General features: G+C 41.5%; 3 protein-coding genes across 3 annotated transcripts in view; 2 read left to right on the top strand and 1 right to left on the bottom strand.

Moving 5' to 3' along the window:
- The window catches only part of LOC123233286, a 39694-nt gene extending 17238 nt beyond the window's left edge, over positions 1–22456 (top strand). Inside the window, exons 2-4 of the mRNA XM_044659437.1 lie at positions 4891–5589; positions 14136–14240; positions 22040–22456. Coding sequence (XP_044515372.1) covers positions 4891–5589; positions 14136–14240; positions 22040–22150 — 915 coding nt within the window. The 3' untranslated portion in view covers positions 22151–22456. The remainder of the gene's footprint in view (positions 1–4890; positions 5590–14135; positions 14241–22039) is intronic.
- Positions 22457–30010: 7554 nt separating this feature from the next.
- Positions 30011–59563, top strand: CMTM3 (CKLF like MARVEL transmembrane domain containing 3). Its single transcript, XM_044659436.1, has 5 exons — positions 30011–30139; positions 53518–53673; positions 56651–56746; positions 59092–59212; positions 59535–59563. Exons 1-5 carry the CDS (start codon positions 30011–30013, stop codon positions 59561–59563), a joined length of 531 nt encoding a protein of 176 aa, XP_044515371.1.
- Positions 59564–73317: 13754 nt separating this feature from the next.
- Positions 73318–109561, bottom strand: CMTM4 (CKLF like MARVEL transmembrane domain containing 4). The gene is made up of 6 exons (XM_044659435.1): positions 109384–109561; positions 104677–104680; positions 90500–90611; positions 89893–90069; positions 75885–75983; positions 73318–73482 (listed from the first exon to the last, which is right to left on the bottom strand). Exons 1-6 carry the CDS (start codon positions 109559–109561, stop codon positions 73318–73320), a joined length of 735 nt encoding a protein of 244 aa, XP_044515370.1.
- Between the last annotated feature and the right edge of the window lie 24695 nt (positions 109562–134256).

Below are 134256 nucleotides of genomic sequence, written 5' to 3'. Positions count from 1 at the left end.
AAGAAGGAAAGAAAAAGAAAGGAAGGAAGGAAGGAAAAGGAAGGAAGAAAAAGGAAGGAAGCAAGCAAGGAAGGAAAAGAAAGAAAAGAAAGGTAGATAGATAAGATAGATAGAAAGAGAGAGAGAGACGGATGAATGGACAGATAGGTGGATAGACAGACAGAAAGACAATAGATAGATGGATGAATGGACAAGATAGATAGATTATAGATATACATATATACACATATATAAAAACACACATATATAAAAACACACATATATATGCATATATGCATGTAAACTTTTGTATAACATAAACCAATGTACCCAGAAGAAAGGAAATAGATGAAAATCATAGCATTACACTTCTCTGATAAAAAGTCTGACATCAAGGGTTTATGAGTAATTAACAAAATACAAAAGCCATTCTCCAGTGGTCAAAGGATATGGACAAACAGTTCTTAAAAGAAGTACGCATTATCAAATACCCACTAAAAATTGTTCAAGCTCTCTAATAAGAAAAAGGCAAGTTGAAATGATTTTGAGATTCTACCTGACCCCCACCAAACTGGAATACCAGTTCTATTTACTTGCTGTGTAGGTTTAGAAAATCCTCTTTTTCCTTTAGCTTCAATTTTATTAACTTTAAAATGAGGAAACTAATTTAAATATCCTCTAAAGTTCCTCCTACCTCCAAGTCTCCTGTGATCCTAATAGAAGGTAAAGGCACCATTCAGTGCCTATGCAGCTGTAGTTTAATAGTCAAACTACTACTGACAGTATAAATTAGATCATCCTTTCTGAAAAATAAAATGGAGGATAGAAAAAGAGTTACAAAAATACATATACTTTTTGACCTAGTGATCCCACTAGAGACACCATGCCCCAAGGAGGTATCTTGGGATCTCCTACTTAAATACTTCTAATTAGCTGATTAAATAGGGATGCTTTCATCTGATAAAAAAAGTACCAGTATATATGTCTTGCCATTAGGATGGAGGCAATCATTGATTCAATCAACCCCCACCCTTATAGCAATAAATCTTTAAATGAATGGGGTTAAAACAGATGATTCTAAGGTCTCAACCAATTCCCAAACTCTTGAATCTATGAAATGCCCAATCTAGTGACCTCTCCTTCCTATACCAAGACACTCTCTTGACTCCCATTGATCACTGACATTACATAGAATCCTATTATATTGCCTGTGCCACATACAAAGGCTACAACAGTACCTTCTTTTTGTTTTTCCTTTTGTAGATTTGTTGCTTTGTAGCCGCACTTGTGTGTATCCTTGAGATAGCTTTCCAGGGAGAAAAAACATGGCCTAAGTCACTGGGGAAAAGGATTCACCAGAAAATGATACCAGGAAGAGACAAATCCAAGATGAGCAAAAAGGAAAAAGGCAACAAAGTAGAGAAACAAATGGCAAGGTCATCAGTAGAGGTATCACAAACATCAAGGATAGCAGAGTCAGGAGAGTCGGCAGCAGAGTAAACAGAGCAGCCCTCCATGATTGCCAGTTTTCAGAACTGTGGTTCAGTGCGGTTAATAATCAGTGCTCACAAAGCACATCAACACTCTGCCCTGGATTCTTTCTTTCTTTCCAGTAAGATTTCCGCTTGATTTTAGAAGGAATAGTTTCTGATTAGGGAAGAATTTTCAGTATGTGAAAAGGAGGGGGAATTTGAGGTGCTTGTGGTAAAGTGGATAAATTACATTGGTTTTAGGAATCAGTAGATTGGGGTTCAAGTTTTGGATCTCGAATTTAAATATCTGTGTGACCTTGGGCCGATCATTTACTTTTGCTGGGCCTCAGTTTCTTCATTTGAAAAATGGCAAGATGGAGAGAGACATTCAGCTAAAAAGCAGCTATCTACTATCCACAGATGTAAAGAGCTGAAAGAGACCTCGAAGAATATCTAGTCCAACCTGTTCGTTGATGAAAAAGCTGAGACCCAGAGAAAGGAAATGATTAACAGACATAGGTTTTTGAATCCAGGTCCTCAAATTCAGGATACTTCCTAATGCACTACAAGGCCTTCTAAAATGGAACTCTTAAGATTGTTGCCAACTCTACCATTCTATGGGTACAGCACAGAAGGGCAGTAAGAAGAATAGACAATGATGATATCCTGTTTTAAGGTTTTGTATAGCTCTTTACAAAAGATTCATCCATTCCTTATGGTAACCCTCTTGGAGAAGATCTTCAGTTATTCTTTTTCCCATTTTACACATAAGGAAACAAGCTCAGAGAAATAAAGTGACTTCCTCATTGCTACATCTCTAGTATCCAAAGCAGAATTTTAACTCAGGTCTCCCTTGAGTCCAACTCCAGAATTCTTTTAACACTACAGTTTCATGGTCATATCCCTGGGATTGAATTAAATTATGAAGGGTCAACTAGGAAGTTCTGAAGCTAAATCTAGAGAACATCTCATCAGGGCTCAAGTACCCTCTGGGCTGTTCTCTTAAGATCTTGCTCCCAAACAATAAAATCTAGTGAAATCAATAATAATTTATTATTACTATGTACTAGGCACTTGACTGAGGATACAAAGGCAAAAACAAAAAACCAGTCCCTACCTTCAAGGAGCTTACGATCATATATCCAAATAAGATATATATTAAATAAATTGGAGATAAATCAAGAAAGGGAAGGTACTCACACTAAGGGGATCAGGAAAAACTTTTGGCTGAGGGTAGAACTTTAGCAGAAACCTAAAGAAAGCCAGAGAAGCCAGGAGGTAGAAATAAGGAGGGAAACTTGATCAGACCCATGTTTTAGAAAGAGCAATTTAGCAGCTGAGTGGAGGATGAATTGGATCAGGGAAACTGGAGGGAAGGACCAATAATGACTAAAAAGAACTCCAGGGGAAACAGATATACCATTCATATTCCTGACTTAGTTCTTTCCAGGTAAGGAGCCAGAGTAGAGGGAACCACGGAAAAACCTATGCAAGCTTTTTGAAGCATCACAATAGGACAGATCTGAAGAATCTACCAGCACAAAGGGCAGTACAAAACTGGTTAAATCGTTAAATGCCCTCCTGGACAAGGCCGATGGATGGCTGATATTTATTTGCAGGGCCTAGCCACAGATAAATTCTTCTACTAGGGGGCAGCTGGGTAGCTCAGTAGATCGAGAGCCAGGCCTAGAGATGGGAGATCCTAAGTTCAAATCCAACCTCAGATACTTCCCAGCTATGTGACCCTGGGCAAGTCACTTGACCCCCATTGCCCACCCTTGCCACTCTTCCGCCTAGGAGCCAATACACAGAAGTTAAGGGTTTAAAAAAGAAGATAAATATAATAATGATGATAGTATTTATATAGCAATTTAGTTTTCAAAGTGATTAACAAATATTACCTCATTTGGTTTTCATAAAACAACTCTGCAAGGTAAACATTTTCTAGAAGAGGAAACTAAAGTGGGAAGCAGTTGTGACTTGCCCAGGGTCACAGATCTAATATAGGCAGAGGCAGGTTGGATTTGAAATCAGATCTTCTTGACTCTAGATCTACTGTGTTATCTGACAAAGGAAGGCCACTAACAATTAAGGGATCAGAAAAAGGCTTCCTGTAAACAGGGAAGGCTTGAAGGCTCAGGGGGTTCCAAAGAGGCAGAAGTGAGGAAGGCAGGAATGCATTCCAGGCATAGGAGACAGCAGCCAGTGTAAAGGCAAGGAAACAGAAGGCAGAATACGGTGAAAGGAGGACAGCAAAAGTCCCTGAGGGAACATTGAGAAAGCAGAGGGAGGAAGTGACTTTCCCCAGATCACTACAGCAAGCCAGAGGCAGAGCCCAAGACTGGACTCCAGTAAAGATCCTCAAGAACTGGAAGAAGTGGCCCTTCTTACAAAAGCAATTCCTTCTCCAAGCACCTGGGATCCCATTCCATTTCATCCTCTCTAACAGATCAGCCCCTCAGGCATCCCCACTCATTTTCATCTCCTATACTAGCTGCTTTTCTGTGGTCTACAAACTCCTGGCTCCCTCTTGTCCTTCCTATCCATCCCGACTGTCTCTTCTGACTTTTGAAGCTAAACTTTTCAAGGCTCTCAAGGAGCTTATAGTCTAATAGGGAAGACAAGCAAATAAGCTATAAACAGGATAAAATGGAAGTAAACAAATGGAAGGCACTAGAATTAGGGGATTAGGGAAGATGGTGTGTCCCGTTGGAGGAACAGCAAGGAGCCCATTGTCACTGTACTAGTGCATCAGGGAGAGCAGAAGATAAATATAAAATCCTCTTTTTCACAGCAAAGCTCTTCATCACCCGGCCCCTTCCTCCCTTTCCCATGTTTTTTCCACCTTTTTTCTACCCTCATACCAAGTACTTGCTGATACAGTGGCACTGACCTCTAATTGTCTCTAGACTGCGGACATTTTCCGCTAGCTGTTTTGCACTCTCGGTCAAATGCTTTTAATTTATCCTGTTTATAGCTTGTTTGTACTTGGTGGTTTGCATATTTTTTTCCCTCATCAAACCGTGGACTCCTTTTTACCTCTCTTTGTATACCCAGGGCTTAGCACACTGCCTGGTATATAGTAGATGCTTAATAAATGCTTACTGATGGATAGACCGGTCGGCCGGCCCACAGAAAAACAAGGAAACCTGCCGGGAGTTTTGGGTGGGTATCGAGGGGCAGGAGGGGCGGGAGCGGGGAGGGGATTCCAGGAGAAGCACAGGGAATGAATGGAGGCACTATTGGGGGCCTGCAGTGAACCCCAGGGTTGGGAGTTGTTCGGAGGCGCTATTCGCTCTATAATAGAGGATTCGCAGTGGCATGCAGGGGGCTCCCAGGGCGAGGGGCGGGGGATGAGGATGGGGTATGAGTACCGTTTCTACCGGGACGCCTGGGAGAGGTTACCCGGTGGTGCTTAAGTAATCTCGAGACCTGAAAGGTGTGGTGGCACGGAGGCACTCGGGGAGTCCCAGGGCAGGGGCATTCCGACCAGAGGTACACTGGGAGTCCCACGGTTGGGGTTGCACAGAGGCATTCAGAGGGGCCAGGACTGGGTGTATGCAGAGGCGCTCAAGAGCCTCAGGACGGGGACGGATCAGGTAGTTCCACAGGGGTGCACAGGGGTGCGCAGGGGTCAAGGACCGAGAAGGTTGCACAGGGGTACGCTAGGGGGTGTCTCACTGCGGGGTTGCACGGGAGCGCGCAGAGAGTCGCAGAGCGAGGGACTTCTGCAGGAGTTGCCGGGGACCTCAGGACTGAGAGGGTTGTACAGGGGTGCGCAGGGGGTGCCGGGAAGTGGGTGGTTCCACAGGGGCGCGCTCCACGGTCGCCGAAGGGAGTGGGGCGGGGGAGAGGGCGAGCGCGGGAGCAGCAGCCGTTGAGACCAATTCCCCAGAAAAGGCGTCCGGGGCCTGGGGCCGGGGCTGCCGCCGAGCCAGAAGGCCGTCACCTCAAGCCATTCGCCATGGAGAGAAAGATCCCACCAACCCCGACCTCGCCAACCCCAACCCCATCACCGAGCAAAACTGATTGGCAGCACCCAAAACGCCAGTTCGAAAGCTACAAATCGCAGTGCAAGAAGAGCACGCGCAACTACTTCATCAAACATTGGTCCGGGGACTTAAAGGTCGCCTGTGTGGTGAGGGCTGGCCCACTGCGGGGAGGACAAAGGCCAAGGAGCAGGAGACCCTAGCCTGGGAGAGTCCCTGGGCAGGCCCGAGGGCGGGACCCAAGGGACTTTCTGCCTTAAAAAGCTGGGAGCCGGGCCTCGCCGCCTGAGAAGTGTGTGGATAGGGCTGGGGGCGGGGCCCCGCGGCCTGTAGAGGGTGTGACAGGACTAGGGGCGGAGCCTCCCGTCCCGTAGAGTGTGTGGCTCGGCGGGTCTCGGCGGGTCTCAGCTTTGGGGGATGAGAGGAAGTACGTTTAGCCTGCAGTTCTTGAGAGTCCAGCTCCGAGCCATCGCGCCATCCTTTTGGGGGAATCCGTTAGGGACCTGCCCCTCTCCCCTGCCTGCCGATGTCGGACCACGCTGAGATAAATGCTCGTGGGTTCTCTGCCCTCACCCTGGACCCGCTTAATACCCCCAATACTGCCAAGGCAGGTATCCCTCTTTAGGTTCGCCTGCTAGGAAGCTGCCTTGAGGCCTTCCCCTCCCTCCAAAATCCAATCAGCTTTCAAGCCTCGTGCTGGAGGCTTCCTTCTCCCCATCTTGGCCACATATCCCCTTCCTTTAGTCAGCTCTAGTGTCAGCCCCTCCATCACCCTTCTGGATTATTGCAATAGCCAGCTGGTGGATCCGCCTGTCTCGAATTTCTGCCAACTCCAATTCATCCTCCACTCAAACTGTCAAAGCACAGGTCTGAAAATGTCACATAGAGGCACAGGAATCCCCATTCAGTAAAGACCAGTGACTCCTTATATCCTCCAGGATCAAATATAAAATCCTCTTTGATTTTCAAAGATCTTCCTAACGTACACGTCCTGTCCACGCCCCCCCCCAACACACACGCAGGCACACACACACACACACACACACTCTTTTCCAGTCTTCTTACACCTCACACACACACTCCTACTCTGGGATCCAGTAACACTGGTCTCTTCTCTTTTCCTAGTACAGGAAACTCCAGGTATTTGCACTGGATGGTTGTCCCTCATTCCTGGAATTCTGTCCCTCCCCATCTACACCTCCCTGGCTTCCCTGGCTTTCCTGGCTTTCTCTCAAGTCCCAACTAAAATCCCACCTTGAAGAAGCCTTTCTACAATCCACTTTAATGCTAGCGCTTTCCCTCTGTTGATTATTTCCAGCTTATTCTATATTTATCTGGTTCGTACAAAGATGTTTACATACTGTCTCCCCTATTAGATTGTAAGCTCCTTGAGAACAGGAATTGTGTTTTCCCATTTTCTTTGTATCCCCAGTCAAAGTCTGGTACATTTTTGTTGTGCCTATCCACGGGGTTTTCTTGATAAGGAGACCCTAGTGATTTTCCATTTCCTTCTCTGGTGGTTTCTTTTGTCAGGCAATCAGAGGTTAAATGACTTGCTCAAGGTCACAGAGCTAGGAAATGTCTGAGGCCGGATTTGAACTTGGGTCTTCCTGACTCCAGGTCCAGCATTCTGTCCATTTGAGCCATCTAGCTGCCTTCTAGACATAGAGAGGTTACATGGCTTGTTCAAGGTCACACAGCTAAGATGTCAGGTCCTACCAAAGTTTTGCGATATCTTCCCTCCAAGTTAGTGCTCTCTCCCTCTGGAAATGCATTTATTTATCTATCCATGTTGCATCCCCCTGTAATTTGACTGTAATTTCCTTGAAGGCAAGAACTATTTTGTTTTGATCTTTGTATCCCTGTCCCCTAGCATAGTGTCCCACACATAATAGGCAATTAATAAATGTTCATTGGGTTAAGTTGAATATTACTCTGTTGGCTCATATTGACCTTGCAGTCCATTAAAAATCTTAGCACTTTTTAACACAAATTTTCTGGCAAGGCTTTCTCATTCTGTTCTCAAGAAGTTGGTGGTTGTTGTTTTTTAATATAAGAATATGCAATTTATTCCTAAAGATTTTTGTTGTTGAATTGAATCAAACTTTATCTTCCTTCACTAAAATCCTACTCCAAAGTCTCCTGGTAGAGTGAGGGTGACCTTGGGTTCCCAAAGGGTATCAAAGGAAGTATGAGCTCTGGAAGCTGGAATGGCTATGAATGCATATGAATGGAAAAGGATTGAATGTCAGAGCTTTGAGGACCAGCCTAGTTAATTGTGAAGATACTCATTGCATGTTAGCTGTAGGGTGATGAATTCTGGGAGAGGTGGGAGTGGGGGAGGCCCCCCAAAATACTCCCAACTATAGAAAAAGATGAGATAAGGCTGAGCCACAGCAATGAAATCCTACCCTATTGCTTAGAATATTGAAGTAAGTATCATTCCACCCTGCTGAGATTTCTTCAAATTAGGACTCTTATTATCCAACATACTCCAGATCTTTTGATGACAGATTAAAATCTTGGAAAATTGGTAACTGCATGACAACCTATGAAACTCTATATTTTGTATTCCAGATATTATTGTTAGTGTCATATTCGCTGATGAGGGTAACCAAAACAGCCAATGTGTTCATTCCAGTGATCTTAATATTAGAATCCTCCTTCTTTTTTTTCTTCATTTTTGCGAATATCCTGGCACTCCCAAAATACTTGAAAAAGTTGACCTGGCCCGTTTTTGTAAGTATTCATTTTCATAATTTCAATTCAAGTCTTTGTGGGTTCATATTGTACACTGTAGACTTGTATATTTCTGAAAAATGATTGTTGAACTGAATTCAGAGGTTAATGGAATTTAGGATATCTTTAAAAGATTATGTATGGGGCAGGTAGGTAGTAAAGTGAATTGAGCACCAGGGCTGGAATCTAGAGGACCTGGGTTCAAATGTGGTCTCATGTACTTTCAAACTGTATACTTCCTAGCTATGTGACCTTGGGCAAGTCACTTAACTCTGCCACTCATCTGTCTTGGAACTCATAGTAAGAAAGGGAGAAAAGGAGAAAAGGAGAAGAGGAAAAGAAGGAAGGGAGGAAGGAAGGAAGGGAGGGAGGAAGGAAGGAAAGAAGGAAGGAAGGAGAGGAGAGGAGAGGAAGGAAGGAGAGGAAAGGAAGAAAGGAGGGAGGGAAGGAAAGAGTACCAGGGTTCTTAAACTTTTTGGGGTCCTGGGCCCTTTGGCAGTTTTGGAATCCTATGTAGACCCCTTCTCAGAATCATATTTTTAAATGCATAAAATAAAGTACAAGGGATTAGAAAGGAAAGCAATTATACTGAACAATAGTTCTCTAAATAGTATTTTTTTTAATTCACAGAACTGTATTTTACCTAGTAAAACACCATTTAGCAGATAAGGAAACTGAGTCCCATTTTCCTCCAGTTTCCCTACTTAAGTGACTTGCTAAAGGTCAAACAGGTAATTAGGTGGCAAGATGGAAACAAAATCCAGGTCCTCTGACTCCAAATTCAGTGTTCTTTCCACAAGGCCATGGATTGCATTAGACTCTATGCTGTATACTGTGTGACTTTGTGTATTCCAAGGGCATATCCAACCTTCCGGCTTCTCTTTTCTCCTTTAAAAATGGAGGAGTTGCAATCTATATACTGTAGTTATTTGCACCCATTGTACACCTCTCCTTTGCCTTCAAGGTCACCAACAATTGTAACTCCATGCTTTAAGATTTATGCTAAATGGGAAAATCCCCAAGGGAAGAGCCATATACTTGGAACTGATACATCATGAAATCTTAGATTTAAAACTGGGAGGTCTCATTTATAGAGAATGAAACTAAGACACAGAGAAATAATAATGATAATATCTAGCCTTCATATAGTGCCTTAAGGTTTGCAAAGCACTTTAACATTATTTTATTCAATCTTCATAACAATTGTGGTAGGTAGGTGCTATTATCTTATAATTTTATAGATGGAGAAGCTGAGACACAAAGGAATTAAATGACTTGCCCAGAGTCATATGACTAACAATGCCCAACTCAGGAGTTGAACCCAAGTCTTCCTGACTCCAAGTCCAACACTATGCTCTGTGATATCCAGCTTTCCCAAAAGAAGGGATTTTACCCAACTCAACCTGATGGTAGTTAAGCAGCAGAGCCATTATTTCAAACAAGATCATTCACTCTTTCTTCCAGCTCCACCATGCTGCCTCTGTCCTTTCGTCCCATTCTCCTCCTAACCGCTCATAGAGATCAGAAGCCATTGGGGACTTTATCTTTACTCACTATCTTCCCCTTATCTTAGCTCCCCTATCACTGTTGAGGATATAGTCACAGCCTTAAAACCTAAGAGTTCTTCACTGTCTCTCACAACCCACATCTGAGCTGTTGCCAAAGCTTGTCAATCCTACCTTTGTAGCATTTCTCAGATATACCCCCTTCTCTCCTCTGACACTGCACCCACCCTAAGACAGGCCCTCATCACTTCACACCTGGACTGTTGTAATAGTGTGCCCTGAGAGGGTCTGCCTGCCTCGGGTTTCTTCTCACTCCACTCACATCCTTGACTCAGTTGTCAAGGTGACCTTAAATTGCAGACCTGACCTCTCTCTGTCTCTCTGTCTCTCTCTTTCTCTTTGTCATTCTCTCTCTCATACACATACACTCGCTCTAAAATCCACTAGTTCCCTATCACCTCCAGGATCAAATATAAAATCCTCCATCTGGTATTCAAAACCCTTTACAATCCGTCCCCTTCCTAACATTCTTACTTTACTTCCAGTCTCTTTACATTACTCTGTCATGTACTCAGCAATTAGACAGTGCTCTCCTTACTTAGCACAAACTTACTTCTTAGCACAAAACAAAAAATTCCCTGACTCTGGGAATTTTCTCTGGCTATCCCACATACTGGAAGTGCTCTCCCTCTTCATCTCTGCTTCCTGGCTTCCTTTCAAGTCCCATTATCTACAGGAAGCCTTTCTAGATCCTCCTTAATTCTGATTGCTTCCATTTATGGAATACCTCTGATTTATCCCACATATAGCCTGTTGGTACATGGTTGCTTGCTGGTCTCCCCCATTAGACTTCTTGAAAGTGGGGACCATCTTTTGCCTTTCCTTGTATCCACAGTGCTAAACACAGTGACTGTAACATAGTAGGCACTTTAAATCAATGTGTTGACTAAATGACTGGTATAGTGGAAAAAGCACTGAATTTAATTTAATAGGCTAGAGCAGTGATTCCCAAAGTGGGTGCTACTGCCCCCTGGTGGGTGCTGCAGCGATTCAGGGTAGCGGTGATGGCCACACTTTTTTTTTGTATTACATTCTATTCTGAGTTCAATAAATAGTTTCATAATTTCCAGGGGGCGCTAAGTAATATTTTTTCTGGAAAGGGGACGGTAGGCCAAAAAAGTTTGGGAACCACTGGTCTAGAGCTTCAATTCCTGGCTCTATTAATAACTATCTATGTGACATGGAACAAGCCTCTTAACCTCTGGGTCCCTCCTTTTCCTCCTTTGTCAAATTGAGGGTTCAATTAGGTGATCTCTCTAAGATCCAGTAGCAAGTTTCCTGATTAGTAAAATGGGGATAATAATCCTTGTGACATCTATCTTATAGGAATATTGTAAAGAACCCTAAAGCACTATAGAAAGGTGAACAACGGTACTAATAAAAACTTTTCATAATAAAATCCATTTTTTTGAAAGCATATGAAAGTTTTGAAATGAATATATCTACCAAGCTTGCTCTTGAAATTTTCCATTTAGTGTTCCATCTCCCAGCCATGTGGCTCTACAAACAACTTTGTACATATATGATACAGACTGTGTAGACTGGAGGCAATCTCAGAGGAAAAGCACTGATGGGGTAGGAGGTCTCCCTCAGAAGGTGGTATTTGAGCAGAGTTTTGAGGGGATGGAAGTGAGGAGGAAAAGCATTGCATGCATGAGTTGGGAGATGGACTGCCATGCTTAAGGAACAAGCAGGTTCAGTGTAGCTAGCCTGAAGAGTAGTTGGAGGGGAATGAATTATAAAAAGACTGGACAGATAGGAAGGGGACAAGTTGTGAGGTTTTCTATTTGATCTTGGAGGGAACAATTAGATATTTTAGGGAGGAAGGTGACAGTTTCAGGCCCACACTTTAGGAAAAGCATATTGGTGCCTGAGCAGAGAATAACCGGGAGTAGAGATTCTTGAGTCAAAATGATGAGAGCCACCACCAGAGGGATGGTTGAAGAAGTGGAGAGAAAGGGATGGATAAGAGAGATGGTTGGGAAAGTAGAAACAAGTCTCAAAACCATTAAAATATGGGATAACTGCAAGAGAAGAATCAAGGATGACCTCAAGATTGTAAGTCTGAGTGACTGAGAGGACTATGGCCCCAAGAGTAAAATGGGGGTTGGTTAGGTGCCTCAGTGGATCTAGAGCCAGACCTGGTGACAGGAGGTCCTGGGTTAAAATCTGGCTATACTTCCTAGCTGTGTGAGTTGGGGATGCATAAATAGGTAGGAGGCAGATAGATATATCGATAGATAGATAGATAGATAGATAGATAGATAGATAGATAGATAGATAGACAGACAGACAGATAGATATTTTTTAAAGTATTTACTATGGGCTTACTCTGGAAATCATCTGCATAGAGATGATCATTGAACCAATAAGAACCCATATTATTGAATGAGATTTTATGATGAAGGAAAGAAAAACTCCAGGCAGACCATTGGGACACACCCAGGATTGACCAGTGTCACCTGGATGAAGAACTCACAAAAGAGACTGAGGAGTGGTCAGACAGGTAGGAAGACTAGAAAAATACAATGTCTTGGTACTCTCGAGAAGGGAAAGTACCAGCAGAAGAAAGTGACTGACAGTGTCAAAGGCAGCAGAGAAGTAAAAAAAATTAGAATGAGAACCAGGAGAACACTGGACACATTAACAGCAATATTGTGCAATGATCCACTGTGAATAGCTTAGCTACTCAGCAATACAAGGATCCAAAACAATCCCAAAGGGCTGGTGTTGAAAAATGCTATCCACCTCCAAAGGAGGAACTAATGGAGTCTTGAATGCAAATTGAAGCAGACTTTCCTTACTTTCTTTGTTATTCATGGGGTGGAGGGTTTGGTCCGCATTTTCTTTTGTAGCATTGTTGCTTTGGAAATGTCTTGCATAATCGCACATGCATAGTCTATGCAATTGCTTGCCTGGTCCAAGAGGGGGGAAGAGGAGAGAATTTAGAGCTCAAATTAAAAATATATATATATAAATTCTTGTTCACATGTAATTGAGAAAAATAAAATTAAGATTAAATGCTTTTTTTTAAAGAGAGATGATTGGAGAATTTATTGAGAGAGAGGTTTCTGTCAAATGTTGATATTGGAATGTGAGAAAGGGAAGTGAAGGCCCCATTTGTAGCCAGCTTTCTCAAGTAGCTTACCTGAGAAGAGAGACAGAAGATGAGCAAGGACTGTGGGATCAGGGGTTTCTTTTTAAGAATAATTGAGACATGGATGTGTTTGTGGGCACAGGGAAAGAGCAAGTAAGGAAGGAGAGCCTGCAGATTATAGAGTGGGGATGACAGGGGCAGTCTGCTAGAGAAGACAGGTGGAACTAAGATCACTTGGCAGGGAGAAGGGCCATCTCTTCAGGTGAGGGGGTGCAGATGTGAAAGAGGAGATAGTGGAGGAAAACATCTGACTCTGGTGTAAGGTAAGTGAAAGTGAAGAAAAGAGAATTCTCTGCAAATAGTCTCAATTTTTTTTTAAACGGATAATGGCCACTAGGATCTGGACCAAGTGATAACTCTTCATAGTATAAACCTCATAGGAGGAGAGGTGGCTATAATACTGGTGGAGGGAGAGTCTGGAAGAGGCAATAAAAAAAAAAAAAAAAAAAGCTTTGACTCCCCATCACTACTAATGAATTTCGGAGAGCAGAGTATAATGGAAAATACATCCAGCTCAGAAAAGAGTAACCAAGGATAGAGTGTAATTTGGAGGGAGCCAGGTCTCAGGGAGTACAAAAAGATGGAGTGAGAAAGAAAAAAGGTTTAAAAAGAAATCAAGTTTCTTAATTACTGAGCAGGTATTCAAGAGAGCCCAGTGGAGGGGGCGGGTAGATCCACAGGGGGACAACTGGGCAGGGTGAGACTAGGGTAGGAAGGAGGGATCAGGCAGTTGGGGATGGGGGACGGCAGCCAGGGCTTCACAGTTACCAGAATGGGGGAGATTGGGGCACTAGGCATATACTCCATTGAGTTTAACCTTTGAGGAATGAGTTCATGCAGTAGCACTTGGAGAAAGGTTTGCTGAGGGAGGAAGGTGGGCAGGTGTTTGGACTGTTCCAGGCTTTCCCTCTGTCCCATTTTGAAGTGGGGGATGATGGTGTATCCTGCAGGAGTGGGCAAGGTATGAAGGAGCTCCCAAAGCAGGTGGGTCTCAGAAAGGCCTCCACTGTAGAAGGTCTGGAGCAAGGAGGCCAGAGATGATCCTGGATCCTGCAGAAGCATCTCCTTAGTGGAATGTCGACTCTTAGAAAGGGTGACTTTTTTCACTTTTGCCTTTATATTCCTGGTTCGGCCCAGTGCATCACCCAGTTACTGAGCCAAATTACACTGAATCCTTTTTTTTGACATTCCATCATCCTTTAATGTTAACGATTTTCTGTTCTATTTTTTTCAGGACGTACTCAATGATGTTTTTGCATTTCTGTACCTTTCGTATGCCGGCTTCTACTCACTCATTTACCCACCAAGCTCTATAGATGCACTATACTGGCAAATATGTGTAAGTAAATGACTTTTAAACTTCATTTCTATATGTTCAATCTGCATTCAAGTCCAAGTCCTTTGTGATAATGGAGATGCTCTGTCTTATTGTAGATGTGTGATGTTAAATTAATATTTTTCATTTCAGCAACATGAATGAGGTTTTCTGTGTGAGGTGGAGTTTTAAAACAAGTAAATTGGCCCAATTGTTGACAACCACCTCTCCAAGTGGGTGTTTAGACGGTTATTTGGCATCCATGCCAGAGATGGGGAAAAGGAAGAGACCAAAAATAGAGGTCCTAAAGAGATTTTTTTTTTTGCCACTTTCCATTTTACTCAGAAATGTAGAGACATCTCCACATCAAATGTTCACAGAACCAATTCTTTGTGCCACATAAGTACTAGTGCCTTCTGAGTTCACATTGGTCTGATCAGCCATAGTCGAACACATTGTGCATTGATCCAACATTGTGATGGGTACAAAGGACAACGAACAAATGGAAAAACAAAACAAAATGCAAACTTCCCATGATAGCAAATGTACTGTAGCTTGAGGAATTGAGAAAATATATGATGGCCAATGAAAGGAGGCCCAGCCTCTCTTGTACCAGGTTACTTATAATCTAGAGACCCTCAATACCCTGCTTCTTTTCTCTGAGAATTATTTCTCTTTTTTCCTGTCCTTTTCTAGAGGCTTCTGTGCTAAAATTTTCATTCAATAAACAGTTATTAAATATTTCATACCTACCAAGAGCTAGGCTCTGGGAATATGAAGACACTCCCTACCCTATTGGAATTTCATGACCCATACGAATTCAATCAGAGCCTCACTGGGAAGTATCCAGCAGTTCCCTATCTTTTTAAAATTTTTAATTCATTTTTTCTTATATATTTTACCAACAACAACAACAACAAAAATTTAACTAAACAAATGCATAGACCACAAACTCCACTTTGCTTACAATTTGTTAAAAATTGGCAAATTATACATGTGTGCTAATATAAACATCCTCTGCTTTGGAGTTCTCTTTGGATTTGTTTTACTTGGATAATTTTTTCTCTTGATTTTGTGGCTGTGATTTTTAAACATGTAATCATAGCATCATAGCACGTAGTATTCCAAAGAGATTTCTTAAAGGATAGTATTAATAATAAGCTAGAGATGGGAGTGATGCCGTGGGCCTCCAAAGCTATTCCCAGACAGGAGTAATGCAGTGGCAGCTCCAAAGATGGCTTCTTTGTTCCCCGTTTTGGTATAGAAAAGTCTCATCTCTTACATGTGTTAGAGATGCTCCCTCCTTTGGAGGGGCTCCAGGATTCTGACTGATGGGGAGCAACCTCTGATTCCAGACCTGCCCTTTGGGATCTTGGACTGCAATAAGTGGTTGACCATTCAATTACTCAAGGTTGGCTATCGGGGAGAATATAGAAGTTCTTATCTATGACCCTAAGTACTATGGTGCCATTGGGGCTCAGCTAGACTCTTGTCAATGAAGTTATAATTGGGGGCTCAGGAATAAACCTCGACCCTTTTAAACTGGTTTTCAAGGCAAAACAAAATAAAAAGGAAACCATTAAAACTACTCAGGCACACAGGAGAGTAGAAAATATGGCCCTGAGTCTTGCAAGAGGGTTCATAAATATCAGGATTACGGCCTTGGGCCCTTTTCTGAAATGAGAACCAAAAACCTTCAAAGAGAGGTGCTTAGAGCTTTTCCCCCTAAGATTCTACACTATGAAGGATAACTCCTATAAGGTAAGAGAAATACACTTCCAATACACAGGGATCCTACATGAGGAGAAAGGCCTTAATAATAAAGTTATATATTGGGTTTAGTATGAAGTGGAACCGAGATGGTAGAGTAGCAGGAAAAATGACCGGCCAAGCTCTACCCTACAATTGCTCCACACAGATAAACTGCATCAAACCACCTCCTGATTAGGAAATCCAAGAAAAGATGATTACAGTGAGTCATTTGTTTGCCCGTATCAATAAAGGGAGGCAGAGAGGTCTGTAGACTGAGGACAGGATCCATTCAAGCACAAGGAGAGGCTGTGCACCAGGGCCACAAGGACTCTCAGGTCCAGCAACACATCGGGATTTCATTTGGTACAGTTCTGTCACTTACTGAGAAGTTTGGGTCAGAGATCCAGGGCAAACTGAAGAGGGGACTTGCATCCACTGCTAGTATTCCAGGGTGAGGAGTAAGCCTTAGCTCCTTAGTTCCTTAGTGCCCTAGATTGTGTATTAAGCAAGGAACAAGTTTGGAAGCAAGCAGCAACTGCATGATTCTGACCCTAAAGTAGAGGCTGGAGTAGCCTCCAGCTCACTCTGAAGTCTGCAGTGGAATAACCAAGGCAATAACCAAAGGAGATCCAGCAGTTCTGTCATGATGAAACAGCAAAGTTTCCCAGATGTCTAAAAGTGGCTGAGTCTAACAATAGTCTACTAAACCCCCCAAGTGGGGTAAGATCACAAGTATGTTGGTCAAATCCAAATCCAGGTCAAGAACTTGTAGAACTCAAACCAGAGGAGCAGCAGTAAGATTTTGCCCTAGATCAGACTCCTTCAGGAGCGCTTGAAAGCTGTCAGGTCCCTGAGCTATCCGAGATCTTGGAATAACACAAGACTCAAAACTCAAGAAGCAGTCGCCAGACTCTAGAAGACACAAGCTTGGCCCAGATATTACTTCTAGAAGTGAGCATTGACTAGCCTTAACAAAACTACTAAATCTGGAAGTAGGCTAGAATAATGAGCAAACAGAAAACTAATCCCTACCATAAAAAAAAAAAAAAACTATTATAGTGACAAGGACACTCAAGAAACAAACAAAACAAAGCAAAAGAGAATGACTTCCAAATATCTGTTAAATAAGAAGCCTCAAAGTAAAACACAGCTTGGGTACAAGTTCAGTTAGAATTCTTTTTTTTTAGTTAGAATTCTTGAATGTAATGAAACAATTTTTTTTTTAATTTTAAACCCTTAACTTCTGTGTATTGACTTATAGGTGGAAGAGTGGTAAGGGTATGCAATGGGGGTGAAGTGACTTGCCCAGGGTCACACAGCTGGGAAGTGTCTGAGGCCGGATTTGAATCTAGGACCTCCCGTCTCTAGGCCTGACTCTCAATCCACTGAGCTACCCAGCTGCCCCTGAAATAATTTTTTTGATTTTTAAAAAAGGTTTAAAATTTTTTTTATAAATGAAATGAGGGTGCTAAAAGAAATGGTGGGAAAAGGACATTAGAGCTATGGAAAAAAGAATTGAAGACAGAATTAACAAGAGATAAAGGCACAAGAGGTACAAAAAAACTTTGCCCATGCCACATAGTCCTTAAAAATTAGAAAGGACACAATGGAAGATGACTTCCAAGACAGCAAAAAAGTTAAAAACAAAATTAAAAGACAGAGGGAGAGAGAAAGAGAGAGACAGACAGAGAGAGAATGAAAGAGAAAGAGAGAGAGAAAATAAGGTATCTCATAGCAAAAGCAACTGACCTGGAAAATAAATAATAAGCAGTTAGGCACTAAGTGCATAGTTATCTGGGCTAACTGAAGAAGATAGGGGTTCAAATCCAGCCTCAGACATTTACTACCTGACTCTGAGAATATATGGAGGGTGAAGGGCAGACTAGCACCTCTGATGTGAGAGCTTGCTGAGCCTTTTTCCGGGCTGCTCATCCACTTCTGGTGTCCACCTTTGATTTAACTCTCACCTGTGGCTTCAGATGCTGGAGCATGCCTAGAGGCCAAACCCAGTAAAACTATCTCAGCAGACAGGCTAAACCAGGTTGAAGATAACTGATAGTCCTTGAACCCACCAATAATTTAGGGGGTCTACTCCAACCACATGAAGACTTCCCCTGGTGGAATGGTAAGATAAAAACAACTTGTTCCAATGGTCAATGGTTGCTAAAACAAGCACTGTAGAGGACCCAGTGCTTAGTCAGATATCAAAAATGCCAAGGTCATCTGCTGTATCCCAGACCATCACTAGGTACCCTGACTTTTGTCTTGCCCCTGGCCTTCAATGACTCTGAAAAAGAGAGCGAGACTGAAGGCTTCGTGTCACTCTTCCTCACTTAGGTCCAATTCACTCACAAGTGAAGACTTTACCCCGTAATGTCATTGGTCCTCTTTGAAACAAAAGACAAACAGTATGTGTCCCTGTGCAAGTCACTTAGCCTGTGTCTGCTTCAGTTTCCTCATTTGTAAAATAGAGATAATAGCACCTATCTCTCAGAGTTCTTGTGAGGATCATTTGAGATAATATTTGTAAAGTGCTCAGCACAATGCCTGGCACATTAGTAATTGCTTTACATTTTATTTCCTTCCAACCCAATTTAAGAATCATTAGACTATCTGAAAGCCATAACTGAAAAAAAGAACCTAGACATCATATTTCAAGAATTCATGAAATCATAAAATTCTCCACATTTCTTAGAATGTCTGAAGACAGAATAACAATAGAAAGAATCAGCCAGTCCACCTCCCAAAAGAAAGCTAAAATTAAAATTCCCAGAAACATCAATGTCAATTCCAGGGCTTCTGGATTAAAGGGAAAAAATCCTATAAGCAACCAGAAAGACACAATTAAAATACTGAGTATCTATGGTCAGGATGATATGAGATTTAGTAATCACCACTGTGAATAAAACAGTTAGCTTGGAATGTGATATTCCAAAAGGCAAAGGATAGAGATTTACAACCAAGAAGAAAACTAAGTATAATCCTATGCAGAGGAAAATAGATCTTTTACAAAATAGAAGACTTTCAAGCATTCCTAATGAAAAGACCAAAGTTAATGGAAATTTTGAAGGGCAAACACAGGAGCCATAAGAATATAAAAAGGCAAACTAGAGCATAAAATATTCTAAGGAAGGACAAAAGCTTTAGCTAAATGCTAACTATTATTACATTCTAATATAAGGAGATAGCATATGTGTCTCCCCAGAACCCTATCTTCAAGAGTTATAGAGTCCAATCTAATTGGAGGTCCAAGGAATGGTTCTGTTATTTTTCTTATTATCTTAATAGAAGAATACAAAGGTAGAGGGAAGAAAAATATACTATTGGGGGAAGGGAAAGAAAAAAATTATCTCACATAAGTAGATTTCAATACAAACAAGGAAGATTGAGTAGAGGAAGCAGATGACACTCTCCTCTGAACTGGATTAGTCCTAAGCAAAGTAAAACCAAAAATTCTAAAGATATATGAAAGTACTTATAGCAGTTCTTTTTGTGATGGCAAAGAGTTAGAAACTGAAAGAATGTCACTCAGTTGAGGAATGGTTGAGTAAGTTATGTATTATATGAAAGTGATGGAATACCATTTTGCTGTGAAATGATGCAGGGGATGGTTTCAGAAAAGATTTGGGAAGATTTATATGAATTGATACAAAGTGAAATGGGCAGAAATAAGAGAATAATTTACACTGTAACAACAGTATTATAAAGATAATCAACTGTGAAAGATTTAGTAACTCTGATCAACAAAATGAACCACAATTCCAAGACTCGTGATGAAAATTGCTATCTACCTTCAGGTAGGGAACGGATATTCTCAGAGTGTAGAGTAAAGCATTTTTTTCCTTTTTATTTTCTGGAACATGACTAATTTGGAAATTTGTTTAGCATAACTTCAGTACTGACTTTTGTATTTCCTGTCTTCTCAGTAGGTAAGGAAGGGAGTGTGGGAATGTAAAGAATCTGGAACTAAAAATACAATAAAAAATAAAATTTTAAAAAACAATGGAGGCAAGAAGACATATGCACATAGTACAGAAAGACATTTCACTGCATAAGGAAACAGGAGGAAAGAGAGGAAAGAAAGAATAAGGTTATAAGAGGGAGGAAAAACAAAGGGGCAGATTAGTCTCAGGTAAAAACAAAACAAAATGCAAAGATGTATAAAAATACTTTTAGCAGTTCTTTTTGTGGTAGCAAAGAATTGAAAACTGATGGGTTGTCCCTCAATGTGGAAATGGCTAAGCAAATTACAGTGTATAGATGTAATAGAATACAATTATGCTATAAGACATTATAGCAAGGCTTATTTGAACTTAGGTAGAATGAAGTGAAAAGAACTAGGAAAGCAATTTATATAATAATGACGATATCAAAGATAAAATACTTTGAAAGTCTTAGATTTAACCCAATGACCAACCAGGATACCAGAAGAAAATGTACTACCCACCTCCTGATAGAGAGCCAATGGTTTCCAAGTGCAGATTGAGATATATTTGGGAGAGAGGGGCACGGCCAATGTGGGAAATTTTGGCATCAAATAACTAATTTCCACTAATAAGAACAGTCTTGTGCAAAGTGGCTTGGAACCACAGGTCATTTATTATCCTCATGAGAAAATTTGAACAAGTAAAGTGACCTGCTCCATGTTACTTATGTCTAAGTGGTTATGGCACAACCAGGCTATGTTAAAGGATTGGAACCCAGGTTTCCAATGTTCTTTCCACTGATAAAGTGAAGAAATAGACTCTGATGAGTAAAGAAATGCACCTCAAATGGGGCCACCTGAAGGCAAGTGAATGTATTTTAATCCTCCAATCTATGCTGAGGAGCCCATTATCACTAACTGGTACCTTCTGACCTTCCCTCCCTTTATAGTTCCACCACTAAACTCATAGCTTGTTCTACCTGGTCCTCCCAGAAACCCATTTAGGAGCTTAGGTAGGGCATAGATGATCTTCCCAATTTCATCCAGGTAAATAGCAGACCTAGAGGACTTGGAAGACTTGCCCAAAGTCACATAAGCAGGATGTTAAGGCAGGAGATATAATGTGAATAACAAGCCAATAACATGGTCAGACCACTTGACCTTTCTGGATCTATTTCGTTTTATTTCTTTCTGGGTTTATTTTAAACTTTAAACTTGAAGAAGTGCTAAATGGGGAGAGATCATAGAGGATAGGGCTTACAGGGAGAAGGGACCTCAGACTCATCTGGTCCAACCCCCTCATTTTATAGATGAGGAAACTGAAGCCCCCAGAAGCTTCGTGGCCACAGAGCTAATCAATAACAGAGCCAGGATTTGAAGCTGGATTCTATCTCCAGAGCTTGTACTCTGTCTACTGGATCCACCGAGGCCATGCTTGGAGAGGAGCAGTAGCCATAGGTCACATTTATTCATGGTAGTTGCCTCCTGAGGAGGGGAGCTCCCCATACCTGGTGCTGTTCAAACAGGCTAGACGACCACTTAGTATAACTTGCATTTCTTTTTTGTTGTTCAGTTATTTCAGTCATATCCAACTTCATGGCCCATTTGGAGTTTTCATGTCAAAAATACTGAAGTGTTTTGCCATTTCCCTCTCCAAGCTCACATAACACTAACATTTAGAAGCACTTTCCTCACATAGTCTAACAAGTGTTGGAATCAGGATTTGAACTCGGTATTCTATCCACTAAACTAGAAGAAAAAGGTTTAGCAGAATAGAAGAGAGGAAGAGGAGTGAAGACTGAAGGATTGGGGGTATCTGGGTGGCTGGGTGGCTCAGTGGATTGAGAACCAGGCCTAGAGATAGCAGATCCAGGGTTCAAATCTTCCCTCGGACACTTCCTGTGTGTGTGACCCTGGGAAAGTGACTTCATCCCCATTGCACAGCCCTTAACCACTCTTCTGCTTTGGAACTAGTACCCAGTATTGATTCTAAGCTGGAAGGTAAGAGTTGAAAAAATGACCTGAGGAACTACAACAGTTTTGGGGGGCTGATAGGCTTGGATGCTTCTGAATGTCAAGAAATGGGAGGGACAATGCGTCAGTGCTGATGTGAATGGCCAAAATTACGACTGTACTCTCTTTGCAGGTAGTCATACTTTTTGTGGCCCTCTTGTCTCTGATAGACATTGTTTTACAAAGCTGGCGGTTTAGCTTTCGAAAGATAAAATTTGGAATTCAGAAGCCTATCAAAAAGTGACCCGTCCCCTCCAACCAGGAGACAGAGGACTCTGCACACTTAAAATCTCATAGAAAACACAAGTATTTACCTCTCTTCTCTTTTACAAAGAAGATCTTCTTTTCCTCTGAAATTCCCATTTTGACATGTTCATGGCAAAGTGCTTTCCCTCCAAAATAAAGATTATATGGAAGTCTTTTTTTCAGAGGAATGTCAATTTTAACTTTACTAGAGTTCTCTGCTGAAAACTTGCCTTGACATATCTGAGAGTAACCCAGGGTTCTTGGAGACCAAGGCAGCAGAATTCAAGTTCATCTTAAGTGCTTAATAAATGATCCATGACTGATTGACTGTCTCTTGTAGATTCTACCAGATTGGGAAACTCTTGAATATGGGCTTGGTATCAGGCCATTACCTAGCATCAAAGCACATGCCCAACTGCTTGACACCAGGTTATGTTCAGAATAAGAGATGTTTGATTCACAGCAATTCTTCATGAGCAATTCCTGACCCAAAGATGTCATGACCTGGGCCACTGGAGGGAGGGCCTAAACTCATGGGATCACAGATCCTTGAAGAACTGAAATACCAAATTTAAAGATTATTCAATTGGTGGAATTCTTTGGCTTCTGACAGGACCGATTTTGTATTTTATTATTAGATCGATAAATTGTTAGAACTAGGAAGAATCCTTAGAACAGAAAACATAGACTATCTTTAGTCTGTTAAATGTGAGAATATGTAAAATATTTGATTAAATGAAATTAGAGTAAATATTAGGCCATAGAAAATAGACTGGTAGAATTAGAAGGAATTTTGGAACATAGAATGGCAGAACATTAGAGTGGTAGAACATACACAGAACATAAAATGGTAGAGCTTGAAGGGACTTTGAAACAATATTAAATGTTAGAACAGAGAACACAGAATGGTAAAACATAGAATGTAAAATGGCAAATCAATAGACTCAAAGTGTGAACTTTGTTCCTTAGAACACATATTAGACCTTTATATATAAAGTGAGAGACCTCAGAATGGTAAAACAATATAAAATGGTAGTTCAACAGACTCATAGTATGAAAGAATCTTAAAACGTAGAATATTAGACTACACAACATAGTGTTAGAACACAAAATTGGAAGACAGAATATAGAATAGGAGACCAGTAGACTCTTAGTGTGAAGGGATTTTAGAACATACTATTATACCATAGAACATAAAATGTTAGAACACAAAATGGGAAAATAGAATAAGGAGTCTATTGTTCCACTATTCTATAAAGTACGAAAGGGCCTTAGAACACAGAATATTAGATCCTAGAATATAAAATGTTAAGAACACAAAATGATAAAACATAGACTCAGAGACAGAAAAAAATCTGGAAAAGAACTTGGACCAGACAATATAAAATATTAGCTCCAAAAAAACCCTAAAGCCTAAGATATTATACTATTGAATAGAGAACGTGGAAAGTTAGAAATAGAAAGAGCCTAAGACTACCCTAACTACCTACCTACTAATGTGAAGTGTTAAAAAAAGAATGTGAGAAATCATTTAATCCAATGTCACAATTTTACAGAGAAAGGAATTTAACCAGAAGGAGCAAATTTCAGACTGGAATTTTGAGAAGTCACCATTCAGTAAACTCTATATTCAAATAACACTAAAATTTTTTTAAAAATTTAGTTGGCCAAGTTCCTTCCTCACAACAATCTAACCAAAGGTTGTGATACATTTCCCAGACATTTGTGTACTTGAATATCCTTCATTTGTTCTACAAATATTTACCTGGCCCCAACTAAAGTGCAGAACATCATGCTAGATACTGGGTTCTTGATTCAGCATTCAGCTTTGTCCTAGAGATTTGCCAAATCTTGTTGATTTTATGACCAGTGTAACATAAATCCCAGGCAGGTTCTTGAACTGCGGAAGGCCTGCAGACTCAAGTTATAGAATGGGGAGGGAGAAAAAGGAAAGGAAGAAAAACACAGAGCCAAAGAGGTTTTGGAAAAGACCTCTCAGCCCTCTCCTTTTGGGGCTTCCAGCTTCAGCCTTTATTTGCAAGCCAATCCATTATCTTATTGCCATCAGTGATAAATAATGTCATAAGTCACATCAAAGTCACAAATTCTGTTCTAACAGATTAGCCAAAATTCTCCTTAGGGGGTGGCCACCCATTGTTCTTCTGATGGAAGAAGAGATAGAGATGATTCTTGGAAGCTCTGATATTTTACAAGAGTTGGTGAGCTCCAAGTAAAGCCCCTCATCTCTATATTCATTATAGGGCTACTCGCAATGTTGATTAGGATAGTAGAATGGGCCTCTTTTGAGGAAGCCAAATTAAGCCAGATTCTGCCTCACAAATTTAGCACTGACTCCCCCCCCCAAATCATTTCTTCTATTTGAAGGTTTCAGTACTCATCAAGCCTGTGAATTCCTGATATGGTCCCAAGAAGAAAATTGCCTTTGGCAAAGATACCTTGTTCTTGCTGACCCTTGGCCATTGCTGTGAGGCTCAGTGTGATCACACCTTTGATCTCAGGGTTTGTCAGTGCTTGTGTTCCCTTCAGTAGCATCTCTCTACTCGTGTTCATCACATTATTTCAGACCTTCATCATGTGTCACCTCAGCTATGGCAATAGCCTCCAAAATAGTCTCACTGCCTCCAGACTCTCCTCCAATCCATCTTCCACATCAGCTACCAAAGTGATATTCCCGATTCCTGATGATATCACTTCACTACTCATCAAACTCCAGTGGCTCCCTATTCCCCATAGAATTAAATAGAAAGCCTAATATTTGACATTTAAAGCCCTTCATGATCTAACTCCAATTTATCATTTTAGCTTTATTATACATTATTCCCCCTTCTTGCTATGGTCCAGACAAATTGATTGTCTTGCCATTTTTTTTAAATCCTTACCTTCCTTCTTAGAATCAATACTGTATATTGGTTCCAAAGCAGAGGAGCAGATAAGGGCTAGGCAATGGGGATTAAAGTGACACAGCTAGGAAGTGTCTGAGGCCAGATTTGAACCCAAGACTTCCATCTATAGGTATATCTCTCCATCCACAGAGCCACCTAGCTGCCCCACTTTTTGTCATTCTTTACATAGGATACTCTGTTGCCCATCTGCTATGTCTGGAATTTACTCCTGTCTACCTCCAAGAAACCCTAGACCCATGGTGGCAAACCTATGGTGTGTGTGCCAGATGGGGCATTTAGAACCCTCTCTGTAGGCATGCCTGCCGTCACCTCAGCACCGAATTCACCAGAGTTTATTTCTAGAAAGCCAGAGGGATGCTGGAGCCAGCTACTCCTCTACCCCTCTCCACACACGCTGGAGGACATCACCTGCCCCTCTAAAAGGTTCACCATCGCTGCCCTAGACGCTTTCATAATTCAGCAAAAACACCAACTCTGGAGGTCTTTCCTGAGTTTCCCAGTACTACTCCCCCCCTCCCCTCTGCCAAAATGGTATTGATTATATATATATATATATATATTCGTATCTACCATAGTGACTGGAGACATCCACTTGGCTGAGATCATTGGTGCTTATGACCTTTGCCAAGCTCTGTACTTTTCCTGCCACTGTGGTTTAGCCTCAGCCAGTCTATTGCCCAGATCTATAGTCCTGGTTCAGACTTTTATTATGCCTTACCTGGAGTATTGCAAGGGTCCTCAGTTTCTTGTCTCCCCAAGTGGGGAATTAAGCAGCCTTGTTCTTTATTTCACTCTCTGCCTCAGATTTCCAAAGAAAGGCACTACTTAGAGAGTCAATAATTATAGAAATAATTAAGGGCTCAAAGTCTAGAGTTTTCCCCAGCAAAAAGGAAAATAAAATGATCCCCAGCATGCAAATATTTAACAGTTATAGCGCGTAATAGTTTATTCCCATGCAGAAAACAGAACACAAAGTCATAATCACAGAATGCCTAGAACAGAATTCAGGACCTCACTCTTTCAATCAGTTGGGAACATAATATTCAAGTCCTCTTGGGAAACGGTTTTCTAATTAGCTGTTTTACATTTCCTCTCTACCCCAGCAGTCTGATCAAACACCAAGCAGGATTTTCTCTCCAGTGCCCTTGCTTCCTCTCTGATGGAGACACTAGTTTCCCCAGGATGCTGGCCTGACACCTGTGACTTCCTGCTTCTCCAAGGACTTTTTTGAGCTCACAAGATCAGTGCTAAAGGAAAGTACAGGCTTCCCAGTACAAATCTGACCAGTTGAGTCCCTAACCCACAAGAAGAGTCCCTACCCCACCTTGAGGCTGGGATAGAGAAGGGCTTCCTTCTCCACTCTTGGCCGAAATCCCACTTTTCCTTTCTGGAGAACAGAAGGCAAGCCAGATTTGCAGAGTGGCTCCCCACAAGAAAAGCATTTTTTCTGGCCCAGCAACCCGCAGAAGAGGACTCAATCTACTGATTGTTCATACATATCCAGAAGACAGTATATGATACCAATTAATGATCAAGTTTCTAAATGGTCCCTCATGAGCAGGCAGAAAATATCTTCTCACATTCTTAAGTCCCGTTATACTCATGCTGTCTCCTTTGATCAAATATAAGCTCCTTAAAGACAGAGAATGTTTCACTTTCATATTTGTATCCCCAGTATTTAACACAGCACTGTTGCTGCTGCTGCTGTTGTTGTTCTATCACGTCTAACTCTTTTTAACCCCATTTGGAGTTTCCTTGGCAACGATAATTGTGGTTGATCATGTCTATTTCCAGCTCATTTTCGAGATGAGGAAACTGAGGTAAATAAGGTAAAGTGACTTGCCTAGCTAATAATTGTCTGAGGATGGATTTGAACTCAGGACCTCTCATCTCTAGACCTGACTTTCTATCCACTGAGCTACCTAGCTGCCCCTTCAACTACCTACTTTTTACCCACTCTCTCTTTTCTTTACTTGTCTATAATCCTAAAGGCTTTCTGGAACCCTGAGAAGTTGCATGTCTTATGTGGGGTTTGCCTGGCCAGTGAAAGAGAGTGTCCGTGTGAGTGGAGAGAAGGGCATGAATCTGGGAGATGTTAGGTAGCACTGACAGGATTGCTTACGATTGCTACAGAGTCCTCCTTGGCTGACTTTGCCTCAGTAGGGGATCCCTCCACCTTCTTCCCTTTAGAATTCTCCCTGCCTTCTTCTCCTTAGTGCATTTGGCTTTGTAAAAGCCTCTGTGGCCAAAAATTCCATAGAAACATGAAATCTACTTAACAGATTCCTCCAACGTTTTCCAGGTGGCAGTCAAGGCTGTCATTTCTTCTATAAAGCTGTGCTTGCCCCAGGAGCGGCACAGGAACTCCTTGGGAAAGTGTTCCGGCTCCTCCCTTTTATCCATGGTGGTAGTTACAAAGTTGGCTTCCATGGAAATGCCCCCTATTTCCAAGATAAGGTCCCTGAATTTTTATTACTGAGAACATGGATGACTTCATAGCATCGGTTATGCTCAAGAGTCCCTGCATTCGTGCAATAATAAGTTTACAAACTCCTTGAGGACAGGGACTACTTTTCCTTTTGCCTGTAGTATTCCCAGCCTAAAAGGTGCCTCAGAATGAATGCTGGGTATTCATAACTATCCCCATCTTCTGTTTCAGCCCTTTCAGGAGTCCAGGGTTTGAACTAACTGGCCCTTCCAGCCAGAAGTATGCCTTCTCCTCAGAGAGCCCCGGCCAAGGGCCAGAGGCTAAGGTCTCTCGAGGCAAGAGACCAAACTTGAAATCCCAGTAATTGTGTGCCATGATGGAAAAACCATCAGGCGAGACAGCAAAGAGCCCGAGTGACCAGAATCGTAGAACCCCAATGTGGACAGTGACCTCAGAAGTCACCTTGCCCAATCTGCACCTCAGCAGGAGTCCCCTCTACAACCTTCCAGTTAAGGGGTTCCAGTCTCCATTCAAAGACCTCCAAGGATGGGAAACTCCCTCCCTCCAAATGTAGCAAGCTGTGACTTCAAAGGGGCTCTAATGGGAAGTTTGGAATTCTGTCCCTCAAACCCAGATCTGCCTCTTGTCACTTCTGCTTGACTTAGCGCAGTGCTTGACACATAGAAGGCTTAATGCATATTTACTGGACTTGGATTAGTAAGAGGCTGGCATTCCACTGGGCAAGCTCTCTTCATCTCTAAAATGGGAATGAGATTCCTTTGATTTTCTAGGACAATTTGAAGAATCAAAGATAATGAGGATGCCCAGAGAGGTAGGCCAAAGTCAGGGTTACTGTTCTGAAACAAGTGCCTGCAATGTGGATACAGAGACAGAAATGAAACATTCTCTCTCTTCAAGGGCATTTCAGTCTATCCAGGAGACATGTATATATTTTTATGGAAGTATATACCATGGAAGAAACAACAAATGCTCTCTATCTTTGTTTTTCCAGTTTGTCTGGGATCCTACATAGGTGCAATGATTAAAAGTTAATATTTGGGGGAAGCTGGGTGGCTCATTGGATACAGTGCCAGACCTGGAGACTGGAGGTCCTGGGTTCAAATGTGACCTCAGGCAGTTCCTAACTGTATGACCTTGAGCTAGTCACTTAACTCCCATCGCCTAGCCCTTATCCCTGGGAATCAATACTCAGTATCTATTCTAAGACAGAAGGTAAAGGTTTTTTTTCTCTTTCTCCTAATTCTTCTGCCTTCCCTTCAGTTGACTATCTGATTCCTAGTCTATACCTTGGTCATCCACAGCAGTTTGCATGATGTCTCTCCCTTAAGAGGAGGAATCATCTTTTGTCTTTCTTTGAATCTGCCGGGCTTCCAACAGTGCCTGGCACATAGTAGGAGCTTCATAAGTGATTTTTTTTTTTTGGACTGACTGGGGATAGAACGGTTTTTAAGATGTGGTGGTGCTCTATTGGCTTGGGGGCTCTGAACTTGAAAGGATAGGTGGAGAGAGGCCAAGGAAGCTAGAAAGCCCAGCATAAGCTGTGGAGGAATGAATGGAGACTATGTGAAAGGATTCGCCAGGTCCTAGGATGGTTGGATTGCCAGCTGAGTTGAAAGCCCCCGCAGTGACTTGCCCCAGGTTACAAAGCTGGGATTTAAAAACAAGGTCTATTGATTTTCAATCCAATACTTTATAGGGCCAGCTAAGTAGCACGGTGGATATAGGGTGCCAGGCCTGGAGCTGGGAGGTCCTAGGTCCAAATCAAGCCTCAAACACTTCCTAGTTATGTGACCCTAGACAAGTTATTTAACCCCGACTTTAATTGATACTAAGACAGAAGGTAAGGATTTTTTTTTTTATCAATGCTTTATGAGTCCATAAAAGTAGGATAGTGTAATATTGTGAGAGTCAGGAGGAAGGATTCCATTTTTCGTGGGTAGCTAATAGGAGGCCACTGAGGGTTTTTCATCGAAGGAGTGACATGACTAGATATGTACATAGAGTTAATCTGCCAACTCAGAGAAGGATGGAAGGAAGGGAAGTGGGGTACAGGATGAAGGCAGGGAGTAGAGGAGGTGGGAGAAGGAGTGAGGAGTCCTAGAGGAGAGGACAAGTGGGAGAGATGTTACCTGGGTGGGTACTGACAGAGACAAACAGAAACAGAGACAGAGAAACGGTCTCATCAGCTAATAGCCCGAAGAAGATTAAATGGGCCCCAGACCAAGGAGCGGTGGAGAGGAGGACCAGAGGAAGACCAGCAGAGGACCAGCGGAGGGAGAGGATGGGGGTGGCGGAGGGGGCTCGCGCTGTGGGCCCCTGAGGGCTCTCCTCCCTCTAGTTGAACTGGGAGATCTCTCTCCCTTCTCGCTTTCTTCCCCTCCTTCCTCCTCCTCGCGTTTCCGCAGTGTCATGATTTCCGTTTCCCTCAAAGAAAGGAGGGTAAGGGGGGCGAGAGGGAGAGAGGGCTCCCGGTCCCGCTGCTGCCATGTGGCCCCCAGCCGACACTGAGGCCGCGGGGGCCCCGGATGACCCCCAGCCCCAGAGCCTGAGAGCTCTGCTCCCCTCACGGGAATTCGTGTGCTCCCGCAAGGGCCGCCTCCTCCTAGGAGAATCGGTAAGTAAGGAGGCGCCCCGAGCCCCGAGCCTCGCACCCTAGAGGAGATGGGGGCGGGGGCGCCCCAGGGACGGGACGGGACCTGAACCCATTGATCCACGGTGTGTATGGCACCGCGCCAGGGCAGCCGCGCCCACCTCAGCCAGGCTGAGCCCTGCACTCTACTGGGAAGACCTGAACCCAGTCCTGGGGGCGGACCATCCACAGAGTCCGGAGGCGAAGGGCGGGGGCGCGGCTGGGCTAGAGTGGAGCGGAGGATGGCGGGCAGCGAGGCAGGGAGGATTCGAGCCGCTCGCATCCTTACCAGCCCGGGCCAGCCTGCCGGCTGGCTGCCACACTTCGGCTCCAAGGCTTGCCAGATGTCCCTCTCCTTCGGGTCCCAAAACGCCTGGTGGTTCCAAGGACTCTTAGAACTTGCCCTGACCGCTTTGCTTAGGAACCTTAGAACAACACAGAACGTCAGAGAATAGAGACTGCTTCCCGTTACTGCGATGCCCAGGGAGGAGAAAATATTTGTCAAAGACTGCACAGGGACTGGAAGCCGTGGTAGGGCTAGAACTCGGGTCTCGGACCTCAGAACGGTTCTTTCTTGCTCAGGGGGCCCGCGATGAGCCCTTAGCTGCCGGGAGGTCTCAGGCGCCTTCCACACCAGGGGCCAAGAACAGAGTTTCAGCGGTTTAGGGTCCGGGTTCGGGGGCGGGGGGGGGGGGCAGTATGGTAGCGCTGCTCCCAGGGGGAGGGGCCAAGCAACCCTCCCCCCCGTACCCTGGCCCTAGCACTGCCTGGGGGAGGCAGAAAGGGATGTGTCGGAGGTCTACTTCCTCCTCGCCTCTGAGCTGGGTGGGGAGAGGTGAGGGAAGGTAAAGGCTTTTGTCAGCTGCCGCGTCGGGGAGAATCCTCTGGCTGAGGCCCTGAGGAGGATCAGAGGGAGGCTCCGGGAAGGAGGTCTCGGGCAGCTCCGAAGTTTTATGGTCTATGACCCGCCCATCTGAACAGCCCAAGCCTTATGGCTGTTACCCATGGTGCCTCTACACCCGGAGTCATTTACCCAAAAGACCGTGCTTGGGAGGGACCTGTTTGTCTTCTCTTTGTTCTACCTTAAAGGTGGCCTTAGTAACCCGGACGTGGCCTTCCAAAACCATCTGTCCGAATCCTTCCAGAAAGTCCTGATTGTTTTTCATGAGAGGCATTGGGAAATAGGAGGCCAGATGGACCAGTGGATAGGACACCAGACTTGAAGTCAGAAAGACTCACATTCCCGAGTTCAAATCTAGCCTCAGACACTTACTAAGTGATCCTAGACAAGTCACTTTACCCTACTGGCCTCAGTTTCTTCATCTGTTAAATAAGCTGGAGGAGGAAATGAATTCTGACCTCAGACATTTTCTAGCTTTGTGACCCTGAGCAAGTCACTTAACCCTGTTGGCCTCTGTTTCCTGATCTCTTAAATGAGCTGGAAAAGGAAATGGCAAACCACTCCAGTATCTGTCAAGAAAACCCTAAATCAGGTCATGTAAGGTCAAACATGACTGAATGACTGAACAACAACAACATTGTACAGTAGTGGATAAAGAGCTGTCCTCAAGGCGGGGAAGACCAGGGCTCAAGTGCCGCCTCTGAAGCATTCTTTCTGCATGACTCTCCCTTAAACTCTCAGAACTCTAGGCAAGTTTCTAAAACTCCTAAGTTTTGGAGAAGCTGTTGACCAGCACTGGTGGATGGAGTTACCTCATCCAGGAGTTCCTTACACCAATGAAATCATAAGGCTGATCCCTGCTTCTATTGCTCATATTTTCTTAGAATCAGTCCTACAACTTCAGACCTGCAAAGGACCTGAGGCCATTTAGTTCAACATCTGCATGAAAGGAACCCCATGAATAGCATCCCTAGTAATAAAGACTCTGTTTAAAGCTCTTACTAAAAAAAAAAAAAAAAAAAAAAAAAAAAAAAAAAAAAACAGGAGATTCACCATCCTCCAAGGCACACCATCCCCACTTTTAGACAGCTTTGGCTGTGAGGGCAGACTCAAAATATTAAGAATACTGGGGAGAGGGCAAGAGGACCGGCAAGAGGACTCACAGTGGATAGAGTGCCAGGCCTGGAGTCGGGGAGGATCTGGGTTCAAATCTGAAATTCTTCCTAGCTGTGTGACCCTGGGCAAGTCACTTAACTCCCATTGCTTATCCCTTGCTGATCTTTTGTCTTAGAATTAATACTATGGCAGAAGGTAAGGCAAGAAAGAAAGAGGGAGGGAAGGAAGGAAGGAAGGAAGGAAGGAAGGAAGGAAGGAAGGAAGGAAGGAAGGAAGGAAGGAGAGAGGGAGAGGAAGGGAGGGAGGGAGGAAAAGAAATAATACTGAGCTTGGAAGAGGCGACCTGCATTCAAGTTACTGCTCTGCCCCACTTTATGGAGTAACCTTGGGCCTCCGTTTCCTCTTCTGTAAAATGAGGTGCTTTGGACTCAGTTCTCTCCACCATCTCTTCCATGCCTAAGAGTCTATGACTAATTTTCCCAGGTCCTAGGATTAGCTCCATCCCTTTGGTATCCCAGCTGCACCTGGAGCAGTCCTTTGTTATTGGTAAAGGGCAGGGCCCTTCTTTCCTGGAGCCCAGACTTTCTAGCCTCTTCAGCAAATCCAGCCCATTCCCACTCTATAAACGTCTCCCTGGATTGCACTTCCTGGGGGCTCACATGAGCATTCCACCTGCCCCTCCCCCTCTCCGGCCACCCTTCCCTCCCCCCTCCCAGGCTTCCCCCAGCCTTTTCCTAGTCCTATAAAGGTGAAATGTGGCTCATCCTCCTCCTCCCTCCCCCTTCTCCTAGGACTTGGAAAGTGGAACAGCAGCCAGATTTCTCCTCCTTTGCACATCTGGTTTTTGTTCAGTGAAGTCACCATGATTTCTCCACCCACTGGAGTCACTCCTCCCTCCCACTTTGGAAAGTGGCCCAGGGCCCACAGCCCCCACAGGGGAAAAGCAGAAATGCCACAGCAGCAAGTGCGGCATCTATTCAAGAGAGGAACCGTGGTCTAGGGCAAAGAGCCCCAGCTGAGCTTACCAAAGAGCCTGGGATGCAGTCCCCACTCTGCCACTGAGTCCTTAGGAAGGACCTCCTGACTCCAGGCCTGATACTCTATCCACTGTGCCACCTTGCTGCCCCAGCTCTATATTCTTTTTTTTTTTTTTTTTAACCCTCACCTTCTGTCTTAGAGTCAATACTGGGTATTGGTTCTAAGGCAGAAGAGTGGGAAGCACTAAGCAATGGGGGTTAAGTGACTTGCCCAGGGTCACACAGCTAGGAAATGTGTGAGGCCAAATTTGAACCCAGGACCTCCCATCTCTAGACCTGGCTCTCAATCCACTGAGCCACCCAACTGCCCCTCACCCCCCCGCCCAGCTCTATATTAATCTGATGCAGATGGGTCTCATCAGTGTAAACATTTCTTCCATTTATACAGTTGGCAACCCCTATATACTTCAAGGGCAGCCAGGTGGCTCACTGGATAGAGCTCTGGGCCTAGAGTCAGGAAGACCTCAGGTACTCACTAGCTATGAGACCTTGGGCAAGTCACTTAACATCTGTTTGCCTTAATCCACTGGAGAAGGAAATGGCAAACCACTCCAGGATATTTGCCAAGAAAACCCCAAAAGAGGACGTGAGGAATCAGACACGACCGAAACAACCAAACGACAATATAGTTTCATCTTCTGTCCTTTATGTGCATGCCTTTTGCTGAATGTTCCTATAATCTTTTTGAGCTCTCATGCTTAGATCTTCTACCTGGAATGTGACCAGGTGCTAGCTAGCCTACCTCCTGTCCCGGGCTGGAACAAGACTGAAGGCAGTTTGGAAAGTGGATGTCCAACAAACACTAGCCAGCAGGAATTCTGGGAACAGGAAAGGTCAAAGCAATAGACTTAGCTTCCAATTCATCCTGCTCATCACCCTTCCTCCTGTCTCCTTCCTGAAGTCAGAGAGGGACCAGATAGCGAAGGGATAGCCAGTATCCCCCTCGTCCCTCGAAAAAACCAACTTTCCACCCTCAAAGGGACACTGAGCAAAGGAGGTAAAATCAGGAGAAAAAAAATTGTCCAGAGGCTTGGGGAGCCCTGGGTCTTGGCTCTAGTCCTATTGCCAGGAGAAATGCAAGAAAGCCCCCCATCCTTGCAGCTGGACCTCTTGGGAGGAGATGGCAAGAGTAGATGCTGAAACGTAGATAGCCCTTCAAGGGTACAGAGCCCCAGGCAAACACTTCTTATTTGTTCTGCACAACAAGTCTCCATAAGTATTATCGTTTTCATTTCACGGTTGAGGCAGAAAGAGGTTAAAGGAGTTGCCTAGGTCATAGACTAGTCAGTGGTGGAGCTGGGATGCAACCCAGGTTTTCTGATGTTAAAACCAAGCTCTTTTCCACAGCTGCCTTGGCCGAGAGGACCAGGGTGGGGTGGGTTTCAGCAGCTGGCTACAGTTCAGACCAAAGAGCCAGTGATCAAACTTTCCCTAAAATGGAGCCAAAATCTTTTCCTCCATCAATGCAATCTACATAAAGCCGGAGTGAATTTATTTTAAAAACCATTTTTAAAGTATCAGATATGTGCAGGGCAGAGGACTGGGTGCGAGGGCACGTGCAACTTTTAGATAAGACACAGTCGCTGCCCTCGTGGAGCTCCCAGGCCAGTAAAGGGGAAAGCTACCCAAAGGGAGTGATCATTACACTAATACAGAAGCCCATTTTAAAAGATGCAAAACAGAGTCCTTTGTGAGTGAGGTTTGAAAGGGGAAAAGTGGATTGATCATAACAGGGCAGGCTTCCTGAAAAAGGCGTCCCCCATCGCCCAGTCAGCAACGTTTGAGAAGCGCCTACTTCATACAGAACAGTGCGGATGCAAAGACGGAAATGAAATATTCCCCTGTGAGGCAAAATACTCATCTAGAGGTAAATACAAAATACATTAAAAAATAACAGTCACCAGAAAGAGAGTAGCTTTAAAGGGGAAGTTGGGGAGAAGGGAAGGAAGAGACGTGCAGGAAAGACTTCAAAGAAGGTGGCTCACCACTCGAGTCTTGAAGGGAATCAGAAATTGCAGGAGAAAAGGGTGAGGAGAATAAGGTCCAGACACGAGGGACAGCCACCACAAAGACAAACCGAAATAGGAGTGAAATATCATGGGTGAGGGAACAGCAAGTCCCCTTTGGCTAGACCATAGAGTTTATGGAAGAGAGTAATATGTGATAAGCTCAGAAAGTTAGGTTGGAATCATGTTGTGAAGTATTTTGAATACCAGACAAAGGACTTTGTATCTGATCTTGCATAGAAGAGTTAATAGGGAGTCATGGAAAGTTCTTGAGTAGTGGAGTGATATGGTTAGACTTTAGGAATATTACTTTGGCAGCTGTGTGGGGAGGATAACTAAGTAAAAGAAGACTGACCAATTAGGAGGGTATTATAATAGGAACGAGAGCCTGAATTAAGATGGTGGCTGTGCAATTAATGAGAAGGCAACAGAAGTGAGAGGTCAAAATGTGGACATCAGAATCAACAGGAATTGGCAGTTGTTCAGAGATGTGGGGTAAGGGAGAAGGAAGAGTCAAGGGGGCCTGAAGTTTTGAACCCAGATGATGAGAAGGAGAGCGGTGCCCTCGACAGGGAGTTCGTTAGACGTGTGGGTTTGGGGGATAAAAGATTTCAGTTTGGGGAATGTTGAGTTTGAGATGCCAAAGGCATCTAGTTTGAAATGTCCAGGAGACAGTCAGTGATGTGGGACTAGAGCTCAGGAGGGAGACTAAGGCTGAATATTGCAATCTGGAAGACCTCAGCAAAACAATGATAATGAAACCCAGGAGAGCCGCTGTATCTGTCCCCAAGACAGGAGGATTTTAGAAAGAGCTAGAACAGAACTGGGAGAACACTGTACACAGTAACAGCAGTTTTGTGATAGACTTAGGTATGCTCAGCAATACGATGATACAAGACTAAGTACGGAGGATATACTAATAGTATAGAGATAGGAAGAGAAAGAGCAGGAGGTACACCCATTGCTATGGGTGTGATACTGAAGTTATTATTCAGTCATGTCCAACTCTTCATGACCCTATTTGGAGTTTTCATTGCAAGATACTGGAAGTGTTTCCATTTTCCTCTTCGACTCGTTTTACAAATGAGACAACTGAGAAAAACAGGGTTAAGTGACTTGCCCAAGATCACACAGCCAGTGTCTGAGGTAGGATTTGAACTCATATCTTTCTGACTCCACTTTCTTTCCACTGTGCCCATCTAGCTGCCTGTGACATTGAAGACAATCCCTCAAAGGAGACTGAGAAAGAGCATTGGGATAGGTGGGAGAAGTAAGAGAATGGCATCATGAAAATGCAAGAGAGGAAAGAATGCCCAGGCAGCTAGGATTGACAACAGGGTTAAAGGCTTCAGAGAGGACAGGAAAGATGAGGGTTGAGGAAACGTCAGAAGTTTTGGCAAATGAGAGACAAATTTTTGGTATCTTTGAAAAGTTGAATTTTGTTTTAATAGAATGATGGAAGCCAGATTACAGAGTGTTCCAAGGAGAAAAGAGGAGAGAGGAAGGCAATGAGTGTCAATGGCTTTTTCTAGAAATTTGACTAAGAAAGGAAGGAGAACTGAGGGTTCCAAGGAGAAAAGAGGAAAGAGGAAGGCAATGAGTGTTGATAGCTTTTTCTAGGAATTTGATTGAGAAAGGACGGAGAACTATAGAATGAGAACTTGAATATTTAAGGTCTAATAAGAATTTCTTAAGGACAGGGGAGACAAGGGCATATTTGTAAGCACTGGAGGATTTGGTGTAGTAGAGAAATAGGAGAGAAGCCTGAAGACGAACCTGCTGGAGAACATGGTTGGACATGGGATCAAAGCTACACAGAGACCACACAAGTTCTAAAAAAAAAAAAAAAAAAAACCTTATCTTCTGTCTTAGAATCAATACTGAGTTTCAGTTCCAAGGCAGAAGAACAATAAAGGCTAGGCAATTTGGGCTAAATGACTTGCCCAGGATCATACAGCTAGGAAGGATCACAGAGGGTCTTAACTTGAGATCCAGGAATTTGGGGTTTTTTTAAATAAATAATATTTTAAGAACTTCATTTCTCCATAATTGGTTGCCTTTGCCATCCTATATATTTAGGCATTGAAAAATATTATTCCAAGGTTTCACCAGACTGCCAAAGGGACCCAGGACACAGAAAATGGTAAGAGCCCCTGGTATATAAGGATTGGTCTTGATGAGGAAAAAGGTCCCCCTCTTCATCTGAGACCAGAGTCAAGGAGATTATTGTGTGTGGGGTGAAGGGGGATTGTCAAGATGTATAAGATATGAAAAAGAAACACAGAGAATAGCCTTGATTTTCTAGGTGAGGACCCCTAAGAGGGTGCAGGAGAAGTGAGTGTTATGGGAAACTTAAGGAGAGAAAGTATGCAATGTTTGAGATGGGTAATATTTGAGCCTGTGAAGCAGGGAGGCTTGGGTATTCCAGGCAGAAGGAGCAGTGGGAGCAAAGGAGGCAGTTTTGCAGGACAAAGGATATTCTCGGTTTCCTGTGAGCAGCCTCCCTGAGATGGGAAGGAAGCATCCTGTAAGGTTCAGGGTTGGCTTCTGACCAAAGAACCAGAGAAAAGGCTGTGTCTCTGGGCTCACCACAGTGGAATGGAAAGATCGTTGGGCCTGGAGTCCAGACATCTATGGGCGAGAGGCCAGACTGCGTGATCCTAAGCAAGTTGCTTCAAGCCCTGAGCTTGGTCTTAGTGGGAATAACAAGCCCTGCACAGTCTAGGTCACAGAGCCCCATCCAGAGCAAACCCTGTAGACACACTGAGGACGGGAACTCCTTCCACCTCTCAGCCAGTAAAGTCAGACTAAGAAGCGATGGCCGGTGTGTCCATCTCCTTCCCCACTCTGGCTGGATGGGAATCGCCGCTCGGTCCTCGGGGATGTGAAGGGAGGGCAGCGGGAATCTGAGCACAAAGCCAGGGCTCAGGGTCAGTGACATCATCCTTCCTCTCCCACTGCATGTGCAGCCCCTCTACCTCCTCCTTGGCCTGGAGACCACAATCTGCCATTGTTCAACTTCCTTCTTCCTATTGGCTGTGTTCTTTTCCTTTAAAAAAATCAAATGTTGTCCTGAGGATTTGGGGTTTTATACCACTGTCACAGACCAGTAAGTGCCCCATCCTCCCCATCACCCCTGCTGAACCCTTCCTTAAGGCAAAACCAACACAATGGCTATGTCCGACAGTAAACCGCACGCCCAACCCCATGTCAGTTTAGAAAACTCTTCAGAGAATGGCAGTGTAGACAGCAAGGCAAAGTGAAATGGGTGGGTCTGGTTCAGATGTCGTCTCTGTCCTAGCCCCTCCTGGAGACCTCAATATCCTCACCTTTAAAATGAAGGGGTGGAACGAAATGGTCCTTAAGTTGCATTCTGGCTTTAAATCTTAGGATTTATGATGACAACACTTATTTGGGACCAGAAATCAAAGCAGTTACACACACACACACACACACACACACACACACACACACACACACACACACACTGCTAGCCATCAGGGATTGATTGATGCTCCATTTAATCATGTAACATCAATTAGACTTTGGAAATCAATTTTTACTTTAAAGATGTAGCAAGAACAAAACTATAAATATTTGCCTCCAAATCCTTGGGAGGATGTGCTCTACTATCCCACCTTGGTTTCCAGGGAAAGTACTCAGTGGATACAGAGCCAGGCCTGGAGTTGGGAGGTCTTGGGTTCAAATCTGGCCTCAGCTACTTCCTAGCTGTGTGACTCTGGGCAAATCGCTTAACCCCAATTGCCTAGTTTTTACCACCCTTCTGTCTTGGAACTGATACTTAGTATTAATTCAAAGACAGAAGGTAAGGGAAAAGAGAGAGTCAGAGAGAAAGAGAAAGGAAGGAATAACATAGGGAAGGAGGAAGGAAGGAAGGAAGGAAGGAATAACATAGGGAAGGAGGAAGGAAGGAAGGAAGGAAGGAAGGAAGAAAAGAGGGAGGGAGGATGGGAGGGAGGGAAGGAAGAAAGAATTAGAGATTGATTAATGCTACAATTCCATTTAATCATGTTTGATCCTCACAATAACCCTGGGAGGTAGATGCTATTATTATCCCCATTTTACAGTTGAGAAAACTGAGGCAGACAGAGCTTAATTGAGTTGCCAGGGTCACTAAGCTAGTTAGCTGTCTGAGGATTTGAACTCAGATCTTCCTGACACTAAGCCCAACACTCTACCCACTGTGCCACCAGCTGCCACCTAATTCAAGGACAAAAAATGAAGTAGTCCATGCCTTCAATCAGTGAACTAGCATTTCTTAAGCATTAATGATGTGGCAGGCACAGTGCTGAGTACTAGGAATACAAAAAAACCAAAAACACTGTCCCTGCCCTCAAGGAACTCCCATTCTAAAGAGGAGTCAACAATGCAAACAGCTGTACACCTAAAAAATATAGATCAGCGCAAATGGAATGCCATCTCAGAACAAAGGAGGCAGGAGAAGAAGACCTTTTCCAGAAGGTGGGATTTGAGCTGTATTGAAGTAAGCCAAGGAAGTCAAGAGGCAGAGATGAAGAGGGAGAGAATTCTAGGCATGAAGGAGCAGCCCCAGAAAAGGCACAAAGTTGGGAGAGGAGGGTCCTATGTGAGGGACAGCAAGAAGGTCAGGATCACTGGATTGTAAGGTACCTGGAGGGTGGAAGAGCAGAAGGAAGGAAGGAGAGGAGGGAGCCAGAGCATGAAGAGCTTTCTATATAAAACAAAGGACTTTCTATCTGATCCTGGAGGTCATCAGAGTTTGCTGAGTAAGGGGTGACATGGCCAGATCTGCGGGTTAGGAAGAATAAGTTGACATCCGAGTGGAAGATGGATTGGGGTGGGGAGAAACCTGAGCAGGAAGACCAACCAGAAGACCACTGCAATAGGCACAAGGTGGTGGTTGTGTCAGAGGAGAGAAGGGAGCTTATATAAGAGATGTTACACATATAAAAATGCCGGGTCTTGACAACTCATTGGATGAAGGGGGAGAGGGAGAGAGGAAGGATGAGATGGGAGGAGAGAGAGGAGAGGGAGAGATGACATCCCATGTTTTGAGCCTGAGTGACTGAGATGGTGGTTCCCTCCATGGTGAGCAAGGCTGATGACTTTGTGCAGCTCTGCCTTGCTCACATCCTCTTCACACTCATATCAAGGCATTACTTTATTTTGTCATTGGTCCTCTTCAAAAATGAGAGACAAAGGGGCAGCTGGGTACCTCAGTGGATTGAGAGCCAAGCCTAGAGATGGGAAGTCCTAGGTTCAAATCCAGCCTCAGCCACTTCCCAGCTGTGTGACCCTGGGCAAGTCACTTGACCCCCATTGCCTACCCTTACCACTCTTCCACCTATAAGTCAATACACAGAAGTTAAGGGTTTAAAAAAAAAAATGAGAGACAAACTACAACACCCTCCATGGTTGTAGGGAAGTTGGGAAGAGGGAGGGTTTGGGGAAAAAAACCAATGAGATCTGTTTTGAACAAAATGACTTTGAAATGGTTCTGAGACTTCCAGTTCAAAATGTCTAATCAACCGTCGGTGAAACAAGACTGGAAGTTAGGAATAAATAGGTCTGAGAATCATCTACATCGAGATAATTGAACCGTTGGGAGATAGCAAGATCATGAAATGAGGTGATATAGACAGAGAAGGGAGCCAAGGAACTTCCATTCTAAAGGGAAGGGCATGTCCTAGATCAGTCTATACAAGATAGAGACAAATTAAACACATGGTAACCATGAATCGGAAGACACAGGAAGATGGAAGATGAGGAAATTGCCTCCCACACTAGGTTGTATTTGTGTTGAGTCTTGAAAGAAAATAGGCATCCCAGGAAGCAACGAGGGGGGAGTGTATTCCAGACAGAGGGGACAGCCAACATCAAAGCACATGGATGTGGGAAATGGTGCATACTATGTGATGAACAATAAGCAGGCCAGAATGGCTAGACTGCAGAGAGGAAGGACAAGAGTCGTGTGTAAGGAGAAAGGAACTCGGGTAGAAGGAGCTAGGTTGTGAAGACCTTGAAATGCCAAACGGGGGTTCCTTTTTGATTTGAGGGAATAGTTAATTGCATCGGGGAATGGCCTGATGAGAACTGAACTTTAGGGCAAAGCATTTTGGTGGCTGTGTGGAGGAGAAATAACAAATTGGAGGCTATTGCAAAATCCAAGGAAATAAGGGCATGAACTAGGATGGTGTCTGTGTGATTGAAGGGAAGAGGAGCATATCCAGAAGATGATGTGTAGATAGAAAGATGAGATTTGGTGACTGAATATGTGGAGGTGAGGAATCAAAAATGACCCCAAGATTGCTAACTCATGTGACTTGATGAATTGTGGTACCCTCAATAGTAATGGGGAAATTTGAAAGAGGGATGGATTTGAGGGAGAAATAACGTGTTCTGTTTTGGATATGTTTGAGTTTGAGATGATTATGGGATACCTACTAATAGGCAGTTGGCATTGTGGGATTGAAATACAGGACAAAGATTTGGATTGGATATATGGATCTGGTAGTCATTTGGACAGAGATGCTTATGGAATCCATGGGAATGGATGAGGTTACCCAGAGGAAGATTGTAAAAAAAGAATAGTGCCCAGGACAAAACCTTAGAGTATACCCACACAGAGGGGTTATAAAACAGATGATATGGATAAGGAGGCTGAAAAGGAGGAGTCAGAGAAGTAGGACGAGAATCAAGAAGTGTCATGAAAACCCAGACAGGTTTTCATAAGAAAGAGAGGATGATTGATAGTCAAGGGCTGCAGAGAGATCAAGAAGAATGAGAATTGAGAAAGGGCCATTAAATTTGGCAATTAAGAGATCCTTAGTGGCTTTGGCAATGTCCTTAGCCCTCCTCATGAACCTCCATTCATTCTGAGCTTTAACATCCCTCTTATAGGACCAAGTCACATTCTTAAATTCATTCTGTTACCAGGCCTTCTTCTATCTTCTTCATTTAATATCTAGGTTGGTTGGTGGGTTCCTTGTTTATTCATATCAGTTCTCTTCAGATAAATCTTTTTTTCCCCTTCTCATTGGAAACTTTCCTTCTTTGGAATTTCATTCTTGGTCATCTCTCGTTCCTCTTGAGTTGATGTTCCCTGAAACCTTTAGATGGGTCCTGAAGGCTGGGAACCACTCATCCTCCCTCTGAACCCTTTGAAATCTTCCTTCCTCAAATCTAGAAGGCATGTCAGCTACACCCAGATTTCCTCTCTAGTGGTTCAGCTTCCTCCAGGGCTCCCATCATTTACACCCCAGAGATCACTTCCTCTCTGTTACTGAGAATCAGCCCCAGAACACTTGGTCAGTCACTCAACAACCACTGACTAAGGGCTTTTTAGGTATGTGCCAAGCATTATAGAAGAGCTCACATTCGAATAGGGGAGACTATAAAATGACTGTATATGCATGATAAATATGATGTAAATGGAGAGGAAGGCTAAACTAGCAGGGGTGGGGAAGGAAGAGGAAGAGGAGGGGGAGCTGAAGACAGGAAAAGCCTCTTGCAGAAGGTGGGATTTGAGCTGACTCTTGAAGGAAGTCAGGAGGTGGAGGTGAGGATGGAGAGGAAATTGAATTTTCTCTTACTGGTTTCTCCACCTTTTGAAGAATGAAATTATCACTAAGGCAAGTTGAAAAGTAATTGGCTAAGGGGTAGCGAGGTGGCTTAGTGGATAGAGAGCCAGGGCTACAGATTGGAGGTCCTGGGTTCAAATATGATTTCAGATCCCTCCTGGCTATGTGACTCTGGGCAAGTCACTTAACCTCAATTGCCTAGCCCTTCCCACTCTGCCTTGAAACTGATGCTTAGTATTGATTCTAAGAGGGAAGGGAAGGTTTTTTTAAAAAAGTAATTAGCTTCTCTGTTTTGGGGAGACAGAGAAGCAGAGAGACAGAGACAAAGAAAGAGAGACAGAGACACAGAGAGAAGTAGAGACAGAGACAGAGAAAGAGAATACTCCAGCAGATCATGGATAACTGAAGTCTTCCATCACTACTTTATAACGCTTCTTGTCAAAGCTCTGTTTCCCAAACTCCTCCTCTAACTTGTCCTTGTGCTCTTTTTTATACTTAGGTGACAAAATCATTTCGACCTTCATCCAAATGCTTCCCATCATTCACTTCTGGTTCCTAGATTTCCTTAAATGACTGACTACACTTTCTTAATATTAGCACAATGCTTGGCACCTAGAAAGCACTACATAGATGTTAGCTATTATTATTATTTGATACTCCTCCCTTTCCACAGCCTTTGTCACTCCTGGGTTCCACCACACCAAGCTTTATTGATACTTCTGAGATCAAACTGGCCCTCTTGTGTTAGGACTTGCAGTTCCTCATCTGTTGCCTAAACTTTCAGCATTTATATATAGACACTTGAGGCCACTTGAGGCTGCTTTCTTGTTTCCTGTGAATTTCTGGGTATCTCAGCTATTTATTCTTCTTCCTTCTTTGTAGTTATTCTCTATAGTAGCTAACTTTGGGGATATTTCTAAGCGATCCTGGCACAGAATAGGAACTTAATAAATGCTCATTCCTTCGTTCATATCGAGTATTTTAAAGCTATTTTGATTAGATGTTCAAGATATGTGGCAAATTCATTCTTAGCACCTTTGTTAGTAGACTCCACCTTTGGCCAGGAGTTTGTCAGATCCCATTCCCAGATGCCTCTTTTTTCATTAGCTGTGCATTTTCCAAATTGGTTTTTCTCTCCTTCATCCCTTCCCCTCAATGGGTAATAATGAGGAAAACACAAGCTGTGCCCCTCTGGTCTTGCCTAAGGCTTCATAATCATTGGCAATACTTTTTCATTTTCCATCTGGAGCCGCCATTTGTGCCCGTGTGAGTCACCGGGAAGGGGTAGTTGTCATCTGGTTTGTAAAGTCTTGGAAGGTCCTTTGTTGTGTCTTGGATATGTCCCCTAGGAAGACAACAGATCTGTCTGTTGCTATTATTAGATCAACAAATAGCTGCCTTAGTATCCCTGAGCAGGGAATTGCCCATTACCACCACCCATCTCTTCTTCCTGGGCTTTGAAAAGGATGGTCACTTACCTAAGAGTCCCCAAGGCGCTCTCTATCATCTCTTCTTTGAGAAGAGCCTCAAATCTTCAGTTCAGCTCTCATTATATAAATGTTCTTTTCCTTCTCTTTCTCCATTCTCCATCATCTTGGAAATGGAGAACCTTATTAAGCATCTTACCTCTCGGTAAATGACTGCCAGATCTATATAGCCAACCCCAATCTTTGTCCTCGGTTTCAGTCCCACAAGGCCAAGTGCCTATTACTAGATTTTCTAGAGTCCTCTTGATGGGGGGATTTGGGAGGGACGAGATTAGGTCTTACCCAAAGAATTAATGACTCGGGCCATTTCCATGGTGAGGAAACAAGCTTTATTATAAGAGGATGTAGTAATAGAGTTGCTAGTAAAAGAAGCAGCAAGTAAGGTAAGGTAGTAGATTTTTTAAGAATGCTTTTTATCCTGTTTGGTTACTAAGGAAGGTGGTCATTTGTTTGGGTGGTTGTTGTCCCGCCGTTCCCAAGGAACTGATGTCACCTTACCCAGGCTCCACTTTGGGCTGTGTGGTTTTACCCATGATTCACTCTGCTTGCCTACTGTGGGGAGCAAACCGCAATGTCAATGGGAAACTAATGATACGTTAAATGCCCCCTAGGGCAGCTTTCAGTAAAATTTCTGTCAAATTTTGCTCTTTTTCTGCGCAGACTCTTAAGGAAAGCAATGATTGTGGAGACTAAGAATTGTTTTGAACCTAGTCCTGTGTGTCTGGGAAACTGAAACCCCTCCCCACCCCACCCCCGCCCCGTACAAGCTGTCCAGAGACCCCAACCAGGGACCCAAGTTATGACTAAAGATTTTTGGAGGTTTTTTTGTTTTTAATTATTTTCTATTTTTTAGAAAAATTTTCCATGATTCATGTTCTTATTTTCCCCTTCATCCCCCCCACCCCCCATAGCCAACACGCATTTCCACTGGTTTTAACATGTGTTAAATCAAGACTTATTTCCATATTATTGATATTTGCATTGGTGTGGTAGTTTCGAGTCTACATCTCCAATCATGTCCACATCAACCCATGTGTTCAAGCAGTTACTTTTCTTCTGTGTTTCCACTCCTGCAGTTCTTCTTCTGAATGTGGGTAACGTTCTTTTCCATAGATCCCTCAGAGTTGTCCTGGGTCACTGCACTGCTGCTAGTACAGAAGTCCATTACGTTAGATTTAAAAAAAAAATGTGAAGGAAGGTGGCTTAGCAGTACCAGATATTAAACTGTACTACAAAGCAGCGGTCATCAAAACAATATGGTACGGACTAAGAGACAGAAGGGAGGATCAGTGGAATAGACTTGGGCTAAGTGACATCAGCAAGACAGTGTATGATAAACCCAAAGAGCCCAACTTTGGGGACAAAAATCCACTATTCGACAAAAACTGCTGGGAAAATTGGAAAACAATATGGGAGAGATTAGGTTTAGATCAACATCTCACACCCTACACCAAGATAAATTCAGAATGGGTGAATGACTTGAATATAAAGAAGGAAACTGTAAGTAAATTAAGTGAACACAGAATAGTATACTTGTCACATCTCTGGGAAAAGAAAGATTTTAAAACCAAGCAAGAGTTAGAAAAAAATTACAAAATGTAAATTAAATAATTTTGATTATATTAAATTAAAAAGGTTTTTTTTTTACAAATAAGAACAATGCAACCAAAATCAGAAGGGAAACCACAAACTGGGAAAAAATCTTTATTTTTATTTTTTTTTTAACCCTTAACTTCTGTGTATTGGCTCCTAGGTGGAAGAGTGGTAAGGGTAGGCAATGGGGGTCAAGTGACTTGCCCAGGGTCACACAGCTGGGAAGTGTCTGAGGCCGGATTTGAACCTAGGACCTCCCATCTCTAGGCCTGACTCTTAATCCACTGAGCTACCCAGCTGCCCCCAGAAAAAATCTTTATAACAAAAAATTCTGACAGAGGTCTAATTACTCAAATATACAAAGAGCTAAATCAGTTGTATAAAAAAATCAAGCCATTCCCCAATTGATAAATTGGGCAAGGGACATATAGCAATTTTCTGATAAAGAAATCAAAAGTATCAATAAGCACATGAGAAAGTGTTCTAAATCTCTGATAATTAGAGAAATGCAAATTAAAACAGCTCTGAGGTACCACCTTCACACCTAGCAGATTAGCTAACATGACAGTAATGAATGTTGGAGGGGATGTGGCAAAATTGGGACATTAATGCATTGTTGGTGGAGTTGTGAACTGATCCAACCATTCTGGATGGCAATTTGGAACTATGCCCAAAGAGCTCTAAAAGACCATAAAAGGCCCTTTGATCCAGCCATACCATTGCTGGGTTTGTACCCCAAAGAGATCATAGATAAAAAGACTTATACAAAAATATTTATAGCCGTGCTTTTTGTGGTAGCAAAAAAACTGGAAAACGAGGGTATGCCCTTCATTCAATTGGGGAATGGCTGAACAAATTGTGGTATATGCAGGTGATGGAATACTATTGTGCTAAAAGGAATAAAGAACTGGAGGAATTCCATGTGAACTGGAAAGACTTCCAGGAATTGATGCAGAGTGAAAGGAGCAGAGCCAGAAGAACATTGTATACAGAGTGATTCACTGTGGTAAAATCGAATGCCTAAAGATTGAAGTGAAGAGTTTTCTCAGAACTGTAAATTTAAGCAACACATATGTTTTACCTGAAAGGTGGCCACATGCTCATTGACTAGTCATTGTTTCCATGTTTGTTTGTTTGTTTACAGCTATGTGGCAGGTTTGTGGGACTTTTCAGCCCACATCACTCTCAAACTCAAACATATCCAAAACAGAATTCAGTATCTCTCCCCTCAAATCCATCCCTCTTCCAAAGCTCCCTATTACTTGAAGGGTACCATAATTCATCAAGTCACACAGGTTAGCCATCTTGGGGGCATTTCTGATGCTCCTCATCAGATCACTCCTCACCGCCCTGAATGGAAGCCTTGCTTCTATTGCCTCTAGAAGCTCTCCATTTCCCCCAACAACCTAGATTGTGGAGAGGTGTTCTTTACATCCCTTCTCCTTCTCCTTCAGGGAGATTAGCCTACACTTGGAACACAGTCACTTGGCTGTTGGAAGACAGCATTGTTGTTGGCAAACATGCAGACATCAGCAGCTGCAGAGAAATCAATGCAGTTTCCCTTCCATTTCTTTGCTTGAGATTTTCAGCCTTTTTTTGATGAGGGAGAAACTCTTACCTTCCATCTTAGAATCAATACTGTGTATTGGTTCCAAGGCAGAAAAGGGATAAGGGCTAGGCAATGGGGGTTAAGTGACTTGCCAGGGTCACCCAGCTAGGAAGTATATTAAGACAGATTTGAACCTAGGACTTCAGGTCTTCTAGGCTTGGAGCTCTCTCCACTAAGCCACTTAGCTAACCCCCTGCAGCCTTGTATTTTGAAAGAACTTGTGTGTCCTTATTTACACCTTGAGACTCAGCCCCTGGTGAAAACTTTCCAGTTCCATGCTGAAGGACCTGGCAACCCTATTCAAATTCCTTCCCTGGTCTCCACCACAGGGGACAACCGCAGTGACATCTACTTCCCCTTCATCCTTGCCCCCATCTCCCATCCTTTGCACTCGTTTGTCCGACCCTCTGGTCTACTAAGCCTTCCATTCTTCAGCCCATCAAGGCACCTCTCCTTTGTGAGGTGCTGTGCCAAATGCTTCTTACCTTGTCCCGAACCCCCACAATGCTTTTGTTCCTCCCTCATCCACCTGGATCCTGCTTCTCTTATACCCCAGAAGGAGAATCTAACCATTATTTGGGCCAAGAAATTGTTCCTCAAATTGTCCTCGATTTATCACAAATTTGAACAAAAATTTCCCCCCCAATTCAGAAAATGCTTTACAAACATGACCCTGTTTGATCCTCACTTTACAGATGAGGGAATTGAGGCAAACAGGTTAATGATTGGGGGGGGGGGGTTATACAGCTAGTAAGTGTGTGGCGCAGGACGAGAACCATCTCATCTCTTCTACGACATTTTATTCTACTCAAACCCTCCTCTCTTTCCCTGCTTCTCTTCCCACAAAATCATGAAGGAGATCAAGCCAGGATGAGGATGTATGGAAGGCACAATCCTTGTGCTAAATAAAAGTCATTAAAAGTTTTTTTAAACCTTTACCTTGCCATCTTAGAATCCATACTATATATTAGTTCTAAGGCAGAAGACTGCTAAAGGGCTAGGCAACGGGGTCAAGTGACTTGACCAGGGTCACACAGCTAGAAGTGTCTGAGGCTAGATGTGAACCCAGGACCTCCCCTCTCTAGGCCTGGCTCTCCATCCACTGAGCCACCCAGCTGCCCCCGAACGTCATTAAATATTAAGTCACATCTTGATAAATGTCTGTCGTTGTCAGTGTTGAGGACAGACCCAGCGCCTGACGTGAGGAAACCAGGATGCTCCGATTATTACAGCGCATTTGAAGTCGTGTTCTGTTAGCCGCTAGGGGGAGCCCAACCACCCCAATCAGAACTCGCTCCCCTTTGACAAAGCTCTTCTCCCAAGCACCCCGAGAGGGAACCGGGGAGCTGAGATGATTATTAACCTCGTTTGACAAAAGAGTAAACTGAGGCTCGGGGACGTTCAATGTCTTACCGCTCGGCTAATAACGGCCTTTCGCCTTTGAGATCGAGACCAACGTGTACTAAAGCGCACTTGCGGTGGTGTGAAGGTGCCCCCTCCTTCCCTCCCTCCCTCCCTCCTCCCCTCCCCCCCACGAAGCGGCCCAAAGAGCAGGAGGTGACAAACCGGAATGCGCCGGGCCTCGTCAGGAAGGCCGATCCTCCTAAGCCCGACCTCATACTCTTCCCTGGCAGTGTGGCCCTGGCAAAGTCCGGCCACCCTCTGGGCCTCAGTTTCCTCATCTATCAAATGAGCTGAAAAAGGAAAGAGCAGACCCTGCAGTGTCTTTGTCCAGAAGGCCCGCCGTGGGGTCCCTGAGAGTCAGACACTGCCCTGGCCTGCTTAAAGCGTCCCTGTGCCTGCCACGGGCTCTGGCCTCCGCTGGGCCTCGGAGGAACCTCCGGGCTGCCCCCGCAATGCATCACGCGCCGAGTCGCGCCCTCCGCCCCGAAGCTCTCTGAAGACAAGGAGTGTCTCCCCTCTGTCTCTGTGACCCGGGAGTCTGGAAGTCCCTTCTTTCCTTTAAGCCACGCGGAGGTGGGGAGCAGGGCCCCGCCCCCCCAGCACACTCTCGTACAAAGTGTGGTCGCTCATTCCCATCCCCTCGGAACCCCGGCTCCCCTCTCTGTGCCTGGACCAGGGTGGGAGAGGACAAGGAGGGGGACGGTTCTGGGAAGGGGCGAGAGGACTCAGATTCCGGGGCACAGAAGGGGAGCCGGGAGTGGAGTCTCGTCCCTTCGTCGGGGCAGGGGGGTCCTGGGTCCGCGGGTCCAGGACGATGCAGGGAAGAACCTTGTACCCTTCCAGAGATGGCTTCTGGGCTGGAGGGTGAATCAGCGCGCGCAGAGCAAGAAGCATTTCCTGGCAGTCCAAAGCCCCGGCTCAGATTCTCTGGTCTCACTTCCCCTTCTGTAACCCTAAATGGTCCCCGAGGACTATCTGGATGTAAGGAGGTTGAGACTCCCCAAAGACGGTCGGGTGACCTCATTCTACAAATGAGGAGGAAGTGGAAGCCGCAAGTAAGGAAATGGACTCGGCCAAGGTCACACAACTCATCCTTTAACACACCGCATCATACACTCTCTGGAGATAACAGGAAACAAACTACAGAAGCCAATCTCTGTTCCGTCACAGGAAATTAAAGGAGGAATCCTAGGTACGAAGAAACTAAGGAGGACCACAACATTTATTTTTATGTTTTAAGGTATTCGAGACTTACAAAGACCCTGGATCCATGTGTTCCTGTGATCTGGCCAATAGCCCAGTGCAACAGGCAATACAAATGTGACTTTACAGAGGGGGAAACTGAGGCTGAGAGAGTTTGCTGACCGCAGACAGAGGCTCTCCTTAGCATCCTCGTCAGAGAAGGGAACAGTCAGTTCTTGTGTTCAACAACCCTTAGGGGAATGGGGGAGCGGTGGGGTCCTCCAAGTAGAAAGTTTGTCATGATGATCCAATGCGATAATGATTGCAAAGTGCCTGGAGGGGTTGCCTGGCCCACAGTAGGCATTATATAATGCTAGCTATTAAGAGTATTACTCACAGTAATATTAACCTTATTTGCCTATTGAAATACAGCTTTGTCCTCCAGTTGTTTCAGTCATGGTCCAACTTTTACTGGCCCATTTGGGGTTTTCTTGAGGCTGGAGCGGCTTATCTTTTCCAGCTCATTTTACAGAAGAGGAAACTGAGGGGAAAAGGGTTAAGTGACTTGCCCAGGGTCCCACAGCCAGTAGGTGGCAGAGACCAGATTTGAACTCCCAAAGATGAATCTTCCCAGTCCAGGCTCTGGCACTCTAACCACCGCACCATCTGGCTGCCCCCAAGAAATCCAGCCCTCCTCCCTTCTCCAACTACAGAATGAAGCACAATTTTCTGCATATACTTCAACTAAAGCAACAAATCACAACAGACGGAATGCAGAAACATTAGAATCCAGCTGGCTTCTATTAAGCCAAACATTAGAAAGATTTGCAAAAATAGGTGGTTTTACAGAGTCTCATCACCTCATATCTGGACAACTGCCATACAGGACGCTTTTCCCCATCCTTCCCCAAGCCTTTTCCCCACAGAGAGAGGTTAAGAGCGGTAAATAACTGGCAATGATTCAAAATTAGTGTTTACTTTTTTCTTTTTAATTCGATTTTGTTTTCAATTAACAAGCATTTGTTTTCCTGTTTTCCTACCTCAGCTCCAACTGGGGAAAAAAAGGAAAAACTTCCTGTGACAAATATACATAGTTAGACAAAACATAGTCCCCCCATTGGCCATGGTGTTAATTCTAGGGCCTTCTCTCTATTGGGCATTTCCAGTTTATCCTTTATATGGATGGATTGTACCAAGTTGTTTGCTTGTTGTTTTCCCCATTAGCTTTGGAGCTGCCTGAAAGATCTTTCATCTTTCTCTGCAGAGTAGGTGCTTAAACATTGTTTTATTAGTTGACAGAAAACAATGTCACTCTTCTAGTTTGTTTTTGTTTTGGAAAATAGTTATTTCCCCCAAATTTTTTATGTAAATATATAATGGGTTTATTACTTTTAAATAAATGCTTTCAAATTATATCAGTTTTAGTTTCTAATGTTATAAATATTGATAGATATAATCCACCTAAATAAATGGTCCTGAATAATATTTAAAGGTGTAAATTTTCTGATATCAGAAAGTTTGAGAATGTCTATTCTAAGATATATTTCAGCTCTAATAAGATCCTTCTAAAGCAGGGGTCGGCAATGTACAGCTCTCGAGCCATATCTGGCTCTTTTGAGGGCCAGATATGGCTCTTTCTGCAGGAGCCATAAAGTCCATTTTTTTTCAGGCGCTGTTACAGGAGCGCACTGTGAGCACTGTACGGCTCTCACGAAATTACATTTTAAAAAATGTGGTGTTTATGGCTCTCACGGCCAAAAAGGTTGCCGACCCCTGTTCTAAGGGTTCTTCTTGATGATTTCCTTTGGTTTCTAAATACAAGATGCTGTATTTGACCATGTGGTTCCTCTCTCTTTGTTTTACCTTTGATATTTTGGCTCTAGAAAAAAATGGAAAATTCATTGTGAATTCTAAAGTGTTCTGTAAAGGGGCAACTAGGTAGATAGAGCTTGGAGTTGGGAGGACCTGGGTTCACATCTGGCTTCATACACTTCCTAAGTGTGTGACCCTGGGCAAGTCTTTTAGCCCCCCCATTGCCTAGCCCTTGCCCCACTCTTCTGTCTTAGAACTGATATTAAGAGGGGCCAGCTGGGTAGCTCAGTGGATTGAGAGCCAGACCTAGAGACAGGAGGTTCTAGGTTCAAATCTGGCCTCAGACACTTCCCAGCTGCATGACCCTGGGCAAGTCACTTGACCCCCATTGCCTACCCTTACCACTCTTCTGCCTTGGAGCCAATACACAGTATTGACTCCAAGACTGAAGGTAAGGGTTTAAAAAAAATTGATACTAAGAGAGAATATATGGGTTTAAAATATATATATACACTATGTATGTGTGTTTATACATGTGTGTATAAATGCATAGTCAAGTAAAACAGATTCCCCATGAGCCATGTCCAAAAATGTGTCTCATTTTGCTTATTTAGTCTTTTCGCCCTCTAGGAGTTGGGTGGAATGCATCGTTATTGGTCCTCTGGAATCATGGTTGGTCATTGTTTGGATGAGAATTCTTAAATCTTTCAAAGTTGATCATTTTTACAGTGTTATTATAGAAATGGTTCTCCTGGTTCTGCTCTTCCCAGGTTTCCCTGAAACAATTCCTTGCATCATTTCTTATATACAGCAGTAGTCTGTTAGGCTCATATATCATGTGTTCAGCCATCCCCCGGTGGATGGGCATTCCATTCATTTCCAGTTTTTTGCCAGCACAAAAAGAGCTGCTTTAAATACTTCTGTGCAAATGGCTCCTCTCCCTTTTTCTTTGATCTCTTTGAGGTACAAGCCTCGCTGCTCTTGGGGATGGCCTTTTGTTTTCCAAGAGACTCCACAGCATCACAGGGTAGTATCATAGGGTCAAAGTCATAATATTAGTTTAGTAACTTTTTGGCCATAGCTCCAAATTGCCCTTCCAAATGGCTGGATCAGTTCATAGAGCCATCAGCAGTACATTTACAGGCCTGTTTTTCTTCAGATTGTGCATCATTTGTCATTTTCCCTTTTTTAAATCATCTTCGACAGTCTGAGAAGAACCTCGGAGGAGTTTTTCCAATCAGGGGTCCCTTCCCTTTCCTTTCTATCTAGATCATACGCTCCTTGAGGATGGGGACTTCCTTTTGGCTCTTTTTGTATCTGTGCTTGGCACATAGTCAGTGCTTAATAGACCTTGATTGATGGATCTTTGGGGGCATGCGGACTTTTGATACAGATGAGGAAGAACCAGATATCTGGATGGGCCTTGCTGCAGAGACACTCTTGGTGACCTTCAATAATCTAAGCCCCATCACAGTGGGTTGCCGAGGGTGGTTGCCTTCTCACCTCAGCAAAGGGAAAGTGGGAAGGAGGCAGGAAACGGAAGAGGAAGGTGTGAGAGGCATGAAGCCAGGGAGAGAGAGAAGCTAATTCGGCTCTTCCTTAAGCTAGAAGAAGCTGAGATCCATCTCCCTGGCAGGTGTTGTCTTTCATCATCTTTATCTGCTACATTGCATCCACGGCGGCACCGTTCCTGACCGTGCCCCTCTTGAAGTTCCTGCTGGCCCTCTGCTTCTTCTTTGGCTACTTCATGAAGATCAATGAGAAGATCCCAGGAATATGCTGGCCCCTCTCGGTAAGCACGTGGTGGCACCAGGGTGGGGAGGGAGGAGGGACGAGGGTCTCTGTTGGAGGAGATACTGGCCTGCTGAAAGAGGAGACTGGAAGGGACCGTACAAGATTGTCTGGTCCAGATCCCTTATTTTTACAGAAAAAGAAAGGGAGGCCCTGTGATGACGGGGTACCTTCCCCCAAGTCAAAAATCCAGGAGGTCATAGAATTAGAATTCAGACTTGGGTCTTCTGACTCCAAATTCAGTGATCTTTCATGTTCCCCCAAGCCTAGGACGCTCTCCCTCCTGGCTTCAAGGCTCTTCTCAAACCCCCCTTCTGCAGGCCTTCCCTTCAGAGGCTTTTCCTATCTGCTCTGTCCACACTCATTCCCTCTATCTCAAGGGCAGGGTCCATCTCTGCCTTTCTTTGTCCTCCCAGGACTTTGCGCAGGGCCTGGCAAGCAAGAAATGCTTGTTGATGAACCTGACAGGCCAGGCAGCCCCTGAGGAATGAGTAGGGCTGTTTGAGGAGAGTGAAAAAGTGTATTGGGGGGCTTTAGGGAGTCCTTAACAAGAATGGGGAAGGGGGGTAAGAGCCTCCCCCACACCCACATTCCGAGTCTGCCCAGCCAAGCCCATCCATGGCTTCTGGACTCTGGTGAGTCAATCTCACTGTCTTCCTGCACGTGGTGCTTCCTGAGTGCCAGGACCTTCTTATTTGGACTTTGTCTCCCCTGCAGCTCCCTCCTATAATACTGGTACCACTGACATAACAGGGTTTTCAAGAAAGCATTTTATAAACCTTAAAGGTCCCAAATCAATCCACTCGCATTAAGCCATACATACCCAGCCCTGTGCTTGGGGCAGAAGGCACAGAGAAAAGGGAAATTTCTCCTGCTCTCTGGGGGCCTGCAGACCAGCCAGGGGAGACCACACATCCCTATGCAGGTAGACTCTAAAAAAATAAGGTTGGGGCGCTCAGAAGCTCCGTCACTCCCAACGAAATATATATGAAAGGCACCCAATGTGTAGCCACACCCACGTCCCCAAGACCTCGTGGCTGTGATGCAGCTGAGTGGAGCCCTGAAGAAAATGAGGGAAATCCAAGAGGCCCAGGTGAGAGGATCCAAGTATTCCAGGTTTGGTTGACAAGTGAGGCAAAGGTGTGGAGATGGGAGATGGAGAGGTCTGTGTGAGCTCTAGAAGGAGAGTTTGGCTGGAAAGCGGTGAGTCGAGGAGAGTGATGTGGGAGTCAGATGGTGAAGGGAATAAGCCATTATAATTGGCTTGGCAAAGGCAGCTAGGTGGCCAATTAGCCGATCTGGACACAGAGGCCCTGGGTTCAAATTTGACCTCGGACCCCTCTTTGCTGTGTGGCCATGGATAAATCACTTCCCCCCCTTACCCAGCCCTTCCCACTCTTCTGTCTTGGAACCATTCCTTAGTACCAGTTCTACCCAAGGGAGGGGTTTTAAATATTATCATCATCATCATCATCATCATCATCATTATTATTATTATTGTTATTATTATTATTATTATTATTATATTTGTGCTCCCATTTCCATTTATTTGAGACTCCAACAAGTGGGGCCAGAGGCCATATTCTTCACAATGACCAATCCTAATACGGAGGTGTCGTGTTAACTCTGCCTCGCCTCCCCACTCCACCGCGGTTTGGTCGCTGGTGGCCCGGAGGCTCCCACCGCAGCGCTTTGCCCTCGCTGCTACCCTAAGACAGGGCAAGGAAAATGCAGAGGACGTCGTTCCCCTTTTTGACCACCAGGGGTCGCCCCTGGCCGAAGCGGATCCCGGGCCCGGGCCGATTGCTCTGAGAATGCGAGGCTTTTGGAGGGAAGCGGGGTTTGGTTTGTGTGTGCAAACACCCATGCCTAGATGCTACGGAATATAATAAACTGCTTGTGAACGACAGCGAACCTCTACACACACGCAGGCTAGTGAGAGGGGCCGGCGGCGTCCAAGGAAGGCCCCCGCCCGGCCACAGCGCCCTCGGATCTTCCTGACGTTCCTGGGAAAGAGGAGGGCGCCGGCCTCGTCCCAGCCCCCCAGGCGCCTCGCTCTCTCCCCCAGCCTAGCCTTCCTCCGGACTGGGCTCGGGCCTACATGTCCTCTCTGGGGAAGCCTTGCCCGAGCCACTCCGCCCTAGTCCAGCCCTGAGGAGACCTTTTGCGGGCTCCTGGTCCGAGCAGGAAAATGGACATTAATATTCCTCTTAACATTTCTAGTCCTTTTCATAGCGAACATTTCTATTCACACGAACCCCAGAAAACCCCATTTCTCCAGCCCAGCTTTCGGGCCTACAAAGCACTTTCTTGGAAGGATCTCGGGTCCAAGTCCTCTAAGGTAAAGGAAGGGAAAGAGCGTCGCGGCTGGGAGGCGAGATTCCGGGGAACGCGATGCTCTCCGCCGGTGGAAAAAGGAATAAACTTGCCCGTGGTGGCCCCGCAGGGCAAAACCAGGACTGGGGGGAGGGGGAGAGCAGGGCCAAGCAGTTAGATTTGGATCGGATCTCAGGAAGCGTTTCCTCGGCACTTAAAGTGTCTAAAAGGGCAGCTGGCTGTCCCGAGACAGTCCATCTTCCCTCCTCGGGGGACGGCCTAGCCAGCCACTGAAAGACCGGCAGATGCAGCCCCACCCAGAGAAGGCTCCGAACCAAATTCGAGCTCCCTTGTTTGCGAAACATCCTTTCCCACGTCCCTTCCATCACGACCCACTTCCCTTCCTCCAAAGGGAGCCCCCTGCCCGTGACGAGTGCCCCATGTCCCCCTGGGCTCTGGGGTTCCCTTGTTCAGGGCCCGGGGACCCTGGCGAGGTCTCCCTAGCAGGACTCTAGCAGGCTCCAGAGGGAACAGAGAAGGGGAGAGAAGGGCGCCCGGCTGGTCCTTGTCCTCGGAGGAGGGCCCTCCGCTGGGCTTCCCATGCCGCTCCAGGCCCGTCTCCCCGCCGGCTTCTCGGATGACTTTCTCGTGCTCTCTTCCAGGACTTTCTTCGCTGTATCACGGCGGCCATCATCTACTTTGCCATCTCCATCACGGCCATCTCCAAGTATTCGGATGGAGCTTCCAAAGCCGCTGGAGTAAGTCGTGGAGAGCAGGGATGGGGGGGGGGGTAGAAATGGGGAGGTTCTGTCTGGGCGCTTCCATGCCCCCACGACCCCCGGCGAGGAGTCAAGAGAGCAGAGTGTGAGTCCCGCTTATTGGCTGAGGGACCCCATAGGAGTCACCTCCTCACTCTGGATTCTTCTCTGTATAAGGATGTAGCTGTACTTAGCTATCCCTCGAAGGGTTGGGGGGATCCCAGGAAAGAATGCGGGTTAAGTGCTTTGTGGGTTAAGCCTTTGATCATCCCATTATTTAAGGTTCGTTTGAACATTTTACCACTGTTCTGCCGGCCAAGGGCACATAGAGCCATCTCTAAAACCCAGGAACAGCTCTAGGATTAGAGCGAGGCAAATGGGGTGAAGGGACTTGCCCAGGGTCACCCAGCTAGTAAGAGTCTCGGGTCCCATTTGAACCCAGGTCCTCCCGTATCCAGGCCCCTCGCTCTATCCCCTGCACCACCCAGCGGCCCCTTTTCATCTTAGTCTGTCCCATTCCATTTGAACATTTTCCCAGTGACCCTTCTCTCTGCCCCAGACACAGGCGTCTCATTTCCCATGTTAGACGATCCTCGGAAGAGCAGCATGCATGGGCACAGGGGGTTCTGGGCAGCTGGCTGAGCCCCGAATTTAGGAGTCTTCCCAAGACGCCTGCTTTTATTAGGGGGTTCCTCCCGCCAACACAGAGGAAATCTTTTGATGCCCTAGAAAATCTTTGGGGGAAAAATCTCCTGGTGGTCGGCCTCCTGGTGAGGAGCTTCGAGGCACTCCTCTAGGCTGGTCCTTTCCTACTGGTGGTCTCCTGACATAGCTGGGCCCCTCCATGCCCCAGCAGCACGGGGCCTTCTGAGATGCAGGATGGGAAATGCAGAGGGAATCGAACAGGTACTGATGGCAGGGGAAGATGGGAACCTGGAGTGAAATATAAATTTAAATAATAGGGCTCAGGAGATGAAGAGCCAGGTCTAGACATGGGAGGTCCTGGGTTCAAATGTGGCCACAGACACTTCCCAGCTGGGTGTGTGACCCTGAGAAAATCACTTCACCCCCATGGCCTAGCTCTTACCACTACCTAGCCTTAGAACCAATACTCAGTAGTCATAGATGGCCCACTGACAGCCTAAATTCGACATACCCCACAATGGCCCCATAATCTTTACCCCAAAACCTTTCCCTCTTCCTGACTGCACTTACTGGTTTTTTTAATTTTAATTTTCAGTTCCAAATCCTCTGCCCCCATTCACAGAGAAGGCAAGAAATAGGATACTCATTATCCATAGGAAGTCATGCAAAACATAGGTCCACATGAGCCATGTTGTTTAAAAAAAAGCAGCAAGAATAATGAGAAAAGAGCAGGCTTCAGTCTCTCTTTGGAGTCCATCCGTTCTGTGTCTGGAAGAGGATATGGCTCTAAGCTAGGGGTGATGCTGGGTGCTTCACCTCCACCCCCTTGTCCAGTCTGTTATCAAGTCGGCTTCCTACCTTTTAACAAAGTCTTTATTTTCTGTCTTAGGGACATGTTTAAGCCAGAAGGGCAGGGGCTAGGGAAAGGGGGTTAAGTGACTTGTCCAAGGTCACACTGCCAGGAAGTGTCTGAGGCTACATTTGAACCCAGATCCTTGGGACTGGGCCTGGCACTTTATCTTCTGTGCCACCTCCCACTTCCTACTATCCCTTCTCACCTTGGCAGAGGCCTGCATCCTCTTGGACCTGAACAGTGGCCATTGCCGCTCCTTGGGCTTTGCCTGTCACTGGGCTCTCCCTACTTCCGCTACTTCAGTCAAAATGATCTTCTTTAAGGGCAGGGCAGGCCAGGTCACTCCCCTCTTTGGGAAGGTCCATATCCCCCCACCCTCCCCCAGGATCAACAATACAATCTTTTGTTTGGCATTCAAAGCCTTTCCCAAATGGTCCCTTCCTCCTTTTACAGACCCGGCTTCTTTTGTTTCTCCGAAAGGGCATGCCATCTCCTGTCTGATCCTTTTTACTGGCTGTTCTCAGGCCCAGATGCTGCCTTTCCCTCCTCATCCCTTCCTCCCAGCTTCTCCTGCTTCCTTCCAGTCCTTGCTCCAGTCCCCTCATCTCCTAGAAGCCTCTCTGGGGTCTCCTCCAGCTTCCCTCTGAGATTGGGCCCACTTTGGCCTGCCTATGGCCTCCTCGTTCCATCCTGGGGAGGGAGGCCTGCTGGCCGGCCTTGGTCCTTGGCCTTTCCCACAGTGGACCCTCAGGAAGGGCTCCGTGTCTCCGTCCAGGGTGGGGCCTCCGTTCCTCCTCTGTGAAGGCAGGCTGGACGGCCTCTGTGACGCGGCTCTTGTGTCCTCCAGGTATTTGGCTTCTTCGCCACCATCGTGTATGCCTTTGACTTCTACGTGATCTTTAACGACCTGTCCGGGTTTCTCAAGCAAGGAAATGCTGCCGGTGACCCCGAAGCCGAAAAGTCGGAAGGTAGGGGGACCCCACCCGTGTGCTGGGCCTAAGCTTTGAGCCCGATGCTCGGGTTCTAGGACGCCCAGCCCGCGCCTCCATCAGCTCCATCGGGGATGGGGATACCGCCGTGTCGGGCCACGGACACCCGCAGCAAGTCTGCTCAGGCCCAGCGCAGAGGGCTTGGCAGAAGCTCGGCCTGCTGTCCTCCGCGGGCTGACCTTTAGCTCGGCACCCGAGGGCCGAAGCACCACTCTAGGGGCAGAACTGGGGCTCCCAGAGACGGGCCCCAAGAGGAGCCTCCCCCACCTCGCTGACTCAAAAGTTTTCCTTTCCATTTCAGAGGAAGACTCCAATTCCGATTCCGACTGACGGCCGGCCGGCCAGCCGCCCAGCCCGCCTGCTCGAGCCACCCGACTCCCAACTCCTTCCGCTCCCCTCCAGACACTTCCTGACCAGGCAGGGCAGTCTTGGGTGGGCGCTTCCCCGTGCCTGGTTCTCTCCCGCATCAGGTTTCCTGTTACTCTGTTTAGCAGAGCTGAAGCTGCCATCTCGAATGTCAGACTTAGAACCATGGAGAACTCCCTTTACGCCAAGAGCTCTCCAGAAACCACTGAGCCATTTAGACCTGTGTGTCAGAGAGGGATGAGAACAGCCCTGCACTCGGGGGCCGCCGGAAGGCTCGCTACCTCGGTGCCTACCAAGCATTTTATACCACGTGGAAAAGAGATGTGTGCCCGGCAGGCTCCCCTCTGGCACAGGCAGCGTTACTTTACCAAGGCCCCAGTGACCCAGGAGAGCTCCATTTTCTGTCAGTAAAAGCCAGAGGAAGGACCTGGGCCCAGAGGACAGGCCCGACGCCCAGGGAGGTGCCTCTCCTCAAAAAGATCCCCTTTGTGCCTTAGGCCTTCACCTGCCTTTAACCCATGCTTGATCAATGACAAATCAATCCACTTCTCAGAGCCTCCAAGCACTGTGTGTTGCTCATCTGCATTAGTGAGCAGCTTCCAAGGAAGAAGCCACAGGTCTGGTCTTCCCCCTGACCTGTCAGTAAATAACATTTAGGAAGCACCTACAATGTGCCACAAGCTAGGCTACATCTCTGTCTCTCTCCCTGTCTGTCTCCATTTCTCTCTTTCTCTCTTCCCCCTCCCCTTCCTCACTCCTTCTCTGTCTCTCCGCCCATCTGTCCCCCCCTTCTCTCCCTCCCCTCACGAATACGAATGCACACACACATGCATGTGCCCACACACATGTATCCCCACCCCCGATTTTGAGGCAACACCCACTTGAGGCCTTTGACATTCTGAAAAATAGGGTCTCTCCAAGAATCTGGTTAAAGCTCTTTTCTCTGTGTTCTTGGTACACAAGGACCATTCTGACATCTTGCATTTCAGAGTGGGTCCTCCTCACCCTACTGGGATCTGTACAAACACACCTAATTCCACTTGTGAAGGTAGCTAGGATGTGTTTTAATCAACCCGCCTGAGGGAGGGAGCGGCCATTCTTGAACACCCCCCCCCCCCAGCCCTGTTCAAAACAGACTTTCAACTAGCAAAGACCAGCAGAGACCAGAGGGCTAGGAGGGACCTCAGAGACAAGGGGATGAATACACAGAACAAGGGCTGCATTTCTTTAGGGCTTTGAGGTTTTCCTCCCCACAGCCTAAGTGAGGTGGTGTAAGTAGAAGGATCCCCACTTGGCAGATAAAGAAACTGAAACTCAGGGGAAAGACAATCCGCAGCCAGCTAAGGGAAGCTGAACTCTTGTTCCGAATGGGTGCCCTCTAGCAGGCTAGGGGCACTCCGGGGCGTCCAAGACCAAAGAACTGGGCCAACTCCGGCGTGGCCAATGACTTTCTCCACCGTGAGAAGGCCCATCTTGAATCATTTCAGGAAACTGTGATCATGAAGGTATCTCTCTCAAACGAGGAGTTACCATCTTTTAAGACATTTTTATATAAAACGTAAGCCTAAAAGCTTTGCACTCTACAAAAGCAATCCCTTAAGTAAATGGCATTTGCTGTGACCTGAGAACCCATATGAATGTTTAAGTGCCTTCGATCTGTAAAGCTTCACTTGTCCTGCATGTCATGTACCACTCCTAAAGCCGAGCCGGATTAAACCACAGTGACTCACTCCTTGGTGGTGCCGGAGAATGGACATCTCCATGGAGACAGACAGACGGATATGAGTGTTCCCTCCCCATCTCTGAAAAGCAAGTGTATTCCCTTTGCTTCCCAAGGACAAATCCTGCCTGGAACTGATAGTGGGTTCTGGAATAACATGACTATACAAACTCATTTTTCTACTTTTCTGAATTTCTGGCCAGTGTACATTTTAACCAGTTACATTTAAAAAGTATTCAAAATTCACACTCTCCACCAAAGAACATACTTCACATATCCAGTTTAGTCCTATTCCAAGATGCCACGCTCTGTCCTATGTGACGCATCACTTCCTGCCTTAGCCTTTAGGCTGGTGCCAAAGGCCCATCATGATGAAATCCTAGGATTTCGTGCTAGACGGGACTTCAAATCAAACAGAGGCCCGGACTATTACAGTAGCCTGCTGGGAGCTCTTCCCCTCCAGTTCATCTTTCACTCATTTGCCAAAATGATCTTCCTAAAGTGTGAATCTGGCCATGCCAACCCTCCCCTTCCTTCACCTCCACTGAATAAATCCAAGTGTCCCCCCATTGTCTCCAAGATCAAATAGAAAGCCTTCTGTCTGGTGCTCAAAGCCCTTCATCCTGGCCCCTTCCCACCTTTGCAGCGTTCTTACACCTTATTCCCTCCACATACTTTTCCATCCACGGGCCCTGGTCTCCCTGCTGTTCCATGAATGAGACGCTCCATCTCCTGAGTCCAAGGATTTTGCTGGCTTTCTTCTACACCTGGGACTCTCCTTCCTCATGGTTTCCTTCAGAAGTCAGCTTCCTAGTTCTCCTGAGTCTTTGTGTCTTCTCACTAAGACTACCTCCAGTTTGTCCTGCATCTGTCTTCCTTGTGCATGATCTTTGGCTCTCCCATGATTAGACTATGAACTCCTTGAGAGTGGAGATATTTTTACCCTTATTTGCAGCCCCAGCATGGAGCACACTGCCTGATCCATAATACATACTTAACAAAGGCTAGTTATCTGACTACATCACACTGTTCTGACAACTGGCATAACCTGTAAAGCTTACAAATCCATTTCCACTCGTCAGCCCATGGGATACTATGTCAATCAATCAAAGACTCCCCAAATTCCATATCCCAGGGATCCTCACAACAAAGTTCCTGTCTGGGACGTCTTAGCCACACTTGCAGTCATATTGACCATATGCTACTAGTGTGTGCACCATTAATCTGTGCCACCACCATAAGCCAAGAGCCATGACCACCATCTTCCCTGCCGTGTCTAACACAATAAGGTATTCCAAAAGAGAAATTAAAAACTTGTTTGTTACGAGAGTTGCATGTGATTTGTGAACCGCAGTGATTACCTATTGATCAACTTTAATCAATATGGTTGGTCGGGACCTCAAAAGAATTGTACTTTCTGCAGTATGTATCTTCAGAATCCCAGAATCTTTGAGTTAGGCCTCAGAGATCCCTCTAGCCCAACTCCCCCAATATTAACGGATAAAAGTAAAGCTCAAAAAGAAGTGACTTGTCCAAAGTTCCTGGGTTACTGAGAACCAGAATTCAAATTGAGGTCTTCTAACAATACAATAACAGTACGATGGTCCACATCACCCAACAGTATGGGGTTCTATGGGCCACGTGATGACCGCCTGAAATAAGAGCATCTAGGTAAACTCCAACTTGCCTGTTTTCCTCCTAAAGAGAAGTGTCAGTTTAGTCAAGTTATTTTAGTTTTCCAAGCATCAAACAGACATTCAGTTACAGGAAATGAGCTTATACCTTTTATGGAAGGTCAGGTCAGAGGGTTGATTAAAAGGAGAGAAAAAAAAATCATTAGTTTGTTTAGCCATATCCATTTTATTCAACAAGAAATCCTTCACAACAATTTCGTACAATATTTATCAGAGATTAGTGTTCAGAAAATCATCTCCCCTTACATACAAAAATACAGATTTTACCACTATGAAAACGATCAAGACAAGGACCATGAAAACTTGTGAAGTTTTTCGGCATCTTAGTATATCAAAATGAAGAGAGTAAAAATGTGGGTGGGGGAGCAAAAAAAAAATCAATAAACATAATACTTCATTTGAAATCGGGAAATTACAAAAAAACCCTTCATATTGTGCCCTTTTAAAAAACATATAACAAGCAAAACACCATTTTTAAACAATCAGAATCAAAAGTAAATGTGAATTCGCTTTTTATAACATCACCATTATGAAATTACAATCCTTCCATTTCAGTTATAAGACCAAAAAAACCCAAATACAACCTATACAAGGTTATACGCAAAAAATCAAGTTCATAAAATGAATGGAAATGTGGAATGGTTATACCTTTAAAGTGTCCAGAGAAAGAAATACATCAGTTACAGGAAACAGAAACTACATCAAGGTTAATTTTGATCCAGTTAATAGTATTTCTAATAGTATAGGGAAAAAAATATCACTGGCTTAAACTGGGGTAAGTAGCTGTTGGAAAAGTATGACAGTAAGTTTACCATTTGACTTGACACTTCACTTGCTGTAAAATACCTACAACTAACTTTGACCCTTACCTTTCTTATACCCCTCAAAAAAGAAAAATAAAGTGGGAGGCTTGAGGAAACATTTTAAAATTTTAGTCTAAAATCATGTGATGTTTCTGAAATCATTAGTGTTTTTCTTTTTTACAGTGACTTGGCCAGATCACTAAGACTATTTTTCATTGGCCAGACATTTCAAAGGCCCCACAGAGAAGAGGAAAAAAAGGATTCTCCAGCAAGTCATCTCTATGATAATTTATTTTATCTAGAAACTTAAAGGGAGCCACTAGACCCTTCCATGGCATAAAATGACAATCTAAAAACAGAAATAGAATTTTACTCCAAATAGTATGTTAGAAGCTCTAGTTGGTCACCTGTACTTTTCTCATCGGGTGGGGAAAGCTTGGTAAAGTCAGAAATGCAATCGATTCCTAGCTTTTGCTATATGATCTTGGACAAGTTATTTCATAGAATCCTGAGTCTGGAAAAGGCCTTAGAAGTCATTTAAGTCAACTTTGCCCTAAAGATGGATTGCTTTACAATGAAATACGCTGACAAGTCATCATTCAGTGTTCATTTGTCACCACCACTCGCCTCCTAGCAGTGATAGAGAACTCATTCACTATCAAGATCAGGCAAGGCCTGTGGGCTCTGTTCTTTCCATTACCTTAATAAAGCAACCCTTTAAGACTTGGTTTTTCCCTCCTCTATAAAATGAGGGCCTTAGACTAGATGACTCTATGCTTCTCCCTCAGATGTAACCTTCTATGATTTTAAGTAGGCTATGGAGATGAAAAGGGCCAGATTGGACTCAGGAAAATAAGTAGTTCAAATACCACCACTCCCTAGCATGATTTACTCAAGTGAGAATCTTGATCCCCCAGCAAGAAATAGATAAGGAGAGCCTGGCTAGATTTTCCTCTTCTATTATAAAATGAACTTTTGTTGATTTAATATAAGCACATATTTAGGAATATGACATAACACATGTTATAAGCACATAAATAGGAAGAATAGCTCTATGTATGGATTCCAAAAACATTTCCAAACAAGAAATAGAATTAGAGTGATAAACAAGTGTTGCATGTAAAAATGGTCTTACTCTCAGTCTTGCTTAAACAAAATGAGGAAAGGAACCTGGGAGGAAGCAAGGAAAGGGGCCAGTCCTTTCAAACCAATGGAGGGGGAAAAGGAGGGGCAAATCAGCTAACTAGTTCACAAAAGGAAAATTGGTTAAATATTACAATTGGCATCACTGAAAGCAATATTAAAAAGACAAGATCATAGAACCATGCTACAAAAATAGTGTTTACTGACAATAAATTTACATCTCTTGCATCTTCATGATTAACAAGTGCTTACCGACAACTTGGAAGGCACCAAAGGTGAAGTAGTTACTTTATATTTGTTTAAAAAACATGAAAAGACAGAACAGTTATCAAATTTTCAAATCAAAACACAATGAGTAATAAATATTTTTTATTTTTGTCTTGGGTTCCTGAACCCTTCTAAACCTCAACATATACAAATAGTTTCACTTCCTACCATTTTATTTAGAGGAAAAATTGGGCCCAATTGGACATAATGTAGATGATAACAGGCCTGATTCCCTCCCTGGTGTACAAAGAACTTTATTTTCAACAAAGGGGAGGATTTGAAAATGCATTTCATAAAGGGTCACAGTCTGAAACAAGAAAGAGACAATGACCTCTTTGGAACAAGACGAAGATTACAGAGCAACAGTGGTGAGAATCAGCAATCACAAGGTTCCGATGTGGCCCCATTCAAGTTGGGCTGGGACCTCGTTTGGGGGAGGCTGCTACGGCCGTCTTTCTTCCCCGTGTAAAGCATGGCCCCCACCACTGGCTTTGGATTGACCAGTTGACATTTTTAAGCACTGATCATTCACTGCTGTCACATCAAAAAAGTGACAAAAGTCACTTTTGGAATGCATTTATGCAAAGATAAAGGAGGCAAAATCAAAGCAGAAAAGTGAAGAAAGCAGACGTAGAGAATTGGTTCTTTGCATGGCCATTAGGATTAAAAGTACCTCTTCTTCTCCTTAATCTGAGCTTCTCATTTCCAGCAAGAGTTAGAGTACCATTTCTTTGGGGTTACTTAACACGAGGGCCACTGCCTAGGAAGCACTTTAGTTCCTAAAACCTATTTCCCTCTCCCTAAACCAGTAAGATTTTGCTGTTGCTAGATTTAAGAAAAACCCCATATCCTCTTCCCTACCTCCCCCACCAAAAAACATTCATGTATCATTTCATTTATCCTCTCATATTTTCAGTAAGGTTAACAACAGGAAAAACTTTGGGAACCAGCCCTAATTACAAATTAGGTCCTCTTTATTCTTCATGATGAGAATTTTAGTATGTCTGATAACCCATTGTTTTCTTTAAGCAGAATCTAGAAAATAGGGCTATCATACCGACATTTCAGGATTCCCTGACCTTTGTCTATAACACACAGCCAACTTACACATAGTATCATACAAAGAATGTTGAGCTAGCAAATGATATGCACATAAGGTATACTTCCCATCAAAGAAGTATAAACAATGATCAAAACATGATCATAAAATCCATACACTATATAGTTATTTTTTAATGTAGATAGCTACCCACTGGTTCAGAAATCATATCCAAATTGAGAGGGAAGGAAGGAGAATTGAATCCAATTCTCCAATCTAAAAAAAAAAAAGAAAAGAAAGCTAGTAACGAGAAGAATTAAATAAGGTATACTCCTTTACTATCCAATCCCAATAAATCATTCAAGCAAATTAAGTTTGTTGTCTAAACTCCCAGATTTAAAATATGAGCATAGTATTCATAGTTTTTACAAATTAAAATACTTAGTATATGTGGACAACTTTCTAAGGCAGTTTCTAAGAAATGTAAGTATTTTAGTCCCTTTGGTCACATTCTCTCAGTGAGGCAATTTTTACAATTCCAACAATGTGAACCTTACTGAGAAGTCTTATAAAAGGAAGGTTAGAGCAATTCAGTCTTAGATTTAAAGTGGCCTTTAAAGCATTCAAAAAAGGCACAGAAAGTCAATCCTGATAATACTCTTCTAAAATGTGCGGGTACCCAATCTGGTAATGGTTGTGGCCTGTTAATAACTGTCTTGTGTAGACAAGGGTTTTTGCAGAGTGTTTTTTTTAATTCTTACCTTCTGACTTAGTAGCCATTTTAAGACAGAAAAGTGGCAGGAATTAGGCAATTGGAGTTAAATGACTTACCCAGGATCACAGAGCTAGGAAGAGTCTGAGGCCAGATTTGAACCCAGGTCCCCCCATCTCCAACCTGGCACTCTATCCACTGTGCCACCTAGTTGCCCACATCCCACTTAAGGTTGATCAGTTCTGCAAAAACATACTGTTTGAGCAGAACGATGTTATAGGTAAGCAGTAATTACACAGGAACATTTCAAACGGGGGATTGGCCAATGGCCGTTAGTTACAGCAGAGTTTTCTGACGCCACAATGGAATTTTACCTGGAATCCTTTTACTGCCACAAAACCCTAGTTCAGGCAGTGTAGCTAAGTGTGACCATCCTAAGTTCTGCTGGTACAAGTTTACCTGGAACCTGATCCTACAGACAAGAGTCAAGCCAGTTCTTCCCTACTGGTCTCCCTGTTCTAGCTTCTAAGAGCCCCTGCACGGACAGACAGAAAGGTTAGTAACCTGAAGTAGAGGCAGCAAGCTGGAGTGCAGAGAAAGTGAGCTGAGGCAAAAGCCTTGAGTTCCAAGCCTAGCTCCAATTGTCAACCGAAAGACAGAACAGTTATGAAGCACTTGGGATGTCCTGCCAGGCACCAGGATCTTGGGGAAGGCCCATCCCTTCTCTCTTGGTCTCAATTTCCTCATCAAATAAAAGGGATGGTAATAACTATCTTAGCTTGCTGAGTTGTCCTAAGGAAAGTTTTTTTGTTTTTTTTTAATTGGAGGATCATAGATTTAGAGCTAGAAGAGACCTTAGAGGCAATCTAATCCTACTCCCTCATTTTACAGATGAAAAAACTTAGGTTCACAGCAGGGAAGTAATTTGCCCAAAATAAGAGAAAGTAAATAGTAAGGTCAGAGTATGAAATCAGCTCATTTCTTTCTACATCTCCTGCATCAGGAATCTACAGTATCAAAATGTGAGTTATTAATATTGAGTACATAGAGATATATTTTCCCTAGGTCCTTTTGTTTTTAATAAAGCAAAAAGAAGTCTTTGAATGACAGAAAATCCAGATTCTGGCACTATATTCAAGTGCTAATAGAGTATTTAGAACAAATGGACCAATACACCTACCAAGAGTCCAAAAGTAATTTCACTTAATCCTGCTTTTAAGTAGTGATTACCAACCAACCTCAGTCACTCTCTATTTAATGTCACTTTCTTTCTTTCAGATAATACTATGAATAAGGTCTGGAGAAAGCAGCGGTAGTGGCCATCACAACTCAATAGTTTAATTTCAAGGCCTCTTTTTGTTTCTAATGAGAGAGGAAGAAATGGCAAAATGGGGTTGCCAAGGAGGAGGTAATCAAAACAGGACCAAAGTCACACACTTTTCCTACTCTGCTACTGACACAAATCATAGAGATAATAATGGAAACTCTGCATACCCTGGAGATAGGATACAAGTAACCTTGATCCATCCTCTTTAAGAAATGGAGATCTAAGGACTCTTCTTCAACAAAACTATAATTTTAGATTCTACCATTACCAAAGTATACAGAAATTCTAGTCATGCAAGACTTGATGGTTATTCAAGGCTCATAAAAGCAATTTGGGGGAAAAGAAAAGAACTAAATAGTTTCCTTGCTTTACGGCTGATTCATTGCAAATGAGACTTCACATATTTGTGCAGACAAAACACTTCATGCTTCATCTCCACAGAGACCATCTGTGGTTCAACCTAAGTCTGAATCACACAAAAAGATGGAATGAAACCTCAATCTTTGAGACCACGAAATAGTTCCTAACTGAACCAAACAAAGTTATACTCAAAGCATCTTATGCAGAATCTTAACACAGAGAAGCAAAAAGACATCAGTTAAGAGAAGGAAAAAATGTCCAAGAAGAGAGATGACAGAAGTGGCCAAGGAAAGAGAGGCATTAGCAAAGGTCATATTGCCTCTTCTAGAATGCTTTAAGGTTAAGCATATCTAAACTGAACAAATCCATAGAGGAATGGGTGTTTAAGAATGAAAACCACTTTCTTCTTCACTTCTTCCTAAAAATAGGGTTTGAAATCCATGATCTTTTGGGTGTATATATATGCCATCAACCAATACGGATGGCAATTTATTCCACAGCTCAATCTGTACATGGTTCTTGTAGAGACATTCCTCTGTTATTGGTTTTTTTTTTTTAATATCTCATTTAACTTATTTTGGATTATACCCAAGTAACTTTAGCTGGTAAAAGTATTTGTGTTCCTGTCTTTATTTGGATCCAAGAACAGTCCAACATGTTTGTGAGACTATGGGGTCTCTAGACCAGAAAAAGAAGGGACATTCTTCTCATCCCACAATAAGCTAAAGAAAGACCAAAGGAAAAAAATTATGCATGTTTAAATGGTATAATTTGGAAATGGGAAAAGAACTAGAATATATCAGTCATGTAAAGGGAAATGGGGAAAGTATCTTTTTTCCATTTTCCTATGAAAATAAAAATATTTTTATGAATGACATCTCTAATGCCCAATCCACAATTTATCACTTCTAAAGCTATGTGAGGTCCCACATTCAGAAGGCCAGCACACTAATTAGTTTATAGCAGCTGGCTAAAGTTATTAATAAAGAAACTGCAGACTATTAAAATTGAATTTATCTCCTAAGGCCAAATCTGCCACCTCAGGAGATATTGAAAAGCATGACCAGTATTAACACCTGAAATTACGACAAAAATATTTTTAATCCAGGATTTGTGGAAAATAAGTTTAAGAAGGTGTCACTCAAATGAAGTTTTATTCAGATAAGGATTTTAACCAGTAAAATATTCATTTTCAGTTTCAAATTTATATCTGGCCTTCATTGTCTGTTTACAAGATTTACAATAGATGGAATGCCAGTACGTTCTCCTCACCCTAGACTAGATCACCTTTACTGACCCCATACTCCATTTTTAAATTATGATTGTACATTATACTGTATTTAAAATGTATTTTATTTTCTTCCTATTCACTAGTCAATTTCAAGAAAATACATATACACAAACCCCATGTAGTTCTTTTCATGGCAAAAAAGCATTTAAAAATAACTGTAAGAAAATAAATACTTCCAAAAATTCTATCACTGGTACACAATTATATACTTCATAATTTCTAACTCTGTGATCTATCAAAAGATCAAGACTTTCCATGGACTAGATTCATATTTGTAAGGTATTTGCAATTTGCTTCATAATCCACTCTCTCCCATCCTTAAAAATCATCCTACTTTTCCTAATGGCAAACTGTATACATTCAAATTCACTTGAGAAAACTCTAGCCATTGTCCTGTCTGGTATTCTCCCTATATTTGATTTCAAAGGTAGCTTTCTACTAAGAACATAGTATAACCTTGGTAGAAGAAACTTGAAAATGAGCCGTAATTAGTGAAAAGCAACAGGTTGGAATGGTTCTTTGAAGTGAACTTGAAGTTACATAATAGGTAAGAGGCACAGTTCTGTTCTGTTTTAAAAATTCAAAAAACCAACAACCCAAAAGAGCATTTAAGCACATGAGAGTCTAGTCACTAGTTGCATTCTATGTATGTTTGCAGAGGAACTAAAAGATTAGCTCCAGATATCACACTCTTCCTAAAGTCACTGTAACAAAGTTAAATCAAATGTTGTCAAACAAACATTAGTATTCCAGGGCTGGGCTCATATAAGAGTGGAGATACCAAGGGTTCTTTTGGGTGAGGAATCTCCAACCCAATTCTCCCCCACAGTTAGATGCAATGATCTGGAGATACTGCACAGACCAGCTAAGCATCTATGCACCATAAATATCTACTTAATAATGGAGCATCAAAGCTGAAGCTAATTATCAGATGAGGCTCTGAAACTTAACATTAAAGTGACATACTTTCAAATATAGGAAAGTTAGACTTGGTATTTCATGTGCCCCAAATGGGTAATTTTATCAATTTCACACAATAAAATCCTACTAAGTAAAATATGCAATGAAGGAAATGCATTTAAATCATGCAGGTACACAGGTGTGCATGTACCTCCACACCTAACACACAGAGCTGGACCCCTACACTAAATCTTTCAGTAAATGAATGCAATAGAGACCCTACATTTTAGTGAAAAATTCAGATTCTCTGACCAACAGGAAATGTTTTTTCTCTTAGCAAATACCAAATGTCAAGCTAGAAAGAGATTTGTAAACATTTAAATCAATCTAAACTATGACAATCAAGCAAATTAAATGATGCTTTTTCCCCACTCCACAGATATACTCTTCAAAAAGATCTGACACATTACATCAACTTCAGGATTCATATTCATTCTCCATAAATTCCAGAATACAAACAACGAAGAAAACTTAAATAGAACTTTCTAAATATTGTATGATAGGAACCTACCTATGTTCATAACCAAAACTCTAAGGCCTATATTAGAATGACTTTTGGATCCAAGAAAGAATATCCTTTAGGGCAAAGACTGTTCTATTTATCTTTTTAACTGCCCAAGTGCAAAGCACAGTGCATTAAAATTAATAAATATTTGATGAATGAATGTGTGACTGTATTATGGTTAATAGTCTTACTGGGTTATTTTATTGTATACTTAGTTCTTTGGAAGTTGACAATCTACGTACAGTAAATTCCTACTAAGTCCTAGTCTAATGACTCCTTGTAATGTGAAGGGGAACCTGAGCTCTCCAAGTGAGCAGAGCGCACTTTGGCAGGTTCTATAGCAAATCAAAATCTTCTGAATTCTGCCTGAAGGCTCAGAGTCAGGCTGTACATCTGCTGTCTGAGAATTAGTCAAACGAAGCAACAGAGGAAGACTCATTCATCACCAGAAGGAAGACCACATAGAAATGGATTTTTTTCAGCCACAGAAATTCATGAAAACTTAGGTTAAGGCTTAGGGACAGGTTGCAATTTGCAATCAACAGAGATAGGACCCACGCAGATGCAAAATCATAGATCCCTGCAGTGTTGAAAAGGCATGGTATGTAAGAGAAATCCTCATTTAAATCTGAATATTAACTTAACTGGGATACCCTCAAATCTTTCTGGATGAATGAAAACTTTATTTCAACCAGATTTGATGCACAATACTTGTGATCAATGGTGATCATCATACGTAGACATTCATTCCAAGCCCATCATCTACTCCTATAACCTGAAAGACAAGGGGTCTAACCCACACACAGGTGAAGGACTGACTCTGGTGTGGTACAGACACTGACACTTATGATGTAGAAAGTGTGTGTACACACGCACATATACACAAATTGTAATATACACACGTACAAAGAATACACAAACATCCTACCTATGAAGAATGGGGCAAAGTGGTGATACGGTTTAGCTAAGAACTGCATTCTGAATGCATGTGAAAAATCTCCAAATTCAGCCTCACAGCATTCTGGGTAGGTAGGAAGGTGAGAATGATGAGCCCCGCTCAGATTCGAGACAGTTGTTTATGGGAGATGGTACAGTGACTTTCTGCCATGGTCAGAAATAAAATGTATGCCCACCACACAGAGCTCCCCGTCCCAACGGCGAGGTGCTCTCTATCCCCATGATATTACCAGGGTTTCACATCTGCAAACCCAACAGATTCTGGCTGACTTCTTTCCATGCGACCAACATCTTCAATCCCATAATTTGCTTCATAATTTGTCTCAGCTATTCACAGGCAGCAAAAATGGAGGACAAGAACAAAGGGGTTAACGACAGTCAAACATAGCATGGGCTGTGACCAGGACTACAACAGTTCTCTGCCCCCAGTGGTCACCCCATGAAGGCTGCTAACTGACCTAAGCTGATGCCATTCACACCTTAACTTATTTTCTAAGTAATCACATGGAGCATTTTTCACCTGCCCTCAAACTCCTGACACCTTGTCATGAAGGTATCTGACAGAATCCTCATTTATAATGAAACCATATGCAGCCTACACTCAGAATTAGGGTTAAAAGTTGAAAAACAGCCACCATCGTACTGTGGCCACTCCAGAGCACTTCCATCTTAGAGCTGTTGAGATCTGCGGGTTTTCAGCTGAGACATCCAATGGTTTAAGTGATGCTCCTTAACCAGAGCGCTGAGAACGCTCTCTGCCAAGGCCAACTGTTTTCTTAAGAAGGATAAAATTTTAAATTGAATGAAAGTCTGATGTGATGAAATGATGGAAAATGATGCTGGGAGCTTGGGGGGAAATCAGGAAAGGGAGGAGAGAGGAGGAAGTTTTCTTTGTTGGTGACTTCTCTCCCAGCCCACCGTCCTACTCAGATGCTCCTTCTCATGTGTCCAAACGCTGTATCTCAGGACGGCTATCCACTTCTCGTGATTCTGTCCGTGCACGAATGTATTCATTGGTACTCTGCTGTCGGATGTTCATTCTCCATTTCTGCACAGCTAAGAAGGTATTTGCAGCATACACTGCTGTCGCCAAGAAGCCAAAAACCTAAAAGAAACACCTCCCATTAGTTCTCCACAGCATGTCAATTGTCATGGAGCCCACGGCACTGTACAAATGAATTTTGTGTGGATTCTTCTACTGATCCAGCTTAAAATGAATGCTGTTACCTGTCTACATGCTATCAATCACACTACTGCCATGAGAAATCCCAGAGCACAAGGAAGCTGCAGATTTGATTAGATCGTGAACTCCTCTAAGGGAAAGGGCTGTCTTTGGCATTTTTTTTGTATCCCCAGTGCTTAGCACAGTGCTTACTAAATGGGAGCTTTTATTCTGTTAAGCAGGGAGGATACAAAGACAGAAACAAAATGGTCCTTGATATATAGGAACTGGAGATCTACTTTTTATTTTGGTCCGGATCTATGATTTCATTGGTGTGGGGAAACTCTATCTACCAATGCAAATAGTTCTACAACTTAAAGTCTTCAAGAGGTGCCTGAGGCACTGAGAGGTCATAAAGCTAATATGTCCTAGAGGTGGTCCTTGAACCCAGATTTTTGTGGCTCCAAGAATGGCTCTAAATTCATTAGACCACATTCTTAAGAGTCCATAAGATACCTTATTTCTATCAGATCAAATGCCACAAAAGAATTTCTTTCTATAGCATCTTTCAAAGAAAAGGATAACATTTATTTGGTATTATTAATTCAGCTCTCTGGCATTGTGGTATATCAAAAAAGACTGAGGGTCAGGCAGCTGTAGTTCTCACCCTGATTCTGCCACTTGATAGCTCCAAGAGTTTTGGACAAGTTACTACTCTTTGGCTCCCAATTTCCTTATCTTTAAAATGACTAAGTTGGTCTAAACAAAGGATTTCCAAGATTCCTTCCACTTCTTTTCTAAAATTCTGAGATCTCTTCAAGGGCTGACATTTTATGTTTTAAGAGCCCTTCTAGCTTTAATATTCTGTGGCTCCAAAATTCTATTATGAACTTGATGGGCCAAAAATCACAACTACAATATGCAACAAACATGATGTGATGGAATTAAGCTTTTAATTACTAACCTGTGCCTTCTCTGTTTTTCTGCTATTTCCATAATATGTAGAAGATGGACAAAACCCATCCTACATGGTAGAGAGGAAAAGCTCTGGGATTCTAAATCAGAAGCCCTTGGTTGGTGACCCAGCTCTATTATTCACTATTTATGAAACCTTGGGAAAGTCATTAACATCTCTCAACCTCAGGTTCTTCATTTACAAATGAAGATGGTGATATCTACACTACAGGTAGTTGTGAAGAAAACATTTCATGCAGGCGAACTATTATTACCCAGTTCACTCCAAGATTTCCTTAAGACATAGCTAAGCCCTTAAGGTACCCAACTCCTACCAATTCATGTTAAATTTTTGGACTTTTCCCTAATGTTTCTGATCAAGCCCTCGTATTTCTCCTCTTCTGCTTGAATAACAATACTTTGGAAGGAAGGGGAGCAAACTCCAGCCCTTGAGACAAGGATCTGCATGGACTCATTAAGATAAAAATCAAGCCCTTAGTTACTCATTTGCTTAACTGGAGCTGAAATGAACATGATAAATGTTCTATACACATCCATATTAATGTGAGTATAAGTGTGTACATATAGTACATACCTCATTTCTTGTGAAATCTGTCACATCTGTATTTCACATTCACACACATATATGCTACATCCTTTTATTCCAACTTCAGTTAAGCAAATAAGTATATATGTCTTTCTATCTCTCTTTCCATCTAAACACACAAATTCTGGAATTAGGGGGATTGAGTGTGCTCTCTCATAACTGAAATCTCTTTTCAAGGGAGGGGTGCCATCACAGATATAGCTCAGGATTCCAGGTAGTTGCTTTTTAGTCATAAACTTGTGCTTCTTGTAACATTTACATGCCTCTAAAATCTTTCCTTCTGAAGCTTACCAGAACCCAAAACTCATCAGAAAAGGTCAAGGAAGAATTAATTCACTATTTCAAAACTCTGCTCTCCTCTATACTTGTTGAATTCTTATCCATTTTAAAAAGCCCAACTCAAAAATGACCTCCTCAATAAACACCTCCCCCTCTATTCCTCAGTTAATTAACAAGGAACACCCCCCTGAAATCTCACCTAGCACTTTGTTTTATATCTCTCATGCAATATTGTGCAGTAAAGCTTTCCATGCATGTGTCTTAACTGGACTATAAATGTCCTAAGGGCAAGAACCATTATCTTATTTATGTCTCCTAATTCCTGACCCAGGTCTCTGAGCTGTCTAATAAATGCTGGTGGGAGTTGTTCTTTAATACCAACTGGGATTGCTACAGTTCAAAAGATATGATCATTTTTTAAAAATCAGTTAAAGTTAAATTAGAACCAAACACCCAGAGTGCAAACCAGGATGTCACTCCATCTTTAACAACTTTTTTCTCTTACCACAGCAGCAATTTCTGCTCCAGCTTTATGGTTCAAAGCAGCAAGTACTATAGAGGCAATAAAGAAGAAGAAGGTGCTGAGTCCAGTGTTGACCAAATCCTAAAAGGTAGAAAAGTGATAGAATTACTTATAAAGGATCATCCATTTCTCTTAAAGTAAATAGAGAATGTACAAAATAAGAGCCACAGTATCTCATTTTCTGGATGGTTACATATTTCATACTTTACTTTGTGGATCAGCACAAGGTAAGTCAGAGACATACAAGCTGAGAATACCACTAAAGTTAGCTGGGTAAGATCACCACAGCATAGTGTAAATACATTTCACTGATATTAGTGATATTAGAAATTTCAAGTGATTTCTCTTGCAGAAGAGCAACTGACAGCTAACCCATCAATAGCACACCAACTAGATGTTCTTAATAATGTTCTATTATAAATCTCAAACACTTTACCCAATCAGAGTGGCCTGGATGAAGCTACAGCACTGTTTATAGATAGCCCAGTGCCCACATTCTCAACATAAGCCTAGAATTTCAAGGCACAAAGGTGGCGTACCTGCAAAAGCTTAGAGCCCTGCCCTGATACTCATTCCCCAAAATTAAAGGTAACTTGGTTTTAATATAAATTATAAACAAACCTATCTAACTTGGCAATGCTTTCATTTCATGTAAGGCCTTTCAAACCTTATATTGACAAATACTATATTCTATGTCTAGTACCCAGGATACCTAATGACTCCCTCACTTTGAGTCCCACTTAGAAACCATAATAAATAAGAATCCCTCTGTAGCAGCCTTGACAGATATTATCTCATCTGGTCTTTACAACAACCCTTCATGGCAGGCATTACAGGGATCATTCCTTCTTTATAGATGAAGAAACTCATAGGTAAAGTTACTTGTCCATGGTCACAAAATTAATTTGAAGCATGATTTCTATCTCCAAGTCCTTGATCTTCCCTCTAATCTTTAGTTTGCCATTTTCAAGTGCATATTTCATGACATAAAAGAACTCTTTTTTCTGGTGAATTAATATTCAAAATAAAATCATAACTTTTGATTTTTAAAAAATTATATGTTCAAGACTCTGCTTTTTTGGTGCAAGCCCACCACAATTATTTTTATTAGTTTATGTTTTTATAATTTAAGCATTTCCCTACTTAGAAAGATTAAAAAGTCCTAACTGACAGAATTCCCTTATGCCTTTGGAAATCTCTCTAACTCTTTGGAGTTACAGTTTATAGCATCCCAGACAACAGACATTCCACAGTCATGAAAAGAGCAAAGGTTCAAGTTCAGATCAAACAATCAAACTTTCAGCACACACTTAAAGATTTATATTCTTAAAGCTACGGGCCACTCTTCCTTAATGGAGTCCCTTTTCTAGATGGCCAAAGATAAACGCAAGAGAGGTTTCCATTAACTGAAACTTCAAAGCCTTCTTCCTTCTCTTGGGCAAATTATTAGCCTCTCCTAGTTAAGACCTAAGAATCAGGTGCTGCTCTAAGCAGACCAATCCAATCAAAGGTCACAGCCTTAATTTTAACAAAAGAGAGAACAAGGCACTACCCAGAACTGTTTACCCAGTTTCTCTAAGAAAGTGATTAGACCTTTGGTAAGAGAGAAAAAAGAATCGTGCAGGACATTGTTTCTGACTTGAGAGTTAAAGACTGACAAGGTTTCTCTTAAACTAGAATACTGAAAAGGAGGGAGAAGAGAGGAATCTACTGGTATCCCCAAACAGCCAACTGATTGTCCTGGTCTTGCCAATTCTACCTCTGTAACATTTCTCTATCCATCTTCTCATGCAGAGTGTGGGGCCCTGAGTCAGACCCTTGTTCTCCCAACATCTTCCTATGCACTTGTTGCACTGTCTCCAGCCTTTCCCATCTACAGTCCACACACCCATAACTGCCAAAGTGATTCCTAAAGCATGGGGGCAGAGGGATCAGCCTGACGCCTCCTTGCTCAAGAAGCTTCAGGATATATTCAGACTCTTAGACAAGCTGGCTTGGGACAACCACTGATTGCACATTACTCTTCTTCCCTCACTCTACATACCGTTCCTCACACAAGACAATCCATTTCCCATGCCCAAGCCTTTGTAGCATCTATCCTCACCTCCATTTCTGAGAATCCCAAACTTCCTTCAGAGCTCAACTCTAGTGATAATTCCAACACAAGGCCCATACTAATCCTCTCTGCTGTAAGAACCCACCCTAAGACTATTTTGCATCAACTTTATATATAACCTGTTGACTAATCTGGATTCATGCTGTTCTCTGCCTCACCTTCCAAAAGAATATAAGTTCCATGAAGGCAAGGAGCCTCTTACACTTTTGTCTCTGTAACTCCAGCACTTCCACAGAGCTAGATACCTTAAATACTTAACAATTTAATTAAATGTTCAATGCAACATAAAACATAATACTTAGTAACTTGAGAAATAACGATTAGACTATTCCTAGAAGAAAGCAGCACAGAAATATAAACCACAGCAAAGCAGGATACTTCAAGCACCAAAGATCATCAAACCAACAATATTTAATAAATGTCTAGGTGTCCAACACTATATAAGCACAGAGCCAGTGAAGAAATAAGAATCTAATACTACCATGAATGAATAAGGTACTTAAAGGAGAATCATATAAGTGAAATAAATTGTCAATCATTTACTGGGACCCTACTACATACTAAGTACTAAGCTAGGTCCTAGAGACATTGATTTTTTTTAAACCCCTTACTTTCTGTCTCAGTAACAACTCTAAGACAGAAGGGTAAGAACTAGGCAATGGGGGTTCAGTGACTTGCCCAGGGTCACATGGCTATGATGTGTCTGAGGCCAGGTCCTTCCCATTCCCAGCATGGCACTTCATCCACTAAGCAACCTGGCTGTTCCAAAACTGAATGAAGTTCAATAGAGCCCCCTGGAAACACAGAGTCAGCAATATGCAGTGCTGCCTTTTTTGTTACCTGCTATGAACTAAGAATGTTTTTACATTTTTAAATAAAGTTTTATTGTATTTAAAAACATAAACACCATTCTTAGCCCAGATATACAAAATTGGCCCTTGGGCTGGGCTAACTACTTTGTCTGCTCACTGGAATTCCAACACCACGTGGGTGAAAGATTTTTAGCCAAGATTTGTGGCCAAACACTTAGTAGCTTAGCTATGAAACCATGGAGAATCAGGTTTGCCTATCTGTAAAATAGCGGCAAGATTTATGCTAGTTACCTTGTAAGCCTATCTAAGCAAAGGGACCTGTAACTACATAAATGTGAACTGCTGTTATTTTTAAAAGTTTAAGCTGATAATATGTATTTTGCTAACTTGGCTCAAATAGATGACAAGGAAGCAGCAGGGAGAGCAGCAGCAGCAAAGTTAGAGATCTGGGATCTAGTATAAAGAAGGAGACTTGCCTAACTGGAATAAAAGGTTTGATTTGGGGGAAAGTTGGAGAAAGTGCAAAGACAAAATAAGGCCACATCAGGGAAACCTTCAGTAGCTTTCCAGAACCTTATGAATTCAAGCAAGTCCTAACCCTGACATTCAAAGCCCTTCATAAACCTGAATAAACATTTCACACTCTCTTCCCTTTGCATACTCTACATAGCAGTCCAACTATACTGTGCTTATTCCTCCCCACCACAGTCTATGCTCCCCTGTCTCTATCTTGGGTGGCTCCTATCTCCCAAGACTGGAACTTCACTTATCTTTATCTACTGAAGCCTTTGCCTTCCTCCAAGTCCCAACTCAGATGCCACCTTTTCCATAAAAACTTCCTTAATCTAGCTTTCTCCAAAGATAAGTCATCTTCTATTCTTGAACTTTGCATGATTTCATGCCTGGCTCTGATGTGCTCTTGTCACGTCCTTCCTTGTATTTGCCATATTCCTTAAGCACTTTTAAGTTTTTTAATGACTTCTCTTTTACAACACTTACATTTCCCAGTGTATCTTTTCTCCCAGGCAGTCAAAAAAATTCAGCAAAACTAATTAATACATTTTAAAAATCTGATGTTATATTTGGTATTCCATACCCATAATAAAGGAGTGGAAAGAGGTGATAGATAATGAGCATTGTTAATAAACATTTGATGTTGAACTGAAGGGTTTCAAACATGAGTGGCGTTGGGACTTGAACCCACAAGCAAATAGCAGCCATTGTAACTTTTCCTACTTGAAGAGGGATGTTCTACAAATAATGTTTAACACTAGATGGTTTGGGAGCAACAATCAATGCCAAAATATATATATGTATATATATAATTTTACTTTGAAATAAATATTTTCACCCCTCTATCTCCATTTTTTTTACCTTGTAGATAAAAAAAAAAAATGCCAGGCCTGGAGACAGGAGGTCCTGGGTTCAAATCTGGCCTCAGACACTTCCTAGCTGTGTGATCTTATTTATTTATTTATTTGTTTGTTTTTTTAAACCCTTAACTTCTGTGTATTGGCTCCTAGGTGGAAGAGTGGTAAGGGTGGGCAATGGGGGTCAAGTGACTTGCCCAGGATCACACACAGCTGAGAAGTGTCTGAGGCTGGATTTGAACCTAGGACCTCCCGACTCTAGGCCTGGCTCTCAATTCACTGAGCTATCCAGCTGCCCCTTAGCTGTGTGATTTTGTGCAAGCCATGAACTCGCCTTCTATCAATAAATAAATTCTCTTAGTTTTAATGGTACATCTAAGAAACATGAGGAACACTAATCCAGGTTGATAAAAGGAAAAATATTAAGCATTACAACAGCTGTGGCACACAAGCATTTCTTCATTCAACATTCCTTCAATATTATCTTCTTCTGTACTTAAGGCTAATTCTGCCAATCCTATAGAAACATGTTTTGCTTAACTTCAAATGTAAATAATGGTTATCATAATGCTTGTTGCCTTCTCAATTGGTGGGGGAAGGACTAGAGAGAAGGAGAGAATTTGGAATTCAAAAAAATTTTTTTTAATAATTTTTTAAAAGAAAGTAAACACAAGGTTTTTTTTTTAGTTAGTTAAAAAAAAGTTTTTTAAAAGATTACTTCTGCCAAACTGTAGTACTAGGTGTAAAAAACAAACAAAAAACAAGGACACAGTGTAGAAGTAGGCATACTTCCTAAAGGGCTAAGATAAGAGACAGTTTATCACATAAAGTACTTAGTGCCTATTATTCCATTCCACTTGGTTCCACTGTTGCTCAGAGAAACAAAAAATCACCAAATGCCAAAATTGATTTCTTAGGAATTAATAGCTTGTGGCAGATCATTTAGTTAACGGCCCTCAATAAATCTTTACCTTGCTGGAGATCAGAAAGGTCTTCTAGTTTAGTTTAGTTATTGGCCATTCCCCCACTTGATCTGGCTTTAAGAAAAAAAAATCATGGAAAGGGAAGAGTACTGAGCTTCCCACAATAGCAATTTCTACCAGTACGAGGGCAGACCAAGCCAAATGACACAGGTTTAGTCACATATGATGAGACACCTAAACAATCTCAGGTATGACAAATACTTAAACTATAATTTAGTTCAAGAATGTGTGATTTCATGGAGACTCCCTCCACCAATATCTGTTTGCTGCATAAACATGAAATGTTCAATCAATAAGTAGCCAGTGCAAATGGAGAGTACATGGCTGCTCTCCCAGAATGAACTAAGGTGATAAACTCAAGAAACTGGGAACCTGGCTCTCTCTTTTCCCCCCTACCTTCCTGCTCTACCACTCCTGGCAATGAGAATGGGGATGTGGGAACTTGATAAATGTTCAATAAACGTAACCTTTGGGGAGGAGGTAAAGAGCTCTTTTCTACAAACCAAAGACAGTAGAAGGCCCACTGGAGACAAGATGTCAAAACAGACTGCTTGTCCTGAGGACATCCTCTCACTTCCATAGCCCCTTCTCCCTGTTGTTGCCCTTTTGTCTTGGACCAGGACTCTCCAATGTTGTTTGAATATCTAAAACTCTCCACTGGAGTGTCCCACTGAAATCTGTCCTTTCTTCTCTATCTCACTCCACCAAAACTCTTATTTTCTCAATCTGTCTATCTAGTTAATAGTCAGACAGACCAAGCTAATTCTCACCAAGTTGTGGTGGTAAATGACAGTTTGGCTTCTCTCCATCTTTTGGAGTTTTTATTAACCTGAATGAATCTCTAATTAGCAACAGTTCTGGCAGTGTGAAAGAGTCATTTGAGGGCAGATGGCTGGTTCTTAAATCCTACCAATCCAGCTACTCCTCTAAATAAGGTCAATCTTGATGGGGGAAGGGGAGGAGGAAATAATGTCCTCTTAGTATCTTTTTTTTTCCTGCATGGAAGCAACAAATTCTTCCGCCTATTCCTTTCCCCAATGACAGTGAAATATTCTGGTTCCTTATCTTCTGGTAGGCTCCAGCTTGGTTTAAGATCTGAGGTGTCTCCACTCAACCTTTAATCATAAAAGGGAACAATTCAAAAGTCAGAAAGTAAAGGATTGTCCTAACCTGGATCTAAAAATCTATCATCCTTCACAACAGTTGCCAAATCCAGACACTCCACCATCCCACCCACCCCCAACTTGTTCCAGTTCTAAACAATGAAGACCAGGCTGACCTAGATTTCCAGTCTGCAACTCCTAGAATACTCTGATCATGGGCACACTGTCAGAAATATGGGGAAGTCTAGATGTCTGGACCTAATTGGTTCCAACTAGGTTATGAGACATTTAGGTCTAACTAAGTGAGATTATGACACTATGATTCTTCCTATGAGACTAGGGATCTTCAGAATGAGATCCAAGCAATATGTCTATTCCATCTCCTTAAGCTGATCTCAAAAAGGTTTGATCTCATTATGTAAAAGTAAGATAAGTCAGAGAGATTTAAAGGAATTTACTATAGCATAAGTTCTTGACCTAAGGTTTGTGAAATTTTTTTAAATATTAAAATAAGCAATTAAATTTAATTAGTTTCCTTTGCAATTCCATATATTTTATCTTCATGCATTTAAAAATACTATTCAGAGAAAGGGTCCATAGCTTTCTATCAGATCAAAAAAGGGGTTTATGCCATTCAAAGATCAGTTTAACACAGTGGTTCCCAAACTTTTTTGGCCTACCGCTCCCTTTCCAGAAAAAATATTACTTGCCCCCTGGAAATTAATTTTTTAAAAATTTTAATAGCAATTAATAAGAAAGATAAATGCACCTGTGGCCATCACCACCTCCCCGGATCGCTGCAGCATCCACCAGGGGGTGGTAGCGCCCACTTTGGGAATCACTGGTTTAACATAAAGGACTTCTCTACTAGCAGCAATGCAAGAATCAAGAGCAAGGCTGATCAGAGGAAAAAATGTGGGAGGATAAACAGAGAGGAAAAACAACTGCTTGAACACCTGGGCTGATGAGAATATTATTGGGGATGAAGACACTAAACGATAACTCTATTCCAACTATCAATAATATGGAATTAGGACTTAATCAAAGATACATGTAAAACCCAGTGGAATTGTGCATCGGCTAAGGGGGATCAGAGGGGTTTGGGGAGAGGGAAAGAACATGAAACATGCAACTATGGGAAAATATTCAAAATAAAAATATATTAAAAATTTTTTTAATTTAAAAAAGATGAGTTTTAAGTTGAAGGAATAAGACCTCCATCCATAAGACCATCTCCCATGTTAAAGAAGGATTCTATCCGAACTTGTGGAGTGAGTGCCCACAATGAGAAAATACAGAACTTTGACCTGTTGGTATGCCTACCATTTATGATTTGTTACCATAAACACAATACCAATTATCATTAACCATGTTGGATTAACTCTGTTCTAAATTTTAATTGACCATAGCATCCAAACTATTAATGGGTGCTTAGTCTTCATAGATCTGCTGTTTACTTGATCTAAACATCTATTTATAACTTTAAAAAGTTAAAGGGAGGGGGGCAGCTGGGTAGCTCAGTGGATTGAGAGTCAGGCCTAGAGACGGAAGGTCCTGGGTTCAAATCCGGCCTCAGACACTTCCCAGCTGTGTGACCCTGGGCAAGTCACTTGACCCCCATTACCTACCCTTACCACTCTTCCACCTATAAGTCAATACACAGAAGTTAAGGGTTTAAAATAAAAAAAAGTTAAAAAAAAGTTAAAGGGAACATTATTTCAAGGATTATGTAAATTCAATCTCAGTGCCCCGTGCATACAGGACAATCGCATGGCAAACATTTTCAGAGCAACTGAGGGGAAGTGATGAATAGTTTGCTCAGGATGAAGGAGAGGAAATGATAAAAAAGAAAGGATAACAGTCAGGCTATGAAATATATTGAGAAGAGAACAAAGGCAATCGATAGTCAATGATTTCTGCTATTATCAGACCATGAGGAGAAATGGGTCTAGTTCTGGGAATTTTCTCTTAGGGTGAACACTTACAAGACAGACATGAATGGTGGAAAGGCCTTAGAAATCTACTCAAATGTCCTCATATTATAAGGAAACCAAGGTCTAAAGATAAAGTTACCCAAGGTTGACAGAGCTAGTGTTGAAGTCAAGACCTCTGGTTCCAAATGCAGCCCAAAGCAACCAAGTAACTTTTGTTTCCTGATCTGTTCAATTCACATCTTGTTCATCATCCAAGGTTTAGCCCAGAGACATAGCTCAGTCTTTTCTAAGAACTAAAGCATAAGTGGACAAAGACAAAGGCAAGGGTTTAAAAAAATTAAGCAAATTTTACTAAGGAACTATACCTTTTTGTGGAGAACAACAAGGTTTATATTCACCCTCATTTGAATTGCAATTCAAAGAAAAAGAGACAACCCAAGAATACAGGAAGGGTGAGAACAGGGTGAGAAAGGAACCAGCAGAGCATACAATAGATCAGTAGTTGTTCGGTCATTTCAGTTGTATTCAATTTTTCAGGACCTACTTGGCATTTTCTTTTCTTTTCTTTTTTTAACCCTTAATTTCTGTGTATTGGCTCCTAGGTGGAAGAGTGGTAAGGGTGGGCAATGGGGGTCAAGTGACTTGCCCAGGGTCACACAGCTGGGAAGTGTCTGAGGCCAGATTTGAACCCAGGACCTCCTGTCTCTAGGCCTGACTCTCACTCCACTGAGCTACCCAGCTGCCCCCAGTACTTGGCATTTTCTTGGCACAGATACTGGAATGGTTAACCATTTCCTTCTCCAGACCATTTGACAGATGAGGAAACTGAGGCAAACAAGGTTACACACATCTAGTGAGTATTTACAGCCAGATTTGAACTAAGACTTCCTGACTCCAGATCCAGCATAGCTGTCTCCTGAAAAATAAGAGCTAGCCATTATATAACACTTTAAAGTATTGTAAAGTACTGTACGTGTCTCATTTGATCCTCACAACAATCCCTGGAGGTGTTTTATTATTCCCAATTTACAAATGAGGAAACTGAATCTGGAAAAAGTTACATGAATGTCTTGAGGTGGGATCTGAACTTCACGTCTCCCTGATTTAACCACCAATGTTCTTAACCCTCTGAGTTACCTCACTGCCTAAGTGAGACAGTCCTTTACTTAGAGTCCAAAGACCTAGGCTGAGTCTTGATTCTATTATTTATTAATAAATCACCACCTCTATGAGCTTTAGTTTCCTCATCTCTAAAATGAGCATAGTAATTCTAGCCTACCTTTCTCACAGGGTTATTTTGGGAAATGCACTACAGAAATGTGAAGGTTGTTTTCATTTTGTTTTTAAATAATTATCCTGGAGCATGGAGAAAGGGAATGGATAGAAGACTGAAGCAGCTTAATCTCATGGAGTAGGGAACCCAAGCAAATGAATAAATACACAAATAAATGGCTGAATGAATAAAAGGGATGGGGTGGGGTCTATTTACAAGGGATAGTAATTTCATAAGTAAAGGAAACTCCCAGAGGAAACCCCACCCCAAAGCAAGCTGACACATCTCTGTAGTTATCAAGAATCGAACTGTCAAACTTGAATGGAAACAAGAGCAGTTGAGATGTGTACATGGATCCCTATGAGCTGCGCAGCAACTCAAGTTTATTCTGCCCTTGCTTCAGCAGCACATGTACTATAAAATGTCATGTTATCTACGTTTTATTTATTTTGTCAAATAAAGTGATTTGACCAGGGCCACACCACTATTAAGTATCTAAGGTATTATAGAAACTAAGAAAAATGACAGTAAACCTTTTGAAAGAAGGACTGCCTATTATAACTGAGAGACTAAAGAGGGAAGCCAGACTGAACAAAATGGTGTAATTTAGAAGAATGGACTCGTAATCAGGAGACCCAGGGGAGGGCAACATAGTGGTACATTATACTCCTACAATTTGCTTCCCTCCTTTCCATTTATATGTTACTGAATGAAACCAGAAAAAAAAAAAAAAAACAAGATAACTTGTGTCCACTCCATATTTAAGTTACATGATTTCAATTGCATCCTCAATCCTTTTACACCTTTTACACCTCCCTTAGATGTATTCTCTCACTCAACAAAACTGCTCTTCCAAACCTAGTCATCCCACTTCCACCTCTGCTCCATACACGGCCCCCACCCTTCCCAGCTGAGGATCTTCCCCATATTTAGACCATCTCTTTCTTTTCTTTCTTTTTTTTTTTTTTTTAATTTTAAACCCTTAACTTCTGTGTATTGACTTATAGGTGGAAGAGTGGTAAGGGTAGGCAATGGGGGTCAAGTGACTTGCCCAGGGTCACACAGCTGGGAAGTGGCTGAGGCCGGGTTTGAACCTAGGACCTCCTGTCTCTAGGCCTGGCTCTCAATCCACTGAGCTACCCAGCTGCCCCTAGACCATCTCTTTTTAAAGACCCTTACCCTCTGTCCTCGTAACGACTCTAAGACAGAAGGGCAAGGGCTAGGTAAATAGGGTTAAGTGACTTGCTCAGTCACATGGCTAGGAAGTATCTAAGGCCAAATTTGAACCCAGGACCTCCTGTCTCTGGGCCTGGTGCTCTATCCATTATGCTAGCCAGCTACTCCAGACTTATACTATCTTCCATGAGTCTGATTTGTCATCTCTAGGTAGAGGGTGATGATGAGAGTATTTATATAGTTTCAAGGCATGCAAATGCTTTATAAATGTCATCTCATTTGGTCCTCACAACAACCCTGTGGGAGGCATTATCCCTAATTTACAGATGAGGAAACCAAGGCAGACAAATCTAAATGACTTTCAAGGGTTACACAGTCAGCAAGTGTCTTGGCTGCATGTGAGGTCTTTCTGCCTCTAGGTCTAGCGCAGTGTCTGCTGTGCTGCCCAGGTGACACATAACGGTGAGCTAACGATCCCAACACGGGGAGCTGCCTATTAGGCACCTGAGAGTTCCATCTTGTCGATCCTGCCTTACAGCCTTTCTTGTTTATGTCCCTTCTCTCTGCTCACACCTGCACCGCAGCAATCATTCAGTGGGTCTCTCCAGTCTGTCTCCCTCAGCTGCCAGAGTGATCTTCAAGTGCTAACTGGACTCTCTTGCTCCCCTAATAAACTCTCATAGCTACCTGCTCCCTCCAGGACCAAATATCAATGTCTTTATTTGGATTTAAAGCTCCTTTCTACCTTTATAGGAAACAAGGGCACTGACCTGCTCACTATTCCTAGACTAGTATTCTGTCTCCCCACTCTGACTTTTCACTCTTCCCCTGATCTGAAATGCCCACTTTGGTCTCTGCCTCCTCAGGGCTTCCCTGGATTCCTTCAGGACTCGACTCAGATGTCACCTTCTGTAGTACCTTTCCTGGGTCCCCTTCTTCATCTCCATCCCACTCCCTGAGAGTGCCTCCCATGCACCTTATTTATCTCTTGTACATATACATGTGTCTGCATATTGTCTCCTCCATTAGACTGGGAGCTCTTTGAGGGCAGGAACTATCTCCTGCCTTTTCTTTGTATCCCCAGCACACTGGCACACAGCAATTGCTTAATAAATGCTTGTTGACTGATTGGTAAGTCAACTAGTCAATAGAAAGACTAGTAAATTTAGCTTCAAAGGATTCCAATATCTGCCATTCTCTATGGGATCTTGGGATTCGATTCAAATCCAGGGCCAATCTAGCACAATGCCTTACCAATAAGAGGCCCAAGATAGTTGTTTTTAATTTAATCAGAACATTAACAGTCTTGGATGTGCTGTTTCTCAACTTTCCTTGTTGTAAAATGAGGCAGTTGAATGAGATGATCTCGAAGGTCCCTCTCTGCCAGGTCTATGTCTATCAAAATCTGGATTGTACAATTTTTTAAATACTTTTAAACCAGAATCAACCTAATATTGTAATATGTTGCACAGAGGTAAGTAAAAGCTTGCTTCTATTAAAAGACAGAATATCTTAAAATTAGGGTATCAATTATTTCTCTGTAGAAAAGGGGTACATCTGAAATCATAAGATATGGGGATTAAACAAAATTCTCTCTAGATCTCTACCAATTCTATCAATGAAATACTTGAAAAGCTTATTCCCTCAAATGGTCTAAATAGGCTCCCTTAATTTTGTGTATAGTATAAATTATAAGGCATCATTTTGAGATGGAAAAAAATTCTACAATTCAAGTGAGATGAGGTTTTGAATCACTCTTAGGATGAGTGATCATGAGAGAGTCACATAAAATCTTAACTCTGAGTTTTTTAAAACACATTAACCTTGGATGATTTATAGGGTCCCTTTAAGCTCTAAATCGTATGGTTCAATAATAAACAAATGAGTTTTTATTGTAGAGCAATATTTGATGAAAAAAACTACAGAAAAATACTTCCTGAAATAGGCATATTACAAGAAACCATAGGACTGCAATATTTTCTTGGGAATGTTTGAAGCAAATAATCTATGATCTGTCATGAAGTCACAACCGAAATAATACAAGTATCTTGAAGTTGCAAAGCTTAAATTAAAAGTACCAGGCACACATTTATTCTTTTAAATGCTGGACCATAGCCAAGACAAACAAAAAAATTTTTTCAACTGTTCTAATTAACTCAGCAATTTGCTTCCTTTCATTTCACCTTCTTAAAGGCAATAAATAGTCTGTACAGCGGAAGCATGGAGATTAAATTTAACAGAGATAAATGTAAAGTCTTGTACAAAGGTTAAAAAAAATTTTGCTGCTAACAACCTAAAGAGGGCACCAACTTGTCTCTATGCTGAGGTTGTCTGTGGACAGTAGATTCAAACAAGGCCTCGGGCTCTGAGCTGTTGTTCAGACCACTCCATTATACTGCAGATGAGATCACTTCATGGCACAGCACTGCAAATAAGGGGACTCTGTTCACTGGCATGGCTGTCCTAGTGTCTGTGTGCCTTTGTTTTTTTTTTGTTTTTGTTTTTGTTTTTTTTGCGAGACCATGAAGAAATTTTGTGCATTAGATTATGCTACAAACTGCCTAAAGTCTTGGGCAAAAAAACAAACTCTAAAAGATTTGGCAATGATGACTATGTCATAAGGTCAGCGATAATGACAGTTCCCTGAAAACATCTTCTAGACTTTTCTCCATTCTCTTGAATGTGTCCATGTCACAGAACCTGTAATCTTCTAATGAAGGAAATAAGAACAATGAGATTAGAAAAGAGAAGCCCCTAGATGAGGAGTCAGGAGAACCATCCTCTAGTCCTGGCTTTGAATCTAGATCACTCAGCACATGATTTTTATGTTCCCAGTTATTTACAAATTATATCCTCTATTATTAGAAGATAAGCTTCAGAAAGGTGAGGGCTATTCCTGCCTCTTTGTATCCCTATCTCTTAGTACAGTGTCCTGGCATACAGTAGGCACTTAATAAATGCTTGCTGACTGCATCAGTGATTTGGGCAAGTAATTTTTCCACTCTGGATCTCAATGTCTTGGATTGGAGTTGGACTAGATGATCTCTAGGTTTTTCCTAGCTCTAAAATTCTATAATCTCTAATGAGCCAAAAAAACCCCAAAACAATTATAGAAATGATATTTCGATTATTAAAAATTACCCAAAATCAGATAATGCAGTACTAATGAATATTTCAGATTGAAAGAGCATTTAACCAAGTTACAAATAACACTTGTACTTACTGTAATATTCCAGTTGATCTGTGGTATCCTCGTGTGAAGATTGAGACTGAACATAAGCAGCAAAACTCCAGTAATTACAAATGCACTACAGCTCACAAATTCAAAGAAATAGAGCCCTTCACATGGGGAGCATTCCATGATAGTCTCTATGCAGATGAATGCAATCAGTGCCAAAACCTAGAAAGATAAACAGACTATCAATACAGACATGTGTGTGTGTGTGTGTGTATGTGTGTGTGTGATGAGTAGATCTGTAAGTTTACTCAAACATGACAGGCAATCCTTTGACATGTCCAAGGACAACAGGCTTTCCACCTCCAGCTCTGCTGCTTGCTTATTTCTTTCTAACTTTCCCTCTTTCTTAGTCTGTAAAATGAGGAATTCAATTGGACAGCTGCTGAGGGCTGTTCCACCTCTATACCCTATGGTCAGTTTAAGTCAGCGTTTGTTTTGCCTGTCATGTGGGAAAAGATAGACTTCAGCCCCAGAGAAAGACAAAACAAAATAGCCCCTGCCTTCAAAACGTTTACCTTCTACTGGAAGAAATACAACATGAGCCCAGAGGAGCACATCCAAAGCCATTCCAAGTAGAAGAGAGAACAAAGACCTGGGAACGACCTAGTGGAGGGGGTGACATGAGCTCTGCTGTGAAGGAAGACAAGGAGGCTACAGCAAGGCATCGCCTTGCAACAGCAAAGAGCAGGTCTGGTGAGCTAGATCTAACCAAGAGTGTGGAGAGAAACAAAAAGGCTGTCAAGTGAGGTGAGAAGCAGGTTATAGAGTGCACTAAATGGCCAAGAAGTTTTATTTCTCCTAGCGGCAGAAGGGAGTCATGCAAGCTTCTGAACATGTCCAGTATGTTCTGGAAACATCAACTTGGTACCTCTGTGCATGGTGGATTAGAATGGGAAATGACTAGAGGCTCCTGTAATATTTAAGGCAAGAGCTGACGAGAGCCTGACCTGGGGTTGAGACCTTGTTGGTCTAAGCGACGAAGGTCATCAATATTGTCATGATGAAACTGACAAGACTTGGCAACTTAGTGCAATGTCTGCCCATATGTGGCCTTTTTATTGCCCCATAGCACCTGGCAGAGGACACTCCAGACAGCAAGTAATGCATAACTAACATTTGCATAGTTTTATCATTTTCAATATACTCTTACATTTTCTTGTTTAAGCCTCAAACAGCTCTATGAGTTACATACTGCAAGTATTTTAAGACCCATTTCACAAATGAGAAAACTGATCATCAAAAAGTTTAATGATTTGTGCTTGTTATACAGCTATCAAGTATCAGAGCTAGAGCTGAACATAGACCATCTTAACTTCAAGTTCCTTTGTCTTCCTGAATTAATTAACAAAAGGTATAAAAACGAATCTTTGAGGACATAAGGATTCAACTAGGCTCTGGATGGTTCACTTGAAAGCATCATGAGTTACTCATCCAGATTCTGATGCCCACTTATAATTGTGAAGAGTTCACATGGTCTTGCTGATAGCTTATGAGGACAGGGTTTAAAATGGAACTCTTCTTCTCTCCCCTTTAGTTTAAACCAGCTCCTCATCCTGACTTTTCCATGGCTATTCATGATTATACTATTCTAATAACTCTAAATCACATTTGTACACCAATAACAAAAAAGATCTAGTTATTTCAATTTTCTATCCCAACCCAATAGGTTTTCAAGTTGCAAATCTGAAGTATAAAACCCCATTCATGTTTTTCTAGATGTTCTTCCCAAAGTTACTCTACATAAAACTACTTAAGTTCCCCAACTGAATGACAACATGCCTAATCCTTAGTCACCTGAGAAGGGACCACATACAGGAAACTCCTCAAGTTTTTTTTATATTTTCTGTAACAAGATTTAGTAATCTTCAGTAAGAAATAATAGATTGTACTGATGAATTGCAAATGCCTCTGGTATGCTAGCTTCAAGCTGGTACTCCATTTTACTTGAATACACCAAGGATCTGCAACTTCATCAGCATGGGTACTCTGTCCCTCAACCAATGCAGATCAAAGCCCCTCCATGCCGTAGTCAAAAATGGCTGAATCCTGTCTCTCCTCTTAGAGACAGGTTCTGAAACAGACGCACAGAGATTGTCACAAGGCATGTACTGAGGTAGGATTTACAGAGCTTATATGCTCTGGCAGAGTCTTAAGACTCCACAGTTACCTGCATGTTCCAATAAGGACTTTCTTTAGCAGCAAAGCATTTTTTGAAGAATTTTGAAGCCCATCAAACAGATCCTTAAAAAGAAGTCTCCACCACATGAAATTTTTTTCTTCGCCTACAGCCTGTTGTTATAAGAGAAGTAGGTAAAGTTTAGCAATAGACATGTTAACTGGATGGCTGACAGGCAAGTGCTGGCTGGAATGTTCCAAGCATGGAATGGTGGAGGGAAAGAGATCTTTTTTCTGAGAGACTGTGGATCCAACTGATATCAGTCAGAAGCTTTTCTTAGCTGCTGGATATGGAGAGCCCAGAAAAATATCTGTCTCCTGTAAAACCATCTACCCTGGGAAAGATCAAGTTGAGCAGTGAATCTGCTTTGGTTGGTGGACATATCAAACCAGTTTAGCTCCTTGATTTTACTCCTTTTGTGGATTTACTTGCTGTGACTCCTGGTGGCTGTGAACATCGATGGAACAGAAGTGGTCCCCTGCAATGAGATTCACATTCCCTCCTAACCTTACAGGCCAGACCTGTCAGCCTGAACTTAGAGCTAGTGTAGTTTTGTCCCACCTCCTAGTCCTTGAACTTATCCATTAGATAGTTTTAGTTTGTCCATTCCCTTTATACACCTAACCCTTAAGCTCTTAATAAACAGTTTTACTTTATTTCCTGTGCCTTCCTCCAAACCCAAGAAAGAACCCACAGAAAGATAGCCTTCAACCCCTATCTTTCCCTAGCTTGAGTGGTGACCAGTAACTCTCAACTGTTATTCACCAACCAATGTGTTTTTACTCAATTCACACATCCCTTATGTAGGTTCTCAGTTATCCTGTATATCCTGTCACTTGTGGGTATGTGGGTGTGTCCTGGTTGCGTGTGTTACCCTTGTATTATACTGTGTTACACTGTGAAGGCAGTTACCTATTTCACTGTCTGCCCCCAAGATCCTGACACCTATAGATAGCATGAATTCTCAAATTAAAAAATGAACATCTCAACATTATAAAAAGTATTACAAGTAAACAATGATCTATGAAAATTCTTTGTAAGATATTAACTTTCCATTCTTAGATTTCATTGAATTAGCAAATAATATAGAGCAATATTCCAGCCACCCTATTCTTGTCAGAATACTAGCAAAGACAACTGGATTGACTACCAGAAAAGTGACAATATTTGGATGGGAAAGAATATAGCTTTCCTTCACTTTAGTCTAGATAGCACAACTTAAATTTCCCCCATTGTTTCTAATTTTTAAAAAAATAATTGTTTATAGTAATCAATTTAGATGAGACTCTCAAGAATAACTTGCGAAATTATCTCCATTTCCTTGGCCTTAAGAATCAAAATAAGGTGCACAAAGTTAAAATAACCCATTTTGGTTGGAATATAGCACACAAAAATAGCTTTCTAGATTCGTTTTTTTTGTTGTTGTTGTTGTTCATGTAAACTCCTAATTATCAGCACTAAAGATTATCCCTAAAGGGAACCATTTCTTTAACAAAATTAAAAAAACAAAAACATTAAGCATGGGCAAAGCAAAGGGGCGGTATAGCAGTCATAGTAGATTGGAATGATTGGAACCAAAGCCTCTGATGCTACCTATATAAACTCCCTTAATCTGTCTGTACCTCAGATTTTATCTAACAGGATAAGCCCTGGGACACTAATCTGTTTGTGAAGGAAGCTTCCTCACGGGAAAGGGGCCGACAAAACCAGAGCTCCTCCGTATGTGTGTGTGTGTGTGTGTGTGTGTGTGTGTGTGTGTGTGTGTGTGTGTGTGTGTGTGTATGCACAAGACACTGAGGATACAAAGGGAAAAAAATTACCCTCTTCCTCCCTACCCCATCCAGCATATTCTTTATAAGGAACATCCTTATAAGGAAGACCCAGCATAACTGGGGTGGGGAATGGGTTATGATACAGATTCAAGAAAACAGGATTAAAAACGGAGAATAAAGAAGTAAAATGCTCACAAGTTTCCTATTGCTGTGGTTCTTGCTACACAAAAAGTAGGCTCCTGCTGCCCAGCAGGATCCTGAAGCAGTTTGGGCTTCTGTTCCTACCCCCTGGCACTGCAAGAACTGGAAGAAGCTTCTGGATGGTAGAGGCAGCAGTAGCAACAGAAAAGTAACAACACTAGTCAAAGCTGCCCAATGAATACCAAGTGGAAGAAAAGGCAAGATGGGTTCCGTCACCTAAATCATCATCATGACACTAGAGAACACTTGTAAATATTAAGTCAATACTTCAGGGATCTTTTATTTAATCAGTGTGGGTACTTCTTCCATCAACCTTTCTATGCTGAGTTGTAATCTGACCCCTTCATTTTCCAAATGAGGGCACAAGGTCTAAAAAGGCTGAATGGGCAGCCCAAATTCAAACAGGTAATAAGTGGCAGAAACCAGGATGTAACGTGAGTCCTTTGACTCCAAATCAAACATTTTGCATTCACTTCTCAATGGCTGTGCCACCCCCTATTAACTAAATTTCTGAGGACCAGTCAGTGTAATGAAACAACCTGGCACAGCAGGCTTTGTTTGGGGTAAAAGGTTTGACTCTTAGCTCTAGCATTAAACTATCCTGGGGGAATATGAACAGATCATTTCTCTAAGCCTCCATTTATCAGTAAATATCAGTAAAAGGAAAATAATATTTGTGCTACCTGCCTTATGTACTTTTTTTTTTAACCCTTGCTTTCTGAACTAGTAACAACTCTAAGAAGGATAAGGACTAGGCAAACAATTAGATGACTTGTCCAGGGTCACAGAGCTAGAAAGTATCTGAAGCTAGTTTTGAACCCAAGTCCTCATGGTTCCTCCTGGCACTCTATCCACTGGGCCAGCTAACTGCCCCACACACTAATTTTAAGAAATGTAAGGTATTATTTAAAGAGATATATACATGTGAGTTATCAGTCTAGGCTTGAAAACAGGGAAAATCATTACTGGGATTGTAACGTTCTTGAAGTCTTATCAGTTTGGTGCAGGCAGTCAGAGGTTGGCCTCTCCTGGCACAGCTTTTGGGACAATGAGGCAGCAGAGCAACTTTAGAGAGGTTCCAGGTAAGGCTGCCACTTACATCTGTCACAACTTAACATTTAGATCACTCTATTGCAAATATTAATAATATGGAAATAGGTTTTGAACAATGATACATGTATAACCCAGTGGAATTGTTTGTCAGCTCTGGGAGTGGGGAGGAAAAAGGGGAGGGAGAGAACATGAATCATGTAACCATGGGGGAAATTCTAAGTTATTAATTAATTGTTTAAAAAAAAACATTTAAACATAAGAGAGCTGAAAACATCTTCTGTTTAGAGTCTCTCATATATATACACACACACACATATACAAATACACATTTAACAAAATAAGAATAAGCTTAGTGGAACAGCTTTGTTTTGGAAGAAATAAAGCCCCATACTCTCTCCCCAAAGAAAACTTTCCATTTTATTATGCAGAACTAAATGGAAACACTAATCTATTAATGAACTAAAAATCAGACAATATTCAAAATGCTTCCAAGCATCCTGGCTTATCATGAATTAAATAATTGGGATCAAGAACAAACCCTCATTCCATTTTGAAACTAATTCATGAATATTTTAAGATGAAACTAAAAACTGAGTGGAAAACTAAATCATTTCTGCCAAGGTGGAAGCCACTTTTTCCCTCCACAGCTTGATGCCCTCTCTGTGAGGCTAGAAAGGAATAGTAACAATCCAAGAGCACTTTGCCTGTCTCTTTGACAAATGTTAGGGGAACAGTGAAGAGACTGCCAGGCCTGCAAGTCAGGAAGGCCTAAGTCTGAATCCTGCCTTGGACCTTTACTAGTGTGTGACTGGGGAAATCACTCTGTGTGCCTCAGTTTCCTTGAAATGAAAATAAGGATAGTCCTTCTCACCTAGGACTGTTGTGAAGAGCAAATAAGATATTTGTAAAGAGCTTAGTTCAGTGTCTAGCATATAGTAAGCACTATATAAATTTAAGCTATTGTTACTATTAAGTGGGACAATATTTGTAAAACACTTTTTAAAGCCCCATATATTATTATTGTTGGTGTTGTTGTAGTGGCATACACTACAGGTTAGCAGCATCCACCTCACGACATCCCTGTGTATTATCATCTGCTATGAAGTGCAACCCTCCTCCTGTTTTCCCTTCTATTAGAAGGAGAGCTGTTGGAGAGCAGAAGCTGTCTTGGTTCTAGTTATATCCCCAGGGTTTTTAGCACTGTGGCAGGTACAAAATAAGATCTTAACCACAATACAACATTGTGAGGGTTAGGGGTGAAGCATTCCTTCAATATGGTAAATCCACATAAAAATTTCTGGTCTCAGATACTTACTAGCTGTGTGAACCTGAGCAAGGCACTTTACCCTATTTACCTTAGTTTCTTTAACTTTAAAATGAGCTAGAAAAGGAAATGGCAAACCATTCCAGTATCTTTGCCCCAAAAACCCCAAATGGGGTCATGAAGAGTCAGACACAACAATAATCTTACAGGGAGAGCATAAAGAATAGGAAAACTGAAAAAGGCTTCTTACTGAAGGTAGGACTGGAGCTGAGATTCATTTGTACCTTATCATTAATTATCACTTATTGTACCACAGATGAAAATCTGACTTCTCAAAGGCTTTAATAATGCAGCACAGGGTCTGGCAAGTTCAATCAAGATGGAAAAATTTTGAGTACAAATGCCAGTTAAATTGGGAGAGATTCATCATTAAAGTAATGATGGGTTTTTTGAAACTTATACAACTTACAAAGAACATTTTAATTAAAGAGGCATAGAAAGGGGAGCAAATGATCTTGGATGTAAGAGTATTCTCGTGAAGAAATCATGGATCCTCACCCTTAAGGTCTCATCCGAATCTAAATCTAATCCTATGGTATAATGAATAATAATTTTTATTCACAAGAACTACTTAAATTCATGAAGTTTTAAATAAATATCTGGTGACTAATTCAAATTTAGTACTAACTTATGAGACCTTCAAACATTCCACTGTTTAAGCAGAACAAGCCAATGTAAGTACTAAATAAAATTCATAGACCTTATCAAATGTCAATATGGTATTCACAGAACAGGTTGATGACCAATCGGTAGGCCACATTTCATAACCAAAGCTAAATTCAAATCACAAACACATGTTAACAAGTATAAAAACATAGTATAAAAAATAAAAATTGGATTTTTCTAATAATTTTTTAAGATTTTCAACATCAAAAAAGTACTTTAGAATAAATAAGCTAGAAAACTGACTTGAACAACATCAAAGGAATTTCTCCCTTATTTACAAAGTTGATCACAGTGTAATGTAATAGAGAGATAGGCAGAGGCAGAGACAGACAGAAATCATGAAGCTCTTGCTAATACCAAGTCTCAGGCACCATGCTAAGTGTTAAAGATACAAACACAATCAGCAAGTCAATCCTTGCCATCAGAGACACTAGTAGCCTCTATTTCCCTCACTGACTCCCCAACCCTTAGTAATTTGTCTTCTAATTTCATCATTTAAATGAAACTGCTCTCTCCAAAGTTACCAATGATCTCAATTGCCAAATCTAATGGTCTTTCCTCAGGTCTAATTTTTCTTGACCCAAATGCTGCATGTGACTCACTGGTGACTCCTTCTTCTCTAGGTTTTTGTGACACTATTGCCTTCTGGCTCACCCTCTACCTGCCTTCCTCAGTCTCTTTTATTTGTTCATCATGCACATCTTTCCCCCTAAATATTGGTGTTCCCAAAAATTGTTTGGCACTTTTTTTCTGTCTCTATTCTCATTTATTCTTCTTTCTTTTCTCTAGCTCTCATTTAATTATCAGTTCTATGTAAATCATTCTCAGATCTACATATCAACCCCTAATTTCCCCAGAATTTTAATCCTACATAACCAATTATCTCTTGAACATTTCAAAGAAGATGTCTTAAGAGACAACCATCAACCCAGCATATCTAAAACTAAACACATTATCTCTTTCCTCCTAAACCCTCCTCTCTTACAAATATTCCTACTTCTGTTGAAGGCACCACAATTCTTCCAGTCTCCCAAATTCCTAACCTGGGAGTCATGCTGAATGCCTTACTCTCCCTTGCCACCCCACATATCCAACCAGTTGCCAAAACTTGCAGGTTCTACCTTTGCAACATCCCACATCTAGCCCTCCTCTTCACTCATATAGCTACAATCTTAGTTCAGGCCTTTATTGCTTCTTGCCTAGATTATTTCAACAGCCTCCTGATTGGTCTCACTACTCTGTCTCACCCCACTAAAGTCTAACCTATATACTGTTGCCAAAGTAATTTTCCGTAAGTGCAGATCTGGCCATGTGATTCCTCTTCTCAATTCCAGTGGCTTCCTATTTTCTCTAAAATAAAATATAAATTCCACTGCCTAGATTTTGGAGCCCTAAATGACCTGGCTCCAACTTATCTTTCCAGACTTCTTGGGTACTGCTCTCCTTCCCACAATCTTCCATAAAAACTCCTCACCTCTGACTCATAAGAGTTCTTTTCTTCCTTTAAAATACAGATTAGGAACCATTTTCCACATGATGCCTTTCCTGTAGTGCCTTCTTTCCTTAACTACCTTGTATTTGCTTTTTGTATGTTTTTCTATTTACTAACTTTATACTTATACCATATGCATTTTTCTATTACATTTTGCCTCCTCCACTTGAAAGTTAGATCCTAGGGAGTAGGGTTTGTTTCACTATTTCTTCGTGTATCCCAAGCCCCAAGAACAGTGTCTAGAACATAGTACACATTTAATAAATATTAGTTGATTAACTTATTGAAGATGCTTATATTCTAAGGGGGAAAGACAATCCATTAAAAAGGTATTAGAAAGGGAGGCCAATTAGAGGACATTGGCACCAGATGAGGAGATAGCAAACGCCAAAGCACAGGAGACCTCCGGGCACACTCCAAGTCCAGTGAGAGGGAGATGAGGAAGATGGTACAATGTTTGTCAATAAAGAATAGCAATCTTCATCCATCATTATCAACTTCCTAATAATCAGAGCTGCCTAAAATGAGGAAAGCTGACTTAGAAGGCAGTAGATTTCTCGTCTCTGTCACGGGAATCTTGAAGCACAATATAAAAAGAATGACAGTAGAGACAATTCTTGTTCACAGACAGGTAGGTTTAATATGACATCTGAGGCCTGTGTAATAGAACTAAAATCAGGCTTAGATAATCAAAAAGACCAAAGTTCCCCTTGTACAAAAGAGGCTGGTTACCTCAAAGGTAAATTCCTAAAGATCAGGGAAATATGGTCTACAAAGCATATAACAGATATTGTGAACCCAAATACCTCAGTCTTGCTATATGTCTTCTGACCTGTAAGTGGAGTCAGGGGAAGCACACTGGACTTTGCCAGAAGCGCAGGATCAATTCCAAGTTTTATTATTTACTAGCTATATGTTCTTGAGCAAATCCTTTCCCCCATTTGGACATCCATTTCCTCCTCTATAACAAGGAGCATTTTGTGCTCCTGACCTGACAAAGTTACAATAAGGACAGCCCTCTATAAACTATCAAATGTGATATAGATATACATCTTTCAGTACCTCTGCAGCTTAGCAGGTTGTCTCAATGAGTGGCGATGGGGAGAAAAAAAATCATCACCCTTTAGCTACCATCACTGGTAATGAGCCTTCTGGGCATCAGGCTGGTCCTTGGAACAAAGCCAAGCAATATGCCCTTAGACTTGACTGTGAAGCTGTTCCAGCTTGGGCTTGCCATCTGTTGACAAAGCCTTAAAACACCACATCACTTCTATTCCATGGCAAGGCACTAGAGAGCTTCAGTAAAGCTCCTAAAATACTTTTAAAAATTGTAAACTATGAGTTTCCTATGCTGTTTATGACTCCTGTGACATGTATTTTTCCTCCAGAGGGAATATTTGGTAGGGAAGGTCAATTCAAACTATTACTTTCTCCTGGGGAAAGCTAGAAATTAGCTCTCAACTTAAACAATGAGTTTTTTTTTTGTTCCTGTGCTTAATGAGAAGATTGTACAGGTAAATTATTTACCAAGTCGTCAGTGGTTTCCTATATAATCTTTTCTTTCTTTGTTTTCCTTTTGTCAAATAGGGGTAGGGCTAGAAATGTGACTACTGCTACAGAGCTAAAAGAAAAATAGCCTGCTTCTGACAGCCTAAGTTAAGATCCAAGAGAAATGAGATGTAGATAAAACCTAGTAATGAAAAGGAAGAAGGGAGGGTAGATAGATAACATTAAATTCAACAGTTACAGGATCAACAGCACTAAAATACAAGAAAAAAAAAAGAATAAAGGCCAAGAAGCAGAAATAAGGACAATTTCCACATTTGTAAATAAATAAACCGGTAAATATTAAATTTGTAAATAAATAAACCGGTAAATATTAAACATTTGTGCCCTCTATTCAGCACTCCACCATCTTCATTTCAAGAGGGAGAGTAGCCTCACATCACGGACAGAAAGGAGCTCTGCCTAGTGTTACTTACTGAAGCCTCCTGGACAACCCCTTCTGTGAGAATAGGAAGCCAAGAGGGAGCTCAGGCAATACAATTTGGAGCAGCAGCACTAGGCTAGAACTGTATATGACTTCACTGTCAAGCTAAGCCTCCAAATCTTGAATGCAATGGATTAGATTCTGGGGCAACATACAACTCAACTATCAGCCAATAAATAACATCCATAAACCTAAGCCAGTGATGGTGAACCTATGGCATGCATGCTAGAAGGGCATGCAATCTTCTCTGTAGGCACGCAGCCATCTCCCACCAGAGACATTACTAGAAAGTCAAAGGGGCTTGGGGTGGAGCTGGCTCCCTTCCCCCTCCCCATGCACCTGCAGACCTTCCTCACTTCACCAGCCCCTCTGCCCAGCAGCCAATGGGAGTACTTTGTCCCTCCCCTAAATGGGGGCAAGGGGGGGGGCACGGCACTTGGTCTGGGGGGTAGGGAGTAACACTGTCTCTAAAAGGTTTGCCATCACTGGCCTCAGCCCCCAAGCTGTGGGCTGGGCTGCTGCTCTGCTTCTGCAGCCTGCCTACCCATGACACCACTCAGCCTCTAAACATGGTTGACTCCAGACGACTTTCAGAAAGACCTATAATAAAAACAGTGGAAATGTGGGTCGGCCATGGGTGGGGGGAGTGCGGGGGGCGAAGGGGAAGGTAGGAGCATGAATCATGTAACCATGTTAAAAATGATTATTAATAAATGTTTAAAATTTAAAAAAAAAGACCTAACCTCAGAAAAATCAGTCTCTATTTTACTCTGACTGCCTGAAACAGCCTCACCAAAGTGCTGCTTCATCATGTCTACAACTCCATACAGTTACTCCTTTGGCTCCAGAATCAGGACAGCATCCCAGCTACAAAAGCTGACACCTGTGTTCTCTTCTATCACGGCACCCAGATGTGTCTGATTTCTCCTACCATATTGATACTTGGAAATCAGAAGTCCTAGGGTCTAGTCCTGATTTTGACATTTTTTTTCAACTCATGAAATTTGTATTAAGTGCCCACAAAGCATTATTCTGGGAGCTAGGGATACAAAGGTAAAAATTAAATAGCCCCTGACACCAAAAAGCCTCCATTATACTGGGGAAATATAACAAAGGGTCATAGACAGCATTAAAGGGACCCCACAGATCATCAAATACAATCCTCTTTTCTTACGTACAGATGGAGAAACTGAGACAGGAGAGTTTAAGTGATCACCTCAAGGTCACACATGTGGTACATAGAAAAGGGAGTGGATTTGAACCTAGATGTTCCAAATTTCAAGTTCAGTTTCTTTTATACTATGCCATGTTGCCCATATGAATCTAGATAAGTAAAAACAAATTAAATACAAAATAATTTCAAGAGGAAGCTAGCACTAACAACTAGGGTGATCTGGCAAGGCTTTCTAAGTAGGAGGTAGCACCTGAGCATTAAGTACTTCAGAGATTTTTACTGGGCAGAGCTAAAAAAAAAAATGATGCATTTATACATAGAGGATCTCCTATACAAAAAATGGTATGTCAAAATTCAAGGAACAACTAACCAGTCATTTTTTGGGGGGAAGGTGGGGAGATGAGGGTGGACATTAGGGAAATAATATGAAATCAGACTAGAAAAAGATAAGTAGGAATCAGATTTTTAAAGAACTTCAAAGCCAAGGCTATGGGGTTTATATTTTATTCTAAAGGCAATAAAAAGGCTCTGAAAAAAAAGTTAGTAGAAAAATAATATGGTCAGATATGTGTTTTAAATATCAATTTAGGGGGCAGCTAGGTAGCTCAGTGGATTGAGAGCCAGGCCTAGAGATGGGAGGTCCTAGGTTCAAATCTGGCCTCAGACACTTCCTAGCTGTGTGACCCTGGGCAAGTCACTTGACCCCCATTGCCTACCCTTACCACTCTTCTGCCTTGGAGCCAATATACAGTATTGACCCCAAGACGGAAAGTAAGGGCTTAAAAAATAAAAAATAAATAATAAAATTTCAATTTAGCTGTTATCTGTGAACCAATAAGAATTCATAAAATGCTGACTATGTGGCTAAGTGCTGGGGATTTGGGGGAGTGGTGAAAATACAGTCCCTGCCCTTAAGGAACTCAAATTCTCATTTATGTATTTATTTATTCGTTCATTTGTTTATTTGTTTGTTTTGAGAAAAATCCTTACCTTCAGTCTTAGAGCCAATACTGTGTATTGGTTCCAAGGCAGAAGAGTGGTAAGGGTAGGCAATGGGGGTCAAGTGACTTGCCCAGGGTCACATAGCTGGGAACTGTCTGAGGCCATATTTGAACCCAGGACCTCCCATCTCTGGGTCTGGCTCTCAATCCACTGCGCTACCCACCTGCCCTCAAGGAGCTCAAATTCTAATGGAGGGAAACACCACACAAATCCCTGTCCATATAAGATATATACAGTGGAAATAGAATGGAATCTTTGAGGCAAGGAGCCAGGGGAAGAGTCTCCTGTAGAAAGTAGGATCTGATCTGTCTTTTAGGAAGCCAATGAAGGTAGGGAATGAGAGCATTGACAGTATGGGAGATGGCCAATGAGAAGGTTCCGAGTATGTAAGAGAAATGTATTGTACCATGCGATGTGAAGAACAAATGGGAGGGAAGAAAAAGACTAGTATAAGAGGGACCATTTAGAAGGCTATTTCAAAGGTCCAGGCAAAGGATATGAAGGGTGTGCACCAAGGTAGAGGCTATGTAAGAGGAAGAAAAGAGAATGGATACCAAAGAGGTTATGTAGATAGTATCAGTAAGAACTGGTAATGAACTGGATACAGTCCAGAGAGAGAGAGAGAGAAAGCAAAGGTCCACTGCCAAGGTGAATGACTGAAAAGAAGGTGGTACCAAAAAAGGGAGGAAATTTCAAAAAGCCATGGTTTAAGGGGAAAATAGAATTTCTATTTTGGATATGATCAGTTTGCAATTACATTGCAACATTTAGGAGGAGATACCCAATAGGTAATTGAGGTAATGTGAGACTAAAGTTCACAAATGAGATTAGGGTAGGGACATATATTATATATTTGAAACATCTGCTTAAGAAATGATAATTGAACCCAGGGGAGCTAACTAACCAGGTATTATGAACTCAATTGCCATGGGGCCTCAGCATCTCCATATGCAAAACAAGGGGATTAGACAAAATAATCTCCAAGGTTCTTTCTAGCTTTAATGGTTTAGAATTTTAATACTTTGTTCAAGTTTTTTTTGACAGATATTTTGTTTTTGGTTGGGAGTGCAACAGTTCTTGCCATATGATGAAGCTGTCAGTCTATCTTGGTCTTAGGTTTGCTTGTGCACTACAGCTCAGCTGGGTTTCCATCAGATTTTTCAAGCTGTTTTTAACTGTGTAAGTTTTTTTTCTATTTCAGAATTCCCTAAATAAACCCCAAATAAGTAACGGTAGTACTTAGTGGAATAGAGATCTGCCCTCTGGCTATGCAAATGACTTAAATTTTAATTCTGTCTTGGCAACACTTCTGCTCTCAGGATTTTAGTAACTCAGAAGATACTTTCTAAAAGCTAAACATACTGCAAAATAGAGAAGAATGGGATCATTTTTTTAATCTCCAAGAACTTGTACATGCATTCATATTACATGCACACACATAGATATAGTCATTCAATAAAGTAGAAAATAATTGCCTATTTACACATTTCATTCAACTAAGAAACAGGAGAAAAATGGGAAATTAGTGGAAGGGTAGATAAAGGATTAGTCCTAAGGAAAACAAACTCAATCTGAGGTAATACAAAAATATGTATTGCTTTTCTTAAGGTGGCAAAGAATTGGGGAAGGGTGTGCCAATCAATTTGAGAAATGGCTGAACAAGTCAAGGGCACCTGAATGTCTGACCATACCATTATGCTACAAGAAATGATAAGAGGGATGGCTCCAGAGAAACCTGGGAAGATTTGTATGAAAAGACAGGGTGAAGTAAACAGAACCAGGAGAACACATTACATAATCACAACAAATTATGCAATGACAATAAAGTGATAAAGACAATTTTGAAAGACTTAGGAACTCTGATAAGCTTAATTACCAACCCTGATTCCAGAGCTCTAACAGCTAAACAAACTACCTACCTTCCTGATAAAAAAGAGAAAGACTCAAGAGTACAGAATGAGAGAATATATATGGTAGAAATATTCCTTTTGGACATGGCCAACATAGAAAATTGTTTTTCTTAATTATACATATTTATAACAGAGGTTTTGTTCTTTAATTCACAATGGAGGAAGGGAAAAATGGAAAGAAGGAAAATATTTTCTGATTGAAAAAAATTAAAATTAAAAAGAAGAAAAGAGGGGCAGCTGGGTAGCTCAGTGGATTGAGAGTCAGGCCTAGAGACAGGAGGTCCTAGGTTCAAACCCGGCCTCAGCCACTTCCCAGCTGTGTGACCCTGGGCAAGTCACTTGACCCCCATCGCCCACCCTTACCAATCTTCCACCTATGAGACAATACACCGAAGTACAAGGGTTTAAAAAAAAAAAAAGAAGAAGAAGAAAAGAATATCCATTCACAACAATTCAATAAGCATTTAGTAAGTGCCTACAATGCTCCAGGCACCATGCATGCTAGGCACCAATTAAAAAAAATTTTAACAAGTTCTATTGGGGAAAAACATGTATATAGAAAATTAAATATGAAATATATATGAAGTAAAAGTAATATCAAGGAGGAGAAATGGTCCATCAACTGGATGAATCAAGAGACTATTGAGTTGAGCTTTGAGAGGAATCAAGAGCTTTTAAATGGCAGGCAAGGAGGAAGTATAGGGAACAGAAAACAGGACAGACACGTGATGAAATGAGCATATAAGAGAGAGTAATATGCAATATACCTAAAAAAGAAGATTGAGGTGAGTTTATAAAGGAATTTAAAAGCTAAACAGAGGATTTTTTTCTTTGAACAGAGAGTGACATGGCATACTTGTATTACAGAAATATTAATTTGATAGCTGCATGGAATAGTTGGGAAGGGGAAGAGATGAAAGCAGAGATCAATTAGGAGGCTACTGAAATAGTCCAGGGGAAAAGAGATGAGAGATTGTGTAAGCAGATGGATGAAAAATATTTTAAGTCAAGTTAATAAGACCCACTTTTTTGAAGTGAAGGGGGTATGGGGGCCGGCTGGGGGGCTCAGTGGATTGAGAGCTAGACCTAGAGATGAGAGGTCCTGGGTTCAAATTTGACCTCATACACTTCCTACCTGTGTGACCCTGGGCAAGTCACTTAACCCCCATAGCCTAGCCCTTACCACTCTGCCTAGAACCAATACACAGTATTGATTCTAAGACAGAAGGTAAGGGTTTTAATAATAATAAAAAGGAGGAGGAGGAGGAGGAGGAGGAGGAGGAGGAGAAGCAGCAGCAGCAGCAGCAGCAGCAGCAGCAGCAAAGGGTGGTAGCACAGTGGGAGAACCTGGGTTCCAATAGACCTCGGATACTTCCTAGCCACGTGAGGGAGGAGGAAGAATCAAGGATGTTTCCAAAGCTGAAAACCCTGGGGATTGGGAGGAAGGTGCCTCCCTCAACATAAATAATAAAATTAAGAAAGAGAGAAAAAGATATTAAAAGTGCTACAAACAAAACTATACACATATATGTAACTATAATGAGCAAGCTTGGAATCAAAGAGAAAATTAGAAAATAACTTTCTTTGCATAGGTTGTAGACTTTGGGCATAAAATATTGTATATAATAAAATTTAGGTAACTGTAGTTTTACTGCACTTTTTTTTTTAATTCTCTGCTGTAAGGGTAACAAAATAAATAAAAAGTAATTTGGGGGAAAGGCATTAGCAACTGGTTGATGTAGTATTAGAACCAAATCTTGAAGGAAACTGGGAATTCTAGGAGGTAGGGAGAAAATACATTCACTAATGAGGTAATGTTAAAACAAAATATATTGATAAAAATTTTTTTTAAACAAAAAGCACTACAGAACATTTTCTTCATGTCATCTAATGACAGAATTATACCTAATTTCTGGATGTTAATAGAAAGTACAGTGAATTGTAAGTGAGAAGCTCTACTGAATTCTACTGCCTTTGTGACCTCGACTAAGTCATCCCCTCTCTGGGCTGCTATTCCCTGGTGTGTAAAATGAGAATTCTGCAGCACTAAATCCTAAGATTCTATGAAAACCACAAAATGGTCAGCATTTTCCATGCCAGGAAGAATGCCCACAGAATTTGAGTATAAATGCCACCCTCCCCAAATGGCTACATACCCAGATTGTTTAAATTAGTAATAAAGAACAAACAATATATGCATGGAATACACAGGAAACCAGCTGCCTTCAACCACATCCATCTGAAGATGCTTAGCCTTATTGTTGATATTCTGGTTTGGTTGCCCCCATCCCCTTCCATTTTGCAGGGTCCAAGCTCCATGAATAAAACTTCCCTAGTTATTTTTCACTCCTTGCAAAGTGTACATTTGGAACATACTTACTCCAAGAAGCCCTAACCTCAGTGGTATGGGATTTGCCTTTCCATGATACAGATTCTAGTTCTTTTAATAGATGGTTTTTATAAGTTGCTGTGACTGAAAATATTCCCCCTTCTAATCAATATACAGTTAAATCTTTCCAAACTTAGCAAGGGGGCTCTCCAGTGATTATTACATAGTCCATCACTAGGCCTGTACACTGTCTTTCAAGTTTGATTTCTAATTTATTTTTGACAAAATAAATGTTAATGTAAATGATCAATTTTTTTTGTTAGTGTGGGGCAGGAGAAAGAACTTGAGAGCAGAAGTCCTGGGTTCTAATGCTGTCTGTTAATGACCTTGGCCAGTTACAGCTGCCTGCCACTTTATTTTCATGCCTGTAAAATGAGGGGGTTGAAATAGTTTGTTCAGGTTTCTTAAAGCTATAATATTCTATGACATTATTCTAAAATATGTTTTGTTTTCCCAATAATAGTATTTCTGTAACCAAAGCAGACACTTCTGTCTTTCTGTTTAATTGGAATACAACAGAGTAAAATTCTAGGAAGTAATTGTGTCCTTCTAAAGGAGGAAAGATAGTTCTCTGGAAGCAGAACATGGACAGCCTTCAAGAGGGCATGGTAGCCAAAATTATATATATATATATATATACATATATATATATATATATGTATATATATATATAAAACATTATAACATATAAATTATAAAATAGATAACATTATAAAATAATAATTTTAAGACATTGTGGAGGGGTTTCTTTAGGTGTTTGTTGGGTGACTATGTTAAAATTTATAAACAAAAAAAAATTTTTTTAAAGAAAACAAATGACAACAATTCAAAGGCCTCCAAAGGACTCTTAGAAACACTAAGCTGACTAAGCCCTTTTCCCTACTACTGAATCTAGGAGAGTGAAAGACCTCTTCAGGAGACAGGATGTCATCTGTGGGAAATCAACTCTGGCAAGTCAAGGACGGAGAAGAAGCTGAAGGAAAAGTTTGAAAACAAAAGAGAATTTGTCTAAAAAGGAGCCAGATTGCCATAAGTTAAAGGAAAGTAGTTACAGGGTATAGCTTTAGAGAAACAAGGCTGTGAAGAGGTAAAAGCGAAGGAGTTTCAGAGAAGATAAGAGAGAAAAGAGACAATGGGAAGAGGCCAAGGATAGACAAGAAAAACAGTATCTTAGGAAGCAAGATGGACACACATATTTTTAGGGAAAGGAACATTGGATTCAAAGCCAGAAGACCCAAGTTAAATTCCCAACTTCAATTAATAGAAGTTAACATATAATAATGATTATTGTTATGAATAATTCACATTTACAAGAGTTTATAAAGCACTTATCACCTCAAAGGAATATTGTTAGCTAAGTATTCTCTCCATTTTACATATCAGTAAACAGGGAAATGACTGCTCAGGATCACAAGGTATCAGAGCAAGGCTGTAACCTCTGGTCTTACAGGCATAGTCAGGAATCTGATTCTCATTTTACTTCTTTGTAAACCAGGAACCAGTGTCCTGAAGGGGAAGGAACTGGGCCTGGAGTCAGGATGACTCTTCTTTGAGTTCAAATTTGACCTCAGATACTAGTTGTATGACCCTGGGCAAGTAACTTTATCCTATTTGCCTCTGTTTCCTCATCTGTAAAATTTGCAGGAGAGGGAAATGGTAAACTCTTCCAGTATCTTCACAAAAAACAAACAAACAAACAAACAAAAAAAAACAACCCAAACCCTAATAGGATCACAAAGAGTCAAATATGCCTGAAAACAACTGAACAACAAAATTGTGAGGAAAGTACTTTGTAAATCCACATAAACAAAACTTAAAGAGTTAAAGAAATATCAACCAATGGATTCCTCTAAACTTCTTTTCAAGCTGTCAGAGACAAAAATTGTTTAATGGGGCAAGGGAGAAAACATATCCATTTCCTTTCCCTTTCTCCCTCTTAAAACTGACTCTTGAATCAACAAAAATACAGCCTAAGCTCGGGTCCTGTGTAGGATATAAAAATATTTGCAATGTTTTCCTTTTCTTTCCCTCCTTAAAATAAAACTTAAAAATTAGTCTCAGTTTCATAAAATCAATTTTCTTCTAAACATATTTTGAATGTTAAAAAGTAGTTTCAAAGATTTGAGACAAAGTGGTTCCCCAGGAACAGGCATATAACAAAGCCAATGCAAAGCTGTTACAATACTGACTCTCAAAAAACTTACTGTGAAACCCTCAACTGTGATTTATCTCTAGATCTCAGGTGGTAATAAGTAAAGTTATTCCTGGAAGCTGCTCTCCCAGGCTTTTGAACTGAATAACTTAACACATGGTTGGTTGGTCGTTACTCCTCGTCCTCAGAGAAGCCAAAGGACAGGGCCGTGTGGGCACAGAGGGCCCGTGTGAACAATGAATGGCGATGCCTAAATCTGCACCTCTCTTGAGGCCAGCCTTCTTGGAAGAGGGAATGCTCTGGGCTCCATTCTTCTGCCCTCTTCGTCTTTTAAGCAAACGCGTATCTGGCATCTCACCATGAGGCCGGGCCATCAGTCTGAATACTTGGCTGTTCAGCTCAAGAAAGAACCTTGCCGGGTGACATCCAGGCTCTTCCTAAGACAATTGCAATGGCAGCCGTTCGGCTTCCTGGCAGGGTGCTGGTCCCGTCCAGGTCTCTTAGACATACACCATGGTCGGCACACCAGCTCTACAGACCTTCCATGGGGTCCGCAGCCCAATCCCTCCTCCCTCTCGTGTGCCAACGTGGTCCTCTGCGTGGGCATCTCTGGAAAGTATCCTGCCGAGGGAAGTGAACTCGTCACAGCTCTCAAAATGTCTCCATGGTCTCTAAGCAACGGTTCTACAGGGGATGGTGCAGTGCTGGCTGATGGGGAACATCTATCTTCTGGGTGTTCGAGCTCAGGACAAAATCGCCACGAGCAGCAGAGAAGGGAGCCGGGCCAGGCGGCATCTCAGGCTCAGAGGCTGCGCCATCATCTACGCACAGGAAGTTGTGGCCCAACATCCCTCCCGAAGTCTTGGCTTGTGGCCTTCTCAAGTCACCCTCAGTGTGGTGGCTGACCTGGATGCAATTTTCATCCTCACTGAAGGATCTTAAAACACAATAGACTGAAGAATAAGAAACCACCTATAAAAAGGACTTCTAAACGCGCACACGACCAACGAGTCTCTCACTACTAATTGGGAGCACAAGGCGGAGGAAGTCTGTAGCCAGCTCCATCCCTCTCTCCAAGCGGCTAACGACTGGCCTGAAACGACATTTACGGGCTTGCAGGGGAATGGAAGCTCCAGGCTGGTAGGGGCCATCTCCTCTTTGTCTCTGAATCCCCCGCACCCTGCGCAGCACTCTCTAACACAGCGGAAACTTGGCATATAGTTATTGAATTGAATTGCTGGAACAAAAGTAAGACAATCTAAGAGGTTTGCTTTTCTTTCGACATTCAAATTAGACGTAATTAGCCCCATAGCTCTTGGCACAGTACTATGATCTCCAAATTTAAAGTCCACGACATCCAGACAGTCAAGAATTCAAGTCAGTAAATATTTATTAAGCATTCACCATGTGGAGAGCACTTTTCTGAACTATACTGGGCTCAAAAGGAAGAAGAAACAAGGTTCTGATACGGCAATTCCTGCGCTCCTAAAGTTGACAGTCCAGCAGGAAGAAAAGACACCTTTACAAACTGTACTTCAATGGATATGGACACTCCATCAATAATGACTGCCAACTTTTTACATCTTCTCGTTCCATTCAGTTTTGTCTACATCTTTCTGGAAACCACCAGAGCAATATTTTATACTATTTCTCACAAATGTCAATTCTAATCATTATATGTAGCCTTTGTTCAGTCATTTCGGTCATGTCCTACTCTCTGTGATCCCATTTGGGGTTTTGTTGGCAAAGATACTGGAATAGCTTATCATTTCCTTCTCCAGCTCATTTTACAGATGAGGAAATGGAGGCAAACAGGGTTAAATGACTTGCCCAGGATCACCCAGCTAATAAGTATTTGAGGCTAAACTTAAACTCGGTTCTTCCTGCCTCCAGGTCCAGCATTCGATCCACTGTGACACCTAGCTGTCCACTCCCATATAGCCTACTTACACCCAACATGAATCTTCCCATTGCTTTTTAGGAAGTGAAATGTGAATAACTATTAATACACTATAAAAGTCTCAATGAGAAGTCTAGCTGTGTTAATTAAAAGAAAAGGCAACACTTAATTATAACACTTGAAATAATACTACACTATCTAGGTGGTACAGTAGACAGATCACTGGGCTTGGAGTCAGAAAAGCCCCCAGTTCAAATCCAATCTGATACTTACTAGCTGCGTGACCCTAGGCCAGTGATTCCCAAAATGGGCGCTACCACCCCCTGGTGGGTGCTGCAGCAATCCAGGAGGGCGGTGATGGCCACAGGTGCATTTATCTTTCCTATTAATTGCTACTAAAATTTTTTAAAAATTAATTTCCAGGGGGCTAAGTAATATTTTTTCTGGAAAGGGGGCAGTAGGCCAAAAAAGTTTGGGAACCACTGCCCTAGGCAAATCACTTAACCCTGTTTACCTCAGTTTCCTCATTTGAAAAATGAGGATAATAACACCAACCTCCCAAGATTGTTGAGGATCAAATGAGATATTTGTAAATCACTTTGCAAACCTTAAAGTTCCATATAGATGCTAGTTCTTATTACTGCCACTTTTTAATTATAAATAAAAGAAATGTGATTGAGAATATGCTTTGTATGCTGAACAAAAAGATTCTATTCTATTTTCTGAAAGCTATTTTAGCTCTGATAAAGTAGGGTCAACTACTGCACAAGATGCCTCTACAATTACCCAGCTAATGGGTGATTCCTTCTGTTTATTCTGTAATTAACCAAGGGTAAAAAAGAACTTTCTGACATTCTTGCTTAGGACCCCAGACTGGAACAGAATCACTGAAGTAGACAAGCCTTCAGGACGGAGAAGGCCAATAACTTTTATTTTTAACTTTCTTTTGAAGCTGGTTTAATAGCTATTTAACATCTCTTTTATGAGGCTTAAATTCTAACCCAAAAAGTAAAAATGTTGTTGTGCCAACTTCAAAAGAAAGGTGCCTACACAGGTCAACTTTGCTTGCAGTAACTGATCAACAACTAGATTCAGAAAGCAAAGTGAGAATAACATTATTTTACATTTAATATTTATTTATCAAAAATTTCTCCAGGAATACTATGGTAAAATTGAATGTAATGGACTTCTGTACCAGCAGCAATGCAATGACACAGGACAATTCTGAGGGATTTATGGAAAAGATGCTACCCACATTCAGAGGAAGAACTTCAGGAGTGGAAACAGAAGAAAAACAACTGCTTGAACACATGGGTTGAGGCAGACATGGTTGGGGATGTAGACCTGAAACTACCACACCAATGCAACTATCAATAATGTGGAAAGAGGTCTTGATCAATGACACCTGTTAAAACCAGTGGAAATGTGCGTCGGCATGGGTGGGTGGGGATGTGGGGGATGAAGGGGAAAGTAGGAGCATGAATCATGTAACCATGTTAAAAATGAATATTAATAAATGGTAAAAAAAAAATTTTCTCCAGGAACTTGGTCAAGGAGGTTGCAGGAAAACAGGCATACTAATGGACTGGGTGAGGGAACTATGAATTGATCCAATTATTCCAGAAAGCAATTTGGAACTATACCCCAAAACTTATTAAACTGTGTCATCCTTTTGGCCCAGTGATAGTACTATTTGGCCTCTACCCCAAAGAGATCAAAAGATAAAAAGGACCTATTTGTAGAAACTTTTTGTAGTGGTAAGGAAATAGAAACTAGGCTTGTGTCTATCACTTGAGAGATATTTGAATAAATTAAGCTTTATAATTGAAACAGAATACTACTCTTCTGTAAGAAAAGATGAAACGGTTTCAGAATAACCAAAGATGACATGAATGAATTGATGTATATATAGTAAAGTGAGCAAAACCAGGAAAACAATTTATACATGATAACAACATTATATAATCAACTTTGAAAAACTTAAAAGCTTTATCGGCACAATGACAAATCAATCCCAGAGAACTGATGAGGAAACCAGCTCCTGACATAAAGATGATGGATTCAATATGCAAAATAGAACACATTTTTTGGACAGGGTCAATCTAGTAATGTTTTTGCTTGACTAAGAATATTTGCTACAAGGGATCTGGAGAGTGGGAAAGGAAGGAGAGAACACAGACTTTTGTTAAATGAAAATAATAAAATTTAATTAAATTTTTCAAAGGAATAGTAGAGAGAAATTAGATACTCTAATTAATATGAGATTTGAATGAACTTAAATTTAATCACATAATGATGCCAGGAATACTAATTTTTTTAAAGAAAAATAAAAAAAATATTCACAATTAAAACCAAACTGAACATAATTCACATTGCTATAGTACTTTAAAGTTTACAAAATACTTTCTTCACAACATATGAGGTAGGCAGTTAAAAATTTTACACCCGATTTGGAATTATGCCCAAAGGGCTATAAAAAAATGCATACCTTTTGATCTAACAATATCACTAGTCTGTATCCCAAAGAGATTTTTTTAGAAATGGCAAAGGACTTATTTGTACAAAAATATTTACAGCTACGCTTTTTATGATAGCAAAGAATTGGAAACTAAAGGGATGTCCCTTGATTTGGGAATGGCTGAACAAATTGTGGAACATTATGGTGATAAAATACTATTGTTGCTTTAAGGAATAATGAGCAGGATGATTTCAGAAAGAATTGGAAAGATCTACATGAACTGATGCAGAGTGAAATAAACAGAACCAAGAGAACATTTTGCACAGTAACTGAAATATTGTGGGATGACTAAATGTGATGGACTTTGCTACTAACAGCAATATGATGATCCGGGACAATTCTGAGGGACTTATGAAAAAGAATGTTCTAAAGAAAGAACTATTGAAGTAGAAATGCAGATGAAAACATATGATTTATCACTTGCTTATTTGGGTATATGTTTTGGGGTTTTGGTTTTATTAGATTATTCACTTACAAAAATGAATAATAAAGAAAAATGTTTTGTGTGATTAATACATGTACAAGACAGGTTAAACTGCTTGTCTACTCCAGGAAAAGGAGGAAAGAAGGGAAGGAGACACCCCAAATCATACAACTTTGGAAAACTTAGATGTAATTTGTTATTAAAATAAAATAAAAATAAAACAACAACAACAAAAAGAATTCAATAGTAAAAGTGAAAAAAAATTGCGCCCATTTTACAAATGAGAAAAATCAAGGCTTAGAGAGGTGGAACAATGGGCAGTCACATAACTAATAAGTACCAAAGTCAGACCTCCTTACTCCAAGTCAGGTGTTTAACAAACTAACACATTCTCTAGTGCAAGCTTTCTTAATACTTACATAATCTAACTTTTCTCTATAGGAATACAATCAACAAAATATTATATTTCTTCCCTGCTCCTCTAATTTTTTTTAGTACTGTTTAATTTATGGACCCATTTGGAACTTGTCTTATATACAGTGTGAGATATTGGCCTATACCTAGTTTCTACCAGGCTGCCTTCCAATTTTCCCAACAGTTTTTGTCAAATCATAAGTTCTTTCTTCAATAGCTTCAATAGCAATTAAATAATACCAAATTGTTTTATGGTTACTGCTTTGAAGTAATTTGAAATTTGAAATCTGATACTATTCTAGGCCCCCTTCCTTTCTACTTTTTTTTTAATAATTCCTTTGAGATTCTTGATCTTTTCTTCCTCCAGATGAATTTTTTTTTCCTAGCTCTAGAAAGCAATCCTTCAGAAGTTTGCTTGGTATAGGACCAAGTACATCAACTTGGGTAATATTATCACCTTTATTATAATGGCTTGATTTGTCGGTCAGTTGTTTCAGTCACATTCTACTCTTTGTGACCTCATCTAGGGTCTTCTTAGCAAAGATACTGGAGTGGTTTGCCATTTCCCTCTCCAGTTAATTTAACAGATGAGGAAACTGAGGCAAACAGAATTAAGTGACTGATGCCAGATATGAACTCAGGAAGATGAGTCTTTCTGAATTCAGACCTGGCACTGTATCCAATGTACCACATACCTTCCCTATGAGCAATTAGTATTTCTCCAACTATTTGGATCTGTCTTATATATGTAAAAAATATTTTATAATTGTATTTATATACAGTAGTTCTTTTGTGTGTGGGAGCAGGTAAACCACTAAATATTTTATACTTTTATACTTTCGTTGTAGTAACATTAGTAATCTTCCCTATCTCTTCTTGTATATTTTTAATTATATACAGAAATCCTGTTGATCTGTATGAGTTTCTTTTATACCCTATACCTCTGCTGAAATAATTAGTTGTTTGAATTAGTTTTTAGTTGACTCTCTAGGATTTGCTATGTAAACCATCTGATTATGTTGTCCACAAAAAGTGACAATCTTATTTCTTCTCTTTGCCTATCCATGTTACCCCTATTTCTGTTTCCCATCTTAATGCTATAGTTTAACTCCCCAAAAGAGTCAGCTACCATTTAAGTGCCTGCTATTGCTAGGAACTGTGTAGATATCAAGAAAAGGGGGGGAACCAGTACCTACTCTCAAGGAGCTCACCGTCTAATGGAGGAGACAAAATGTAAGCAACTATGTCCAAACAAGATTTAGACTGCTTAGATTGGGGGTAATCTCAGAGGGAGGGAACCAAGATTCAAGAAAGGCTTCTTGTAGAAGATGGGCTTTAGCTGAGACTTAAAGAAAGCGGAAAACCAGGAGATGAGCAGGAGGAGGGACCATGCTCTAAATCTGGGAGACAGCCAGTAACAATCCAGGTATAAGGTGCTGCATTCAAGAAAGAGTAAGGAGGCCAGTGTCGGATACGTGGCAGGTGCAAGAACACTGCAAAACTGGGAAGTGGCCAGGCTAAGAAGGGCTTTCAAAGCCAGAGGACTTTATATTTGATCCTGGAGAGAAAAGGAAGTCACTGGACTTCACAGAATCAGGGGAGTGACACAGTTAGACTTACGTTTGAGGACGGTCCATCTGACAGCTGAGTGGAGAGAAACTTGAGGCCGCTATAATGTCAGGAGAGAAGGGCATATGGGAGAGATGAGACAAAGGACTTAACCACTGATTGGATAGAGAGGATGAGAGAGAATGAGGCCTGCAGGCTGCCAAGTGGGTTTCCTCTTCTCTTCCCTATCTTGGTTTCCATCTTGTGCCTGGGAGGGTGGGAACTTCAACAACAAGAGGGAACTTAGGAAGAGTGGTAGGGCAGGGGCAAACAGTAAGATGCAGCATGATGGAGGAGTAGAGGTTTGGTTTCTACTCCTGGTTCTGCCACAGATTCACTATGGTACTTTGGACAAGTGACTTCACCTTTGTAGGCCTCAATTTCATCACCTCCATAATAAGGAGGCTGCAGCCAGGTGATCTCTTAGGTTCCCTCCCACGCTAACATTTTGTGGTTCTATGGTTAAACATTCTATGTTCTGAGGTGTTCTGATGTCTCTTCCAGCCCAGGCCATCTATGACTGAGATTCTAAAATATGCTTCAGTAAAAAACAACCAAGAACAAGCATGTGATGGTAGCTCATGCAACACTGGGTTTTTTTAAAAGGATTTTTTAAATCCTTTAAAAAATAATTTTAAAAAGGCCTGGAGATGGAAGGTCCTTAGGGTTCAAACCTAGCCTCAGACCTTTCCTAGCTGGATGACCCTGCACAAGTTACTTAATCCCCATTATCTAGCCTGTATCACTCTTCTGCCTTGAAATCAATACACAGCATTGATCCTAAGATGCATGTTAAAAAGTTTTTTAAAAGAAAAAAAAATTGAGAGGAAGGTTAGAGAAATTTTAAATAATGACTCATCATTAATCAGGACTACATTTTCAGAATTGCTTATGATTTCAATGTGGAATATAATGAGAGATGTCTTAAGATATCTATATGGATACAGAAAACAGAATCAACTTTGACTTTATTTTCAACACTATGTATAAAAGATAGAAACAAAGGCAGTTATAAGATAGATTGTAAAGTCTTAAAACTGAGATGAGCTGTTGCTTTAAGGAAAAGACTGAAAAAAAAAAAGGAGGGAAGGAGGGTCCAGGAATTTGTTGTTTCTTCTCACCATATCAAAGAAAAGAGGACAAATATTAAAGGATTATTGCTTAGGGTAGACAGGATAATTATAAATAATAACAGAGAGAAGGCAAACATGCTTAATTCATATTCTGATTCTGTCTTTTCTGCCAAAGAGAATGGCCTGGAAAGGACAGAATGAAAATGGCTAAAAGAAAGTTGATGCTCAATATAAATAAGGATAATAAAGTTTCTGAGGAATTCAAGTCACTAGGCTCAAATGAGCTAGATTTCCAATGCTGAAAGATGCTGGATAGAACTGCCAAATCATTAGGCCAGAACAACTGGGAGAATGGAAGATTTTAAACCTCAGGACAAGAGAAAGGAAAATGACCCCATCTTCAAAAAACTATGAAAGAATGTAGTCTGCAAATGATAAACCTATGAGCTTGATGTTAGAATCTTGTTGCAATTTTAGAATTGTTATAGAAATGTTAGAATTTAAAGGAGTCTGTGAATATTGAGAAAACAAAGCAGTGACTACAAAAAGCCATGATAGCTTAGTAAAGGCAAAAGTAAAGAACAGTCAAGAATACTGGGCTGATGCTCTCTTTGTGGAAGCAAAAATTTGGAAAATGAGGGGATGTCCTTCAATTGGGGAATGGCTAAACAAATCATGCTATCTGTTGAATACTATTAAGGAAGAATGAACTGGAGGAATTCCATGTGGACTGGAACAACCTCTAGGAATTGATGCAGAGTGAAAGGAGCAGAACCAGGAGAACCTTATACACAGGGACTGATACACTACAGCACAATGGAATGGAAAGGACTGCTCTATTAACAGCAATGCAATGATCCAGGACAATTCTGAAGGACTTATGAGAAAGAACACTCTCCACATCCAGAGAAAGAACTGTGGGAGTAGAAACACAGAAGAAAAACAACTGCTTGATCACATGGTTCAATGGGGATATGACTGGAGACATAGACTCTAAAGCAGTGATTCCCAAAGTGGGCGCTACCGCCCCCTGGTGGGTGCTGCAGCGATGGCCACAGGTGCATTTATCTTTCCTATTACTTGCTATTAAAATTTTTTAAAATTAATTTCCAAGGGGTTAAGTAATATTTTTTCTGGAAAGGGGGTGGTAGGCCAAAAAAGTTTGGGAACCACTGCTCTAAAGGATCACTCTAGTACAAATATTAATAATATGGAACTAGGTCTTCATCAATGATACTTATAAAACCCAGTGGAACTGTGTGGTGGCTATGGGAGGGGGTTGAGAGGAGGGGAGAGAAAGAACATGAATCATGTAACCATGGAAAAATATTCTAAATTCAATAATTAAATTTTTAAAAAAATTTTTAAAGGAAGTTTATAATTTTCCTAAGGCCAAAAAAAAAAAAATACTGGGCTGAACTGGATAAGAGGGAATTCAAGAAGAATACATTTAAGTTCAAAAATTCAACTTCCCCAGGGTAAGATAGGAGAAGCATGATTAGGCAGCTGTCTGGATCAGATGAGGGGTTTTAATGGACCACAAGTTCAATGAATTCACTCAGATAATGGAAGCCAAAAAGCTCATGAGAATTTGGGCTGCTCTGAGAGTCTCCTGTCTAGAACAAAGAAAGATGATGATCCCGAAGTGCTACAGCCCTGGTCAGGCTATCTGGAATCCTGAGTATTTAGCTCTGGTCTCCACAGTTTAATAATAACATGGATAAAGCTGGAGAGTGTCCAGAGGAAGGCAACAAGGGCTCTGGAGGGCCTTAAGTTCATGTTATATGAGAATCCGCTAGAAGCTCTGGGAGTACTGGGGGGAATACGCGAGCTGTCATCAAGCGTCTGAAGGGCTGTCACCTTCGAGAGGGAGCAGACTCATCCTACTTAGCGCCCAGAGACCGAAGTAAAGGCAAAGGGCGGGAGTGCTAAGGAGGCAAACTCACTAATACTAAAGGAGGGTCATCCAAATGGGACGTGGCCGCCTCCCAAGGCTCCATTCACTAGAGCTCTTCCGCAGAAGTCGGATGACTGACCTCTTCCTAGGCATGAATAGGAATAGATAGTTTCTGGAGTCCCTTTCAACTGAAATTCTATGATTCTCTAAAGCAAATACCAGGATAATAAGAGCCAATATATCAAGAGCCATTAAAATAAGTGTTCTGGGCAAGATTAAACATGTCCTAATCCTATTAGTCAACTAGCTTAGTGGATTGAGAACCAGGGGTGGAAAGAGGAGGTCCGGGTTCAACTTTGACCTCAGCAAACATTTCCTAGCTGGGTGACCCTAGGCAAGTCACTTAACCCCATATTACTACTTACCACTATTCTGACTTCAAACCAATACATAGTATTGATTCTAAGATGCAAGATTAAGGATTAAAAAAAAAAAGTCAGAGGACCCAGGCCTGAATCCTAGCTATGAACTGCTTGCTACAAGTCATTCCAATCACGTAAGTCCCTTATCTGTAAAAAAGGACTAATAATATTAAAATTATCCATCTTAAAGGAGTGCTTTAAGGAAAACATTTTTCAAACCTTAACATGCCAGATGTGAATTATTGATAAAAATAAAAGCTCCCTGAGAGTAGAAATCTCAAACAAGATATTTCTCTGTCAAACTTGCTTCTACATAGTCAAGAATTAATCAACAAGTATTAAGTTCCTACAATATGCCACACACCGTGTTGGATGTTGAGAATATACATGCATGTAAGTCTGTTATATAGATACGCATGATATACATGTAAATATGTGCTCATATGCATATATGTGGCTTTATCTCAGTATAATTGCTTTCCTTTTAATCCTATGCCCTTTATTTTAAGTATTTAAAAACATTGTGAGAAGAGATCCAGACGCTTCACCAGACTCTCAAAGGGGTCTAAGACACACAAAAAAGTTAAGGGGAAACAAAAAGACTCCTTGAAAGAGGGTAAGATTTCAAGAGGTATTTGAATAGAAAATGTGGGGAAGGGTAAACAGCCAATTGTCAATCTCATAAAAATTAAGATTCATTTTCTTCCAGGAGTAAATATTCAGGATGTAATATAAAATTCCCCCAGATATCAAAACCAATGACTACTACACATTTTTGGTAAATCATGTGGACAAATATGATACTGTAAGAAGGAACCTAAAAAAACTGTCAAATGTCATAAAGTCTTGATCAATAAGGACCAAAGGAGGCACAGGTTGTATTCTCCTCATTATTGACCACTGAAAGCAAAACATGCAGAAGGGAAAAAATATTTTGAGAAGTGAACACTAAGATTCTTATTTCTGAGAATGGAATTTGAACCTCTGGATTTTCTTTAAAATATAAGGGGGTAGATTTCCAACCAAGAAATGCTGCGTACCTAACAAAAGCTAGTAAAACTATACTTCTTTACAGGGTATTTTGCCAATTCAATCAAGTATTTACAATTTTTAAGTGAAGGGGAAGGGAGAAAATTGCCTATGTGTGTGCATTAAGCTAGATACCAGAAGCAGAAAAAATAGAGGATGCCTGTAAATTTACAGGAGGCAATATCTAAAAAAGGAGCCAATAGTAAAACCAATGGCTTTAAATATCAACATGCAAATGCCCAAAGTTTAAGCAAGAGGAACTAAAGGTCTAAAGTATGGAGGCAAATTCAAGAATCACAGGGATTTTGTGAGCTGAAACCAAAAATACTGAACTATAGCTTTAGATGAATATAACTTATTCAAAAAAAGCAGAATGGGTAAAAGGGTGGGTAGAGTAGGAGTGTTTATTTTTAAAGTATATTCATTAAGCAAATCTAAAAACCATAAGCAAGCAGCATGATGGAGACCATTTGTATAGAAATAAATGGAAAAAGAGAAGTGATTCTGTTAGTTATGCAATGGACCCCCTAGATTTCTAAAAAGAAGAACTAAATCAAATAAAGAATTTAGGAACACAGCAGCTAACAACTACTTGCCTTGCTTTAATAATAATTTTATCCTTCAAAAAGTAGAAGAATCAGCAAAGGGAAATTCCATACTGCATCTGATTCTATCTAACAGAGCAATCAGTGCTAGTTAGTGGCAAGCAATGAAGGAATCTTGAAAGAGAGACCATTCCCTCCTACAGTTTGTAATGAGGACAGGAAAGCTGTGCATAGTGTGGCATGAATCCTAGACCAGGGGAAAGCAAGTATTTCAAAGGGTTCAGAAGGAAGAGAGTTAGGATATCATGTTCTCAAATTCTAAAAAGGAAGCTAACACAGGAGGGATAGGAAATAAGAAAGAAATTCTGAATACACAAAGGAAAATATTTCTAGGGGGAAAAAAAGGTGTTGTCAAAAGAGACCCATGTGGATGCACAGGAAACCCATCAACTAACTTCAATTTGTAAAAGATATGTATGGAAGGCAAGCATTGGGAGGCAAAAAGAAGATGAACATGAGTGTTGCATGACATCTCAAAAAGTGTCAGATTTTGAAGCCAAGCTAAGAATGATTAAGGCTGGAAAGAGAAAATGGAGATTTTTAAAGATAAATCTGGAAAAAAAGGAGGAACAAAGAAGGGAAAGGTCTATTGCTCAGCGTGGATGGACCATGATCACTGATAACAGAGGTTAGATACAATCCCAGGGTTGCTTTTTGGTTTTTTTCTCCCACAAGATAATGGTTTTCACACTGAAAATATCAAAAGAAAAATGCCTAGTCAGAAATTGAAGGAGACAAAATTGGCAATGACAAAACTAAAACTCTTACTCTTTGTGGATATGATTGTATACTTAGAGAATTCTGGAAAATCAACTAAAAAACATGTTACCTACTTCTTGATAGAGAAGTGATGGATCCAGTAAAACTGAGATTTTTTTTTTTTTTGGATATGACCAATTCAAAAATTTGTTTTATTTGACTTTACCCGTTTGTGACAGGAGTTTTGTTTTTTTTGCTTTTTCCATTGAGGTGAGGGTAAGGAGATACATACCCAAAATAAAAGTAAAATTTAATTTTAAAAAATAGTAGCACAGAATTTGATAAATACAATGAGCACAACTATTGAGACAAGGACTCACTTCTAGAAATATTGGAAAAATTGGCAAAAACCTGGCAAAAAAACAAAATATTTATACCAACATGTCATATTATGTACCATAATGACCTCTAAATGGATACATGACCTAGATTTAAATGGTTATATAAACAAATTAAAAGAGCAAGGAAGGAGATAAAATTTGCAATTATTGACAGGAGAATAACTTGGGGACAAAGAAGGGATATGGAGGATCAAGGAAGATAAAACGGATGAATTTTTATTATTAAAATTGAAAAGCTTTTTCACAAATAAAAATAGAAGGGAAATAGTTCATTGGGAGGGGAGAAACATTTTTGCAGTAAGTTTCTCTGAGATATGATAGGCAAGATATATCTATAAGTTATAGACAAAGATATATTTTAGAATGGCCAACATTTAACAGGTAGTTCTCAAAAGAAGAAATCTAAACTATTAACAGCCAGATAAAAAATTGTTCTAAACCATTAATAATTAGAGAAATGCAAACTAAAACTCCTCTGGGGTTGACACTCATCAAATTGAAAAAGATGGCAAAAATGGAAAATAACAATTATAAGAAGGGCTTGATAAACATATTAATGCACTATCAGTAAAGTTGTAAATTCATCTGGCATGCAAAGTTAAACTGTGTCTAGCTTTTGATCCAATAATACCACTATTATGCTCACATCCCAAAGAGATCAAAGAAAGAAGGGAAGACCCTTTATGCATAAAAATATTCATAATAACACTTTTTGTCACGATGCCTATCAACTGAGGAATGAGTGAACAAATAGAGATATGTAAATGTTGGTTTCATTCATTCTTTCAGTCCTGTGGGATTCTTTGTAACCCCATTTGGGTTTTTTTTGGTAAATGTTCTGGAGTGGTTTGCCATTTCCTTCTCCAGTTCCATTTTACAGATGAGGAAACTGAGGCAAGTAGGGTGAAGTGACTTGCCCAGGGTCACACAGCTAATAAGTGTCTGAGGTCAGATTTGAACTTGGGAAGATGAGTCTCCCTGACTCCAGAGTCTGGCTGGCATTCTATTCACTATAAGAAAAGACAAGAGAGATGGATCAAAGAAATCTGGGAAGATTCAGATGAATTGATACAGAGTGAAGTGAACAGAACCAGAACAATAATTTCCACAATAAGTACAGTTCTGAAAAGAAAAACAACTTGAAATATTTAAGGGCTCTGGTTGATACAATGATTAATCAGTGCTTTAAAGGATCACGGTGAAGCATGTTGCTCATCATCTAACAGGTGAGAGTATTATATCAGGCCAAGTCAATGGAGATATACATCTTCAGAGAAAGCCAATTTGTGGATTCACTCAACTCTGCTCATGGGGAAAGTTTCTGTGATTTTTTAAACCTGTAGGGATAAGAGGGCCAAAATGAAAAGTATGTCATTGTAGCATTTTTTAATGCACAGAAGAGAATAGTTTCAGAGAAAAAACAGTCAAGTGTAGCTTTGAAATTAAGATGTTGAATTTATTATTTTTAATGCAAACTATGTAGGCTTCATCTACAATCCTCCCTTATCTCTTCTTCTATGTGTATGGAAATATTCATATTGAAGACATCTGTCAAGTACAAAATAACAAAAAAAATTTTTTTTAATAAAGAGAATAGTCATGCCAGACTTGCCTTTTTTCCTTTTTTTAAGGGGCTAATTAAACTAGTAGATTAGAAGAATTCAGTAGACAGAGTTTACCTAGATTTAACAAAAAGTATCTCATACCACTCTTATGGAAAAGATAACCAGATTCAGATTAAAAAGTAAAGCAATTAGATGACTTTGAGAACTGGCTTTGGAACTCAAATCAAGAAGTAGTTATTAACAATTCAACTGAACTTGGAAGGAAGGCTCCAATGGAGTGTACTTAATTAAGATCTCGCCTGGCCCCGTGCCACTAATTAGACAGGCTACCAATGACTGGGATGTTATGCTCATCAAATCTGAAGATGACCCAAGGCTGGGAGGGGCATCTAATGCCATGGGATGGCAGTCTGCATCTAACAAGAACATTGACTAGAGCACAGGGCTAACTCTAATAGAAAGCCATTGAAAAGGGATGAAGTTAAGGCTATCACCAGGATAGTGATATGTGGCCTGCAAGCTCAGGGAGAGTCAATAGTACAACACGGCATCCCAACAGGCTCTCGGGCTGCTTTAAGAGGCCCAGATCCCACAGGGAGATGGATGGAGGTCATGGTCCCTTTGAATCAAGTCCTAGGCAGGCTTCAAGTAGGTGTCAGAGTTTAGGGATAATTTTGACAAGCTAGAGTAACCAGTGAGAGGCAGGGAAGGGTAACTGGACTAGGAGGCAGGATACCAGGCATAGTTTCACCACTTATTAGCTGTGTGACCTTGGGCAAGTAAATCCCCCTTTTCTGGGCTGCAGTATGGCTTCTTAAGTTGGATCTGATCATCTTTAGAACCCATTCAGCTCTAAAATTCTATGATCCTTGATCTACAGTTGTTTATTTAGTTGGCCAAACAGAATCTTAAGAAGACAAACAAATTTAGGTAGAAGAGGCAAGAGAAAGGTTGAAAGAAAAGGTAAGCATCTTTGCCTAGATATACAAGAGTAATTTCAGGTTATTAAGGAGGGTGAGGGATGGCATGAAATAAGTGGCTTCAAAGAAGTGATCAGAATGACATGAAGAAGAATTATGCTGAGTAGAAACTGGTAAAATTTCTACAGAGCTTAAGCAAATTATTCTCCTCTCGAAGACTGTTTCTTCCTCTGTAAAATTTTGGGAATAGGATAGAAGATCTCTAAGGACACTCCTGTCTCTAAATCATATTCTTCTCCCTTCCCCCACCATTATATTTCCATTCTATGATTGTGAACTCCTAAAAGTAATTATATAATTATCTGCATTGGGCCATGGCAGATCACATACAATCAATTGCTTAATAAGTGCTTTGATGACAAAAACTATATTGAACATAGGACTAAAATCTTTTAATTTAAAACTATGCAACTCTAACAGATTTGAATCTATTTATGTGTCTCTGTCTATAAAAACATGACTGTCTACCCCTGCCTATTACCAAAATTGTAGAGTTCCAGGCCACAAATTCATGACCAGGTTCCCTGTTTCAAAATGGACAAAATTGGGGTAGCTGGGTAGCTCAATGGATTGAGAGCCAGGTCTAGAGATGGGAGGTCCTGTGTTCAAATCCGACCTCAGACACTTCCCAGCTGTGTGTCCCTGGGCAAGTCACTTGACCCCCATTGCCCACCCTTACCAATCTTCCACCAAGGAGCCAATACACGGAAGTTAAGGGTTTAAAAAAAAATCAATCAAAATGGACAAAATTATTTTTAGAAACTAAATCAAGAAACTGCTTTAACTTTGTTATTCTGGTTTACTTGGGAATGCCTTACTCTAAGATATATTATCACTTCTACCCTAAGAAGATTATAGCTATGATATGTTTATAAAATAAATTTCCAATGTCAAAACAATCAAAATACAAGAAACAGGTAGAAACTTTCCCTGCAGCGATCTGGAAAGTTGTTGCAACAAAACCTAAGTCATATGGTCAAGTTCTATACATAATAATTCCAACTTTAAACTGCAAATGCCCAGTATTTTAAGAGGCTTGCTGTTGTAAAGGGGCTACAAACAAAAGGGTCTCTTTCATCTTAATCTCTAAGAAGCTTTGATTAATTATAAATTTAATTTAAAACACACTTAAAATACATAAAATTGCACATTCCTAAAATAACAGCTCACAATTTTTAAAGTGATTTCTTCACAATGTGCCTATGAAGTAGTAGTATCCTCCTCAAAAAGAGAAGAAAACGGAGAAGTTATATGACATGCCTCAAATCAAACAGCTAGTAAATATGGGAAATACACCTAGAAGCCAGGTCTTGTGCCTCTGGTCTCAGCATTTTCTCCAAGGGGCCAACATCAATGATCCTGGCCACAAGGAGTTAAGGGGAAAGGCATGGAGCCTAGCTCATCGTCATGCAAGCTGGGTCAGTTGCTGGGGAACCAGGGAAATAGGCCAAAACGAAAGACCCTGGTTCAGGCAAAGGCACTCTGGGGGGTGTCAGGGAGGAGTGACCCGCAGCTTTACAGACTCTGAAAGGAAAAAGCCCATGAGGGCCTCGGATAGAAGATCTGCCCTGTAGAGCTGGCCAGCCTGGGCTAGCCATGGAGAACAGAGAGAGGGTTGGTGTGGATCCCTGCATGAGAAATCACTAGCGGGTGCTGCCCTCTGAGCCTGCGCCCCGAGGCCCGCCGTCACCTGTAGCTAAGGACTCCCTTGGGTCATCGGCCTGGCTTCTGTCAATGGCCCGCTACTGTCCATGCCTGGCCTGTTTCCCTCCCGGGAAAATCAAGGGAAAGTAACACAAGAAGAAAAAAGAATGGAAAAGCATTTGTGACACAGATGCCATGTGTGCCAAGCCCAGGGCCACTCTCTGCGCCAGCTCCCCCTCTAACGGAAGAGACGCCATACAAAGGAACCTGGGCAGGACTGGAAACGGCCCACACAGAAGACCTGGATGCAAGGGAAGTGTAGCTGCGACCTGAAGGAAGCCAAGGAAAGCAGGAAGCCAGAAGGCAGAGCAGCGAACAGAAAGCATTGGGGCACCGAGAAGCCGGGGAAGGCAGCCCCAGTCTGGAGATGCCAGAGTCACTGGATGAAGGAGTTGGCGAGGAGGTAAAAAAGACCAGAATGGGGAAGGCCAGGTTATGAAAAACAAATATAGTTTATCCTTGTTATGAGGAAAATGCTCTAGAGTTTACAAAACACCCTATCAATGTAATTAATATCCAAAACTGTAGGTAACTCAGCAACTGAGAGACCCAAGGTGGAGAAAGCAAACTACGCATCCTGCCAGTACCGGCTCGTGAGCTCAGCAGACGGGGTCATGCATGTCTAGGAGCGAAGAAAGAGCCTCTCTGTCTTCAAAGTGGGACAAAGTATGAATTCGTTGACAAGGTATGAACTCACTTGTCCACTTGGCCCTTTGCTCTGGGATTTTCTTCTATTCCCAACTTCAGAGTTTCAAGAGCGATGAGGATGAATGACTTGATAATACACAGGGGATGACATTCCCAGCCCCACACCCTGGGACTGTCCTTTGAGGCTGCCCCTTTAAAATGAGCCACAGGGGCAGCTAAGTAGCTCAGTGGATAGAAAGTCAGACCTGGAGTCTTGAATTTCTAGATTCAAATCCTGCCTCAGGCACTTCCTAGCAGGGTGACCCTGGGCAAGTCATTTAACCCCCATTGCCTAGCCTTGACCACTTTTCTGCCTTAGAACCAGTGGACAATATGGATTCCAAGATGGAAAGGTTTTTTTTAAATGAGCCATAAACATTTCAAGAGATCTAATAACAGTTCTATAAAGGCAGTCTCAAATCCCTAGAGAGAGGCCTGCACATACTTATGTTTAACTCCTGGTCCACACCGCATGTCCCCTAACCCCAGGAAAGGAAAAACCAATGCCAGATGGAGGCACAGACCAATACAGAGAAAGATCAACAGGGAGCTGGAATTGCAAGAGAGAAGCCACCCAGACATGTTAGAAAGGAAAGAAGCATCCCACATGTGTAAGGGGAACCCCCTCCCCAGGGTCATCTGACCTGCATCTTGGGTACAAGACGTGGAACTAAAGGTTACAGTTTGGGCCATGTGAAGGGACACGTGGTTGGGATTAGATTAGAAACAGGCTTTAATCTCCCTCTATCTCTATGCTCTCTATTTCAAGTAGTATTAATAAACTCTATGGAAACTAAGAAACTTTAACTTTAACAGTCAGGAGCCCTGACATGGAGAAAAATCTAGGCTAGATCCTTTCACAGATACTCTGAAACATGATCAAAGACCCTTTCAACTGCATACTTTTAGGCTGAATATTAAATGAGTTCTCTCAGCCAAAAATATTTCTTGATTATCCACTGTACCCAAATGGAGTCCCTAGAAATGTTCCTGGAACATCATCACCAACACTTATTAAACGCAACTTCACTGGCATTATAAACTTCTCAGTGACAAACAGAAGGACAAAAAGTTCCAAATTCTCACCTTAAAAGAAAAATCAAATCTCCCCCCCACAAAAAAAACCAAATATATTTTACAAAGCAAGCCATTTTTCATAAGAGGAGGGAACCAGAAGTGGGAAAAGAATGAATAACAAAGACCAATGGTTAAGCTTGAGCCCAAGTCTCAGGAAGTAGCTTCCTTATTATATTTAGTTATAAAGAGTGATTTTGGCTAACAAGGAGTTGTCTACCTAGTGACCAACCCCCTCTCCCCAAAAAGGACTTCCTCCCCTCCTTTTCTTAGGATCCCCCATACTTCTTCAAGTTTCAGCTGTTCTGGGGCACCTCTACCCATATAGCCCAGTGATCTTTTTCCTGAAATCAATTTGGTTTTCCTTACCTATCTATATACTGTCCCCCCACTCCCCCAATGTAAATTCCTGGAGAGATTTTATTTACATATATCCCTACTACTTGGTATACTGTGCCTTGCACATAGTAGGCACTTAAAATATCTACCAAATTAAATATCAGGACCATAAATAACTAGGGTCCACAGACAGAGGCTGAGAAAGTTACAAACCAATAATAACTTTAGACATCCCCAACAGTTAGGTTGGTTTTGCCCTTCATTCTAGCCTGGTTACCATCATATTAAATCCAGTATCCCTGCCTTTACATTCAAGACACTCAATCAACTGTTTTCTCCTCCCTTTCTAACCTCAGCTCTCACTCCCACAAGACTGTCCCTGTTTCAAGCAGACCGATCTGTTTGTCATCCCACACACGTCTCACTAATTCTTTACTGCATTTACTGTCTGTACCGCTGCTTTTGGCACTTAATCACATACTGCCTTATTTTTTTTTTAATTTAACTACTTCATGACTGTATATCATATGCTCCCAAAAATGTGTTTCTAAGACACTCTGATATCAGAGTTGATAGGAATTTAAAAGTGCATATATAACATCCCCAACAAGTGATTATCCAGGCTTTGCTTCAACATCCATGACAAGAGATCACTCACTAAAATAAGAAGCTCACTGACTCCCAAGGCAAGCCAGTTTTGGACAGTTCTAATTTCCTTCGAGGCCCCCAGTCCTTCCCCGTCCCCCATTCCTCCTACATGAATTGACTCTCCCTATTAAAACATAAGGTCCCCGCACATAGAGGCTGCCTCGGTTTTCTATTTGTATCTCTAGTGTGAACGCATCACAGAGCGGGGCACACAATAACTTAATAAATGCAATTCAATAAACATTTATTAAGGGCCTATTATGTGCCAGGCACTGTGATAAATGCTAGGGATACAAAGAGAGGCAAAAGACAGTCCAGTCCCTGCCCTTATAAGGAGCTCACAATCAAATGAGGAAAACATGCAAACAAACATCAACAAGACAAGCTATGTATGGGCCTATTGGAGAGAGGCTGCAAAGGTAAAAGCACCAGGCCTTGGCCACAGGCTGGGTAGGAGGGGTGAGAGAGTGCGGAATCCAGGATGATTCCTCAAGCCTGAGGGCCTGGCAGGATGGAGTTGCCTTCTACAGTTAATAAGGAAAGGGGTGGGCAAGACGGAAAGGAGAATGGGGCTCTACTCTGGATACACTGAGCATAAGACGTCCACTGGACACGGAGTTTTGAGATTTCTGGAAGGTGAAGAACGGTGAGACTGGAGGACGGTCAAGAGTTTGGGGCAAGAAGGGTAGACTTGAGAATCATTGGTATAGAGATGGCAATTAAACCCACAGAGTGGATGAGATCCCCCAGTGAGGTAGTACACAGGGAGAAGAGAAGGAGGCCCAGGACAGAACCTGGAGGGTCACCTGTGCTTAGAGGGTAGCAAAAGTGACCGAGAAGTGATGTGATAGAGATCTAGAGAGAAGAGAGAATCAAGAAAGAGTGTCCAAGCCTGCAGAGGGGGCAAGGAGAGTGAGGACTGAGAGTACCTTTGGAGAGAGCAATTTCAGAGGAATACTAAGGAACCATAAATTCTTTTTCATTCATTCAATGAACCAAAAATCTGTCTCTGTAATTTTCATATACTTATTTAGTTTTGACCACAAGGCCCTACTCCTTGGGTAGCCCTCCTTCATCCACAAATCCAGTGCTATGCTTCTGGAAGAGAATATTTTAATTTCTACCTCAGTACCTTAGCATATGCTGTTTCTATGTGAAGCATCCACGCTCTAACTTTCCATCCACTCACTTCTACTACTTCCATTAAGATTCAGCCCAAATCAAACCTCCTCCAAATTCTTTTGTACTTATACACATGCTGTTTTCTAACTGTTCCATCTGTGTATGGTTTGTCTCACCCAATTATAAACTTCTCAAGAATGGAGGCAGTGAGGGCAGCTGGGTAGCTCAGTGGATTGAGAGCCAGGCCTAGAGATGGGAGGTCCTGGGTTCAAATGTGACCTCAAACACTTCCCAGCTGTGTGACCCTGGGCAAGTCACTTGACCCCCATTGCCCACCCTTACCAATCTTCTGCCTTGGAGCCAATCCACAGTATTGACTCCAAGACGGAAGGTGAGGGTTTAAAAAAAAAAAAAAAAGAAAAGAAAAAAAATGGAGGCAGTGTCTGAGCTACAGGTTCATTTTCCAAATTCTGCCCCTCTGTGTGGGTGTGCCCCAGAACTCTGACCTGGGCCCTCTCTTCAGCATCTTTTGTTCCCTCTTTTCTCGATGATCTCATCAGTTCCTATGGATTCGGTTCTCATCTCTATACATATAACTCTATAGATTCAGCCCATTTCTCTCTCCAAGGCTCCAACTGCCCTGGAACTGAATATCCTAAACCTCTCAAGTTCAACATGTCCCAAACAGAACTAACATTTCCCTACACTTGTCCCTCCTTTTTTAACTTCCCTACTTCTGTCAAGGTCACCACTATTTTTTTAGTCACTCAGGTTCACAATCTAGAAATCATCTTTAAACCCCCATTTCAAATAAGTTGCCAAGCCTTGCCCTTTTTATGTCCTCAACATCTCTCAAATCCATCCCCTTTTCTACTCAAACACCTTTACCTGAGACCTTATGACCTCTTGTCTGAACCACCATAATAGCCTCCTAACTAGTCTGCATGCATCTAGTGTGACCCTCTATAAACTAGCACTTCCCTCAAGAAGCCTTTCTTGTTTTTGAGGCGTGAGTGTATATACGCCCACATGTGTGTGCACATGTGTATGTGCACATGTGTGTAAACATCCTGTGTTTATATCTATAAACATGCTGTATGTCCCTATTAGAATTTAAGCTCCTTGAGAGCAGGGACTTCCTCACTTTAGTATCTGGATTCTCAAAAGATCAAAATTAATATTATCTCTAGTTTCTACACTACTGATTTTATGCTATATAGATTTTTATAAGAGTTAGACTGTCTAAAACAACCTTTTTTTTTTTTTTAATTACGCTCAGGAATTTAGCTTTCCCTCAGTTTAAACTGAAAGAAAAGTTATCTCTCATACCAACAGCAGCTGGAACAACTGCTTGTTCTCTTTTAGTCCCAACAAGTTAATCTGTCGCCATCCTCCCAAAGATATGTCATTTGTCCTTGCTTGTTTTGTGCAATTAGGAGAGATTTGCAAGGGGAAAACAAGTCTTGTAGTTCTAGCAAAGATTACAAGATGAGTTCCATAAAAAAATTAACATTCTTTATTGAGGGATGTTATTAAGAGAGGGGTGTTATTAGCTTTACCTGAATGTCAATCCACTTTTCTTAGTATAGCCAATTGTAATTTTCCATGACTACCAAGACCCCCTTCTTTCCTACATGTCAATAAAGAAGGTCCCACCCTTTTCCCTGCAGTCACTGACTTCACTGAGGCTCTGTCCAAACTGTTTTGTTAATGGTTATATATGTCACTGTTAATAAATTGATCTTGCTTATAGTCTGTACTTCAGTCTGCCTTTATTAAATTTACTCAAGACAGCCAAGCACCTAAGCTCATCGTCCCTGCTCATGCCCATGTCAACCTTACCCACTGAATCTACCAGGCCACCCTAGCTGAGCTTTGCTTATGCATTCAGATTTGCACTGTAAATATTTATGGACCTGTCCTAACTGCTCTACTACGATCCTTGAGCTGAGTGGACTATCTTTTTTTAGAGAAGCAACATGCTATACTAGAAAAATCTCTTAACTTGGGAGTCAGGAAGATCTAGGTTCATAAATGAGTCTGGCATTTATTCGCTGTGCAACCCTAGCCAAGCATTTATCTCACTGAGCCTTAGTTCCCTAATCTGTAAAGATAAATATTATTCATGATAAATGATTCAATTCAAATTCTTATAAAGAAAATCCTTTCTGAATATTAAGATCTGTTAATTATTTTTATATTCCAAATACCTAGTTTAGAATAGTTGTAATAGATGGCATTTGTAGTTTTTAGGCATGCAAAATACTTTAAAATATTATGTGTTAATTATTTTTATGTTCCAAATACCTAGTACAGAGTAGTTGTAATAGATGGCATTTGTAGTTTTTAGGTGTGCAAAATACTTTAAAATTGTTCATCCTAATCTTACAACAGATTTGAAGAAACTAAAGCAGATTGCAGTTAAGTGGTCTGCCCACAGTTAATATGGGTTTGAGGCTGGATTTGAATTCTGTTCTTCCTGATTCCATGCCCAGCACTACATGCACTATGCCCCTTGCTGTACATGGAACTCAATATAAACTTATTTCAATAAATTTAATGGAAAAGGTTGCTTGGAGATGGATATGACAATCTCTTTGCAAACTGCACTTACTGTACAATTTCAATAACCACATTCCCCATTTTTTTATCCAATATTTACTATAATGCCAAGCAAAGCCAGGAAATTCACTGTCAAACCTAAACGGCAGCCTCCTAAACAAAAGTTACTATTTCCTACTAGAACTATTCTTTTTCGATGTAAATTTAACCAAATGGCATATTGTGTCATTTTTTCTTCTTACATGTTTCAACATTTTCATTTCATGTTATTATATGTAATGTAATAAATATATAAAAACCCCAGGTCCAAGTGATAGAGGTGTGAAGCAATAGGAGATATTACAATTTTATATATAGCATTTCATATATAACATATAATTTATTTTATGTATTATGATAATAATGTTACTGTAATTCACAAGCAAATATTATCAGTATTTTAAAGATGAAGAAAATAAGGTTAAGAATGATTCAATGACTTGACCAGGAACACAATAAAACATAAGTGTTAAGTCCCAAGAGTTATAGCTAAGACCTAAAACAAGATCTCCTGACTCCAACACAAGGATTCTTTCCACTTGACCAGACTGTCTTATTACATTATTATATTTGAATTTTAGCCTTTAACAAAGATATTGCTCATGTTTTTTCTTACCATATACACTCTGAATCCCCTCCCCATCTTTCAAGGCCCAACGAACTCTTCTCCAACTATTCCAATGTCCCCTGATTTTTCTCTTAAATATAATAAATTTATAGCATATAATTTAAAAATTGATTATATATTTTATTTAAATAAAATTTAAATATTATTATTTATATTATTATTTTATTTAACTCTCTAATATACAACCTTGAGGTTAAGGAGTATGTTTGTGTCTCACATAACAATCCCCACTTGTCATCATCTTGAATTTCTCTCAAGCTCCTCAGACAAAGGCAGCAAAACCACCATCATCAGGATGCTGTTTAATGAGTGTCTTAGCAGTTCTGTATCACATATTTTGGAGCTCCTTCTTAAATGTCTAGTTCAATTTGTAAAAGGCTAGAGCTGGAAGGATCCTTGGGGACATTTCATTCTGACCCCCTCATCCTATGAATGAGGAAGCCAAGGCCCTGAAAAGGAAATGACATACCTTTAATGGCAGGGCTGGAACCATTCAACTTTTATTGAGCTGTGTAAGGAACTATGCTAGGACCCTGCTGACCTGGTCATTATTTCTATATTTCTCAGTAACTTATGAAATGATCTGAAGGTCGTCAATAGAGTAACAAGTAGACCTGTGGGAAAGACTTAACAAGACTGTTTCCTAGTGGCCTTTATAAGGTCCACTACTTTAGCTACACAGCTTTGAATAAATTAAGACCACATTCAGA

This window comes from Gracilinanus agilis, chromosome 2, assembly GCF_016433145.1.
Source record: "Gracilinanus agilis isolate LMUSP501 chromosome 2, AgileGrace, whole genome shotgun sequence".
Classification (NCBI taxonomy): domain Eukaryota; kingdom Metazoa; phylum Chordata; class Mammalia; order Didelphimorphia; family Didelphidae; genus Gracilinanus; species Gracilinanus agilis.
The sequence above is the reverse complement of the archived record's forward strand: the minus strand, read 5'-3'. Positions and strand labels throughout refer to the sequence as shown.

What these genes read in the sequence shown, in the direction of transcription:
- CMTM3 (XM_044659436.1), top strand. Translation starts at nt 30,011, where the DNA reads ATGTGGCCCCCAGCCGACACTGAGGCCGCGGGGGCCCCGGATGACCCC. An exon ending in GAGCTTCCAAAGCCGCTGGA is followed by an intron (nt 56,747 to 59,091) that starts GTAAGTCGTGGA and finishes TGTGTCCTCCAG; the next exon opens with GTATTTGGCTTCTTCGCCAC. An exon ending in CGAAGCCGAAAAGTCGGAAG is followed by an intron (nt 59,213 to 59,534) that starts GTAGGGGGACCC and finishes TTTCCATTTCAG; the next exon opens with AGGAAGACTCCAATTCCGAT.
- CMTM4 (XM_044659435.1), bottom strand. Translation starts at nt 109,561, where the DNA reads ATGCCAGATACGCGTTTGCTTAAAAGACGAAGAGGGCAGAAGAATGGA. An exon ending in AGATCAACTGGAATATTACA is followed by an intron (nt 75,984 to 89,892) that starts GTAAGTACAAGT and finishes TCTACCTTTTAG; the next exon opens with GATTTGGTCAACACTGGACT. An exon ending in GAGCAGAAATTGCTGCTGTG is followed by an intron (nt 73,483 to 75,884) that starts GTAAGAGAAAAA and finishes TGTTTCTTTTAG; the next exon opens with GTTTTTGGCTTCTTGGCGAC.